This window comes from Crinia signifera, chromosome 3 (genome assembly GCF_055691185.1).
Source record: "Crinia signifera chromosome 3, ASM5569118v1, whole genome shotgun sequence".
NCBI lineage: Eukaryota > Metazoa > Chordata > Amphibia > Anura > Myobatrachidae > Crinia > Crinia signifera.
This window is the reverse complement of record NC_139219.1, coordinates 286,663,204-286,782,673: the sequence shown is the minus strand read 5'-3', so window position 1 is coordinate 286,782,673 and position 119,470 is coordinate 286,663,204. Positions and strand designations below refer to the sequence as shown.

The window sequence follows — 119,470 nt, the reverse complement described above, 5'->3', positions numbered from 1 at the left end:
TGAGAGAGTGACAGTATGGGCCTTATTCTAGTTCACTCTTTCTGACAAAGTCCTTCTTATATGGACAAAACCATGTGCACTGCAGGTGGGGCAGATGTTACTTGTGCAGGGAGAATTAGATTTGGGTGGGGTTTTTCTTCAAAGTGAGATCTATATTGCAGTGTAAAAATAAAGCAGCCAGTATTTACCCTGCACAGACACAAAATAACTCACCCACATCTAACTCTCTCTGCACATGTTACATCTGCCCCCCTGCAGTGCACATGGTTTTGTCCATCTAAGAAGGATTTTGTCAGAAAGAGTGAATTAGAATAAGGCCCTATGTGTATTAGGCATTACAGTGTATGTGTGTATTATGCATGAGACCAGGACAAGTGCTACTGTAAGTTGTTCGGTGTCCCCCTGAAAGCAATAAAGTTGCACCCTCCCATACGTTACAAAGAGACCGCACATGCTGAATGTGCACACTGACAAAAAGGGTGCATAATGCCGTAGTAGTAGTGTGTCTTATACACATAAAGTGCCCAGTAGCAGCAGTGCCGTAACTAGACATTTTTGTGCCATGTGCCAGAAAAGGAATAGATCCCCCCCCCCCCCCCACCAACACACACACACACACACACTAAATGTAGGGAAAAACTAAATTTAGGGCATGGCTTTGTGGGGAAGGGGCGTGGCTACATAATAGTACCAATTTACATTACAGCACACAGTAATGTCTGTTATTTACATATCACCACACAGTAGTGCCTCTAATACATATTGCGCCAGCTAGAGCTCCTCAGGCACAGTGCGTCAGGTAGAAGAACAATGTTCCAGGATTATGCTTACTTTAATGCTCATTACATATTATACCGCACACAGTAATGCTTAATACATATTATTCCACACACTGTAATGCCCAGTACACATTATGTTACACACCATAATGCCAATTACACATTATGCCACAGGCCATAATGGCAATTACCCATTATGCCACACACCATAATGCCCATTACATATTATGCCACATACCATAATGCCGATTGCATATTATGCCACACACCATAGTGCTTCTTACATATTATACCAAGCACTGTAATGCCCATTACACATTTTGCCACACAGCATAATGCCCACTACACATTATGCCACACACCATAATTTCCATTACACATTATGCCACACACTGTAAAGCCCATTACAAATGATGCCACACACAGTAATGCCCATTACACATTATGCCACACACTGTAATGGCACTTACACATTATGCCACACCCTGTAATGCTCATTGCACATTTTCCCACTCACTGTAATGCACACTACACATTATGCCACACACCATAATACCCATTACATATTATACCACACACAGTAATGCCCATTACACATTATGCCACACACCGTAATGCCAATTAGACATTATGCTACACACCTTAATGCCCATTACACATTATGCCACACACTGTAATGACACTTACACATTATACCACATTCCGTAATGCCCATTACACATTATGCCACACACCATAGTACCATTATATATTATACCACACACAGTAATGCCCATTAAAAATTATGCCACACACTGTAATGCCCATTACACATAATGACCATTAGACTTTATTCCAAACATCGTAATGCCTAATACATATTATGCCACATAAGTGCTGCTTACCTACATGCTTATTTCCAGGAGTTATATGCTCATTGCCAGGAGTTACATGCTCCTTGCCAGGGGTTACATGCTCCTTGACAGAGAGATTCATGGTCCTTTTCAAGGGGTTCATGATCATTGCCACAGGTTGTACATGCTCATTGCCACAGGGTATTACACGCTTCTTGCCAGAGTAAGTTACATGCTCATTGCCCAAGGGGGATTACATGCTCGTTGCCACAGGGAATTGCATGCAACAAGCATGCTTAGCCTGACTCCTGATTTTTTATTGTTCATTTAATTGGCAGGAGCTGGATGGCTGGAGATCCACGGGGGGGGGGGGGTATAAGTATATATATATATATATATATATATATATATATATATATATATAGATATAAATTATCCAAGTCTCGGCACTCGCTCTTGTAAAGCCAAAATGGGTCCTGGGTACCCTCCTGTAGATAATGATAAAAGACAGCAGGGGGTGGCGGCACTCGCAGAAATAAATACAGGTGCTTATACATCTTGCTTAACGTTTCAATTCTCTGTTGGGATTTTCATCAGAAGCATACAGAATACATAATACAAATGTCTTAAATACTCACAGTCACCCTCACCCGCTTCGTGCTGTGATCCATCTCCCGCTCCCTCCCCCCGGCGCTGGCGTACACGTGAGCCCTCGGTAGTGTCTAGTTCACATGCAGTTTTGGTAATTTTCCCACCATGCACTGGGTCCACGTATACCTGGAGGGGGAATATAAATCTGTGGCGAGCGAAGCGTGCGAGCCCGCGAGGGTACAATGCTGCAAAAATAAAACAAAATAACCTACACCTACATGAATTACAGATAAATAAAAAAACGTTGTGAGGGCATCTAACAACTTCCGTCCTCACTGTACGTCACATCCTGCAACCAATACTGCATGTGAACTAGTCTCTACCGTGAGCCCTCCGACGCACCTACCGTGATGTCATCAGCATCAGCCGGTTACTAGGTAACGTGACGCTAGAAAGATATTGAAAAAAAGAAAGTCTAAGTATCCAAATCAATGGGCATGCAAATAATACAAGTAACCAGCATAAGTCGCAAAACTAATATGTAGAGATGCAACATGTTAACAATAAACAGAAGGAATATGTGATCTTTTAAAAAAAAACAGTTAAGATTTAATTGTTCATTCAATCCATATGGATTAACCAAAATCGGGATAATGACTGTCGGGATCCCGACTGTCGGACCCCTATACCACACCCGACCAATAGTGGTCAATCTTTTGACTGTCAACCTGTTGACCTAATAATCCATACCCCCGCATAATATAGGTCCTACAAATATGTTCAGTGTTGAAGCATCCTACTTCTGTCTTGTAGTATTTCATCTTGCCACCTCCAAACCCAGAGCTATTCGCTGGTGTGTAACCTCAGATATTGAAAACAACAAGTGTAGGGAACTGGTGAAAGCCTATAAGAAGAACACCGATATCCAGCTCAGCTGCGAGAAAAGATCCAGGACTGTGGACTGTTTCCTCGCAATTAAAGTAAGTGTCTGGGCAGCACAATCCAAAATCACTTTATTATACCATTTGGATGATCAATATGGAATTTTTATAGCTAACCCTCATGAGAGATTGCTTTATAGTTGCTGCATTACTCAACTATGGTTAAAAATAGTAAAACGAGAGAGCCAGGGACCTACTATTTATTTATTAATTATTATTATTATTATTATTATTAATAACAGTTTCTTATATAGCGCACACATATTCCGCAGCGCTTTACAGAGAATACTTGAACATTCACATCAGTCCCTGCCCCAGTGGAGCTTACAATCTATATTCCCTACCACATGTACATGCACACACAGACATTCTAGGGTTAATTTGTTGGGAGCCAATTAGCCTACCAGTATGTTTTTGGATTGTGGGAGGAAACCGGAGTACCCGGAGTAAACCCACGCAAGTACGGGGAGAATATACAAACTCCGCACAGTTAGAGCCATGGTGGGAACTACTAGGGAATCGTATTTTTTATCTACAGCATATACATCATTTCTCTGTGTATAAACAGTTAGGAGACTGCATTATTTTGAAATCTTTTTTAGACTGCTGAACATGCAGGTCAATTTTGGCTATGTAGCCAACAACCTGCATGTTCAGCTGGGTCCTGGTGATGTCACTGAATTATATCATTCAGCGTGTATGCAGAATATCGTCCAACTGCATCCCGTGGGTTGTCTAGTGTGACTCCATATTCTTTGTAATTATAATTTGAATAACATGAATGTTTGATATTTTGCAGGATGGAGAGGCAGATGCTATTTTTGTGGACAGTGGAAATGTGTATAAAGCATCGCTGCACCCATACAACTTGAAACCAATCATGGCTGAAAGCTACGGTTTACAAAAAGGTACTACACTATATATATACATACAGTACACACCTTGTCAAGGTAATCTCAGGTCTGCAGCTATGGCACATGGACCAGGTCTTGTAGAGTTTTATTTTAGGGATCATATATCTCTCTTATCCCAATAAGGGTTATTGAGATTGAAATATTATATAAAATATATTTATTATGTCTGGTATTGATATAATAACATATATATATTTGACATCTGCAATTATATTCTAATAGACCTTACAATACAATATGCAGAGTACTTGTCATAATTTGATTCCCCAAATATGAGAGTTCGAGACTTGTAATTTTAGCTCCAATTGGAGGATTTTATTTATAGGCAAAACAAACCATACAGAATAGATTAACACAGTGATTGTTGTATATGCTATTATATATATATTTATATATACGCCTCCTTGCTTATATTACATAAAACGACATTAAACAATTGACAGACTTAGACTGCTATAAAACTAACATAAATTGTAGACTTCAGTATTCCATAACTTTACCAACAATTGAACATTCATATCTACCATGTTTACTGACAACCTCTCACTCCAGCCCATTGCTTGTTACTGTGGTTCCGTCCTCTCTCCTGCCCGTGGCTCACATCTCTCCTCCTGACTCACTGAATGGGTTTCTTGCTGACTGTCCGTGTGTGTCTGTGTGCGAATGTGAGTGTGTGTGAGTGTGAATGTCTACTCTATCTCTCTCCTTATATCCCAAATACATGAATTGAAGTTCCCTGTTCTCATGACGTTATTGAATTTATGGATGCTAATGGTGACAGGGTCTCCTGCTTGTCTGGACGCTAGTGGTAATCTCCTTTGCGAGATCTCCTGTTCTGGTCTCTCCCTGTGCATCAATCTATTTTACACTCCTGTTGTCAAAATACAATAGTGTCTTGTTTGTCCTGCAAAGTAACTTGGATGATGTACTAGCAGCTACATTCTCCATAAAGGAAACCAGATGGCTGGTGTCTGGCCTATAGTGTATACATTGCTTACTCCTTACAGCACAGACTACCTAAATACAAATATTGCTACATTCTGTAAACATTTAAATGATATAGCTACATTACTTTATAGTATCAAAATAATATTCAATTTCTATGCAAACAAAATTATATATGGTAACAGTCCCCCGCTTGTGACCATGAGAAATTATTTTGATTGGTCACACAGTAAATTACCATAATTGCTTCATATATATTTTCAAACATTCTTTTCCCAACTCTCCTAACCATACATTAACCATTAGTGTGAAATATCCTAACTTAATTAACCTGATTTACCCAATAATAACTAAATTTGACCAGGGACAGAGGTTATTTATATTCAGTATTCATGAGGAAAATATTTTCATTGCTACAGACAGTTATATGCCACGCCACAGCTTGCCTTGTCGATCTTGTTTGGTCGATGAGTGAGGACACTTTTCCTTGTGCTGTTGCTCACAGTGATTTCCTGGCTGAGGGCTGTCACCTGTGTGGGTTGCAGTTCTTGGAGACACGTCACATTTGCAGTATGGTGGACGTAGAAGTAGAATTCTTCATAGAGGCTGTTGACTTGCTTGAAATGTTGCTTTACATGTATAGAGGCTGTTGACTTGCTTGAAATGTGCACTTGGATGCATGTGATGAACCCATGTTTGTAATGTTAAATTTCAGATGTAGTCTAAAAAGTACGTGCAGCACGTACTTTTTTAGACATACAATATCGGGCTCCAGGGAACATAAACACCATCCAATAATTGTACATAAGATGCAATTTGTGCTTAAAAAGTACAAAACGCATTCGATAATTGTAGCGTCTGTGGGCACCTTTAGACTTGGTTAAGTCTGTATTAAGAGATTGGTCCATCTCAACAACTAACAAAACGTTTCTCTTTTACAATTTGATGTAAGGCATACCATTCTTTGTCTGATATTTAAATTAGTTTGAAGCTTTTTAAGAAGGAAGCGTATATATAATCAGCATATACTCATAAGAAGAAGAAAAATATTTACAAGGTATATACAATGACATAAAACAAATGAAGATCATATGCGTGAATTGATCGGCGATTAAAAATGTATGTACAAAAGGATTCTGCATACTTGGTGGTTAGAATGATGCACACTGTAATGGAATGTGCATGTATCACAGTGTCCTGACAAACAAACAAACAATGATTGCTGTAGTGAGGGGGTTAATGAACTTCTGAAGAAGAGAAAAGGGGATTTTGTCCATGTGTCCAGAAAACAAATAGTAGTTGCTGTATTTAAACCTTTTCCTTCTCTGAAGGACTGAAGAAAGAAAAATAAAATAATAAAAAAAAAGTCCTTTGATTTTGTCCATGTGACAGTTTTTGGATTTTCCTTAGATGACAAACACAAGCTGTGCAAGGTACTGGCTCTTTGCATAATTGCAGCAATAAAAGGTTTAGTAGAGGTTGTTGTTGCGACTTGGGGCTTTCTTTAAAACTTTGTGTCCATCAGTATTGAAGCTGCTGTGCAGGACTAAAATTGAAACAAAAAGAAATACAATTACTATCATTGCTAGTGGTGTGACATTTGCTAGCTATATCTTTTGTGCTATCTGCTGGTCCAACATTGCTGGCCATGTTTTCTGGTTTGTACCATTTCTCTCCTCTATGTAAACTTTGCTGCAGGTATGATGCAGGTTACATTTAATCTGGATCTTGTATCCATTTAAACATGTGGCAGTTCCTTACACCACCCAATAACTAGATTTAATCTATAAAGTAAATGAACAATACTCCCTGTTGTCATTGCCAGGATGCATCTTTTTCGATTTGCTTTTGGTGGTCCTGCGAGTCTCTTCAGTCTGGAAACTTGGAGCTTCTGAAAAATATACTTTTGTGGCGAAAAACTTGTTAGGCTGTGCCAAATATGCTTAGTATGACTCGGAGCTTCATGTTTGACCAAACCTAAAATAAAATGGTTAGGACTCCAGGACATATAAACATTCTCATCCTGGTGATGCTTTTTAGCATTCCTGTACTTCTGTGTGGTGTTCACAGATTGACACTCTGCATGTGGTCTCTCTAAGAGACTGTGGACATTTGCTCTACCACTAGATGTCTCTAACTGCTGTGTGGGGGTTACAGAGATGGTGGAACCTTTTGTGTGATCATGCATGCTCAAATTCATGCCATTGCTCAGCTCAGACATATTTGTGGCTGAATACATTTGCTCATTTAATTCTGTGACAACTTTACCTACAATTGGAGTGTGTGCATACAAGGTTATTGTCTGTTCCCCTTTCCCTGAGGACAACACAAGTTTCTTTGTCACAATGGGGGCTGTGAGAGTGGATTCTGCAGAATCTCTCTCCTTCTCAATGTAATGATCTCCCCCCTTAATCAAAACAGTGCAGGGGATATCTCTCATTGCTCCTGCCTTATTTGCAGTAATGTGCGCTTTGAGTATAGGTACATCGTACACAGTATTACGTTCTCTCTCTATTACAGAGCCCTGATTAGCATCTGTGACCATTTCAGACTTTGTAGTCTGTTTGTGAATGAGCCCCTCTGTGGTCTCATCCCTGCTCCTAACACATTTGCTGGGTGCTTCTGTGATCCCTTCATGAGAGATCTGGGCAGTTTGTTCACAATCTGCCAGAAAATTTACTTTTGTCTCAGAATTCTTCTGAGTACACTTCTTAACCTTTAGGGATTTTAAGAAGGAATTCACCTTTGCATTCATTTTCAGGCATGCGCTCTTAAGACGTGAACCTGATTTCTCTTTACATTCCTGCTTAACTTCTAAAGTCGCTGCTCTGTGCATTTTCCTAAATGCTACAGCAACTCTTTTCATTTTCAACATTGCACTTATTTTACAATGCTGTATTGATACTTTTGTACACAAGATATCCTCCCAATGAGAGTGTCCGGATTCTCAAAGTTAACTCTAATATCTGGTACTAATTATCATTTATTTGGAAATGCTCATTTCCATTATTTATTCATTCTAGGCCTTTACCATTATCAAGTGCCTATTTAGTAACATACCCCATTGTGATCTTGCAATGTGTCAGCAGGCTAACCAGCCCTTGTGCTGAGCCTAGTAAATATAGTATTGGTTAAAAATGTTTCTGAATAATGCCATATTATCAATATCTAAGCGTGCACTCCCAGATAATGGTAACAATGGAATATCAGTTCTGTTTCACCAATACGTTATTCTAGGTCTACAAACAATGCAAGATAAAAATACACAATAGTATTACGTTTTCCTAGATACATCCTCACTGTGATTCTGTAGGTTAGGTAGCCAGCTTCACGCATCTGCTACTCCTTATAAATATTATAATCATACAATCAGATACCAAAATTCACAAGTCCTGCTGCGGTCGCCATTGTAGAGTTTTATTTTAGGGATCATATATCTCTCTTATCCCAATAAGGGTTATTGAGATTGAAATATTATATAAAATATATTTATTATGTCTGGTATTGATATAATAACATATATATATTTGACATCTGCAATTATATTCTAATAGACCTTACAATACAATATGCAGAGTACTTGTCATAATTTGATTCCCCAAATATGAGAGTTCGAGACTTGTAATTTTAGCTCCAATTGGAGGATTTTATTTATAGGCAAAACAAACCATACAGAATAGATTAACACAGTGATTGTTGTATATGCTATTATATATATATTTATATATACGCCTCCTTGCTTATATTACATAAAACGACATTAAACAATTGACAGACTTAGACTGCTATAAAACTAACATAAATTGTAGACTTCAGTATTCCATAACTTTACCAACAATTGAACATTCATATCTACCATGTTTACTGACAACCTCTCACTCCAGCCCATTGCTTGTTACTGTGGTTCCGTCCTCTCTCCTGCCCGTGGCTCACATCTCTCCTCCTGACTCACTGAATGGGTTTCTTGCTGACTGTCCGTGTGTGTCTGTGTGCGAATGTGAGTGTGTGTGAGTGTGAATGTCTACTCTATCTCTCTCCTTATATCCCAAATACATGAATTGAAGTTCCCTGTTCTCATGACGTTATTGAATTTATGGATGCTAATGGTGACAGGGTCTCCTGCTTGTCTGGACGCTAGTGGTAATCTCCTTTGCGAGATCTCCTGTTCTGGTCTCTCCCTGTGCATCAATCTATTTTACACTCCTGTTGTCAAAATACAATAGTGTCTTGTTTGTCCTGCAAAGTAACTTGGATGATGTACTAGCAGCTACATTCTCCATAAAGGAAACCAGATGGCTGGTGTCTGGCCTATAGTGTATACATTGCTTACTCCTTACAGCACAGACTACCTAAATACAAATATTGCTACATTCTGTAAACATTTAAATGATATAGCTACATTACTTTATAGTATCAAAATAATATTCAATTTCTATGCAAACAAAATTATATATGGTAACAGTCTATATGACCTTATTATCTCATGTACTCAGAGTTTCCTACATGATGTAGTATATGAGTAGGGTACTGCTGCCAGCCATACACCTAGGTCTTTATTCAGATCTTATCGCAGGACAAATTTGTTCTCAAAATGGGCAAAACCATGCGCACTGCAGGTGGGGCAGATGTAACATGTACAGTATAGAGAGAGTTAGATTTGTGTGAGTTATTTTGTTTCTGTGCAGGGTAAATACTGGCTGCATTATTTTTACACTGCTATTTAGATTTCAGTTTCAGCACACCCCCACCCAAATTTAACTATCTCTGCACAAGTTACATCTGCCCCACCTGCAGTGCACATGGCTTTGCCCATTTTGAGAACAAATTTGTACTGCGATCAGATCTGAATAAGGGCCTTAGGTTGGGTTCTGTAGCCTATAAACCCCACTGTACATGTGATGATCAGAGCACACTAGTACAAGACTTATAAGCTACTCATGTGCAACCTCGGATTTCTCCTGCTAGTGGCCACAAGTGCATGCTAGCGGGCACTGGGGGGTGGTGGCTAATTGGCAGGCCGGCATTATGGTGCTCGCTAGACAGCAAATATACACTGTCTAGTGAGCCGACCTGAATCAGGCCCTATGTACTATGGGGATCTATTCCTGCCTGCATTGCCATTTAAAGGCATGTGCAAGTGAAATCATGGTACAGTAAAGTAAAATGTATTACTTATTATCATGGGCCTTATTCTGGTTCACTCTCAGAGGCAAATTCCTTCTGAAATGGACAAAACCATGTGCACTGCAGGGGGGGGGGGCAGATGTAACATGTGCAGAGAGAATTAGATTTGGGTGGGGTTTTACTTTAAAGTGGGATCTATATTGCAGTGTAAAAATAAAGCAGTCAGTTAATTCTATCTGCACAAGTAACATCTGCCCCACCTGCAATGTACATGTACAGGTTTTGTCCATTTGAGAAGGAATTTGCCTTTGCGAGTGTAGAATCTGATGGGTTGTTATTGGCAATATCTCCTACTTCTAAAAACTCACACTTTAGTAAATGAAACCAGAAGAATATGAGTATTTTATAAATTTCTTATATACTGTTCGGCATATTTCGTTGCTCTTTATTATGACATCTGCCTTTGTTTCATGGAGACCCATCCAAAAAAAAAAAAGTGTGATAAAATGTTCTATACAATCCAAACTATCTATCTAATCTAATCTATCTATCTATCTATCTATCTATCTATCTATATAAGGGTAGGTAGCCCCTAGAGCTGTGCTGGGTCAAAGATGGGGTAAGGGCAAGCAACATTAAGAACAGGGCTCAGGAATGGGTAAACAGCAGCTGAGGCAAGAAGGGAGTTAAGGACAGACAGTACTTTGGGCAGTAACTGGTGGTAGAGAAGGGGTAAGGCTAGATAGCAGCTGAGGCAGGCAATACTGGGCACAGCATGTGCCTCCTTTTTCTTGCTGGTAGCACCCAGTTGGGTAACGAGAAAGGCGGCGTCATGGACACCATTGTCCACTTCTTCCTTTGCTGCTGCAGCGGGGCCTTTTAAAGAGGGGCAGTGAGGAAGGGATCCAGCGGAAACGGAGAAAGGGAGGGAGCCACTACCGGCTGCAACTGACTAGAGAGACTACCGGTAGCGGCTGGCTAAGGAGACTTTGGGAGGTGATTGGCTAGACATATCTTTTAACTGTGAATGCATTCCAAGAAGATAATATCAGAAATGAATCATTAATTACAGTATGCCATGCTTAGTTTGCTCGGTACTTGTGAGTTATCTGGGCGCCCGATTTCGAAATCGGGTCGGATCGGGCACATCGCATCGCATCGCATGCGACCATCGGATGCGATGCGATGCGATGACCCGATTTTTCCATAGGAATCAATGTTAAAATGGTCCATTTTAACATGGAATTCAATGGGAAAAAGGGGTTCTTTTCATACCCCTACTATCCAAGTGGGCATGGAGTTGGATATAAACCTGTGGCGAGCGTAGCGAGCCACCGAGCCCGAAGCGTGGCGAGCGTAGCGAGCCCCGCGAGGGGACACAGAATACCGTCCCCTCGCGGGGCTCGCTACGCTCGCCACGCTTCGGGCTCGGTGGCTCGCTACGCTCGCCACAGGTTTATATCCAACTCCATGCCCACTTGGATAGTAGGGGTATGAAAAGGACCCCTTTTTCCATAGGAATCATTTTAACATTGATTCCTATGGAAAAATCGGGTCATCGCATCCGATGGTCGCATGCGATGCGATGCGATGCGATATCGCATCGCATCGCATCTGATTGTATGCCTTAACTTAAGGCATACAATCAAAAAATCGGGCGCCCAGATAACTCCCAAGTACCGTTTGCTCTATTTTTTTTAAATCACTATGTAATATACAAAGTTTCAATCAGATTTATCATTTTTTTTTAAGTTATATTGGAGGTACTTACGCTTCTCGGCACCCTAGTTAAAACCTCAACCCACTGGCCCCCACCATCCCTACACCGCACTGCCACCAATACCCATGTTTCAATCCCTCAAGTTTAAGTGTGGAGGTTGGGTTTCTAGAAGTTTCACCTGCAGTAAGTAAATGAAGGATGTCTTCCCTTCCTCATAGACCGTGCAAATTATATTTCCTATTATATATTATTATCTGATCTTGAAACTCCATAAATAACTCAGTGAAATTTCTTATTGCGTCATGAGTAATAGGTATAGATGTGGATAATTAAAACAATACACAATATAATCTGATCTGCCCTCCAACCGCACTGGGCTACATTGTTTTACAGACACTTGCCATTATGCAGTGGCCGTGGTGAGAAAATCCAGTACGTTTACATTTAATGAACTAAAGAACAAGAAATCGTGCCACGCTGGAATAGAACACATGGCCGGCTGGTACGCACCGCTAAGAGTTCTTCATGAGAAGAAGCTATTGAACTGGACTGGAGATGAAATGGAAAGAGGTAAGTATGTAATTCACAATCACTAACCAAACAAAGGGGCTGATTCTGGTTAACTCAGAGTGAACTGAATTCTTCCCCTGCCATGATCGTCGGGGGTTTGAGCATGTACATTTCTGTGCATGCGCATTTCTGCGCAGGTGAAACCCCAACTGCAAATGGCCACGATGATTTACAATGTTGCCGAACCGTTCGCACAGAGTGGTGTGTGGCGGTGGGATCGGGTGTCGCCCATGGGAACGCCCAGCGTTTCATGAGCGTCCCCATGAAAATGCTGGGCGTTCTCATAGGATTGTGGGCGGGGTGAGGTGTGCCGGGGGGTAGGCGGCTGATGTCACATGCCCTGCTACAGGAATCTCTGATTCAGCCTCCTGTTGTTACCTACTGTATATATCTAGTACCCGGTACCTATCTAGTAACCGTCCTTGATGCAGCAATACAGCCCAACATGTCTGAAGGCAGCCCCTGAAGTCCATTATATACTGCTTTATAGAGCCAAATGTCTGCTCTATGTATATTATAGTCAATTCAAATACATCTAGTATATAAAGTACAATAGTGCCATATAGACTGGCCCGGTGGATGACCGGGGGATTCACCGGTAGGCCCCGGTGATTTTTGAGAAGTGGGCGGAGTCTAACAAAAACTTTTACTGCTGCCAGGCAGCCAGTAGCGCATGACTGACCCTACAGCTGTAAGATGCTTTTGTTATTAGTACCGGGTCAGTCATCTGCAACTGACTGCCTGGCAGTGGCTGAAGGCTGGGAGGGAGAAGAGGAACCATGGGCGGACCTGCTCCACATCATGATGCGCCCCCCCACAACCACCCCATTGGGCCCTACCCCTTCCAGTCCGGCACTACATCTAAGTAATGATAAAGAGAGAGTTGGGTATTTACTAAAAAAACTCTGTAGATTAATGTAGATTAATGCAATGAAAAATCACAATGGTATTATTGCTATGATATTACATTTCTGCTATTTAGCTGTCTCAAAGTTCTTCTCAGCAAGCTGTGTGCCAGGAGCCACTGAGCCAAATCTGTGTAAGCAATGTGCAGGGCGTCGGAGTAAGAAGTGCAGTCTCAGTAGTGATGAGCCATACTACAGCGCCGACGGAGCATTCAAGTGAGTACCGAACATTTTAGGATTTTTTAGTGCTGATGATCCTATGCACTGTATATAGGGCCTGATTCAGTATGAGTTGTAGTTTTGCGAAAATTGGCGAAACTACAACTTCCGTTGCTAGCATGCGAGGGGGGGGCAAGCACAGGGCAAGGCCGCACCGTATATCGAGTATCTTGATGCAATTCAATTATAAAATCTTGCATTGGCATTCCAACGTTGCATTTGCATCTTTAGGGTATCCCCTGTCCCTGCACCCCCGCAACATTGTGTTGATGCCCCCAAAATGTATTGTCGATGCCCCCACTGGCACTTAGACTGCGGTTGCACTTTTTAAAATGCAACCACAGTTCCAGGGCTCACACCTGCATGCTACTACGTGCTCTATTGAAACTGAATTAGCCCCATAGCTCACTGTACAGTAGATAGATAGAAAGAGATATAATGTATACAACTCAACTACCCAAATAACATCCTTTTCATACACATTTCTCTACTCTGCTCCTTAGCAGAGGGAACATACAACATGTCTTAAGCATGTGATTTCACCTGAAGTCCTGCTTCTCGGGAGTCCTGTACATATGGTTTTGTACACTTATTTTGTATGCTTATTTACTCATTATATACTGTATTTATATCTATCTACAGCACACACATTATACTCACAATTTATCTTAAGATTCCTCCTAAATTTTAAAAATGGGCTGAACACTCAAGTGACTCAACGTCAGATGTATATTATGATACATCGCAGGTAGGAGAAACACTCACGGTGTGCACCATTTCGACCGCGATTACGATAAATCCATATTGCAGTAGTAAAAATGTATTTTCTCAAAAGTTCGGGTAAATGGAAAATTATCCTTTTTTGTTACAGATGTCTGAGAGATAACAAGGGAGATGTAGCATTTGTGACGCACACGGCTGTTCCAGGTAAATACGACTGATGCGAATGTTCAGATATTCTCTGTAAAGCGCTGAAGAATATGTGTGCTCTATTTAAATAACCGGTAATAATAATAATAATAATAATATATGATAAATTATTATTACCAATTAACTTATTATTATCAGTTATTATTATTAATAATGCACACTGTACATTTCATAAAGTTTCTAGAGCCCGTGGACTGACAGAATTGTAGCCTCCTAACTGTAATACTAATATATAATATATATATGTCTTTTAGCTGAACTCAAGAAGAATTTTCAGCTGTTGTGCCCAGACAATTCAAGGAAACCCATTGACAAATACCAGGAGTGCAGATTGGCAAGAATTCCCGCCAATGCTGTGGTGACGAGGAGTCTGGGTGACAGGACTGCCGATATCATTGAATTTTTACAGCATGTTCAGGTTGTTAAATCATTATTTACTTTTCAGGAGATTCAGATCTTAGGTGAGTCCAGTGCATTCCTTGATGCAGGAGAAAACATTGAGAAACAGACTCCTCCGTGCATCCATTTTACATCACATGGCCCTCACTTATGTACACATGTGAGGCGGGGAATCTGAAAGGATAAAGCCTATGTCAGGGTAAAATGAGGGGCAACTGGGAAGCTGCGTAACTGAATTTGCTTTTGGAGAGTTGTCTTATCTCCTTATTATTACATTAACTTGATAGCTCAATACAATATATAAAAAAAAAATCATTTATTTTAAGCATTTACTTAATAGTTATTAGTCTTTATGTATTCTATGAAATACATACATCCAAAACTAGAATACAGTAAAAGTAAAAACTGGGGTGGACCACAATCAGCAGGTACTCCTACAAAGTTTGCTATAAGGCCCAGCCATTCTGTACACTGCCCCAGCACTTATGGTATTGATGCGAATAACAAAAGTGGATAGAGGTAAGACTATAATATCTAGGCTTCCAGTATCACGATATTTATCTCTCACTGGACAACAATATCTAACACGTAGGGGAAAATTTACTAAGAAGGTCAATTACGGCGATCCCGTGTACAAACGGGTACGCCTGAAATCGGCCGTAATTGGATGAAAATACAAATGGAGAATACAGCTATTTTACCTACAGTAGCTGCCGTATTCACAGGATTCATAATTTGTCTAGCTGTAGCATGGTACCGCTGGCTGTTGGATCCCGGTGCTGGTTTCCGAGATACGGTCAATTTCTTTTGTCCACTCACATCTTTGGAAGCAGGACTGGGCCAAGAGCCTGGTGCCGGTTTCAAAAATACAGAAGAATCCCATTTTCTTTTCCTCACTGTATATCTGCAACTAGGACCGTTTTTTCTTAATTATTTATTTCATTTTCTTAATTTTACACAGAGAAGCATCGCACGGATCTGACTGATGCGTGCACGCTTCAGCCAAATACGCCTGGAAAATGAGGAGCATTTTCCAGTAATTTTTTTTTGCTGAATTTCTGGCCGAATTCAGCAGAATGAATGATAGTAAATGAGCACACCACCATTGAAATCATGGCCATATACGGACCAGTTCTATCGAAGGTGTATTCATTGGTACACCAGAATTCGTCTGAGCTTGCCGTATATAAATATGCCAAATCAGCCGAATTTAGCTGATAGTACTTTAGCAGATGGAAATTTACTGGCCGTATTTGATATCAAAGCGGTACCAATACCTGCATCCGTACCCATTCGATGTTAGTAAATTTCCCCCATAGTCTATGTTCCATCAAACAGTTATTGACTATTATCCATATATGCTGTTGATCGAGTATAAGACAACCATAAATCAACTGTTGCTAAATATGCACAATAAAAATTTAATTGGTAATGTTTTATTGAATGTAGAAAAAAGAAATCAAAGTATCCAGCTCCAAGTATGGGAAGAATCCTCTTTTCAAAAACTCTGCCGCCAGCTTCATCCCCCTACCATCTGCAATGGATGCTTTCCTGTATCTAGGAGCAAGCCTTTATAATTCCATTCAAGCAATGACTGGTAAGGCAAATGTGTCCATATGTAGGGTCATTAATAAATGTTATGAACAAAGTCAACTTATCTTTAAATAGGTGAAGAAATTAAGTACTACTTTTGAGACTTTAGGGGCCTACACACATAGCGAGTTCGCGAAGCGTTCTGAGCTATGCTGGATCGTTCAGCACACACACATACAGCAATGTGTAGCGCTGTGCAAGCTGTCAGTGTCAGTGTTCTCCAGTGAGAGGACACTGCCGATGACAAGTTTATGGTCCCTGCTAATCCTTTATTCTACCGGTGATAAAGCTGTGCGGGGCCACACACTGCAATCGCTGGCCCCAACACACACAGCGTTGTAGAGTCAGATCACTTACAAAATGGTAAAAAATCGCTATGTGCGTAGGCCCGGAGCCAAGTTGAAGTTTGGTGCCCCCCAACCCATATAGTTTCTGTGTCAACATTCACCTGTATATATCATACTTGCCTACCCTCCCGGAATGGCCGGGAGTCTCCCGAAAATCTGGTCCCCCTCCCGGCCCCCCAGGAAGGTGGGCAAGTCTACCGCATTCCCCCCAGAGTCCTCGCTGCCCCCCGGAGCTGGGGAAAGAGGTGGCGTAAATCACGGGTCTGGGGGAGGGGGCGGGACTAAAATGACGCAAATCGCGTCATTTTAGCCCCGTCCCCTACTTGCGGACCCGCAAATCACAGCGTTTGCATGGATTGGGGGCGGGGCTTTGATACATCAGCCTTGTCCCTGCCCCCCGACCTGCACATTTGGTTGTCCTCTCCGGGCTTCTCCCGGAGAGTGACATGAAAAAGTCAGCAAGTATGGTGTATATCATCTTCACAGGATGAGTGGTACCAGGCAGAATCCATCATGTCCTCTATTGCAGATGTTAGCAGGGCTCCTGGTATAGAGCCAATTAACTACAGGTGCTGCTTTACATACAGGTGCCCCTTCAGGACTTGGAGCCCGCAGGCTGGACCCTCTATTGCCTCTGGGAGTTATGCCCCTGTGTAGGATGGGGTTCATGTATCTGTATGATACATGACTGTGACTATTGCCATTTGTCTTTTACTGCAGTGGGTGTCGTTCCATCCAAAGGGACTCTGCGCTGGTGCACCCAAAGTAGGCAGGAGAAGATAAAGTGTGATAACTGGACTCCGATCACCAGCGGGACCATTGAATGTACAGAGGCCTCTTCAGCAGATGAATGCATTCTGCAGATATTGGTGAGGAAACTGTAACTTTGTAGTAAAACGGAATATGTAGTCTGAATAGAATACAAATCCTGGGACACAAATGAGTGGTGTATATAATACGCTTTACACGTGCAAAAACACATAAAGTTTTGCAGTTTAAATGATGTTGTTTATAGCCTGTTGCGGATTGTCTGCATTTCTCTTGTGGAGTTCAAATCTACAATGTTTCTAAAATGTTATGTCTTATACGCATTGCAGAATCACATACCTCCCAACAGTCCCGATTTCAGTGGGACAGTCCCGATTATCAGGGCCTGTCCCGCTGTCCCTCCCGCGGCCGGCAGTGTCCCGCGGTGAGGGGGGGGGCTGTTGAGAGTCCCCCTTGTCGGCTGCTAGGCAGCGGGGAATAAACACTGTGCGCATGCGCACAGCGTCTATTCCCATAGCCAGGGGGCTGGGGGCATGGCTAGAGGCTCATAGAGCCTCTGGGTCATGCCCCCATAGCGGCAAAATGGGGGCGTGGCCTCGTGGGAGAGCCGCGAGTATAGGCCACGCCACGAAATTTCCAACGCACCTACGGCGCGCATCAGCTGGGTCCCGCCGCAGAATCGTCAAAAGTTGGGAGGTATGGAATCAGCAAAAAAAAAACTCTCATAGGGTCAGCGACAGACTGGGCTGCCGAATCAGCCCTGGCATTTGTGCATACGTGTGACCTTTGTTGCACACGTGCACACACGGTCACATATGCACCACACATATGAGCGCTGCCTCTCCCAGCTTGCAGGAGAGAGACTAATAGCGGCGTGTGATGTCCCCCTCTGCTGCACCTCAGCGGCGCACAGAGAGATCCGCCGGACCCACTGCAAGTCCAGCCACTCTCTCTGTACACCGATCGGGAGGCGGAGCCTCCACCTTGCATGAAGAAACCGGCCCACCTGGCTAACGGCCTCTTTGGCATTTGCCAGAAGTGCCAGATGGCCAGTCCGGCCCTGCATAGGGTTAGATTTATTAAATGTGGGCTCATAAAAGTGGTAATGTTGCCCATAGCACCAATCAGATGCTAGGTATTATATTCTATATGGTGCTAGAGAAATATGTAGAACCTGATTGGTTGCTATGGGCAATGGGGGTAAGTCAGGTTGATTCGCGAACGACCGCCCCCCTGCTGCCCCCTCAAAGTGCGGCTTCGCCTGAACAGCTGCAAATGGATGTTTTGCATAAACATCCATTCGCATGGCTCGGGTAACCGCCCACATCTTTCGATGGTCACCGACCATCGAATGATGTTTAACGTGCACGCATATATAAGTGACTTTTCAGTTGCGTATATATGCGTGCACGCTGGCGCGGATACGGCCGGGCAGCTGACATCCGGCGATGTCAGCCACCCGCCCCCCACACCCGCGTCACTGCCTCATTTCCATGAGAACGCCCAGCGTTCTCATGGGAACGCCCATGGAACGCTGGGCGTTCCCATATGGTAATGGAGCAGCCCGGCGCCCCCCGCCCATCTCCTCCCCCCCCCCCCCCCCACGCCGGCATGGGTGCATGGCATGTCCCGAAAGGTCGCCGTGGGTGCACGCACCATACGCCTGCACATGCGCAGATACCCGCCTGCGCATGTGCAGACGCACAACATTGGTACTGCGTGCGAATGCACGCAGTACTGAACGGATCTGAATCAGGCCCAATATCTCTTCTAAAAACACCTGCACTTTAGTAAATATGCCCCATAGAGTACTAAAGACACAGGGCTGTGACTTTAACCACATTTGGGGATAAATTATCTGTGACTTATTATATGCAACAAGTTTTAAAACTAACTGATGGCATATAATAAATGGTGTTTCCGCCAATCAGCTCCCAACTGTTATGTGTTGGAAAAATGACAGTTATGAGCAGATGGGCTGGAGCCCCAGTTATCCGTTTCTGTCTAGGTTGCTTAGAATTCAAAAAAGATGCTGGATTTTTATTCTCGCGCATGTGTATTACAATCCATACACATGCGTAACCAATTAATAATCGCCCATCCTGCAAAATCGCAAACCCCTAAAAAAAATGTACCAGATGTCTTTATAAAATGATTGTGGGAAATGAGCGAGAGTGCAGACTACATGCTCATTGTTACCAGGACAGATGTCATATGTTTGTGGTCTTTGTAGAAAGGTGAGGCTGATGCAGTGACACTGGACGGGGGGTACTTGTATACAGCAGGCCAATGTGGGCTGGTCCCTGTACTCGGAGAGTACTATAACCAAGGTAAGGCCATTCTTTATCTTTTGTACAAATGCTGCCTCTGTCACAGGTTGCAAATCTTCAGGAATAATCCTACATGGATATAGGATAAAAGAGAGGGGTTGGTGTAATTGCGCTGCTATATATACAATTTGCAGGGGTATACTCCGAACAACCAATCAGTGTGCAGAAATGAATGAAACGGACTCACTGCCTTAAGGGTATAAATTTTATAGTAAAAAAGCATCAATTATTACACAGATATATCATATATAAAAACAACAAAAATTATAAAAATACATACAAAAAAACAATAAAATAGTCGTAATATCTGTAATATTTTGTACTAAAGGTACAGAGCTCAAGTTCTATATAGAACACTAGTAGGACAAATAATTGGGACCACTCTGCTGAGAATTAGCGCTGATTTTAGAAGCCAGATGGTTATTAGGCATTTCTGGTATCCATGATTAAATAGTAGAGGATCAATTGATAATCAGTGTATCGATATAGTAAACAGTCCACAGTCTTTTTTAGCATGTATAGTAACACGCCTATAGGATGATACTCAAGACCGGACTCCAAATAAATGCTGATGGATAGTAAATTAGGAAGCCTGCATAGGGTAAAAAGGAGTTGATCTCACCCCGTTTGTACAGATGCACACGTGGACCACGTGTGCATCTGTACAAACGGGGTGAGATCAACTCCTTTTTACCCTATGCAGGCTTCCTAATTTACTATCCATCAGCATTTATTTGGAGTCCGGTCTTGAGTATCATCCTATAGGCGTGTTACTATACATGCTAAAAAAGACTGTGGACTGTTTACTATATCGATACACTGATTATCAATTGATCCTCTACTATTTAATCATGGATACCAGAAATGCCTAATAACCATCTGGCTTCTAAAATCAGCGCTAATTCTCAGCAGAGTGGTCCCAATTATTTGTCCTACTAGTGTTCTATATAGAACTTGAGCTCTGTACCTTTAGTACAAAATATTACAGATATTACGACTATTTTATTGTTTTTTTGTATGTATTTTTATAATTTTTGTTGTTTTTATATATGATATATCTGTGTAATAATTGATGCTTTTTTACTATAAAATTTATACCCTTAAGGCAGTGAGTCCGTTTCATTCATTTCTGCACACTGATTGGTTGTTCGGAGTATACCCCTGCAAATTGTATATATAGCAGCGCAATTACACCAACCCCTCTCTTTTATCCTACTGTGTTCATATCTGTGGGTCAAGGCAAACCCATAGGTGTTTTTGCTGCAGCTAGTATATGCTCATCATTTTTTGACTATTATTAGAAGATTTTTATTCCTTTACTATTATAAGCGCGGGGGCACTTGTCAGTAGCAGACAGACTTCTTATCTGTCTGCGGCTTGCAGGTAATAATTCTTTTACATGGATATAGGCCCTTATTCTGGTTCACTCACAAAGGCAAGTCTTTCTCAAATGGACAAAACCATGTGCACTGTAGGTAGGGCAGAAGTAACTTGTGCAGAGAGAGTTAGATTTGGGTGGGTTTTACTTTACATTGAGCTCTATATTGCAATGTAAAAATAAAGCAGTCAGTATTTTCCCTGCACAGAAACAAAATAACTCACCCAAATCTAATTCTCTCTGCACAAGATACATCTGCCCCCCTGCATTGCACATGGTTTTGTCCATTTGAGAAAGAATTTGCCTTTGCAAGTGAACCAGAATAATGGCCATGATGTCTTATTTCATTTTAGAAAATGACAGAGCACTGCATAAATCTATGTATAAACATACCAAATCTACCACAGAGTTAATTCTTACACCCTAGTTGCCTACCCTCCTGCATTCTGCAGGAGACTCCCTGAGAGCGCTGCTCTCTCCTATACCAAACAATCTTTCTTCAAATCTCTCATCTCTTCCCATTCCTCCAATCCCCGACGTCTCTTTGAAACTTTCAACACTCTACTTCGCCCTGCACCACCCCTCCTCCCTTCATCCCTCACTGCCACTGACTTTGCCTCCTTCTTCCTCTCTAAAATTGAGGTAATCCGACATGATATCTCCTTCCATACCCCCTCTGCTGCCCACCCACCCCAATCATCCTCCCCTACCAACTACCCCACTCTGTCATCCTTCTGCCCTACTACAGCTGAGGAAGTCCACTCCCTCATCTCATCCTCTCCCCCCTCTACCTGTCCCTTGGACCCTCTCCCCTCCCGTCTCCTCAGTTCCCTCTCCCCCACTGGCTGCTCCCACCTTGCTCACCTCTTTAACCTATCTCTTTCTACTGGCATCTTTCCCTCACCCTTCAAACACGCTCTGGTCTCGCCTATTCTTAAAAAACCTAACCTGGACCCTTTATCTCCCACAAGCTACCGCCCTATCTCTCTTCTCCCATTTGCCTCTAAAATACTAGAACGGCTGGTTTACAGACGTCTCACCAGCTACCTGTCTGACCACTCCATCCTAGATCCCCTTCAATCTGGCTTTCGCCCACTTCATTCCACTGAGACTGCCCTAGTGAAAGTCACCAATGACCTGCTGTCAGCCAAATCCAAGGGTCACTTCTCCCTGCTTATCCTTTTGGACCTATCTGCTGCCTTTGACACTGTGGCTCACCCTCTCCTCCTCCACACACTCCAAAACATTGGCCTCTCTGGCACAGTCTTCAACTGGTTTTCCTCTTACCTCTTCAACCGTTCCTTCTCAGTCTCTGCCTCTGGCTCTACCTCACCACCTTCTATCCTTCCTGTCGGGGTCCCTCAGGGTTCCGTCCTTGGCCCCATTCTGTTCTCTCTGTACACCTCCTCTCTGGGTGCACTCATTAACTCCTTTGGCTTCCAATATCACCTCTATGCAGATGACACCCAAATCTACCTCTCCTCTCCTGATCTGTCCCCCACTGTTTTCTCTCAAGTTTCCAACTGCCTCGCTGCCATCTCTACCTGGATGTCTGAGCGATTTCTGAAGCTGAATATGGACAAAACCGAACTTATTATCTTTCCCCCACCCAGAGCTATGCCCCCTACTAATATCTCTATCACTGTTAACAACACCATCATCTCCCCTGTTCCCCAACTCCGCTGCCTGGGTGTCACTCTTGACTCCTCCCTCTCCTTTGCACCCCACATCCAAACGCTGGCCCATTCTTGCCGGTTCCAGTTACGCAACATTGCTCGCATCAGGCCCTTTCTCTCACAGAGTGCAACTAAGCTGATCATCCACTCATTGGTCATCTCACGGCTTGACTACTGTAATGCTCTTCTCACCGGCCTTGCTCAATCCCAACTAGCTCCTCTCCAATCTGTCCTCAATGCTGCAGCCAGGCTTATCTTCCTCTCCCGCCGCTCTAATTCTGCTACTCCCCTTCAACAAAATCTGCACTGGCTTCCATTCCCCTACAGAATCCTCTTCAAACACCTCACACTCACATACAGGGCCATCTCTAATTCCATTGCTCCATATATCTCTAACCTCATCTCCATTCATACACCCTCCCGCCCTCTACGGTTAGCTGATGACTGTCGTCTCTCCTCCACCCTGATCACTGCTTCCCATGCTAGAGTACAGGACTTTGCCCGTGCTGCACCCCTTCAGTGGAACGCACTCCCTCGCTCCATTAGACTCTCCCCGACCTTGCAAAGCTTCAAACGGGCACTGAAAACTCACCTATTCATCAAAGCGTACCCTTCCACTGCATAAACCAGCTGGTTCTCCGACCCCTTGCCTGTTTCCTGTTTACATCCTGCTATCTAACCACCACCCCCTCGCTTGCACCTCTTGTAATCTGTCTGTCTCCCCTTCCTACTAGATTGTAAGCTCCTCCGAGTAGGGCCCTCTACCCTCCTGTTGTCAAAGCCCACTTCTCTTCACATTTCACTCACAGCTCTCCTTTACTCCAACACTCAGTGACCATCTTCGTCTGCATACTCCTCTCCATCATTGGCCTCAAGCCTCTAGTTGTATGTTGATTGAGTCCTCACTACTTATATCCAAGCTGTAATGTGTATTGATCTGTGGCGCTCTTTATTTGTACAGTATTTTTGTTATTTATTCAATGTTATGCCAAGTTTTGTTTCCCTGTATTGTTCCTTTGTACGGCGCTGCGAAACACTTGTGGTGCCTTATAAATAAAATTATAATAAAAGTAGTAGCAATCTCCCTCTCTCCCTCATTAGTCTAGCAATCTCCCTCATTTCACCTAGCCCACATTACACTGTTACATTTTGGGGGAAAAAAGGAATGAGAGACAGATACATTTACATTGAATCATCAGCACCATTTCCCAGCACGTTACCAAGTATAGTAGCTCTTACTAACTGCTTTGTGGCTCATCTACATTTAGATATAAGTCATTTTAAAAGATTCCTCTCAAATGTAGCAGTACACACCCACGCTTCTAGGTGCCTTATTCACAATCTCTTTTCACAATCTCTCCATATATGGAATTAGACACACCCTTTGGGTGGAGCATGACACGCCCCCTCAATGGGGCGCTGTGCAAAATTCTATTACCAACTAAAAGCTCCCTGAAACTAGTTTGCAAAAGTAGGCAAGTATGGCTTACACAAACGCACAAACATTCACACACTTGTGTGTAGATTAGGTGTGACCTACACACATTATTGTGTTTTATTAGATTTTAAAAAAAGATGTATTTCTTATGCTTGTTCTTTTCTCTGACTTTACAGATGATACAAAACCATGTAAAACCAGTGGATCCAAAACACAAGGTGCAGCAGTCAGTATATTTCATTTGCTAAAATACTGTCCTAGATATGTAGGTGAAGATATTTGACAGAGCTACCTTATAAGGAATCAGATTACAGTATGTCAAAGGTTCTCAAAGTCGTTCCTCAGGGCCCCACACAGTGCATGTTTTGCAGGTCTCAGAATCACAAGTGAAATAATTAGATCCATCTGTGGATCTTTTAAAATGTTTCAATGAGTAATGAATGCACCTGTGCAACTGACAGGTGACCTGGAAAATGTGAACTGTGTGGGGTCCAGATGACCGAGTTTGAGAACCCCTATGTGATAAGTATGGTGTAATATGAACCAAAGCCATCTAATATGTACAGTAGCAGCACATTTATCACAATATGCATACATTTTGGACCGCGGTCTGCGTCTCGCCCGGCTCTCTGTCGGGACCTTCCTGACGTCACGGTCCCGGCCGGCTCCTGCTGCAATGAAAACTGACAATTAGAAAATGGCTGGCAGCCATTTTCTAAGAGTCCGTTTTCATTGTAGCAGCAGGAGCCGGCCGGGACCGTGACGTCAGGAAGGTCCCGAAAGAGAGCCGGGCGAGACGCAGACCGCAGGTAAGAAGGAGGGGCAGGTTAGGTGCGGCGGGGGGGGGCGCTAAATAGTTAGTTACGCCCCTGAATGCTGGGCGTTCCCATGGGCAAATCCCCCAGCCTGGCGCCCCATGCTCCTCTTGGGGTCTTGGGTGCGAGTGTTTGCCGTGGCCACACGCACCTAGTGCATGCACTATTAAAAAAACATTGCGATCGCATGCGAGCGTGAGGAACAGAATAACCAGTAGCAGGTGGGCCCTGATAAGAGACTATCCTTACAAAGAGCTGAAAGTAGTATGATACCATATCGCTATCATACTGCTTCCTTCCGGTCGCCCACCGGAGGGGGGGGGGGGGGGGGGGCAGGGCCAGATTAACAATGAGGCAACTGAAGCTGCAACTCCAGGCCTCCACATACAAATAGGCCCACCATCATCAGAGCGTGATGATCACCAGACACCAGCTAACTACATGGTTTGCCATAAATCATGTGTATAACAATTGCATTCCTATTTTATACATTTATATGATTTTTGTACTTTTATATATTTAGATATTGAGGTTTATAATGTGCAGGCTTCACATGCCCACTGCTGCCACCCTCTGCTGTGTGGCATTTTGTGAATTTGGGTTGGAGTGGAGGAGGGGGGTTTTACACGTGGGCCAACTACTCACAAGTTCCACCACTGGCTTGAACATTTCCAGCTCCAGGCCCATTATGCCCATAACCCGGCCGGCCCTGCTGTGAAGCAACACCTCATTCCCCAATTCTTTGTGAACATGGTATTCATCCCTATATATTGATCTTTTGCCTTCTGATTTAATTTGTTCCAGATATGTACTTGACTACTACTATAAGTATTTAGTCTAAAATCAAACAACATTTTTTATGAAGCTTTTTTTTTTTATTTTCTTAACAAGTTGCCTAGGTGCCATCAATGCCCCTGCTGGTAGTAGCATGGAAGACTGTAGGTTATAAGTTTGTACTTCACCTACATTTCACATGCTTCTGTCGGGGCCACCTGCCTCCATAGTATAAGACAGTGTACAGTATATTTTTGCACCATGCAGGTCTCGTCATGCTAAACTAATATGCTCCTCCATAAAACAGTGCAATTGCATAATATTATGCGGACTGGCTGACTGGCATCTCACTCGCTCGCTCAGCAAAATGGTGGGGAGCGGGGATCGACAGCTTCCCTGCCTGTCTCCGCTTCAGGGAGAAGGGCAGGGAGCAGGGGCAGGCAGGGGGCAAAGCGGCAGGAGAGGGGAGACTGGTGGAGGGCTCTGACAGAACAGGGTGCTAGCATCTCGTGTGTGCGCCCCATTCTGGCGGAGGATGACGGCTGGTGGGGGCTGGCGATTGGCGATAGAATCGCCAGGAGCAACTTAAATGAGAGCTGCTCTATTTGTCCCTAGTCTGGGTATGGATAGAACAATGTCTATTTCTCCTGTGATCTCTACAAAGGTACATATTATGCTGTCGCCGTTGTGAAGAAAAGCAACAAGGACATCTCATGGAACAACCTTAAAGGCAGGACATCATGTCACACGGCTGTAGGACGCACTGCGGGCTGGAATATTCCTGTTGGTCTTATTAATAAGATAAACAACAACTGTGATATTGGTAAGTGTAACATTATCTTTACATTGAGATGATATCGTGTGTACTGTATAATACAAATCAGGAATGGGTGCTGAGTGTTGCTGCATTCAGTGGCGGATTCAGGGGGGTGGCACCCGGGCACGTGCCCCCCCTGTCATTTCATTTTGTAGCTTAGGACCAGGGCTTTCCAACGAGCCCAGCCCCGTGTCTCTAGCCCCCCGGGAACCAGAGATATCGACTGGCAAAGCTGTAACGTTTTTTCCCCATAGGATAATATGGGACCCGTCAAATCTGACCCCCACCCGATTCCGACGGCTGCCTGTTCCCCTCCTAGCATCACAGAAGCTTGCAGTTGATCTCAATCAATTCCAAATCGCTGGGCCTTCAATATGATACCAGGCTGGTCCATATCGGTCAATCGGTTCCAGAGATATTACGTGTAAACTAATTTTTCTTTTTTTTAATGTAATTTCATGGCTGTTCATGTTCTTTGAGGGCAGATTACTCTGGAACCAAACGTTCCAGTTTCACTGGACCAAAATCATTCAAAGCCCACTCAAAAGTTCTTCAATATGATACTTGTCTCATGTAAATGGATCAGTTGGTTCCAAAGATATAGCCGGTTAAATAAGATAACTGGTTAAAGGCAGGGAGGGGTGGTTTTCTCTCCCCCTCACACAAGAAAATGCAGGGACTAGGCTGGTGTAAAAGGGGCCAACCTGGGAATGCATTTTCTGGTGTGAAAGGGGTATTATTTCAAATAGCCTGGACCTGCAGTGCTCTGAATACAGCCAGGCTCTGCCACTGTCAGTGGCTATCACTTCTGCCTGGCGGCTGTCCCCCATTTACCGCGAGCATGTATTCCCCTTGGCAATGAGCATGTAATCCCACATGGCAATGAGCATGGAACCTCTGGCAATGAGCATAGAACCCTTGGCAATGAGCATGTAGATAAGCAGCACTTATGTAGCATCATTTTTAATAGGCATTATGGTGTTTGACATAATACATAATGGATATAATGGCGTGTAACTTAACGTGTAATGGACATTATGGTGTAAATGTTTAATGCACACCTTTGGTGGACAATGTTCCTGTTTATGAAACGTATTGTGAATTTTGGCTTAATCTGTGTGGCATTATGTGAATTTTGGCTCAATCCGTGTGGCATTATGTGAATTTTGGCTCAATCTGTGTGGATTATGTGAATTTTGGCACAATCCGTGTGGCATTATGTGAATTTTGGCTCAATCCGTGTGGCATTATGTGAATTTTGTCTCAATCCGTGCGGCATTATGTGAATTTTGGCTCAATCCGTGTGGCATTATGTGAATTTTGGCTCAATCCGTGTGGCATTATGTTTATTTTGGCTCAATCCATGTGGCATTATGTAAATTTTGGCTCAATCCGTGTGTTATTATGTAAATTTTGGCTCAATCAGTGTGGCATTTTGTGAACTTTGACACAATCCATGTGGCATTATTTGAATTTTGGCTCAATCCGTGTGGCATTATGTGAATTTTGGCTCATTCCATTTGGCATCATGTGTAAGGGGCAAGTATAATGGGGTCTAGTATTTTGTTGCATAATGTGTAGAAGTTGTATATGGTGTTGTACACTACACTCAAGGACATGCCCCCTGTTGAGTGGCCACACCACATTTTCCGGAGCGCGCCTTAAGCGCGCGCAAAACTACATCCTTCACTTTTGTCACCATGGTGGGCCTGTGTACTTTAAATGCCAGGGCCTATTTTTAATCCCATTCCCACCCTCTCTTTGCCGCTCTCTTAGCATGTACACTGGCACCACTAACACCGCCCCCCCACCTAAACCCTTTTTTTTATCATGGTGCCCCCCCTGTCATTTTATCCTGGATCTGCCCCTGGCTGCATTGGTGTACAGTATTTCAGTTATTTCACCCCAGGCCAAGATACTGTAAGAATATAGAGGGGGAATTCAATTAGCCGCTATAATTTACAGCAGGCTAATTGTCACCCAGTGCTATCCAAGTCGCCCCAAATGCAGCCAGCCAGGAGCTCTTATCAGGGATTTTTTTCCTGGTCCAAAATAAATCCCTGTTAGGTAGCCTGTTTTTGCGAAAGCTGGTAGTTTTAACACATACAGATATAGCCGTTCTCATTGCCAGCCACCTATATCTGCCAGCTGGTGAGCATGTGGATGCACAGGCGTTTGACACGCCCAATGTCAGGAACGGCGCACGCAAGCGTCATGCAAGTCATCAAATGGTTTTTTTTCAGTGTTTGCAGTCTGTGTATAGCCCAGGATTTACTCAGGGGCTGCGATAGAAACAGGCTGATCAGGGGCAGATCTGACATCATACGCCATTTTCCCTGACACTCCCAGAAAATGGCTGATCACCACCCCTAAATGCCATCTTTCTCTCGATCACCTTGTGTAAGGCTAGCGATAAAAAAAAGTAGCAGGATTTTATTGCAGGATGGCCTGGCATATGTGTACTATGGGCCGAACGCATGCAAATAATCACCAAGCCTGCGAATCCACAGACGTGGAATTAGGTCTTAAGTAGGCCCATTGTGCATGACTCAGAGTCCAGTCCTAATACTAATTTATAATGTGCAGAGAGATTACAGAGAGCAGCAATCACCACCAGGGTGGCTACCAGGTCCAAAGGGCTAGTTCGGGGGGTGGGGTGTGATTCGCTTCATCACAGTTCCGCACCAACTGCAAGATGCTGCAGTTATTCACCTAAGAGATTACATGATTCACAACAAAGTGCACTATAATGGGCCCTGGGGAACTGACTTGCTCTACTTAATGAACTTACCGAAATGTGTGAGTACACCGGGGTTGAAAGGTTTAGCAATGGTGAGGTCTTAGCAAGCCAACAGCCTAAGGGCCAGATTCTCTAAGCTTCATAAGTGATAACATGGAGAGTGATAAACAGCCAGCCAATCAGCTCCTGTCTGACATTTTTCTAACACAGTCTGTGACATGGCAGGTAGGAGCTGATTGGCTGGCTGTTTATCACTCTCCATTTAATCACTTTTGAAGCTTAGAGAATCTGGCCCACAGTCCTTTTCTAAGTGAATTCAAAGATGGGACCAGACACCCTTTTATGTGGTTTCTGAACCTCTCCGCAGTCTTCATTGGACACAGAATCAAGGCTTAAATCTACTCGCTAGATACAAATCTGCAGTCTTTAACATAATCTTATATCTATGAACTCCCTCACAGATAGGAGGGACACCATGGGTGAGATTTAATAAAAAAATCTCCAGTTTTTTAAAGCGGCAATCATTTACACTGCAAAACCAGTTTGATTTTGCGGTGTAAATGATTACCGCTTTAAAAAAACTAGAGATTTCTTCCCAAATCTCTCACTTTCTGAATCTCTCATCCTATTAAATCTCACCCTATAAGTTAATAGGATATCTGAAAGTAAGCCATCACTAATATATCCATGCCAGAGTGATCTAAGTTACTTCTATACAGTATTACCTATTTTTTATTAGTTATTGTGGTATCATTTTGGAAGTTCTGCATGAGTTTATGGTGATTCTTCAAGGTCTCTCGGCACAAACATAAGTGTAAATTTTCGAGCAAAGGCTCCGTAGACTCAAGAGAAACAGACAATTATCTTGTAGAGTATATTTTGGTGGCTGATTAAATGTATAAAATAATTTATGGAATATTTTGAAATGTTGACTTATTTACCACTTCTAGGGACGATAACATGAAAATCCATGTATCTCAATAGACTAAAGTCATTTGTTTCTCTACCAACACCCACATGCCTTCAAAATAAAATACAAAAGAAGAATAGAATGCTGTTATGAAGTACAGTATAGGCATTACTATGTAGCTATTACGTGTATTATTTACAGGTTCGTACTTCAATCAGAGCTGTGCTCCTGGCTCCGATATTAACTCTAACTTCTGCAAATTATGTATTGGTGACCCCGAGAAATCCCTGGTAAACGCCAAATGTTCTCCGAGTGATGAAGAGGCTTATTATGGTTACTCCGGAGCTTTCAGGTAACGCAAACTGTCAATCCATAGAGGAGATATGAATATACTTACAAAGAAATAGGGATTTAAAAGGGTTGAGATTACCTGAAGGGTAAAAAAAAGGGGCAGACTAGATGGGCCAAATGGTTCATATCTGCCGTCAAATTCTATGTTTCTATGAGATATGATGAATGTGACAACCACAGACATTTTAAGAGGAGAAGCCCGGGTGCAACCTCTTTCGTCTGGGCCCCCTCCTCTCTGAAGGCAGCCATGCAGCGCTACAGAGTCTGAGCTATAAGGTGGCAATCCACACGCAGATTTATCTTCAGATCTGTCTGGTTGGAACAAAAACATGGTTATGGAAGAGAGCAAATGACAGTTGACCATTTGCTTGGAAATTCTGGAAAACTGACAAACTGTCACCCATCCATAACCATGTTTTTGTTCCAACCAGCCAGATCTGAAGATAAATCTTACTAGTGTATGGGCATCTTTAGAGGGCTCAGACTCTAATGGGCATGCTCAGATCTCCAGAAAAAAATCCTAAAGATATTGGAGGCACTGACCGATGGGCTTCAGCTGTCAGAGGGGCACCAAGAAAGAAAGACAGAGGAGGCTGCTTAATTAGGACAGATCTGTCTCCACTCATGTAATTTGCTACAGTCACTGCTGACTGCTGTCCACGTTCACAAACTCCCTTTGCAACCCTGGGAGAAAAAGGGGTTTTCCCTTATTTATCACAATTTCCCATTCCTCTTACAAATATCATTATTGTTTTTCTATATAGTGTCACTTATTACATGCCATTTTCCAGAGAAAATTGAATCATTTACATCTGTAGCTACCAGTGGAGTAACTATAAATTTTGCTCCCCCCTGCCCAAAAGTTTATGGCGCCCCCCTCCCCACCGGGCTCCTCTCCACACGCATAACGGAGAAGCTGAAGCAGGATAGATGAAGAGAGACCAGCATAGACACTGCTGCTTTCCTTGGCTCAGACGCTTTCCAGGCCCGCCCATCCTGTACACAGTAGCCAATAGCTGACTTTGTGTACAGTCAATTGAATCAGTGGGGGGGTTTGTCGTCTCTGCCATGGCCACACCTGCGCTGTGGATGACTCGCCTCCGGTGCTCAGTCAGTGGACAGCGGCAGGCAGCAGCATGTCAATGCGTTGAGCGGGTGCCGGCGCCCACACAGACCCTGCTGCCACTTGCTAAATTGTACACTCAGCTTGCTTCTGGACTGTGGGAGGCACATGTGCAAAGGGAGAACATATGAACTCCATATTGATTGTGTCCTGGTCTGGCACATTACTGGTGATGTGTGGCAGCTATAGTGTCCATATATAGACAGATATATGGGCACTTTATCTCTCTATATATCTGCAGAAATGGCAAAGCCTTAATTATAAAAGAAAAATATATTTTAGGATTTGGTTATACATAATGATGAGAGGTAAGAATACTGCTGAAGTAATGCCACCCTTTGTGTATCGCTCAGGTGCTTGGTGGAGAGAGGAGATGTGGCTTTCGTGAAGCACACCACTGTCTTTGAGAATACAGATGGTAAGAGCCATAATGTTATTGCCATTGTAAGAGGTATAGAGCCTGATTCATAGGTGGACAAAGCATGGATGGTGGATGCAAGCGACCAATGATTTAGCTCTGTGCATGCAGCCCAATGGTTTAACAACAAAGTTCTCAGATCAACTTAGGATGAATGAAGAGGGATTTTTGGTGGGTGATCCTGGGAGGCACCAGGGCAGTGGTTAGTCGGACATAGGTGTCTAACGACACATTTGCAATTGGCCCAGTGGCAAAGTTACAACAGATATTCTGAGCAATCACAGAGGTTACGTAAAGTCCAATGGTGTGGCCGATGCATAACCAATGGTGCATCAATGCAAGTTGCAGATTACAGAGGCAGCCAGCGACATTAGCATAGATTCACAGTAGCACTGCATAGGAAGTTCCAACTGCAATATCATCTGCCGCTAAATCTTTGCTATAGTTATGACAAAACGATCAGTTGGTTATTTTTACTGATTTGGTCCGATTTCACCCGATCCTGACTTTTTTTTTAAAGGGGCAATCATTTCAAGACATGGTTTGTAAATGATTGCCCCTTTAAAAAAACTTTAGATTTCGCCCAGCATCCAGTTGGGCGCCGACATTACATACCACTCAAAGACTTTGTCACAGTTTTTGCATAAAATCGCAGATGGGCGACCACCAGTACACATTGCTGCATGCGCTTCTGTGTCCATCTCTGAATCAGGACCATAAAGTTGTTGATAGCATAAAACCAATCCTTTACCACCACATTTATATAGCAATTCAGCCAGCTGTCACTGTTCAAGCGCCCCTGTTTCCAGCAACTTACAGTATGGAGGGATGAATCAATGTAAAAAATCATTCCCATTGATACATCACTGAGTAGTGTTATTGGATCGGCTTACAGAAAGGCTGTGTCCCCAAGGTGTATTAGATGGGTATGATTAAACAGGATGGATGAATAATATTTCTTCATTAACATACATTATGTGGGCGCCTCTATACTGGATCGGTTCTGTTGTATTTAATATCATTATTGATCCTTTTCTTTCAGGCAAAAACCCTGCAGATTGGGCCAAAAAACTGAAATCCAATGATTTTGAGTTGCTGTGTGTTGACGGCTCTCGTGCCTCGGTCGGCGACTACATTGCCTGCAACCTGGCAGAGGTCCCAGCACACGCTGTTGTTAGTCGTCCAGAGAAGCGGAACCATGTTGTAAGGATTGTAAAGAGACAGCAGGTGAGTGCGCCTTATACCCCTTTCACACTTACAGAGCCGGGTCATGTTCCCGGACGCTTCCCCGGAATGTACCCTTTCACACTGCACTAAGACCTGGGATCGACCCGGGACCAGGGCCGGTGCAAGCCCTGTGAGCGCCCGAGGCAACCTAACCCCCGCCCGCCCCTCCTCTCTGGGGGGGGGGGCGATACACGGGGATTGTTGCTGGGGGGAGGGGGGGTGCGCGGGCGATACACGGGGATTGTCGCTGGGGGGGGGAGCGGACGCAACCGCAACCCACAGGCGTTATGAACAGCGCATGGGGGGGGGATCACGGACGGGAGTCAGGCGCGGGGAGGGGGGCGCACGAACTCACCTGCTGCTGACTTCTCTCAGACCTGCTGCCGGGTGCCGGGCGGGCGCAGGACTACACGGCGGCGGCGGCGGCAGCAGCAGAAGACAGGGGAGAGCCGGTCACCGACGCGGCAGCAGTTAATTGCAGGACTATTCCGGTGCGGAGGGGGGGCGGGGTAATTACAGGAGGGGATGTGTAATAGTGGAGAGAGCTGAGCTGAGCTGCACTATTGATTGGCAGCGTGCGGTGCCGCCCTCCAGTAGGCAGCGCCCTAGGCAAATGCCTAAGTCTGCCTAATGGTAGCTTCGGCCCTGCCCGGGACAGAACCATTCACACTGATCCCAGGAAATACATATGCATGTCATTAGAAATGGACTGCAGGGCTCTGAAAGATGACATCAGCATTTGTGACCCCAAGAAAGCTCCAATCAGCAGCTTTTTTAAAGTCCTGCGTACCCGATCCCGGGTACGGGACCATTCACACTGATCGCATCCCGGTTCGATTCCGGAATCTACCCAGGTCAGGACCTACCACTAATCATCTAGGGAAATGGTAAACATAAGCTATGAAATATGTATGATAGCTATGTTTATTGTAACCATTTTGAGCAATAGTGTTAGGACCTGCAGAAAAGTGGGGTCCCGTGAAGGGCTTAAATGCATTGGTCAATTTATGAACTAAATCTCCAATATTTATTAATATCAGTTAATTTCTGTTTAAAAAATGTGGTCACAAGCCATAGGGCACCCCAAAACAAGGAAAAGTGAGTGCCGATGTTTAGTGTATAATGATAATGTATATGCCATTAACACACAAGTTGCATTATTTGTATTACTCTTTCACTTCTACATTCTCAGTCTCTGTTTGGGAGGAATGGAACCCAGAGACACAAATTTCAGATGTTTGGCTCTGCGGAAGGCAAGGACCTACTCTTTAAGGATTCCACTCAGTGTTTGCTTGAGATTGATCAGAAAACCACTATGGAAGATTACCTGGGGAGAGCATACAATTCTGCTGTGTCCGCTCTTAACAAGTGTACAACAACATCAGGTAATCATACCTCCCAACGTTTGAGCACGCAGAGGAGGGACAAAGGTGTGGGGGCGTGGCTTGCCGCTGGAGGGGCATGGCCTATCATTGCATCGTCCCGCAAAGCCATGCCCCCCCAGTTTTGACGCTGTTGGGGCATGGCCCGGAGGCTCTGTGAGCCTCTAGCCATGCCCCCAGCCCCGCTGGCTGCGGGAATAGACACTGTGCTAGCAACTGACAAGGGGGACTCCCAACTAACCCCCCCCCCCTGCTGCGGGACACTGCCGGCTGTGAGAAAGATGTGGGAACGTCCCTGAAAACCGGGACTTTCCCGCGGTAATCGGGACGGTTGGGAGGTATGGGTAATGTATACAGAACAGCAGTGCTGTCTGTGCTCTGCTGATCTCCATAAAGGGATGTCTACAAGCCTAAGGCCGAGATCCTATTACCCACGATCTATCTGATTAGCCCCAACAAGCCGGTGTGTACCGCGGCTTATCTGCGATTTTATTCGCCTCCCTTGTTTTTGGTGAAAACGTGGCTGCATCAGGCGGAAACACACAGGTTTCACTGAACCTGTGTATTTTCGTTGAGAAATGGGCGTTTTATCAGGTGATCTCATCAGATATCCCAATAAAAAAAAACATCGAAACACTGTTGTCTTAAAGGTGGGTAATTGGATACCCCAAAGCACTGTGGTTTTCCTAATGAAATTATTTAACTCTTTGAGTGGCAAGAATTTGTTTCAAAAAAGGTGCGAAAATTGCCAAGCAAACCGTTTTATTAATACTGTTAGAGTTTTTCAAAATATCGGCTAAACATGACAGCGCCATTCACAAAAGAACAGTCGCTGTCATTTTTAGCGGATATTTTGAGGATCGCTCACAGCAACATTGGCACTCAGAGGGTTAAGCAGATTATCTTGGAAAAAGAATGCAACAATGGGCTTTTCTGGTATTAAGCTCTGACCATGGTTCATTGTTAATGGCTTTTCGAACAAGCACATGTGTACTTTTTTTGTAACCGGAACTCCTGGGACATTAGATATTCCACTTAAGGGGTTTTCCATTATTTGGAGAGGTGTGCACAAAATACAGTATGTTAACTTAGATTTTAAAATGACTGCAGTCTTTCTTCACATTGACTTTATGAGGGGGTACCGGGGTTTCCATATAAGAGACTGCATACAGGTATGGAGGATTGGATGGGAAATGTAAACAGAAGGTACATTACTGTGTACTGATACAGTCAGTGTAAAACAGTGGTAAGATCACCTCTGGCCAGGGCCGGTGCAAGGCACCGGAGCGCCCCAGGCGAGTCGGGGTGGGGGCGCCCCGGTGCCAGAGGGAGGGAGGGGGTACCTGTGCAAAAAAATTGCTGCCCCGGCATCCCTGCAGTGCTGGGGCGGTCAGGGGTGTCCGTGCCGTAGGGGTACCTGCGGCACCGTCATGTGTATAAAGCTGGCTGCGGCCGGCGGGGTCCCGTTAGTGAATAGCAAATAACTAGCGCTTCCGGCGACGCCGCGCGCATAGCGCTAGTTATTTGCTATTCACTACAGGGACCCCGCCGGCCGCAGCCAGCTTTATACACATGACGGCGCCGCAGGTACCCCTACGGCACAGACACCCCTGACCGCCCCAGCACTGCAGGGACGCCGGGGCAGCAATTTTTTTACACAGTTCGCTGGGGGTGAGGGGCGAACTGCCGCCCTCCAGGTGCCGGCGCCCTTGGCAAATGCCTAGAGCTGCCTAGTGGTGGCGCCGGCCCAGCCTCTGGCCATAAATGTATACAGATTTACTGAGAATAGATGAACAGCGAGGCATCAATTGGGGTCTGGTGGCGGAGATCCAATGGAGCTCTGGTCTAATTAGCCATTTCCTACCAGCAATGGCTAGGGGTAAGTACTTAGTAGGGTGTTTGTGTTAGGCTGTTGTGCGAGAGGGTTATAATTAGGCTATGGGGTACGAAGGTTAGGGTTAGGCAAATAGAAGGGTATTTGGGTTGGGGTGCTGTGCAGGAGGGTTATATTTAGGCCATGGTGTATGAAGGTTAGGGTTAAGGTCTAGTGGGGAGGGTTGGAGTTAGGCTTTGGGTGGAGGGTAAGGATTAGGCTGGGGGAGGGTAAGTATACTTACTGGACTCTATTCGGGATTCCTTGTATTGGGATGCTAGCATTGGTATTCTGACCGCCGGTGTAATCTGTATGTATTTCCTGGATAGACCTAGTCAGTGACCCTACTAAGCAAACTGTCATCATGGACATACACATTTTCAAAAATGTATGACTTTGCTTATTGCTTCCCTCTATCTTTCTATCTACAGAACTGCTCTCTGCCTGTATGTTCCACAGCTGTTAAGGAAATCTGCAATCAAGAGTTATCCACGGACGTTCATTAGTTTGCGCTATCCACGTTTCTTCTCCAGTTCAGCCCTAGATTTCTCCCAACTAGAAATGCCTTTCTTTTGTGCAATAAATGCTCATTGTTTGAAATACCTAAGCACTTTTGATATTTATTACAAAAAATGTTAAACAGTCTTATTATTATTATTATTAATATTATTCATAATAATTACAGTTTCTTATATATCGCACAATTTTCCATTGCGCTTTACAATTTCAACAACAGTAAAATAAAAAAAAAATGGATAACAGACAAACATAGAGGTAGAAAGGCCCTGCTCGCAAGTGTACACTCTAGAAGGGGGGGGGGGGGGGGGGATTTTTGTACCCGCACTGTGGGGGAATGTATGTACCTGCACTGTGGGGGCATTTATGGATGTGGAACTCTGTTGCCCTAATTTGAATATTGGAGACAACTGTGTTTCATAATATAAATTGGTATTATTTTGTGGCCACACCCCTTCCCCATGAAGCCACTCCTCTATATTTTTGGCTTGAGCACCCACCAGCAAAAAGATAAATTGGCACCTATGGGAGAAGGCATCTATTACATACAGACGGCTGCAGTAGTGATCTGACCTACGTCCCAGGATGCAGTACTGGATCAAAGCACCCACTGCCAGTCGCAGAGACCAGGAAATCTCTGTCCATGGCCTCTTCACACTCCATAAACTGTGGCATACCTTAAAACATTGGGCAGCTTCAAAGAGGGGCCGCTTTGTTGCGGGCATGGCCTAGCGATACGGGGTGTTGACTATTCCCGCAAGGCCACACCCCCATTTTCGCTGCTGTGGGGCATGGCTAGCGGCTCTCTAAGCTGCTGGCTATGTCCCCAGCCCATCAGGTTGCATGCGCACAGCATCTATTCTGCAGCCAGAGGGGCTGGGGAGATTGTGACAGGGGGGACGACGACTCCCAACTGCCCCTCCCCTGTTGCAGGACACTGATGGCCCCGAGCAGGATGCGGGAACGTCCCAGAAAAGTGGGATGTTCATGCGAAAAGCAGGACAGTTGGGAGGTATGCAGCGGCAACACACCTCTGTTTTCCAAACGGAGCCCGTTGCAGCCCCCTCCCCTGAAACATTCAATCAATGACAGCCTTATGCAGGTCTGCATCCTATGCAGCCATACCCACTCATTCACATACAGAATGGGACCTGCAAATGCACAAAGTTCCCAAAATCGGTACTTTGCAACAATGTGCACAACCGCACTGAAAATTACCCGCACTGTCCAAAATTGCTGCCCAGCTAAGATGCCTTTCAGCATGACAAGCATAGGCACATCTGTCGCATTGTGGCAGAGGGATACCGTCATTGGTTTGACCCTATTTAGGTCGACTTGCATTGGGTTGACCACTGAAGGTCGACACCTGAAATAGGTCAACATAGCTAAGGTCGACAGAGCTGGAAGGTCAACACAAGCATTAGGTTGACAGTCAAAAAATCGACATGAGTTTTTCACATTTTTTGAGCCGACATGTGGCAGTAGGCGGTATTTCATGCCCTACCATCCACTACGGCATGGCAGGAGAATAGAATGGTGCCAGGAGCATGGCGAGTGCAGCAAGCCATGCGGGAGGATGTGGTACACATTGACTGTGTCTATGTTGACATTCGGGATAAAAAAAACATGAAAAACTCATGTCGATCTTTTGACTGTCAGCCTTGCTGTTGTCGACCTAATGCTTGTGTCATCCTTCCAACTCTGTAACCTATTTCAGGTGTCAACCTGAAATAGCGTGTCAACCTTCAGTGGTCAACCCAATGCGTGTCGACCTAAATTGGGACAACCCAATGAGCCCTACCTGTGGCAGATAAAGTATAGAACAAGTTACTGTACATATTGAATACAGAGGACGCAGAAAGTGCATAAGTAAATAATCTCATGAGATCCCTATGACATAATAAAACAGCAAAATATGGCTCAACGAAACTGTGCCCAGTCAGTCTAGTGATCCATTACACTTGTCATATTAGTCAACTGGGTCTCATACTTACCTACATATAACTGCATGGTGTAATGCTCCGCAAGCGTTCTGGGATGTTTTTGCTTTACTTTCAATCACATCTTGTGTCATATTAATGCATGAGAGGTGCTTTCTGTACAGTCTAGTGCCAGGTACATCCATGAAATAATACAAGACACCCAGTGGTCGAAGTGGGGCGGTATACGGGGGTATGCCATAACGCCACTTTAATCTGAAGATAAAAGATTTTTTCCCCCCTCAGGATGCTCTCTGATCACTCAGCAGCGCATATTGTGCTTTTGTAATACCCCTGTACAACGGGGCAGTCTGGCAGGGGACGTTGATGGACAGGGGGGTGTCCGAAGGTGCGCACTATATTCACTCTTTACTTTTCCATACCCCCACTTCAAAATTTCCATACCCCCACTTCAAAATTTCCACTTCGACCACTGAAGACACCTATATTATAGGAAAAAAACTAAAGATCAAACTTTGTTAGAAGATAAACATCACATCGCTCTGCACAGCATACTGTATAAGTAAATTAAGAAATTCTGCCTTCTAGTGGACAACAGCTATAATTGTCTGTAAAGTTTTTTGTTTAATGTTTAGATGAGCAATTTTCAAAATGTTTGACTTTGTAACACAACTGCCTCTGCAATTGCATCACATGAAGGTAGATATGCATACCACACCACTGTGTTGGTGCAGCATTTGCGTACATTGTTTCTGAGGACCTTGTGATGGTTCAGGTGGGCATCCTTATTCATTTCTGGGCAGCAGCATCACTTATGCAAATGATTAGTCATTCCATAGTCAGAAAAATGTCCATGCAAAGATGAATTAGGCCTTTCACACACATTGCAAATTCATGCATTCTCAGGTCCAGACAAAGGTCACTGGACACGGGTTTCAAGTTGTGTCACAGTGACTTGAAACCCATTGAAACTGCAAGCTGTACCCTGCAGCTTCTGTCGGCATGAAAACATCTACAACACCTTGGAATGAGACTATCTCTATTATTCAGCGAACAGTAGCAATCAACTTGGACTATCTATTCACACTCTTTCTCCCTGATACTGTCTCTTCTTAACACTGTCTCTCTCCCCTCTCATTGATACTGTCTCCATCTCTCTGACATGATCTTATTCTTTCTCTCTTCCTCCCACCGACACACTCTCTCTCCCTCTGACACTGGCAGGTATTCAATGCGGCCGACGAGGGGGTTAAACAGCGAGGATTGCAGAAAACCAGCGATCCTCGCTGTTTAACCCCCGCGCCGGCCGCTCGCTCTATTCAATGTTCTGGGGAAATCCCCAAAACAGCGAGACCCACGGCTAATGCAGAAAACTCGCTGTATTTAGCCGCGAGTCTCGCTGGTTCAGGAGCGGCATACGCCGATTTCCCCTCGCTCAAAAAATGGAGCGAGGGGGAATTGGCATATGCGGGGGGGCTGCGTTGAATACTGACAGGGTGAGTGGTGACAGCGAACAGGAAGCTCTGCTCGCTGTCACCACTCGCCCACAGCATTGAATACCCCCTACTGTTTTTCTCTTTCCCTTTTTCTCTCACCCCCGACACGGACTCTCTTTCCCTAAAGTTTCTCTCCTTTATACTCCCTCTCTCTATGGGTGGGATGCTCTAAAGGGAAAATGCGGTAAAACGGGATATGATACCCTATAGAAGCCTATGGGCTTCTATCGCCGCCCGCTGCCCGTGAAAACCCCCCTCCCATCCTCCATCGATCTCCTCCTCCCCCAGCAGGTGTCACAGCCGGGAGGACATCTGGCTGCAGGGGGGAGGAGGAGGCGCTGGGGGATACTGACAGCTGCCGGGATGTGACGGAGACCCCCGCAGACCACATTACAGGTATCGCGGGGGTCTCCATCACCGCACCCCGATGCTAGCCGCATATGTTAGTACATATGCGGTAGCATCGCGGCGGCTGGGCGGCGAGGGGCGGCAATGTATATTAATACATCCTCTCTCCCTGACACTGGGGGTTATTTTGGTTCACTCCTTCTGGCAAATTCCTTCTTAGATGGACAAAACCATGTGCACTGCAGGTGGGTGCAGAGAGAATTAGATTTGGGTGAGTTATTTTCTTTCTGTGCAGGGAAAATACTGACTGCTTTATTTTTACACTGCAATATGGATCTCACTTTGAAGTAAAACCCCACCCGAATCTAACTCTCTGAACAAGTAACATCTGCCCCACCTGCAGTGCACATGGTTTTGTCCATCTAAGAAGGAATTTGCCAGAAGGAGTGAACCAAAATAACTGCCTGCGCCAGCAATATATTCGTTACCACCATAACAGAATATACATTGGTGGGCAGTGTCAGCAGTAACAAATACATTGCTGGCCTGCACCAGCAATGTATATGTTACCGCCTATTATTCTGAAACATTGGTGCGCAGTGGTGCTTAAATAAATATACATCGGTGGGCAGTGGTGCTTAAATAAATATACATCGGTGGGCAGTGGTGCTTAAGTAAATATACATTGGTGGCAGTGGTGCTTAAATAAGTATACATTGGTGGCAGTGGTGCAAATATATACATTGCTGGCCTGTGCCAGCAATGTATATATTGTGGGCAGTCAGTGACATTGGTGGAAGTGGCTACTACCGTGTTTCCCCTATAATAAGACACTGTCTTGTTTTTTTTTCAGTCCAAAAAACACCATAGGGCTTATTTTCGGGGTAGGGCTTGTTTTAGCCCCTCAGTCCCTGCTTTTATCCACATCATGCCCCTCAATCACATTATACTTTAAGCACAACTGCCGCTTTCCTTTCCTTTTGTGTTTTTCAGCCACTCAGCCTTTCCACCACTCAGTCACTCTGCTCCCGCCTGTGTACAGACGCAGCTCAGTCCTTGAGGTGCGCAGTGGCGTCACATGCATCCCTGGGACCGCTGATGCCAGCAGGGGCTTCAGCGGTACCAGGGCAGCATCCATTTCATGTGGGGGGGGGCTGGAAGTTTAGCACAAGGACTGAGCAAAATGGCGATTTAGCTAGGGCTTATTTTCAAGGTAGGGCTTATTTTGGCCAGTTGTCCAGAAATAAGGGTAGGGCTTATTATCGGGGAAACAGGGTAGTACTGACTACCTTTAGGGGGGCGGGGCCGGGCGGACGGCGTGAGGAACCCTTTTCTCCTCCCTGTTCCGTGCAGTCAATATCACAAAACGGAGCAGGGGGAGGAAGCGGGGAGGGAGCACAGGGTTATCATCCCTGCAAACACACACTGCACTCTCACACACTCTTATCTGGGTTTTTACTGCATTTTGGGATGCTCTAAGCATCCCCCGCCGGGTTATGGCGACGGGGGGCATCGCCAGAAAAATCCACCGCCGCCCCGCATCGACCCCCTCTCAGCACTGTGCTGCCCGGACCTGTGACCTCCTCCTCCCTGCACTATGATCCTCTTCCGGGTTCAGGGAGGAGAGCCCGGCGCCGCAGCAGCGCCGGGTAAGAGAGGGAGGGGCGAGCCACCGGGACCCGATGGGACCTGCTGTCTCTCACCGCAAAGGACAGCTCTTAATGCAAGAGCTGTCCTTTGCCATAATTATCGCATATGTTAGAGCATATGCGATAATTATGTAGGCGATGGAGCAATGTGCGCGGTAAGGGGGCGCGGACGTTAGAGCATCCCGCCCTTAATCTGCTATCGGTGGCTCATACACACTAGCATACCTCCCAACATGACCCATTCCAGCAGGGACAAAATGCTCTAGTTCAGGACTTCCCTCTGAATGTATGATTGCCATCACCTTTGCTGAACAGGGGAATTGATAAGAATGGTGTTTTTCAACACAGGTGATCATTCATACTGAGGGAAGTCCTGAAACAGAGCATTGGGGCAGATGTATCATAGCAGCGCTTATCGCGCCGCTATGATACTTCCTGCTTCGCCTCAATAGCGAGGCGAAGCAGGAAGGGACATCGACAAGATGTATTAACATCTTGTCTGCCGAAGCGGGGGAGCGTTAACTCCCCCCTCCGGCGATGTCCCTTTCTGGAGATAGCGCATCAGTTAATACTGATGCGCTATCTCCTGTCCCCCGGCCGGCCGCACTGGGCATGCGCGAGATCTCGCAAAAACCGCGAGATCTCCAGCGCAGCCCAAGCCAGACGCAGGGCTAGCGTTGTCCCCATAGTGGGGGATAGGACAACGCTAGCCCTGAGCTGGCGAAGCGGCCGGGGCGAATTAACGCCTTGAAGGCTGTTAATACATCGCCCCGGCCGTTAATCCCTGGGGGGGATTGCAGGGACAGCCCCGCCGAGCGTAACTCGGCGGGCTGTCACTAGCGCACGTTAGGTGCGCTAGTAATACATTAGCAAAATCGTAATCCCCCCCCAGTTAACCAGCGTTAAGTGCATTTTTGCACTTAACGCTGGTTAATACATCTGCCCCATTGTGTCCCTCCTGGAGAGGGTCATGTTGGGAGGTATGCACTAGGAGATTTTCTACTGAAAATCTCTCAAAACAGAAAAATTAGCGATTTTCAGCTGAAAATCGTCTAGTGTGTATGGGCCTTTAGTTCTACGACAGCATGCTGTATAGAATATGTATTCACACCGCGCAGGCAAATGGTCGTAGAAGAATTATAATTAAAGCCCAGCCACCCTTCGCGCATGCGCAGCAGCGTCCCCGGCACAGCTCCCATAATGCTGCTGTCTCCAAAACTCAGCAGCTGGGGCGCAGTGAATGACACGTAGCCGGGACGCAAAGCGCATGCGCAGGTGGCATTAGCCGAACACGATGGCGGCTGTGCAGGAGGAGGCTGCGGGATCGTGGCTGCCGGACATGGAGTCTATCAAGCAGGAGCTGCAGAGGCAGGACCCCACTGTGCTGTCCGTGGCTGTGGCGCTCCTGGCTGTGCTGGTGACGCTGTGTGAGTGTTATCAGGAGAGGCAGGACCTCTGGTGTGATTCTATGTACACCTGCTGGCACCTGTGGTTCCCCAGCGGCCATGCAGCAGACACTACTGTGTGACATTTTACCAGTGCCAGTATGGAGTGTGGTGCAGGCTTATGGGAATAAATTAGATACATTTACCCTGCAGACACGTTGTTATTATGTATTGGGACGCTGTAGTAGTCCCTAACATATTGGGGGGTACAGTACATCAGTGTCACTGGCATGTGTTGCATCATGTGTGTGCACTAGCATCGCATGCCATAGAAGTGCGCATGGAAGCATGCAGAGCATAAATGGCAGGCATGTGCGCAGCTGGGTATTGCGGTGATGCGGGAGCTTTCAGTATGCTCTTCACACTATAGGCAGAATGCCGCAAGCAACTTGTGATGCTTGCCGCCACTCCCCGCATGCTTATCTCTGTATAGTAACACCTTATGCATGAAGACTTTACCAAAGGATAGCTGTCCTTTGAGATGATGGACCTTCTGGGTCCTATCTGTGCATGCGTCCAGTACTGCGCACACTTCTGGCTCAGGGATGCTGGGATCCCTCAGAGCAAGGAGCTGCAACCAATTCCAAAGGCAGGGCAATGCTGATCTGAAGTTGACTTTGCCCACTGCATCCAAGCCCCAGAATGTATTGCACGCCTGGCTTAGTGCATATGCAGACTTCCGCCAGACCTTGGAAAATGCTTTTTTTTTTTTAGGTTTGGCCGCATTTTAAACGTTGCTGCATTTCGCCTAGGTTGCATTTAGTCATTTAATATCTCTACTCACAGTGTAGGACCACTGGTGCACTCTCCGTTCTTTAGAATAATGCATGTAGAGGTGTTTAAATAAGACGTATGGTCAATGGAGACGAGCCTTTTGTCTTGTGACTTTTTCTAAAGAGCAAAAAAGGTTTTTACAGAAATATATTCATGTCAGTGTACCGCCACTGACTTTCTATGTCAATGTCAACATAGTGACAATACGTATTCCCCCCCCCCCCCCCCCCCCTATTAGATAATAGGTTTCTTTTAAATGTGCAGTCACTATAGCATTACATATGCCACTTTAGCACAGTGTCTTCATTTATAATGCCCACATGGTTAAATTGCCTTAAGTAGTATTACAACTGTATCAGGATAGTGGCACTTGGCTGTTGCTAAACAGTTATGCTTAGTCTCAGTGGGAGTGTGAATGCCTCCTGGTTGTGTGTAGCTGCTTCTGTGATGCATGGGTACACATCGCATCAACGACCAGGCTTAGCCAGCACCAAATGTGTATGGTGATGTCAGGGCCGGTGCAAGTCCCCCGCCTACCCCAGGCAAATCCCCCCCCCCCCCCCCCCCCCGCGCGCAGCCCGGGGTGGGGGGTGGCGAAGGGTGCGCACGATACTGTGGCACGGGTGGAAGGGTGCAGGCAATACTGCGATCGGGGGGTGGTGAAGGGTGGGGAGGACAAACGTTGATTTAGTGTTCATTCTAGCACCCGCCATATTTGTCAGCCGATGCAGTTCCTCTTCCCTGCCTGGGGTGTCACTGTCTGCTGTAGTGCTTCTAGCACAGTGTGGTCTGTATATCAGCACTGGTATGCAAACCAGACCAGTGCTAGACACACCACAGCAGACAGCGACACCCCAGGCAGGGAAGAGGAACTGCATGGATTTTCAAATATGGCGGGTGCTAGAATGAATACTGGGTGATGTTTGGTATTGGTGGGGAAGGGGTTTTGGAAGGTTCAGCTGCCCGACTTGATGTTTCTAATTGAATTGCTCCAGCTATTCTGATTTTTTATTTTACAAACAATAATATCCTGCAGAAATTGAATGCAAAATGTCATGGTACAATACTTGCAGCATTTTGCCTTTGGCGTGCCAGATAATAAGTGCCGTTTCATAACAAATCAGGCACATGGGCAGCATTGGCCTTTCAGAAAAAAATTCCCCTTGTGCTGCGTCTGTATACAGGAATAGCTTGATGTCACAGTGCTTTATTAGTTGCATATATTTTTCTTTCCCTTAGTGCTGTGGAAAGTGCTACGGAGGAGTCAGACTAGCCGCAGAGCTGTCCTAATCGTGGGCTTGTGTGACGCGGGTAAAACCTTACTCCTCAGCAGGGTAGGATATACCAATATTAATCTATTGTACATTGCCAGTGTTTCGCTAAATATAGAATACTAACTTTATTGTTTTTTTTTGTGCCTTATAAGATAATTCTGTGCGGTATTAATGTTTCTGATAAAGTTCATGGGACCCATAAATTTGAGTTCAGAACGTGTCCAAAATGCATACGTAATCTCCTGTCACCTGGTGCTTTATTGCTGCTATGACTTATTCTTATTAGATAGATCGCTTAGAAAATGGCAAAAAATGTGTTTAGGCCCCATTGCTCAGTTTGGCTAAATTGACATTGATCACTGATGTTGTGTACACGCGGGCCGATATGGCTGCCGATGTTAACGATATAGTCAACATCGGAAGACAGACCGCATGCTTTTTAGGGCTTGCGAGCCTATTGCGCTGCCGATGCACGCACCCGTGTGAGCGCAAATTGGCAGCCAAATAGAGAGGGCAACCAGATCTGCACTATATAGTCTAAATTGTGCCCCATCATGCATACCGTGCCTCGCATCGCACGGCATATCGCCCCCGTGTGTACACACCATTAGTCAATTAAGCCCAGTTTAATTAAGCTAGAAAACTGATGAGAATTCCATAGTAGGCACATGGGTCAAGTGAAGATATATAAATAGTACAATATAACACCACTTTATTTTCTGAGCTATTACTGTAGCTTCTGCAATATATTGCAGTACTGTAGTGAAATATTACTGTAGCTCCTGCAGGAGATTGTAGTACTGTAGTGAGATATTACTGTAGCTCCTGCAGGAGATTGTAGTACTGTAGTGAGATATTACTGCAGCTCCTGCAGGAGATTGCAGTAATGTAGTGAGATATTACTGCAGCTCCTGCAGGAGATTGTAGTACTGTAGTGAGATATTACTGTAGCTCCTGCAGGAGATTGTAGTACTGTAGTGAGATATTACTGCAGCTCCTGCAGGAGATTGCAGTACTGTAGGAAGATAAATTTGTAGCTCTTGCAGGTGATTGTGCTGTAGCGAGAGAGTACACTTGCAGGTGATTGTACTGTAGCGAGAGAGTACACTTGCAGGTGATTGTACTGTAGCGAGAGAGGACACTTGCAGGTGATTGTACTGTAGCGAGAGAGGACACTTGCAGGTGATTGTACTGTAGCGAGAGAGTACTGTATTTAAATTTAAAAAAAAATTAAACTATTTGGTTTAGTATGATTATGCAATATTTTATTTCTAGAGTAGGGTTACTTTCCTTATATTTGATAATTCCTTATATTTTGCCATGTGCAGCAGTGCATTCTCTGCATAGTACACTTTGTAGTGGAAATAGGAAGTTCTACAATCCAATAAAAGATGCTACAGTATGAATTGGGTACAGTAAGGAATAAAAATATATATGTATTAGATTTTCTGGGAATATTGACCCATCGTGTGAGCTTCAGAATTGCACACAACACCAATACATATACAGTCTAGGAACTGAGGCGAGCCCGCATCTTGTTATTTTGGTGCCAATGCATTTGTCCTGCTTTTGAGTCAGTATAAGAAGAACCTAAAAATAATTGTTGATCCCTATGGAATGTTAGCGAGATCCCAAGAGATCAGGGTTGAACAGTTTATTGTCAGTTGTGGGCATTGGTTAGTGTCTTATATTCTCCTTGTGTTTGTTACAGCTCCTAACTGGAAAGTACATGAAAACCCAGACTTCTATGTCCCCCAATACTGCTCTTTACAGAGTGAAAAGTGAGAAGGTAATGACATATATTCTTTGTCTGCTGTCATTTATATACATTTGCTAGAAAAACTGGTGTATACATTCTTTTTATTATGTAAAATTATGAAAATCGCTCACTAAAATGAAGCATTTGTGAATGAGAAGCTTGTTATTGTCTAGAGCAGGGTTACTCAAACTATTTTGCTCTCGGACCCCATCCGACAATAAAAATAAATGCAGGATCCCAGTAAGTTACTGCAGCAGGTCATCACATCATTGATGTGCTGCCTGCTGACTACACAATGGCCCTTATTCAGATCTGATTGCAGTACAAATTTGTTTGGAAAATGGGCAAAACCATGTGCACTGCAGATGGGGCAGATGTAACATGTGCAGAGAGAGTTAAATTTGGGTGGGGTGTGTTGAAACTGAAATCTAAATTGCAGTGTAAAAATAATGCAGCCAGTATTTACACTGCACAGAAACAAAATAACTCGCACAAATCGAACTCTCTCTGCACATCTCGCTGTTACATCTGCCCCACCTGCAGTGCACATGGTTTTGCCCATTTTCCAAACAAATTTGTACTGCAATCAGATCTGTATAAAGGCCTATGTGTAGTCAGCAGACAACATATACATGGCAGCATTGTGGAGGCGCAACATGATGTGATGAGTCTAAAATAACAGACAATGCAACAGATGTTTTAGACTCCTTGAATCACTGACTGAGTTTAGATAAGTAATCAGCCTGATGGTCAGGAGTCAGGACCCACAGTTTGAGAACCGCTGGCCTAGAGCACCTGGTAATGTAGTATAGACTCTTGCAGTGAGCTAAATGCCCAGCTTATACAGTGTTCCATACTGTATCTGATTGCCTGTCATGATCTGGGAACTTTTACACACATTTGTGACTTTTACAAGCTTACCTATAATATGGGATGAAGCATAATGATAGGTGTAGTAGACCCTTTACATAAGCTGCCCACACACCAGTGGATACTCCTGCTTGTCTCCAGGAATTATGTGACACGCATGGCTGGCAAACTTGAAGTCGCATTGCCATATAATGTTATTTTGAAATTTTTGTTCAGTGGGAAGTCATTCGCTTTTATCTTAGTCTTTATGGCACAAAGTCGCAGGTACAGGTTGAGTATCCCGTATCCGAATATCCGTTATCCGAATTATTCCGAAAACCATACTTTCCAGAAAGTGGGAAAAAAAAATTGTTTAGCTAAAAACTCACTGGGGACATATGTAACAGCACTACTGAGGACATGATATGTAACTGGCACTATATATGTACAAGAAAATGATTGCTTGGCATTCAAATTCTTTATCTGAGATAGTACACACATTTAGTTTCATGTTTTGAAACCTTGTTTTTTGAACGAATAAAATATATTTGTGTGTATTTTATGTGGTAATAAAATATATTTGTGTTTATTTTATGTGTTTATACAGCATAAATGCAAGATACTTCAAAATACATCATTGAAATATTAAAATATTCCAAAATACGGAATAATCCGTTATCCAAAATTCTCCTGGTCCCGAGCATTTTGGATACGGGATACTCAACCTGTATTGTTAACAATATCCCTGTGTATGACCAACTTGGTCTACGTAGCTGGAATGAGTTATGTAGTTAAAGCAGGGTTCCCAAACATCTTTGAATCACGGCACCCTAGAGCATCAAAATATTTTCAAGGCACCCCTAGGCCAAATGCTTCTTATCGAGAAATTCACCACACTATTCTATTCTCACTCCACGCCCTAGTGGATAGTAGGGCATGAAAAGGTCGGAGGACGCATACCGTCGCCCCTCGCTGCGCTCGCCACGCTTCGGGTTCACGTTGATGGCGGGGTGGCGTCAATAACTTTTGGGGGGACATTTCAATGTTCAGGGGTGTTTTTGGGCCATTTACCATTGTTCCCTATGATAATTTGGCTAAATTGAGCCATTTCACATTGTTTCCTATGGGAAATCGTGGTCATCGCGGGTAAATTGAGGCATTTAAAATTGTTCTCTATGGGGAAATCGCGGGCATCGCGTCTGGCCATCGCACCTGATTTTTTTAGCGGCCGCGATGGCCCCGATTTTACCCCCGATGACCGCGATTCTGATCGGTGTGGCCGTGCTAGGAAACAAGTACCGGATTTGCTTCTGTTTGTCCCCATATATTATGATTGGCAGCCACCAGCACTGGTTTTGCCTGTTACATTGTCCATAAATAATATGAATTGATCCTGGTCCACCAACCCAAGGCACCCCTGCAAGTGTCCTGAGGCACCCCAGGGTGCCTAGGCTCACAGTTTGGGAACCACTGAGTTAAAGGGTTTTTGAGACTTTGAGCCTGATTGCATGGCTGTGAATTTGCAAGACGGCAATTCTGAAAGAATGCACATACGCAAGGCCTTCCTGAGAAAACCCTGCTACTGTTTTAATCACCAGCTGTTCGCATGGTGATTGACCGGAAGCCGGCGTTTGGGGGGGGGGGGGGAGGGGGTAACCGGCCATTTTCTAGGAGTGTCAGGGAAAATGCATGTGCACCCAGGGCACATTCATGGAAGTCATGTGGCATCCGCTCCAGCCCCGAGCAGCCTGTTTCATTCGCAGCCTCCAAGTAAATCCTGGGCTGCGCACAGACTGCACATAGTTAAAAAATCATTCGATAGTGTGCAGCTTATCAATAGATTTTTGCCGCTAATCACACGCATGACATATTTTCACAAGCCGTGCTAAGCGATTGCACAGGGTGGGATTTCACTCTGGTGGGGCGATGTGTACCTGATTGCTGGGTTTTGAAAATTAGCAGCCATACAATCTGATCCTAATCGGGCCCATTATGTGCCATTTCCAAAATCCTGAAAGTGGAGTCGCATCTATTGCTGTTTAGTGATCATCATCCAGCTGACATTCTGGTACATCCCTAAATGGGAATAATACGGAGAGGTGTGTGTGGTCGTCCCTATTTTGATTTGTTCATCTCTACATTCCGTACTATCAATACATCTTGTTGGGTCATTATTTTGGCTTAGGGGGGTATTCAATCCTGGCCGCTATTTCTGCCAGGTGGAAATAGTGGCCGACCGTTTTCAATCCTGACAGAGACAAATCTGGATTGTCAAAAATGCCGCTAGATTGTCAAATACACAGCAGCTTCCGATTGTCACCCTTTTTTGCAGAGGCAGGGACTTCCCGACTGGTGGAATATACTCCCCCAGGCGGAAGAATGGAGCCCACATTGATTCGGTCAAATGACATTCGACCTAATAATGTCAGGAACGGCCTGTATTTTCACCTTGAGAAAATAGCATCCGGGATTGAATACTTTGCAAACTAAAACCTCTCTGCACTCTTATTTCTGATTTTCAAAATGTATTTTGGTAACAGATTATTGTACAGTTTCCATGGTTACTGACAGGTCTTTCGTGTACCTACAGGGTTCCAGTTTTACATTGGTTGATGTTCCTGGTCATGAAAGTTTGAGGGTTCAGTGCATGGAGCAGTACAAGCCGGCAGCCAGGTACAGTCCATACTTTACACCTTACTGGTATACTCTAATGGACAGTAAAGGGCTAGTTACTACAGCACTCTGGTCTTTAATACCCACTACTGTGGGGTCTGTAGATGGATGGACTGCCAATGCATAATGAGATAACATTTGTAAATATAGAACTTTGGGTACTTGTTTCCTAGAATGGCCACAATCGGGGGTAATCGTGTACCTTAACTTAACGCGTCCTCCGACCTTTTCATACCCCTACTATCCACGTCGTGGAGTTGAGAATATAAAGTGTGGCGAGCCACCGAGCCCGAAGCGTGGCGAGGAGACGCGTATACCTGTGAAGTTATACGCGGTCCCTCGCGGGGCTTGCTGCGCTCGCCACACTTTATATTCTCAACTCCACGCCGACGTGGATAGTAGGGGTATGAAAAGGTCGGAGGACGCGTACCGCCGCCACTCGCCACGCTTCAGGTTGGCGTCAATCGTGGGGTGCCGTTGAGGGGGTTAAAATTGGGGTCTGGGGAGACTTTTACATTGAATCCAATGTAAAATAGGGTCCCAGGGACCCTATTCACATTTCAATCAATGTAAAAATCGGGACCATCGCGTCGGTCGCATCGCATGCGATGCGACCGACCCGATCAACATCGGTGTGGCCGTTCTAGGAAACAAGTACCGAACTTTGTCTAAATTTTACATCACAAATCCATTATCTACTTCTGGGGCAGATGTATTAGCATGGAGAAGAGATAAAAAGTTGCTAACACAGCAGCCAATTGGCTCCTGTCAACTTACAGGCTGGGTTTGACAAATGCTAGTTAGAGTCAGTTTGGTTGTTGCATTATCACCTTCGATTTAATCTTCTCCAGCCCTAATACGTCTGCCCCACTGTATGTGTCCAGAGATGTATCTTGACAGCTGTGCAATTGTCACAATGTTCTTGGTACCTGTGTTGGAAGCCAGAGAAGGAAACTGATATTTATATTGCAGTGTAAAAATAAATCAGCCAGTATTTACTCTGCACAGAAACAATAGAACACCCAAATCTAACTCTCTCTGCACATGTTACATGCCAGCCCCACCTGCAGTGCATATGGTTTTGTCCATATGCACTGCACAACCTATTCTAGTATATGTAAATAGTGTTGTAAATAGACAACCATTGCTGTAATCTGATCTTGCACATAATGGACACCGATTCTTGATGCTGCATGGAGATAATCGATTGGTTATGTTTCTGTTTTGATCCTTTCTTCTTTGCGAAGACCATGATGTATTTGTGAATGATGCCTGTAACATCCCATCTTGCAGAGCCTTGGTGTTTCTAGTGGACAGCTCGGCGTTCCAGCGTGATCTGAAGGAGGTGGCCGAGTTCCTGTACCAGATCCTGACAGATGCTACAATCGTGCGGAATGCTCCCCCGATACTGATTGCCTGCAACAAGCAAGGTCTGCCCATGTCTGAGGACTGACACAGGGTTTCTTGTTCCCATTGTCTGTTTACCTCTGTTGTTCTAGTAGAGTAAAAAATCTGCTAACCACACCATAAATATGCCAAAATACACGGGTTAATACAGTGATGGCTAACCTTGACACTCCAGCTGTTGAACTACACATCCCAGCATGCCCTGCATCCATTTTGGCATGGCCAAATAGTAAAACTGTAGCAGGGCATGCTGAGATGTGTAGTTCAACAACAGCTGGAGAGTCAAGGTTAGCCATCACTGAGTTAATATATTACTTAACCATCCACCCATAAATGGATTGTCACCTATAAATGATGCAGAAAAAAACCTGTGATAACATTTACTAACAGTCTCTTTCACTTCCCAACAGATATATCCATGGCCAAGTCTGCAAAGTTAATACAGCAGCAGCTGGAAAAGGAATTGTAAGTACCCCAGATACTGCGTTTCATTACATTGGTTATCAGGAGGCTGTAGCCTGTTATGTGCCATACACACTGTGCAGTTCCAGATCATAAACCATCATTCATATCTTTAAAATAATGCTCTGACTAGTGGTACTGTAACGGTGAAGATACACTATATGGACAAAAGTATTCGGCTATCTGACCATTACACCAAGGACTGTAATGAAACTGTAGTCGCATACATATACCTTAATTTGGAGTTGTCCCCCTTTTGCAACTATAACAGCTTCTACTCTTTTTGGAAGTCTTTCCACATGATTTTGGAATGTTTCTGTGGGAATTTGTGCCCATTCATTCTGTAGAGCTGGGATGGCCAAACCTGTCCTCAAGATCTACCAACGGTGAATGTTTTCCAGCCAACCTGTGGATCTATAGTAGGAATGAATGTAGCATGTTTTAAAATGTGACAGTTAGTAATGACTACAGCTGTGCACCGGCTAGGTAACCTGGAAAAAGTTGACCGTTGGCAGATCTCGAGGACCGGTTTGGCCACCCCTGCTGTAGAGCATTATGAGGTCATGCACTGATGTTGGACGAGATGTGCCTGGTGGGGTTGAGGTCAGGGCTTGGTGTGGGCCAGTCATGTTCTACAACACTGAGCTCATCAAACCATGTCTTAATAGTCCTTGCTTCGTGCACTGGGGCGCAATCATGTTGGAATAGGAAAGGGCCTACCCCAAACTGTTGCCACAGAAATGGAAGGATAGCATTGTCCAAAATGTCTTGGTATGCTGAAGTATTAAGATTGCTCCTCACTGGAGATACAGTGCCTAGCCCAAACGCTGATAAACCGCCCCATACCATTATACTTCCTGCACCAAACCTCACAATCGGCATAATGCACTCTGGGTATTGTGCTTGCATTAATGCCAGTGGGATTTTGGAACTCTTCAGCTATGGAATCAGCAGAACGTTGGCAACTTTTATCCACCATGTGCCGTGTGTGTGTGTGTGTGTGTGTGTGTGTGTGTGTGTGACTTTAAGTGGTCTCCAGCTTCGTAACCGAGTCTCTGCTGTTCCTTAGAGCTACCATTTTCTAATAATCACTTAATCTGAGTACCCCTGTATTCAATAAGTAACAGGTGTGGCCAAATATTTTGTCCATGTAGTGTAATGTCACAGAGAAAAATGGCCACCTGTAATGGGGCCTGATTCTAAGTAGGGAGCAAAGTAAAAAGAAAAAGCCTTACATTTTGCCATACATCATGGTTTGTCCAAGTGCAAATACATGTATTCTATCTGTACACAGGGTAGACACTGCATACTTTGCACATCTGCCCCACCTGCAGTGTAAAGCCCCGTACACATGGGGTAATGTGGGGCTTAACTATTGCGATCTAGTTGGCACATATCGCTCTATACTGTGCTTTACTTTAGCACATGCATGCGATCTAGAACTGCAGTGCATGTGCTAAAGATCTGAATGGGCGATGACAGCGCCCTGAACCACGCATCGCTATAGGGCGGCATACACACCGGCAAATGTAGGCTTGATTTCTAAGCGATCTAGACAGATCGCTTAAAAAATAGCCCGAAATCTCCCCGTGTGTATGCCCCCTAACATTGGTTCTAACGAGCTGCAGAGTTACCGCTACGCATTTGCTCTGCACCTAACTTACAATCCGCCCCACAGCTCATAAAATGACTATTTCTCTATTATGTGCAGTATGCTTGGGATATACTGACAGAAAAGATACATGTTTATAAAGATATCAGACATGTTTGTGTCCCCCCCAGTTACTTACCTAGAAATGGCCTGCAATGAAGATGTCTCATGTCTTGACTCACCACACTACTTTTGCCCTAACAGGAACACTCTCCGAGTCACCCAATCAGCCGCTCCCAGCACTCTGGACGGCACCGGTTCCCCGGCCACCACACAGCTTGGAAAGAAAGGAAGAGACTTTGATTTCTCCCAGCTTTCTATGAAGGTGCAATTTCTAGAGTGCAGCTCTCGGGACAGCAAGGAGGAAGAGGGCGATGCCAACCTCAGCAACATAGAGGGCTGGTTGGCCAAGCTGGCATGAGAGATGCTTTAGAAACTGAACAATTGAAGTGTTTCCAAGGACGGTTTAGATGAAAATAAATGGTCCTGTCAGCCGGCTGCTTGTTTGTTCCACTCCGGGGAGGGCTTCTTGTGAGAGCTTTTCATATACAGAACAATGTTACATTAAAGCTGCTGCCTTATTGCGTGTTAAGACCAATTTTCAGATTTTTGTGCTAAGTAAATGATATGGATTACAGGTTTTGTGTGTTACTGAAGATCCTACATAGGGACGTTTACTCAGACTGGCACAAGGGATCATTTTTATTTAAAAACAAAAGCCTTGGTTTGATTTTCTTTTCAAATTTAGGGGTTGAATTAAGAAGTCGTTTTTAAGGGAGGAGAAGTGAGCCAGAGGAGAAGAGGCCCATGGCAACCAATCAGCTGCTCTGTATAATTTTTATTATGCATGTTATAGATGTTATTTCAGTGCTGATTGGTTGCCATGGGCCACGTCTCCTCCCTTATCACTGCTTCATACGTCTACCTCTGTGTATGAATGGTTTACTCTCCTCATATATATGTAACCCTGGCATTGTATTCTGTATGCATGGTAAATTGCCCCTGGATGATTGTGTCTTATATTTTACCAATGTGCAGTACTATACTGTCATATGCAACTTTGTTCTGGGTGTTTTGTGGACAGGGCTAAGTTTAGTTTTTCAGCAGTCCGCCTGTCTTGTATCTGCTCAGAAAGAACAGTGACCATTATTATTTGTCTGGGTCACACTTGACCCAGACAAATAAAATGAGTATTGTCATTTGTTGCTTTGAAATGTATCCACCAAACATTCTAGCTGTGCCTAATGAGCTCTAGCAAAACAGTGAGGTGTCTTTTTTTTTTTTACTGAGAAATCACATGTATTATTATTCTGATCGCTGTCTGATCTGTGCAGCTATTTATGAGCCTGACTGTACAGATGACTGATGTCTCGCTTAGTAATTAGCTATTTGGTTTATAAAGGTTCATACAAGCTGTCCTCAAGGTACACTAATGGTCCAGGTTTTAAGGATATCCATGCTTAAATAAAGATGGCTAAATAAAACTGAGGTAACCCTTGCTTATACAGGTTGGGTCTCCCTTGTCCATGTATTCCAAAAACTGAAATATTCCGAAAACCGTGGTTAAATAAATATTTATTTCCCTCCACCACGAGGTCCACGGCGGCCTCCGGTTCCTCTTCTGCGGCATCTCTGGTCCCAGGGGTGCGTTGTACGGGTGCGCCGGTGCCGTCACTGGTACGACTGCACCCCTAGGACTAGAGATGCCACTGAAGAAGGTCCTGGAGGCCGCTGTGGATGCCGGGGGACTATCTGGGCACCCCCAGGTGAACAGGTAAGTATAGAAAAAAAAATATTCTAAAAACCGGAAAAATCCCTTATCCAAAATGCTTGTGGTCCTGAGCATTTCGGATAAGGGATACTCAACTTGTACATGGATATCCTCAAAACCTAGACAGTTAGGAAGCCTTGCGTCATATTGGAGAAAGGAGCGCTATATAAATAAATCTATTAAATTATTATAGCCTTGAAGACCAAGTTTGGGAAATGCTTCTATAGCTTGAGCACTTGGTCTGTGCCCCGGGTAAAGACACTTCTAACCTAAAACAAATCTTCATCATTTGCAAATAAATGATCAAATAACATCCAAAGCATTTAAATGTTGTTAATGTAATAATTTTGGTTTTCCTGATCATTTTAAGAAGTGTTGTCCGTAAGGTGAGATGCTGTGCTAACTAAGGATCGATACTATTTGGTGCATAGAAGTCAGATATCTAGCCACTGATAAGTCACACTGATCAACCAATAGGAAGAGTAACTATATAGAAGACCATCCATGTCTGGCCAAATTGAAAGTTTCCAACCCCCAGTTTTCTTCATATTTGCCCATACGCATAGAATACTTACCAGATCACTGCCTGTGTATATGGCTCATTGCTGAGGTTATTTACTTGCAGGCCGATTCCACTGGATTCACCTTCGTTGGACACACAAGTGCTAGTTTATCATTTCAAAAACTGTGTCCAGGCAGCTATTGGGAATGATCTAGAACGAGGTTTTTGTTTCTTTTTCAGAACTCCTGAGCCCCTTTGGCTGCCTTAATGAACCATTCATAAACTGCTTATGGTATTTGCGGAAGGTTTCTTAAAGCTGCGTACACATTAGATGACATTCATAACAAATGCGGGAGATAACTGTGCGACAGATTGCTTAGATTGTCCAGTGTTTGCGCTCTATCACGATGCTGATGGCGCATTCCCGCTGGTGGTTTTCTACTTATTCGCTTTCGAATGTGCAAGAAGGTCTGTATGTATTGTTAATGACAGCATACCACTAAATGTGGCCACTGACTATATATATTTTGCAAGATTGCATTGTGTGTCTGCTCTGTAGTTTGTCAGGAAGTTCAAGGAAAATCGTTGAAGACATTGCATCGTTTGCGTGGTTTAATGTGTATGTACCGTTAGAGTCAATGTGTTTGCACTTTAAAAAAATCACCCATGTGCAAAGATAGAAAAAATTTAAACTGAGCTGCTTTTGTTGTCTGATGTTAATTAGTAAGGGAAATAATGTCACTTGGAAAATGAACATTGTGATTAGTTAAGAAGCAAGACAACTGATGGGAATACTGCTCTAAAGGGTCCAATTTGGGCCAAGAAATCTGGTAATTTTGGCCAAAATTTTGTGTTAAAAATTCGATACAATGCGTGGTCCCATGCGCATTGGGGTCGGACCTGTTTACACGTCTGACCTCCAACACTGACCTGCTCCTGGTGTCGCAGAACAGAGGTCGCATGCGATATCACATTCAGATGGACCGCGTGCGCGGCTCAAGGGGGATCGGATGGCCATACACTACTGCGAGAAGACGCAGTAGTGTTTTGACCACCTTCAGAGAGCAGGGACAGATTAACTAAAAATACATTCTCCTGCCAAGCTGCAAAAGCTGTATATCCCTTAATGTAACCCAAAGTGTCAGTGCACCCTCCTGTGTGGGGGATTGGATTCAGTCTTTGTTCCCGCAATGCTAGAGTAAGATAAGAGAAACACACATTGCAATATGTAGAACTAGCATTCCCTTAATATAAATGTAATACAGTTTGCAGTGAAAAAGGTAAGTGCAGAACGTTTTGTTCAAATAAGGTGGTCACATACCTCTGGCAGAACCAATAGATGAAGTCTCATGGAATAAAGAGGCAAACAGCCCTAGGCCGTAAATGAGAAATGCTTATCTGACAATACCACGTGCTACACACATCCGTCACACAAGTTTTTGGCAATTTTAATAAAGTACAATTATATATATTACAACAAAAAAGTGAAAATAAAAATAAAATGTCATGTTAGTAACAGCATTTGGAGTCATGATGTCCTTTCGCTTCTGAGGTGTAAGGGGGGGGATGTTTTGGGATGAGCAGGGTAGTAAAGTACAAATGTGATCTGATAAGCTTGGTGAGAACATCAGTAAAATGTGGATTTAAATCAAATCAATTTACACTTTTTGGATAGTCTTGGCTTTTACCATTTGGCATAGACTATATTACTTGGTGAACTCTATGATTCTACATCTAGACGTTTGGTAATATGTGAGTGAGTCCTGTAGATGTTAGGCAAATAATCTGCTTATTTCAAGGTGCATTTCTAAGGAGCAGGGGATGTGAGTACAGAAGGGGCAGAGAGAGGAGACACTGGAATAAAAGTGCAAAGATTAACAGTTGTCAGACGACTCTGGTAGAAGAGAGGGTAGGAACCCCAAGACCAACACAAGGAAAGAGAGACAAAAAGCAAACGAGGTATCCGGGGAGGTGGGAGAGGTCAGGAACAGTGGTGGATCTTGACATTCTCTAGAGGTTGTTTCCGAATGTTTGTTTTCCCAGGCTAACCAATAGGAAGCATCTCATTGCTAAGCACACAGCCTCTGGCAGCTCACCTGTCATGCGCTGCATATTAGCAAGAACACCCGGCATCGCTAACCTGCGGCTCTTGGGCTTTGTCAAGTTTTATGTCAATCACTGGAGGGTAGGAGGTTAAGGGAAGTATAGAAATACATTGAAAGCAAAATCTATTCTATATAGAGAGAGAAAGAGCACAAGTTTCTCAGGGGTGAATTTATGAAGCTTGGAGAAGTGTTATCTATCCCCATAAAGAACGTTATGAGCAAGGTGATAATGGTTCAGCCAATCAGCTCCAATATGTAAATTGACAGGTAAGAGCTGATTGGCTGAACCATTATCACCTTGCTCATAACGTTCTTTATGGGGATAGATAACACTTCTCCAAGCTTCATAAATTCACCCCTCAGCATCTGGAAAATATGAAGGGATGCAAACAATATGTAGAATTGCAAAGCTTCTGAATGTGTTGATGCCCATTTTTTAAAGGGGCAATCCATGCATTTACTAGCAACACACAGCTAGTAACATCATTGCCCTTTTAAATACTGAGCATAAAATTGTTTAGAAGTGTCCGGTTTTAAAACCCGACTCTTCATAACTAGACCCCTCGGATCGGACCACATGTCCTACTACAAGAAATCACATGAACCAATACTATATCGATTCAGCTTTTAAAAGTGAGGTATCTGTTTTTACGAAGGGACAGTTAAATATCCATCTAAACTATATCAGTCCTTTCAACTGGGTTCAGATCAATGTCTTTATTCTTGGCTGAGCTAAATACAATGACCTATATTGCTAGAACAGGGTACGTTTATGGGTAGCCGTCCTCCAGCTGCTATGGAGCACATCCTGGCCTGCCCTGCAACGGTTTACCTATTAAAACAGGACTGGCTTACCTGTGGCTCTCCATCTGTTAAACTACTGTACAATCCCAGCAAACTCTCCCATTGATCAGCTGGTAAAGCATGCTGGAGTTTGTAGTTTAACAGCAGCTAGAGAGCATCAGCATTGGTGCATGCTGGGATGTGTAGTTCCACAGCAGCTGCGAGACCTCTTGTTGAATATTCCTGGTATAGTGGCTCAGAATTACAAAATTACAAATTTTTGACTAAAGTCTCTTACAGCAAACTCACACTGTATAATTATTGTATAAGAGACTTTAGTCAAAAATTGTGTAATTTTGTAATTCTGAGCTACTATACCACTGCAGGATACAGAAGAGCACCACACTAGAGGATATTGTACGCAATATAGTACAGCATGGTAAGATTGCATATGAAAAATAAATTTCCTGTGTGTTTCCTCTCCTGTACTGTTTGATCTTTATCTGCGTATCTGGTTGATACATATTTTATCCACAAGAGGGCAGTGCTGTCTGCATTTATATTATTTCACCTTACACCATCTTTGACACATCCCTGTAGATCTACTTTGGAAAATTATTGGATTAATGTAAAATGATCATATGGAGACCATATACTAGGCCCTTATTCTGGTTTACTCGCAAAGGCAAATTCTATTATGTGAAACTGGAGACACACTAGTAAAATGTGACACTGTGGACACACTATTCATGCTAAAACTGATGCAGGGCATGCTGGGATGTGTAGTTCAACAACAGCTGGAGTGTCAAGGTTAGCCATCACTGATATAGCATAAGGGAGCAGCTAACTTGGGGCGCTGTAGCATAATGTGCATGCTGGGGGCACACTAGTATAATGTGACAATGAGGACACACTAGTTAGTATAATGTGCACACTGGGGGCGCTGCAGCATAATGTGCACACTGGGGGCGCTGCAGCATAATGTGAACACTGGGGGCACACTAGCATAATGTGACAATGAGGACACACTAGTTAGTATAATGTGCACACTGAGGGCGCTGCAGCATAATGTGCACACTGGGGGCACAGTAGCATAATGTGCACACTAGGGGTGCTGTAGTATAATGTGCACACTGGGGGCGCTGTAGCATAATGTGAACACTGGGGGCACACTAGCATAATGTGTACTGAATGGAGAGCTGCTGACATGTGGCAAATAGAAAGGCTTGACCTCTTCCCAGGGCCGGTGCAATCCGCGCGGGGATTGCCCGGAGTTGCCGCTGGTAACCCTTGTATCACTCACCTGCTCCCCACTCCTGCACCCTGCTGGGATGTACTGCTGCCATCCTTGCCAGCTTTCTACAGCACCTGTTCTCCTTGGTGGCTCAGTACCGCCCTCCAGTGGCCGGCGCCCTAGGCAAATGCCTAAAGCTGGCTAGTGGTGGCGCCGACCCTGCCTCTTCCATTCTCCAGCACTACTACTGATGTTGTGTCCCTGCAGAATGCAACACAAGAAACTGATCCAGGCCTTGAATGCCTGTGACACCAGGGCAAATAACTGGAGATTATATAGCGAAGACACAAAGCAATAGGTCACTGATAAAGGATACTGCCATCTTTGCTTTTCTCTTCTGTGCACTCCATGCCAGGCAGGGCAGAGGCTACTCGGCGAAATAGCTGGAAAGGAAAAGAGATTGCAGTTATTAGGCATCACTGTAGCTGGCCGGCATGTGGCTAATGTCTAGAGATGGGCAAAGCTACTGTATGTCTGAACTTAATAGAATCAGGAAATTCCTAATGCTTGCACCATAAAGGAATCATTCTTCACTGTTATGGCTGCTCCCCATGACTAGGCCGAAGCACAGTCTGCTCTACACTACATTGTGCACTTAGCTGTCCATACAGTAGGGATAGCTATTGCTATTACCATTGATGGATAACCTTGATGGTGTGAAACCATCTGATTGGTAACCATTGATGGTTTCACTCTCTGTTGGTCACCCTTGCTTTAGTATTTAATAAGCTGCAGGCGAATAGCAGAACCTGGGTGGGGCTTCATGGGTGATGGGGGAGGGGGGTCAGAGATAGGAGCCATTGCTTGGCACCTTGGAGGAAAGAAAAATATTCAGTAGCTCTGTATCATTGATCCTGGACTGGCCATCTGGGAGTTCTGGCAAATGCCAGAAGGGCCGATGGCCTTATGGGCTGATTTTGTTCGGAAACTTTGCTGCAACGTCAAGACGCGGTGGCGGCTGCTCCTGAGCCCGCTGCCTCCAGTCCTGGCCTGTTATTACCATTTTGACGTCATACCGCCGCCGGACCCGCCGGTGCCGCCACATCCAGACAGAGATACTCCTGAGGATGAGGGATCTGAGGGGCTCCATGCAGACGGCTGCATGCCAACAGACACCGGCCCACTGTCCTGCTTTCTGGGAATGCATCCCTTACATTCCAGAGTATGGGTCGGTGCAGGACGGCGGGGGTCGTGTTAGAAGCCCATAGGCTTCTATGGGGCATCACCAGATTTTTCTGGCGATAACGGGGTTTTTACCGCATTTTTAGCGTAGAGAATCTCCCCCTAAGCTTGGTGTTCAGGTAAGGAAATTTGTCTAGCACCCATTGAGTTAGTGAAGATATAAGAGACCCCCTGTGAACCGTTACTTGTGCACTAGAACAGGGCTGCAGCAAGAATGTAGAGGACAAAAGAAAGAAGTTAACAAGAAGGAAAAGAGCAGAGGAAAGGGGATGTAAAAATAAAGACTTCAAATAAAGTTGAAAGAAAACAATGAAGGTTATTTAAAATAATAATAATAATAATAAATATTTTGCATAGGTAGTGGAATAGTGGTCACAACATACTTACTGAGAGGATGCACTGCAGGGAACTTTGGAGGATGGGACTGGAGCTCATCAACCCCTCCCCCCACTTTGGGAAAATGCAGCGACTTACGGTGTGGGTGAGGAGGCGGGGCTAAAAATATATGATTCTTGACATTTAAGCTCCGCCCCCTCCCTGCTGGCATGTGAATGCTGGTGATAATCTCTCCATCATCTCCACTTCATTTGGGTGTGGGCAGGATGCAGGAGATCTGCCTGCTCTTCCAGTGGTGCCAGGATGTACCCAAAAAATTGCGAGCTTCCTGCAAATTCTGGAAGAGTAGGCAAGATAGTTCTCTGCAAGCTACATAACTGCAGTCATTCTATAGAGATGGTGTAGTTGACACCCCTTGCTGATCACGCTTGCACAGTCTCCCTCTCTCTCACATACATATGGCATTATACAGGGCCGTCTATTCGTATGGGCTTAATGGGCACTTGCCCAGGGGCCGCAGGTGTATAAGGGCCCTATGCTGATAGCTAAGGATCCCCTTTTTCCAGGGATACCAGAATTTTTAAAATCGGCCCTGGGGAACTAGAGATATCCAGTCCACATCCGACCTGTTAATTGCACTTCCCAGTCATATTTCTCAGGTTCTCTCTGACTTAGTTTTTCTGAGAGTACATTCCAAAAGCTGGAACTCTCCCCTTTCTGTGGACACTAGCGGTTTGTCTCTATCATGCCCAGAACCAGAGATATCAGCCTTCCAGCAGCCGGTCCCTGCTCCAGCTCCAAACGTCTGGTGTACAGTTTTATATTTTTGTCAATGGATTGCTCTGGCTCCTGATCTCTGATCCCCAAGTTCCCAGCCCCTCCTGAAAGGTGGGACTCTAGGTTTTATACTATTGAAGGCTAAGAAATCTATTTCCAGAAAATGGCGATATCTGCAGTCAAACAAGCTGCCCTTCCACCGGAAAATGACGAATATTAAGCCCACTCCATTATCCAACCCTCCTCTGCGTATAAAACACCCCCTACTTCCCTGGAAGTCATTTACAAGGGACCCTTCATTCAGCTCAGTGCCCCCTTCCACACGTTCACCCTCCCACCACCTGTGCAGTAAAGGAGTAATTAGCAAGTTACTGCTCCAGGTCCTACATGTTGAGTGGAAGATAGAGCACCCCCTGCCACCTGTGGGACATCAAAGCTGCTGCTGATAGCACCCCCTAGGAGGGGAGAATGGGTAAGGGCCCCAGTGCATTGCTTTGCCCAGGGGCCCACACTGCTGTTAAGATAGCCCTGGCATTATATCGTTTCATGTATAGTTACTGAACAGGAATGAGAGCAGATTAGTAGCATGCACAAGAACTTGTATGCTTCCCTACAATGGTAGTAGACACAAGCTGAAGCCTTATACGATGGATGCTCGCTTTAGGTAATGAGTGTCAAAAACATAGATGTGAGCACAATTGATAAGATTTATACTGCACACACGCTACATTGTATGTGCACACTGCAGGCAGTTGATGGTACACTCTGGTACTAGATGTACTAGATGGGTATTCTAAAGCCTTTTAGCTTTGATTGGTATAGCATGCTGGTATTGGAAGTACACTCTGCAGGCTGTAAATGGTACTTCATGCTGCTAATAGTAGATGCTAGAATCTAGATCCAAGTTGGAGAAAGGACCTTTCAAGCCAAGGGGGAGGAGCAAGTACAGTGGTCTCGCACTGTCACTATCCATGCCACCACCTATTGCCTTGAGTAATGAGGTGGCAAGCGAAGCAAGCCACCATGCCTGATGCGTGGTGAGTGAACCAAGCCCATGGGGGTCCATTTGAGCTCCCATGTTGCTGCTCCCACTGTGGTTCTTTCTCCAACTAGGATCTAGAGATAACCTGTTGGTAATAGAGGTGTATGCTGCAGACTGTGAATGATCATCTACAGCTATACAGGAAATGCGCTCTGCAGGTTGAATGGTAAAGCACAATGGAATAGTTCTGAACACTGGGCAGAATGCAGGAGCATCTGGAAGCTGGAGCACAAGATAGGAGAACTCAGGAATAGAGGTGTGCACAATGGAGAGTGCACTGGAAAGTAATAACAAGGAATCCTAAAGCTGATATGTTGACATTGAAACCAGAAACAGATAACTGGCATTGATGCCAGAGACAGCATGGGTTTACTGGAGGAAGATCATGTCAAGCAAATCTTATTGACTTTTTTGACTGGGTGACTAAAGTAACAGATCAAAGTGGGGCTGTAGATGTAGCTTATCTAGACTTTGAGGTGCCCATTTATCATGATCGCATTTACAATGCGATCTGGGCGGAATATTACCGCCCAGGATCGCATTGTAAAATGCGATCATATCAAGTTTAAGGGCACAGGGACAGGGCTCCGATAGGAGCCCGTCCCTGGGAAGCCCTAAGCCAGAAGCCAGGGAGTCAGCGCTTGCGCGGTTATGCGCTGACCCCCGCCGACCCCTCTTACCGCACTGCCCTGCTCAGGCAGTGCGATGTGTAGCCATAGGCTACAATGGGCTATGCAATGCCGGGCGATGCCGGGCTGCCCGATGTTGATACATCGGGCAGCTTCGCATCCCCCATAGAAACCTACGGGGGATGCGGCTGGCAGCGCTGCAGGGAGGATCGCAGCAGGGATCGGATATCCCTGCTGCGGTCCCCCTTTGATACATTTAGGAGATACTTAACATTTGCGGCTAAACCCCGAAAACGTGTGTTTTCGGGGATTTAGCCGCAAATATGGTTTGATAAATGGGTCCCTTAGGCTTTTGACACTGTCCCACATCGCAGACTGTTAAATAAACTTGAAAGCTTGGGATTGGATTCTAAGATAGTTGAATGGATAAGAGCGTGGTTGCAGGACAGAAAACAGAGAGTTGTAGTGAACGGAGTACAGTCAAAGGAGGGAAAGGTTACAAGTGGTGTACCCCAGGGATCTGTACTTGGACCAGTGCTTGTTAATATCTTTATTGGTGATATTGCAAATGGAATTGAGGGTAAAATGTGCCTTTTTTGCAGATGACACAAAGGTATGCAACAGGGTAGACACACCAGGAGGGGTAAAACAAATGATTGATGATCTAGGTAGATTAGAGGAATGGTCAAGAGCATGGCAACTACAGCTTAATGCCAAAAAATGCAAAATCATGTACTTGGGTCTCAAAAATCAAAAGACTAAATATAGTATAAATGGCACTATAATGGAAACTGCTGAGGAAGAGAGGGATCTAGGTGTCACTATTTCAGGGGACTTAAAGGCAGGTAGGCAATGTAACAAAGCAATGAAGAAGGCAAGTCAGATGCTTGGTTGCATAGGGAGAGGAAAGAAAGAAAGAGAGAAAGAAAGAGAGAAAGAAAGAAAGAGAGAAAGAAAGAGAGAAAGAAAGAAAGAAAGAAAGAAAGAAAGAAAGAAAGAAAGAAAGAAAGAAAGAAAGAAAGAAAGAAAGAAAGAAAGAAAGAAAGAAAGAAAGAAAGAAAGAAAGAAGGCCATATCTCCAGAAGGATATAAATACATAACAGACTGTACAAAGAAGGGCAACTAAAATGGTGCATGGTCTACATCACAAAACTTACCAGGAAAGACTAAACTATCTTAATATGTGTAGTTTAGAGTAAAGAAGGAAAAGGGGGACATGATAGAAACTTTCAAAGATATCAAGGGTTTTAACAAGGTACAGGTGGGAGACATTCTTCACAGGAAGAGGAGCAACAGAACACGAGGACATGCGCTAAAACTAGAGGGAGGAAGATTCAGGGGAAATTTGAGGAAGATTACTTCACAGAAAGAGTAGTAGATAAGTGGAATAGCCTCCCATCAGAGGCTATTCTGATATTGACATGCATATTGATCTCCTTACAAAAAAAAAAAGGATCAAATATGGTTTGAGGTAACATGTTTAAAAAAGGGACAGACTAGATGGGCCAAGTGGTTCTTATGTGCTTTCAAATTCTGTGTTTCTAAGTATCATTGGCAATGAGCAAGTAGCCTCCAAACTTTCAAACGTTCCCTGAAAACTCACCTCTTCAGGCAAGCCTATCATATTTAAGCTCTACATGCATAACCCTCTGAGGCACTTATGTATTATATAGCTTCCCTTCTGGACTTGTTACTTGGTGGGACTGCTATGCTATTACTGGTGCCTGTCCTTGTGTTTCCCTCCTATATCCCTATAGATTGTAAGCTTGCAGCAGGGCCCTCTAACCCCCAAGTCTGTCTGTTACCCAGTTTGTTTTATCACTGTCTACTATTGTAAAGCGCAACGGAATCTGCTGCGCTATATAAGAAACTGTAAATAAATAAATAAATAAGTGCAAATGAGGGGCTTAAATAGGGCACTTTGATAAGTCATTGGTGGTTCAAGTCATGAGGAAACTATCTCCTTGACAACTGAACAAACCCAGACCCAGCTGATCAAACCAATATGGTGCCAAGAGAAAAGCCAACACCTGTGATACTCATTTCTCTATATTGACTGTTCTGAACAGTAGAGAAATGCCAGCTGATGAAGTGACAGCACCGAGTTCGGTATGAGGGACTATGAACCTGCTGTGTGACACTTTCTCTGTCCTTCCCTTACTTTTTTCTATCAGAATCAACTTTTTCTAAATTCTACTTGTGTAGATCCATAGGAAGCTAAATCAAAGCCGGAACCCATCTATTCTCACAGAGGGAATAACCCCTTAGATGCTTATCTAAACGAACAGTAAGCGCAGATCAACTTACTAGTATCATTTGCTGTCCCCTTCCCTCTTCCTTAGTGTTGGGTGTGTTAGACACAACCTTATATTGCCCATTATGCTTTCTTACCTGTTTAACATTGTATCCGGTTTTGGCACTTGTTTCAATAAACATGACGCTTAGCTCCTTGGCTCGCTGCTCTCCTTCCTCAATGGTGATCTGCCTGTTAAAGTAATAAAGGTTTATTCAGAGTTTCGCTGAAACACAAAACAACTGCAGCAACTCCTTCCATATACGTTCCCGCTGGGAACATGGGGTACTCCACATGAGGTGTGTGGAATAGAAATCCAGTATTGATCGGCCGTGGTGACATACACCGTATAATGCATGCAAAGTCATTCAAGCAGCTGGTAAGTCTATAACCAGTCTCTGGGTTTCTTCATACAGTCAGGGCCACTGACAATATGCACACAATGCCAATATTCCCGTAGACAAACATTTATGTGGTTATAAGCAAACATAGGAGTCATTGAACTGAGAGACTGCACCTACCTACCATAGGGCTGGTGCATTTTTCAATTGCGCAGCCTACGGATGCATCAATCTTTATTACAGCATGCTCGGGGAATAAAAGTGTCTGTCTTCCTTCTTGTACATTCAGCTGCAGGAATGTGCATAAGGGGCGGAGTCTCTAGGCTATTTGCATAAACTGTCAGATGGGGCGCCGCCAATTGACACTGCTGTGTATGCTTTTGCTTGTGACTCAGAATCAGTCCCATTGTTGGAAAGAATGACGATGAACTTTGGGCCTGATTTGAGTTCGTACCTAAATCCGACAGTTTACCTACTAACCCGATGGTGGGGAAAGCGCACAGATACAGACCCCATTTTGCACATGTGCAGAACGAGTCCCGCATGATGACTCGTAGTCCCCCACTGCACTCAGCATGATGACATGTTGCTGCGTTTGGGGTAAAGAGGGTGGGTGGCAACTAGGACCGTTCTACACAATGGGAGCATGTTGCCCCTGTATTGTAGCGGTGCAGAGCCCAGGACCCGCGTCATCAGACACAGACTTACTGGCCCCAGTAGAGGAGTTCCGACAGTGAGTCTGAGTAAGCTTCTGCTGACGTAAATACTATAGCTGAGGGCTGTGAACATTACAACTAATGATATAGATGGTGATCCAATACTGAGTCTTAAAACGCTGAATGAAGCTGCATGGAGCAGGAGTCTTTCTCTGTGTGCGCCTCCTGCAGCATTAGCATATTACTTGTACAGTATTGTGCAGCTTTTTTATATTTTCCTTAATCTAGGCTTGGTTTAAGTTATTTGCTTTAATTTAGGCGGCAGTGTAGCCCTCGCTTCGTGCCATATGGCTCACTTCGCACATTTCACTTTGTGCTATATGGCTCCGTTCCCTTGACTGGCTGTGGGCTAGAGGGCTTGCTTCACTTGCCACAGGTTACTCTTCCCAGTAGAAGATGAAGTAGACCCAGTGCTTGATGGGTAATGTCCCTTCACCAAAGGGGATCTAGGTGCTACTCTCCGTTATCAGGCTCTGAGCCTGCGGGAGAGCGTGGTTGAGAGTAGGTGGAGCCAGCATGAGTGAGGTGGATACATTATTTAAGCATATAGCCCGCCTCACCATATACTCATGCCTTTTTTCCTTTAAATCTTATTAACAAGGGCTTAAAGTGGTCCTGGAGAGGTGGTGGAACTCTTTTCCCCTGCAAATGACTTTATAAAGGGATAGTGGTCCCACAAGGAAGGGGTGTGGTCACATATTAATACCCCCAATTACACAGTAGTACACCTTACACATAATGCCCACAGTAGTGCTCCTTATACATATAATGTCCACAGTAGTGCTACCAAATATCTGTTCCCCTCCAACGGCTTCCCCTCTTCTCAGTGTCCCTGCATCCCAGTCTCACCCTGTCTTCAGCATGCACAGAGCCTGCTCCTTTTAGTGGCCCTTCTTCACTTCAGTGGCAGTGACGGAATGACATCACATACGCCGTGCTGGAAAACGAAGCCACTGGGACAGGCTTTTCTGTTGGAATTACTGTGCGGGACTGTGGTAGAGGTGGAACTCAGTTCCCCCTACTATTAGAGATGGTGGAACTCAGTTCCACCCCATTCCCCCTCACTTTAACCACTGTATATCCCTTAACGGGTTACACTGTAAGCCAAGTTTATGCACTGTGCAGACACAGTTGACCTTGGACAGCAGAATCTGAGCTCTCTCTCTAGTCCGTTTACTTTCCAGGAAAATCAAGCCTCATTAGCATGAGAGAAACCAGCATCACTCATTTTATAGAAACATTAGTTGTCAACATTCTGTGATTTAACAAATGGATCCATGAGGCAGTGTGACCTGTTTTGTTTTGGTTGGATCACTACACCAGATTGTGGGACTGCACTCCAGTACTGACCATGCTTGCACAGAAGCATTCAGCACAGTCGAAGCACTCCAAGCAGTGACAAGTAACAGGCGGCTCAGATGCTATATGTCTCCCTGAGGTGGTTCAGCTGTGGCTTCCACATAGCAGCTGTGGAGTCAAGCGGTCTGTGTGACCTTGGCATTGATGAATAAGCTATACTAACAGAATTGGCTGGGGTGTCAGAGTTGTGTTATAGTTATATCTCTATGTACTTTTTTATTAAAACATTGACTATCTGTCATCATATATGAGCCTTAGTATATTTAATTGACATGATTTGTGAAGTCTAAACAATTTATTATTCTTAGAAAGTGGTCACTAAAAGAATCACTCATTACAGCTGCTATGGAGGACAGAGGTCCGGGCCCAGCATTACAGCTGTTATGGACAACAGAGGTCCGGGCCCAGCATTACAGCTGCTATAGAGGACAGAGGTCTGAGCCCAGCATTACAGCTGTTATGGGGGACAGAGGTCTGGGCCCAGCATTACAGCTGCTAGAAAGGACCGGGGCCAACATTACAGCTGCTACGGAGGACAGAGGTCCGGGCCTAGCATTACAGCTGCTACAGAGGACAGAGATCCGGGCCCAGCATTACAGCTGCTATGGAGGACAGAGGTTCAAGCCCAGCATTACAGTTGCTACGGAGGACAGAGGTTCAAGCCCAGCATTACAGCTGCTACAGAGGACAGAGATCCGGGCCCAGCATTACAGCTGTTATGGAGGACAGAGGTCCGGGCCCAGCATTATAGCTGCTATGGAGGACAACATAGGTTTGGGCCCAGCATTACAGCTGCTATGGTGTACAGAGGTCCGGGCCCAGCATTACAGCTGCTATGGAGGACAGAGGTCCGGGCCCAGCATTACAGCTGCTATGGAGGGCAGAGGTCCGGGCCCAGCATTACAGCTGCTATGGAGGACAGAGGTCCGGGCCCAGCATTACAGCTGCTATGGTGTACAGAGGTCCTGGCCCAGCATTACAGCTGCTATGGAGGACAGAGGTCCGGGCTCAGCAGTACAGCTGTTACGGAGGACAGAGGTCCGGGCCCAGCATTACAGCTGTTATGGAGGACAGAGGTCCGGGCCCAGCATTATAGCTGCTATGGAGGACAACATAGGTTTGGGCCCAGCATTACAGCTGCTATGGTGTACAGAGGTCCGGGCCCAGCATTACAGCTGCTATGGAGGACAGAGGTCCGGGCCCAGCATTACAGCTGCTATGGAGGACAGAGGTCCGGGCCCAGCATTACAGCTGCTATGGAGGGCAGAGGTCCGGGCCCAGCATTACAGCTGCTATGGAGGACAGAGGTCCGGGCTCAGCAGTACAGCTGTTACGGAGGACAGAGATCCAGGCCCAGCATTACAGCTGTTATGGAGGACAGAGGTCCGGGCCCAGCATTATAGCTGCTATGGAGGACAACAAAGGTTTGGGCCCAGCATTATAGCTGCTATGGTGTACAGAGGTCCGGGCCCAGCATTACAGCTGCTATGGAGGACAGAGGTCCGGGCCCAGCATTATAGCTGCTATGGAGGACAACATAGGTTTGGGCCCAGCATTACAGCTGCTATGGTGTACAGAGGTCCGGGCCCAGCATTACAGGTGCTATGGAGGACAGAGGTCCGGGCCCAGCATTACAGCTGCTATGGTGTACAGAGGTCCGGGCCCAGCATTACAGCTGCTACGGAGGACAGCGGTCCGGGCTCAGCAGTACAGCTGTTACGGAGGACAGAGGTCCGGGACCAACATTACAGCTGGATGCTGAACAGTTGCAGAGTTCCCTGGGACCCAGAATACTCCATTTGAGGAATCAGGCCCACAATCCAGCTAGTACTGTGTCCGTTTCAGCAAAAACATTATGTTATAATCAGACACCAGAATCATATATGAAATCATGATTTGTCAATGATCATTTGTCAGCACAAATGAAGTATGTGAAGAGAGAACATGAGGAATGTCTGACAAGAAGGGACATGCGATGAGTGACATGAGACAGTTATCCTTACAGTCTGTCACTTCCCATCCTCCTGTTACCGTGCCACCAACACTCATCTCTCAGTCGTCACTCTGAGTAATCAGTCATTATTCATCCCACAGAATTACTCCTTCATCACAAATCATTCATCCTGCCTTGTAATCACTACTAATATTCGCTCTGCACAGCATGATGACAAATGATGTCAATGACGTTTCACTGAAACAATTAATTTGCTGCACACAAGACCTTTCTAAGATATAAATGCCAGCGGTGCTGAGGTCATTTTTATTTTATTTAAGTCAGACATATAGGTGACGTTAGCCATCCAGATCCTAAATATAGAAAGTAATGTAAATGGGAGAATAAAGCCCCATACACATTACTCGATCCCCACCACCGCCGATATTGGCGGCAGCGGGGACACAGTGGGGTGCCTTCATACACACTTGCCAATGCCGGCAGGGATTACTGAGGTACTCACTCATCTGTACATGTACAGACAAGGGAGGGGGCACTGTAAGTAATATTGGGTGTGTACACACTAAGGCGTTTATTCTGATCGGTGCGGTAATATCCGCGTGTGTTCGTGCCGCCGATGTTTTGTGTCTGCGCATGTGCAGAGGCGTCTCTGCGCATGTGCGAGCGGGGTGTACGGCCAAATCCCGCATGAAATGTGAACACTCCGAACAGGGGGTGGAGAGGGGCGTGAAGGGCTATTTGGGCTCATTACCATATGCATACGCCCCGCGTTTCATGGGCGTTCCCATGCAAACGCTGGGCGTACGTATGGTAATGCGGCCGTGACGCACGTGTAGGGGGCGGACATATGACATCGCCGGATGTCAGCTGCCCGCCCAGATCCCTGCTTTTGCACGGAAACATGTCCGTGTGGTCTGAGGTTGCGGGAGCTGGTGGAGCACTCGGTCCTGCATTCGATGGTCTGCGACCATCGAATGATGGGGGAGGTTCCCTGAGATGGAGGAGGTGTATTCCATGTAAAATACACGTGCGGTCCGTTCGGCCAGCTTCTTACGGACGGAGTTGGCGATCCGTATGGAAGGCGGGGTTTCACACGCACGGTCCTGGCCGCATAATCGGATCCGGCCGCACCGATCAGAATAAGGGCCTAAATGAGATTGTGAATGATTTCACTCAGAACAGGGGACATTTAAATTAAAAGCAAATGGTGGGTACCTGATAGAATAGGTTATGGTATATGAGATCTACAATGTCTAGGTCCACAGTCATATGGTCAAACACTAATGGTCGACAGGGTCAAAAGGTTATCAGGGTCAAAATGTTGGCATGGAAATCGCATTTTTCATGTGTTTTTGTGTCTATGTCAACATAGGTCGACATGGACACCGTCTAAGTGTACAGTGTCCTCTCATATAGCTCTGGACACCGTCTAAGCATAGCTCGCCATGATTCGGGCACGGAGCCTCTCTGTGCTTGGCACACTATAATATTCTCCCTCCACACCGTAGTGGATGGTAGGGTATGAAATACCGCCATGTCAGCATTAAGAAATGCATGTTGACCTTTTTCATGTCAACCTATCTCATGACAACCTTTTGACCATGTTGGCATTTTGACCATGTCGACATTTGACTGTCAACCTTTTGACCATGTTGACATTTTGGGCCCTGTCGACCTTTGGACCCTGTCGACCTTTGGACTATCGACCTAGAGTCAATCTATCATGAGTCCGGATACCGTTAGAATATTAGAGGGTAGAATTACTGGAGAATGTTTTCAATCGATTTTTTTAAAAAGCGATGTTGTGGTTATGGGGCTATAACACGCATTTACTAACAGATTTTTACATGTCAGTGTGGGCCTGATTCAGATTGGCTCGCTAGGCAGTATACATTGGCTGCTCAGCGAGCCCATAAATGGCACCCGACGCTAGGCCTGATTAGGCATTGCCACAACTGCTTTTACAGGGGAACGGCCAGCATTTTAATGGTGATGCCCATAAAACACTGGGCGTTCCCCTGCTGCCGCACCCTGCAGACCCCCCCCGCCCTCCCTCCCAGCAGAGAACGGCCCGGCGAGTGTGTAACTCACCAAGGGCGAGATGTATTAAGCTGAAAATGCGGTAAAACCCCCGTTTTACCGCATTTTCCTATGTATTAAAACCCGGCCGCAACTTTGGGTGGCGATACCCTATAGAAGCCCATGGGCTTCTTTTCACCGCCCGCTGCCTCCAACACAACCCCGCCGCCCCCTCTCCCCCTCCCTCCAGCTTACCTTCTTGCAGGTCCTCCTGGACCCCGGAAGGTAAGCCCTTCCTCCCCCTAGCAAGGCAGCCATACGGCCTTCCGGCTGCAGGGGGAGGAGGAGGCGCTGTGGGACAGCCACGCTGAGCTGTCCCGGCTGCAGGGGAGCAGTAGGCAGCTGGGAGGTGACGGAGACTGCACACCACAGTACAGATATCGCGGGGGGCCTCCGTCACCGCACCGAGATGCCAGCCCCATTTGTTAGTACATATGCGCTGGCATCGCGGAGGGGGTAGTGCCGAAGGGCGGCGATGTATATTTATACATTCTGCCCCAAAGCCGTTAGCTGCCAGTATCTGTACATGTGCAAACAATGACCATTGGTGCTGGGGCATAATTCGAGCGATTCTGAATCGGCCCCTAAATGTGGTGTACAGCTCCTGAAACACAATATTGATTTAGGGGGTATCGGGTTTTCAGTCTGTACCAATGTTTCCGACAGTCGGAAACATTTGCACTTTTCAACAATTCTCAATCCCCATGATGATCTTCGTGTGTTGGAAAATTCAGCACAGTCAAAAAACAAGTGGTTCATTGAGAAACTCTCCAATCCACGTGGTTTAGTCAAAGACGCGCCCGTTTTCCGCAGATGCACATTTTACAGCTGTATGTATGAAGACACACAGTAATAAAACTGAATGTTCTCTGTGATATTTTGCTACTAGTACATAACTTTTAACTTTGTTCCTACCTTTTGTCGGCAAGATCCGTCTTGTTTCCAACAAGCATAATGATGACATCACTTCCTCGTTCTGTTCTGACATCATCAATCCATTTGGACGTTTGGTGGAAAGAGTTCAAATCTGGGAAGCAGACGTGATAATCAGTGTGCAACAGGTGCAGGATCATGTACATTACACATATATAATCCTCATGTATCTCTCTGCTTATACAGTTATGGGCAGACGCCATGTCATTTACATGGGTATAGGTCATTGGGTCCACCAAATTAAGGTCCACATACATTGGAGGTGGACAGGCATTATGTCGACACACATTAAGGTCCAAATACATTGATGTTGGACTGGCATTATGTCGACACATGAAAAAGGTCGACATGCCTAAGGTGAACAGGATCAAAGGGTCAACACAAGCATAAGGTCGACATTGGGAAGGTCGACAGTTAAAAGATCGACATGGGGTTTTCACCATTTTTTGTCCCAGATGTCAACACCGTCGACATGGACACCGAAAAAGTGCACAGGCTCAATGCTTTGGGCTTCCCTATTAGATTCTCCCTCCACACCCAAGTCGATGGTAAGGCATGAAATACTGCCTGTCGGCAAATGTCGCTCAAAACCCCCCAGAAAAACCCATGTCGACCTTTCCAATGTCAACCTAATGCTTGTGTCCACCTTTTGACCCTGTCCACCTTTTTCATTTGTCACCCTAGGGCATGTCGACCTTCAGTGATCGACACCATGTATGTTGACCTTAATAGTGTCGACTGTATAGCATTAACATTTCTAAAGTATATAAAGCTGGCAACAGAAATTGTCATTCATGCAAAAATAGCATGAAGTACAGTATGGCAGTATTTGCACGCTGTGACACAATACAGACGTCGTCTGCCTAATAGACAGAAGCGATCTTTTGTATGGATTGAAAATATGTTAAGTAGATATTTCATAGCTGCCTACCCTCCTGCATTCTGCAGGAGACTCCCTGAAATAGCAGCAATCTCCCTCTCTCCCTCATTAGTCTAGCAATCTCCCTCATTTCACCTAGCTCACATTACACCTAGCCCACATTACACTGTTACATTATTTGGGGAAAAGGAATGTGAGATAGATACATTTACATTGAATGAGAGATAGATACATTTACATTGAATCATCAGCACCATTTCCCAGCACATTACCAAGTATAGTAGCTCTTACTAACTGCTTTGGGGCTCATCTACATTTGGATATAAGTCATTTTAAAAGATTCCCCTCAGATGTAGCAGTACACACCCACGATTCTAGGTGCCACGTTTACAATCTCTTTTCACAATCTCTCCATATATGGAACTAGACACGCCCTTTGGATGGAGCAGAGCACAACACGCCCCTTCAATGGGGCGCTGGGCAAAATTCTACTACCAACTATAATCTCCCTGAATCTCTTTTTTAAAAGTAGGCAAGTATGAGATATTTGCCATTATGTATTTATGTACAGTACATGCAATAGACAACAACACCACCTGTGCCACCATGTAAATCCACCATGCTCATGTTAAAAACCTGAAAGTAATCTGATTTATTCCTGTTGTTCCTGAAGGATCAGTAGTACAATAGGTTACCAGCAGCTTTCATAATGGCAGATAAAAAAAAAAAAAAAAAAAAAAACCCACAAAGAATCTATAGATATAAAAGGCTAACCACTCCTCACCTCTATGAGGTGAAGTGCCGCCACGGACCACTAGAGGCTACTAACGGATCAAATGACTCCTTTGTGTGCAAAAACACGTCATAACAGAAAGTGAAAGCAATCTTTGCAGGGGCGCTTATCTGTTTCAAATTTTCTGCATAAGGAGAGAGGGAGCTTTGAAGACAGAGACTGGAGGATAGGGACTGGGGGGGGGGGGGGTGAGTTTGTGGGCTGAAAATGGTCACAGCTGAAAGTGAAAGTCAAACAGTCACAGCTCAAAGTGAATGGACATGGCAGAATGAGAAGCCATCATTTTATATCTGGGCTGACTAATTACGTTAATGTAGATTATTCTCCTGCATACAGCCTGGATTTGTGATCACAGCTCTGAGAAATGTGATAAGAGGAGAATTTAAACATGCAAATAAGATGTTAAATAGCTGCTAATGGCAACTGTTTATCATCTAATTGGATGATAGTGTTTTTACTGATTTGAGAAATGAGTTTTCCCCATGGGGCATCCCAGTCTGCTAGTGACACACTGCAGTAATCAGTGTCTAGAGATAGCAGCTCCTTTACTGTGCACGCACAGCGGGGAATGCGCTGGACTCGCCCATAATTATTAATAAATCCTGCAAGACTGTCCTGTTCAGAGGAGTCTTCCTATCCTGACCACCAGAGAGCTAGCATTATTACACCTGCCCTTGTCAGTATTTATTATTATGGACGATTTTGGTTTTAGAATATATTTACATTTACTATCAAAACAAGCTACATATACAGAACAAAAAATATCGATGTATCTATTTCAAGTGTGCAATATCTCTTATATATTTGGCTACATCTGTCACTCAAAGTGTGTCTGGAGCTGTAACGCTGGGTTGTGGACTTCCATCTTAATTTATGATTGTCATCACCTGTTTTAAACAGGGTAATTGATAAGAAAGGTGTTTAAGCACAGGTGATGGTAATCCATAAATTAAGAAGAAAGTCCAGAAACAGAGCAATGTGTCCCTCCTGGAGAGGGTCATGTTGGGAGGTATGCACCTCCCTCCCTCCCCCCCATTCACGGCATCCGCACGATTAAATGGCACATGCAAAACACTGACATGGCTATGGTCGACAATGAAAAAGGTTGACAAGATTTATTTTTCACTTTTTCAATGTTTTCATATTCATTCTCATGTGTTGACATGGACACCAATGAAGTGCCACACTTATGTCAACATTTACATGTGTTGACCTTTCTGTGTTGATTTTTTCTTGTGGCAATTCACGGCACCCCCCGCGACCCCCCTCCCGCGATTTGCAGCACACCCCCCCGCAATTCGCGGCACCCTCGGTGACTCCCGCGATTCGCGTCCCCACCCCGTGACACCCCCCCTCCTGCGATTCGCGGCACCCCGCGACCCCCCCTCCCACGATTCACGCCAACCCCCCGGGTCCCCCCTCCCGCAGTTCACGGTGCCCCCCACGACCCCCCCTACCGCGATTCCCCACCCCTGACCCCCCTCCTGTCATTGCGGCAACCTCCCGCGACCCACCCTCCCGCGATTCACTGCAACCCCCCGCGCCCCCCCTCCCACAATTCGCGGCACCCACACACCCCCCCCCTGCGACCCCCCCTCCCGCAATTCACGGCATCCACCCACGACCCCTCCTCCCGTGATTCGTGGACACCCCTCACCTCCTCCCTCCCCCCACCCCCGCGCGCGATTCACGGCAACCCCAGGATTAAATGGCACATGCAAAACACTGGCACGGCTATGGTCGACAATGAAAAAGGTTGACATGAGTTTTTGAAGATTTTTTTTATTTTTTTTATGTTTTCATATTCATTCTCATGTGTCGACATGGACACCGATGAAGTGCCACACTTATGTCAACATTTACATCTGTTGAACTTTCTGTGTTGATTTTTTCTTGTGGCGATTCGCGGCACCCCCCGCGACCCCCCTCCCACGATTTGCAGCATACCCCCCGCAATTTGCGGCACCCCCGATGACTCCTGAGATTCACTGCCCCACCCCGTGAAACCCCCCCCCCTCCTGGGATTGCGGCACCCCGCGACCCCCCCTCCCACGATTCGCGCCAACCCCCCGGGCCCCCCTCCCGCAGTTCACGGTGCCCCCCACGACCCCCCTACCGCGATTCCCCACTCCTGACCCCTCCTCCTGTCATTGCGGCAACCCCCCGCCCCCGCGACCCACCCTCCCGCGATTCACTGCAACCCCCCGCGCCCCCCTCACACAATTCGCGGTACCCACCCACCCCCCGCGACCCCCCCCTCCCGCAATTCATGGCATCCACCCACGGCAGCACCCCTAAGCCCCTCTTTAGTCCCCCGTATACTCACACACCCCTATCACTACCCAGCTTCCTGCTCTCCTGAACCATAACTTCCACCACTGGGGAGTCGCTGGCGCTGTTTTGCCCACATGCCCCTATCATGCCTCATAGCCCAGCCTCCTGCTCTCATGCACCCGAACTCCCACCCAGTAGGAGGAGACACTGACTAAGGGCCACCTGTACTCCTGTACTGCCACGCTGGCCCCTCACCCACTGGCAGAAGCTGCACAGTATCTCCCACCCTCCTCTTTAGTCCCCCTTATGCCCACACACCCCTATCACTACCCAGCCTCCTGTTTTCCTGTGTCGTGACCTCCGCCAGTGGGGAGTCGCTGACTCAGAAACACCCTACTATACTATTGCACACACACACCTAAACAACACGCACACACAGCCCCCCCCCCCCACACCCACAAATGTCACTGTACCATCCACACTATCAATGTACATCTTACTCTGTAACCGCTTTTTAATTAAACAAACAATACAATACACACCCCCTTCCACATCATATGCTCTCTATTTAACACATTTCACCTATAACTCAAGTTGCAATACAGGCCATCTTTCATACAATTCTAACCATCTTTCTCATATGCAAATGTTCACAAATTAAGGGGGCGCAGCCCCTTACGACGGTGTGAAGAGCGCCCGTAGGGCGCGATGAATCACCTAGTTATGTAAAATGCAGCTTGCTTTTCCATAAGAAACACCGGGTGTCTCCATACTTGTCTACTTTTAAAGTCTCCGCCCCGGGAGAACTGTCAGCAGCACGTCTGGGGGCAAGACCTGATGTAGACGTCATCAAGCCCTGTCCCAGTAATGCTAATCCCTCAATTTGCGGCTCTTCGGGGGCTTAAAGGGCGCAATTTACATATTTGACCCCACCCCCAAAAAGCAGTGAATCGCAGCAATTTAGCGCTGCCTCCGGGGGAGCTACAGTGGGGTCTGGCGGTATCCGGGAGGGGCACCAGATTTTTCAGGAGCCTCCCGGCAGGCCGAATTTGGTCCCCAAATGGGGATGGGAGGACAGGAGTATGAAGCAAGGGAACACCCAGGCCTATAGATGCTTGCTTGGGCCGGGCGGCTGACATCACATGATCTCAGCCCCCGCCCCAAATTCAACCATCTCCATCCAGGATCAGTTTAGACTGACTTTTATCTGCGAAGGGGAAAAATAATCATTTGATGGTGAGCGACCATCGATTTATTCCGCCCTGCGCGGCCGCATGCGAGTGGACGTGAATGTATCCACTCACATGCTAGAGAGCGAATCCGGGTGGCGGGGGGACGAGTGTCAATGGGGCAGCGGGCAGCATTTACCTACATGCGAGGCTGCTAATATACATAGCCTAGCGAACAGGCCTGAATCGCCCCACATTTCCATGTGAGGTATCAATATAGTGCAGATTTAACAGAAAAACAGAAAAGTCAATATTTTCTACGGCTCTGTGATCATGCTATATACATACTGTAGATATGACCATTACATTACTTATTCCATAGGCACTATGAGGAGTGCTGCTATACAAGCAATGTGGGGTATAACATCAAACAGCACACATACATATGATCTCTGAGCTGTGGCTATTAAATAGCATATATTGCTATATATTGCCTATGGCTGATCTTGACTATGCCATTTCCCCCTGAAGAGCATGCAGCCAGTTTTAACTATGGGCCTGATTCAGACGTACACGCATCCCTTACGATTATCAGGCAACCGTGCATGTGCATTGTACACTAGCCCAGGCTAGCCTTCTCTGCCCATACGCAGGTTGATTGACACCCTGCGACCATTTGGGGGTGGTAATTCAGTTTTTTCTGGGAGTGCCATCATCAGCTGCCTCCTTCTCCTCACGGCCTTCACAGCGACGAGTAATAAGTCTCGACTTACTCGGCACTTGCGAACAGGGGGGAATCCACAGTGGCATAACTATAAATTTGTCTCCCCCCAGTCAAAATTGTTTCTGGCACTCCATTCCCTCATAAAGCTCCTTACACATTACACCACACATTGCAATGCACTTGCATTATATGCCGCACTGTAATGCCCCCTACACTATACGCCATTCACTGCAATGTCACTTACACTATAAGCTGCACACCGTAATGCCCATACACTATACACCGCACACTGTAATGCCCATACACTATACGCCACACACTGTAATGCCCATACACTATACGCCGCACACTAGAATGCCATTTACACTATATGCCACACACCATAATGTAATTTACACTATACACCACACACTGTAATGCCAATTGCACTATACGCCACACACCGTAATGCCCCTTGCGCTATACGCCATGCACCATAATGGCACTTACACTATATGCCGCACACTGTAATGCCACTTATACAATGAATGTATTGAATGTGTGTGCTGTATGTGTGTGTATTGTGTGAGTGTTTCTATATTTGCTATCATGTGTGTACTGTATGTGTGTATGTGTGTGTAGTGTGTACTGCCATATGTAGGGCTGTGTTTGTGTGCTGTAAGTTTGTGTAGTGTGCATATACAGTAAGCAGGGGTTAACATTAACTAGCACAGGAAAAACTGTTCATTTGGTTCCACCTTCACCAGCTCACCTTGTCTAGTGCTGGGACTATCGCCCTGATTCAGGATCATCGATATGCAGCGCTCTTCACCCCAGGGGTGCTACCCGCATCCCATTGGTAATGCAAGGAAATGTGTCAAAAAACACATTATTGTTTATGTAAGTAAGCAGCACTGCTACCGTGGGCATTTGTTATTTCTATAAGTGTTACTGCTATTGTGGGCATTTATTATGTATATCAGCGGCACTGCTATAGTGGACATTATTCTGAGTATAAGCGGCACTGCTACTGTGGCCATTATTACAGTATAAGTGACATGGCTACCACAGACATTAATATGTGTATAATGGGAACTGCTACCCATGGCATTAATATGCATATACTGTAAGTGGCTCTGCTACCGGAGGCATCAATATGTGTATAAGTGGAATTGCTAAGATAAGCACTGTGTATAAGGGGCACTACTGTGTAGCATGTTGTGATTATGGGGCAGTACTGTGTGGAATAATGTAAATAAGGGGCACTACTCTGTATGTGCCCTGTCATTTATTTATGAACATTTTCTTATCTAGCACAGCAAATTCTGTTGACAAACAGATTGTATTACTAATAATAATTTGAATTGGGGGTACTAATGTGTGACCATGCCCCTTCCTTGTGATACCACACCCCTTTTTTCGCCACACGTGTTTGTCTTATGTTCCTTTTGACCAGTGTTTTTCAACCACTGTGCCGTGGCACACTAGTGTGCCTTGAGCTGCTCCCAAGTGTGCCCCCCAGATCTAGAGATGCCCAAACCAGTTTATAGCCACCACCAGTTCAACTGTTATTTACTGGTCTCTTTTTTTCATGTAAAGGGCCAATGTATTTTATTTTTGTTACCTGTGGGGACCAGTATGATTGTTTTTTATATGGAGGCCAATAGGTTTGGATTTTTCTCATGGTGTGCCTTGGCAATTTGAAAATCTTATTTAGTGTGCCCCAAGGTAAAAAGGTTGAAAATCACTGCTTTAGACAGTATGGGGTTTAGGCCCTTTGTAAATTTCAGCTCCAGGCCCATATGGACCTTAATCTGGCACTGCATAACATTAGTAACAATATATTTTGGGAAGTTTAGCAATTATTGATGCAAAATATTGATATCTGCAATATGGAGTTGTGCAGCAATACAGTAATGAGCAATACAAAAAACAAGAAATAAAAGAACTACAGCACACAAGGCAATTTAGTACATGGTAAATAAAGACCGTTCCATCAGGAGACCCACACTATAAAAAGACATCATAGAATTAGAAAAAGTCCAAAGGCGAGTAACAAAGCTTATTAGGGGAATGGAGAATTTAAGCTACGGGGAGAGATTAAGCAATTTGGGACTATTTACCTTAGAAAAGAGACGTTTAAGGGGGGACATGCTCAACATGTACAAGTATATCAAGGGCCAATATAAGGAACTGTCACACACCCTCTTTTCTACTAGAAAGGAATCTAGGACGCGAGGGCATGAGTATAGATTAGAAGAAAAAAGATTTCATTCAGCTAGTAGAAAGAATTTCTTTACGGTCAGAACAGTCAAACTCTGGAACTCTCTTCCCAGAGAGGTGGTAACGGCTGGCTCATTAAATGCGTTCAAGGCAAAAATGGACAAACATTTACTGGAGAAAAACATCCATGGGTACAAATAAGAAATATAATTTGTCTGTAAAATACCAGAACCTACCAAATCAGCAATGGATATCTATACCAGGTTGAACTAGATGGACGCAAGTCTTTTTTCAGCCTTACCTACTATGTAAATATGTAACTATGAGACAGGACACTAAGGCAATTATTAGGGTGGCAGGGATATATATATTCTAAGAAAATCACATGAGAAGAGAGTGCCCTGCTCGTGAGAGCTTACATTCTAAATACATTCTGAATTATATTCACACACATATACTCGCGCAGTATACAATAAATGCTATAAATTCCAAATGCAATTTTACCTAATGTGAATTCATCCCTATGTATATAAGTATGTTTTCAGTGTAGTAAATTATATTATATTGTGAACATTGGACCATCTGCAACTTGTAGGCACTACATATATTTATTGGATGTGATGTTTTCCATACCATTATAGCATTTGCCAGATAATTATGGGCACCAGATCATATAATAAAACAAATGTGTCTAACTAAAGAAAGGTTACTAGAAGCCTTTACCCTAAGTCACTCACTAGCAGCAAAAGCAGCAGCATGCTATGGTCAGTGCACATCAGCACAGAAGACCCTATGTGATCATGTGCTGTCTCTGTCTCCTGTCAGGGGGTTCCCACAAGGGGGATAATGGAAGTCATCAGCAGGGGCTCCTGAGCAGCTATAGCAAATCACAGTGATTAAAGAAAATCACTGTCCTTGCAAAGAAACTCCTTGGTGGCACCACTTGCAATATCTGAAGTATCTGGGAGATTAGGAGTGCAACGCAGGGCAGCAGGAGAATTATGAACTAAAGGGGAGCCCCCTATAGGATGCAGAATTGTAGCAACTAAACGCACGTTGAGGAGTGCTGCAATATAAGGTATTGAGGAGGATCCCATCATCTATATATATATATATATATATATATATATATATATATATATATATATATATATATATATATATATAAAAAGGATAACTACAGTATGCATCAACTCTGTGAAGTGAAGTACCGCCAGTGACCACTAGAGGCCACCCGATGGACCAAATTACTCCTGAACAGAAAGTGAAAGCAAAATAATCTGTTTTAAACTTGCTGGATATGGAGAGAGGGAGCTGTGAAGTCAGGGATTGGAGGTAGAGGCAGATAAGAACTAAGGGCCTTATTTTGGTTCATTCTTTCTGACAAAATCCTTCTTAGATGGACAAAACCATGTGCACTGCAGGGGGGGCAGATGTAACATGTGCAGAGAGAATTAGATTTGGGTGAGTAATTATGTTTCTGTGCAGGGAAAATACTGACTGCTTTATTTTTACACTGCAATATAGATCTCACTTTGAAGTAAAACCCCACCCAAATCTAATTCTCTCTGCACAAGTAACACCTGCCCCACCTGCAGTGCACATGGTTTTGCCCATCTAAGAAGGATTATGGGCCTTATTCTGGTTGGTGCGGCCGGGCCGTAGGCGTACGTTCCGGGGTTTTTCATGATCTGCGCATGTGCAGATTCGCTAATGCGCAGGCGCGACCACTGAACAACGCTTACGGACCTGCTTATATACGCTAAGGTAGGTATTTGCTAAACAGTTACACACATTCACTACGTGCTTTCATAGACTTTACACAGTAGCACACTCATCCTACACAAGTCGACATGTGTCAACGTGTTCACTCTAATACTAACATAGGTTTTGTATTTAGGATACAATAACATAAACCACATCTAACACCTACAAAGGATGTTTCAGCAATGTTTTAAGCCCATGACCACTATTTTGCACACAATCTTGTATAGTACCCAAAATAATGACCTGTACCACTATCTCATCTGCTATGATTTGGATTTGACTACACTCTGGATGTAAGATGCCACCAATCACATTATTGCACTCTCATCTCTCTAACAAAGGATTCCTACATCTGCTTATGACACTGTAAAATCATATATATATTTAAAAAGTTATGCATGTTTGTTCACAAGCTATTTTATCATGTTTGGCCCATTCACACATCTTTTTTTAGGGAGGACACATATGCATTCCTACACAAATGTACCTTTTCACCCTTGTTTGTCTGCCTCACCCACTCCATGAGGAAAGCATTGTTCTGGACCTGCTTTTACCTACTACTGTAGGAGCTACCTCACCTGCACACAAACTGCTTTCTCACCTATTAAGTTGCTCTGCACATGTGCTGACACAAACTAATTAGCAGGGAAAAGTTGGATAGGCATTAGCGCACGCAGGGGGGGTTTCTGAGTACCCAGAAACCCCCCCAGGAGTGTAAGGACCCTAGGCTGAAAGCTGAGGGTCCCCTCTTTCCATGGGTACAAGAATTTTGAAAATCGGCCATTGGGAACCGGAGATATCTGACTTCAAAGCAGTGGTCCCCATCCAAGCCTGTTAATTGCTATTCCCAGTCAGATATTTCAGGTTCTGTCTGACTTGGAGCTTTGATGAGGGTATATTCCAAAAGCTGGGACTCTCCCCCTTTGATTGACACTAGAAGCTTGTCTCTACTGTTTCCAGAACCAGAGATATTAGCCTTCCAGCAGCTGGTTACTGCTCCAGCTCTACACATCTGGTATGTAGTTTTATATTCTTGTTGGCGGATTGCTCTGCCTCCTGAACTTTGATTCCCTAGTACCCAATAGCATTTGGTAGGTGGGATTCTCTAGTTTTATTTCCATTAAAATCTAAGAAATCTATTTTTGGGAACTGGAGATATCTGCAGTCAAGCAAGCTATCCTAACACCAGAAAATTATGAATAATAAGCCCACTCCACTATACACCTCTCCTCTGCATATTAAACATCCTCTACCACCCTGGAAGTTATGTACAGTATCAGGGCCCCTTCATTCAGCCCAATGCCCCCTTCTCCCACCCCATCTCCCACCATCTGTGCAGTAAAGGGGTAATTAGTGGAAATTACTGATCCAGGCCCTACATGCTGAGCGTTTGATATAATACCCCCTACCACCCGCGGGACATCAAAGCTTCCCCCACCCCTACTGCTGGAGGATCGGTAGGGGCCCCAATACATTGCTATGCCCAGGGGTCTACACTGCTTTTATAATATATATATATATATATATATATGTGTGTGTGTGTGTATAATTATTATTATTATTTTTATAAATTTGGTCTATCTATAATAATTTAACTGACCCGGCATATACTGGGTCACCTAAGTGTCCATCTCCGTGCTTTACTCCGCCCCTCTGGAAACCCCCTTCTGAAAATCCTGCGTTTGCCACTGATAGGAACATGGGAATGGCCATGGAGAGGGTTACACATGGGAAACTTCTACCACAGTTCCACAAATGTTCAAAAATACCCTGGTCAGTAAGTACACATAAATCTAGTATTTTTTTCACACAAGAAATGACACATACCACAATTTTGATTTAATTTGTAAAATAAATTTATTTGCTGTTCAGCATCACAGCTTATTTCACACTTTAATGTGAGAAATCAAATAAACAAATAAAATAGACACACAAATAATAAAACAGCCAGAACAAGAGGTTGCATATCTCCAAACATGTGTTACCCTGCAAATGCAATGGTGAAAGAAATGGGGACACCAGAATACGTACTGCAACAACCAGGGTGAATACTAAGCAAGATACACACCACCACAAATTTATCCTGCATTTGTAGAGGTCAAAATACGAACTTTCATGCCCATGGCACGCAAATGGATAGATGGCCAACTCAGGAAGCGGATGTCCAGTGCAATTTAAACATTTGGGGTCCAACCACAGAGGAAGTGAACCAGGGTTCATTATTTGGGCCCTTTTTTCCCCCTTTTAGATGGGGCCTTGGGGACAGGGGCCTTTGGCTCAGCTGCCTTGCGGCGTCTTCCCCTAGTCGACACAGGAGGGTCAGCAGAGGTGGAAGGTTGGGGAGCAGCTTGGGGTGGGGCAGCAGATGGGGGATTGTCCCTTAGGGACCTGGCGGTGGACAGCTGCTCCGCAAGAAGTTCATTCTGGCGGCTGAGGTGTTGGCCAATGCTTACTATGCCAGCCGCCAGAGTGTCGTTCAGAGTTCAAGGCCTCACACTGCAGCCTGTTTGTGGCCTTCCACTCCGCCAGAAATTCCCCCACCTGCTGCTGACGGATCGCAGCATCCACCCCTTGCTGCTCGATCCTCTCCAGCGTCACCATCATGCTCTCTTCCCATGTCTCCTGTGGCTGGGGCTGGGGGTGTCTTCTTGGTGGAGGATGGACCACTTGCTCCACCTGTGGCTCTGCAGAGGAAGATGCTGCCGGTACATCCTGGGTTTCTGCTTCTTCTAGGATAAGAATTGAAAACAATGTCACCATCACATACGCAATAAAAAATATCTTTCTAAATACAATGCATTACTGTGACTTACCATCAAAAGCAGCAGCAAAGACCTCCGCCGGGAGCTCACTGTCCATATTGGAGATCCCCCTGACCTCCCCCACATCAATCACGTCCAAGGAGTCCTGCTCCAGGGGGGTATACTCCAAATGGTCGGGCATAGGACCTCTCCCGGTGGACATGCTGTGGTTGTACCGGTCAGTCATCTTCCTCTTCATTGCCGTTTTGAAGTCAGTCCACCTACAAGTTTAAAAATACAAATATCACCATGAGATATGTGCACCACTGTGCTACGTGTAGGGTTACCACCTAGTCCCTTAAATTCCGGACACATGTTAATTACACAGGTTCTGTGGCAGTTTAAAATTAGGTGAAGTGGAGTCTTGAAGTCAGCCAGCCACAGAACCTGTGTAATTAATATGTGTCCGGAATTAAAGGGACTATGTGGTACCCCTAGCTACGTGACATTTCCTAGTGTGGGTGATCTTATGTTTTTTTGCCATATGTGTCCCACACACACATTCATGTCTCAATTAGGAGGCATTTCAGTGTCTCATCTCATTCATTAGGCCACTAAATGCACATACATACATCACTATGCAGAAATGACATCAACCATGGCCAAATTATGCACCTCCACCTGGTGTGAAACTACACATTCCACCATAGCTTGACAATGTGGTTATTATGGAGTAATTTAACTATGGAATGGCATACTGGGATGTGTAGTTTCTCACCAGCTACATGTGCACAGTTTGGTCATTCTTGTTTCAGTAGCATCATATGGAACATGTTACAACAACTCTTTCAAAAACACACTTTCTCTTGTCCCATCACATACTTCACATGAGCAGAACTGTGCCCATAACCTCACATCACACCAATGGTGCATGTTTCATATATCAATGTGGGTTATTAGACATGGTTGTGTTCACATGTGACATTGAAGTGTAGCACTATCTACAAACACACCTTTCTATTAGTCTCAAAACATACATGTAACATATGTACACACATATGACATCAGGGGGACAAAGACCAGGGCACCTGCAGTGCACATGGTTTTGTCCATCTAATAAATATTTGGCCAGAAAGAGTGAACTAGAATAAGGGCCTCAGTTCCTGCTGGAGCCTGCTGAAAAATAGCCCTGACAAACACACTAACCTTTTCTTCACCGCGTCCCAATTTCTGACCACTGGTGCCACCTGGTTCACTTCCTCTGTGATCTTCTCCCAAAGGTTTCTCCTTGCTCTGGCACCCGGCTTCCTGGTTGCCAATTCAATCCATTTGCGTGCCCTGGGCACTAGAATTCGCATTTCGGCCTCTACAAATGCAGAGTTTCTCTTTCTGGTGGTGGTATCCTGCTCAGTCCTCACCCTAGATGTTGCAGCTCATTTTCTGGTGGCCCCAGTTCTCTCACCATGCACCTGCTGGGTCACACCTGTTTGGAGAGATGCAACCTCTTGTTCTGGCTGGTTGCTTGGCCCTTGTGGAGCTGGTGGAGGTTGAACAGGGCCTGTTACTGAGGGGCCCGCTTGGTCTTGGCTCCTCCTTGTCCTCTCCTGCTCCCTCTGCCTCAACCTTTCCAGCAAGGATTCTGCTCTGGCTCTCTGGAGAGCGTCCTCAGCTGCGGAATCGTCTGAACTAGACATGTTTGCAGCAATTGTGGCCTGCATCTGACTGAATATTTATATGTTAATCTCCCGCCATGAACAAGGGGGCGTATATTTTTCTCCGCAATGTATTTGCTCATTTACGCCGTTATTTCCCGCCGATAATTCCCGCTTAAATTACGCAGGTCTCAACGCACCTGATCAATCACCTGTATATGCACATACACAGGTTGTGGAGCATTGTGGGCTACATCGTGAAATGTGTGCACCTGTCATTCCAATGATGAGTGTTGTCAGCTGGTATCTGTTGGAGTTCGTGTATGCTTTGTGAGTCACATTTCAAAACATCACGTTACAATGCTTTCCTTACATAAGTAATGTGTATGAAATTGTCATACAGCAACATGTTGCATTGTGGCCCTTTAAGCAGCGTAGTTATAAGTAGATGGTTGCGTGTATTATTTTCCGCACACTGTAAATACAGTACTCCTCTCCATGGAAATCGGTGTATCGTGCCCCCTTTAAGCAGCGTAGTTAGAAGTAGAGGGTTGCGTGTATTATTTTCCGCACACTGTAAATACAGTACTCCTCTCCATGGAAATGGGTGTATCGTGCCCCCTTTAAGCAGCGTAGTTAGAAGTAGAGGGTTGCGTGTATTATTTTCCGCACACTGTATATACAGTTCCTCTCTATACATTGAATGCATGCTGTTGGTTATGGTGTGTGTATATCGGGACGGTCCGCGTAAGTTTCTATTCGCATCCAGTTTGTTAATGTAAGAGGGATTAATAAAGTTAATACCAAACAAACAATTTTTTACACCAATCAGCAAGCACCAAAAGTGATATATGTACCTGCAATTATTAACTGCGCCATTGGCACTATGACTACTACCAGGGCTAGGCCGTTTACGACCCAGGAGCTGTTGGCCCTGGTTGACGTAATGGACCGTCACCTGGGGCCCAGGGGCCCTTATGTCAGCAACATGGACAAGCGGCGGGCGTATACTGCTGCCCGCCGCCTAATATACTCGACGACCGGCGTCCGCAGAAGCCTGGGGCAAGTTGAGCGGCGCTGGTCTAACCTGCGCCGGCGGCAGCCAGTTTTGCTCTGCACCCTTCGCCGCCATATTGCCCGATGTAAGTTTTGATTACTAGTATGTCTGCGTTTTTTAGCTAATGTTTTCTGTACTTTTTATAAATATGTTCCTGAGTATGTGGGTGTATATGTGTGTATAGGGGGTGTATAGGGGGTGTATAGGGGGTGTATATGGGTGTATAGGGGGTGTATAGGGGGTGTATAGGGGGGTATATGGGTGTATATGGGGGGGATATGGGGTGTTTATGGGGGGGATATGGGGTGTATAGGGAGTGTATATGGGGGGGATATGGGGTGTATAGGGGGTGTATATGGGTGTATAGGGGGTGTATAGGGGGTGTATAGGGGTGTATAGGGGGTGTATAGGGGGTGTATAGGGGGTGTATAGGGGGTGTATATGGGTGTATAGGGGGTGTATAGGGGGGGTATATGGGGGGATATGGGGTGTATATGGGGGGGATATGGGGTGTATAGGGGGTGTATATGGGGGGATATGGGGTGTATAGGGGGTGTATATGGGTGTATAGGGGGTGTATAGGGGGTGTATAGGGGGTGTATAGGGGGTGTATATGGGTGTATGGGGGTGTATAGGGGGTGTATATGGGGGGATATGGGGTGTATAGGGGGTGTATATGGGTGTATAGGGGGTGTATAGGGGTGTATAGGGGGTGTATATGGGTGTATAGGGGGTGTATAGGGGGGGTTAAGTTGTTGCTCAGTTTTTGGGTGTAGCATATCAATTAGTTTGCATGATAAATGTCTGAAATATAACAGCAATGATAATTTGGAAGGTTATGAGCATGACTAATGTGATTTTTTCTTTCCCCCTTTTTTATGAAACCCAATCTTCGATTTCTATGCCATCAACATGAACATTTCAGCACGGGCAAGGGCACGCATGGCAGCCAGGGAGCAGGCAGCCCGGGACCAGGCAGCCATGGAGCAGGCAGCCATGGAGCAGCCAGACGAGGAGGAGGAAGAGGAGGAGGAGGAAGAAGAGGAGGAGGAAGAAGAGAAGGAGGAAGAGGAGGAGGAGGAGGAAGAGGAGGAGGAAGAAGAGAAGGAGGAAGAGGAGGAGGAAGAAGAGGAGGAGGAAGAGGAGGAGGAGGAAGAGGAGGCCGAGACAATGGCTCAAGCTGGGGCCCACACAATTTCCCCATCCCCTTCCCCCACCCCCTCCCCAACCCCCACCCCCACCCCCTCCCCAACCCCCACCCCCACCCACACCCCTACCCCCACCCACACCCCTACCCCCACCCCCACCCACACCCCTACCCCCACCCCCTCCCCACCCCATTTCCAACCCCCCTACACCTCTCCACCACCCACCCCCAAACCTCTCCAATCCCCACTCACACCCACTACCTCTATCCAAATTCCCATCCCATCCCCCTTGCTCCTGACCCCCCCAACCACCGCACAGCCAACCAGCGGGGACCAGGATGGCTCAAGTAGCCGTAAGTAAATAATGTGTCTAATGTTGACCTACACATTTCTACACATAAACAATCACAACAACCACATATGTGTATCCAACATCAACATTAGTTGCAACATATCACTGCAGGGCGACCATGAGGTGTGTCCTGTCCTTCTCCAGGAACAAGGGTCCCCTTGGTGGTTTTTTTGAGTGTGGCCATGCCTCACCCCTTGAATAATTGACATAACAGTACATCCAATGAGATATCCGACATTAGTGGTGTGGTAGTTATGTGGCTCCAGGTGTTGGGTAACTCCAGTTCCCAGCATGATGTGCAACACAGGGCCGGATTATAATGGAGGCACAAGGGGTCAGTGCCCCTGGGCCCCCCTCTAGCTAGGGGCCCCCTGTGGTTGTCATGTATTTAAAAAAAAAAAAAATTTAAGTTTTTATTTGTTTTTTTTAGCTAAAGGTTTTGTGCATGGGTGGGGTAGTGCTGCAGCTTCACCTATCTGCCAATGTGACAATGATTTATGGTGCTGAGCATCGGGAGCCAAGGCACACTGATTGCACAAGTGTGCAGTGCATTTATGGGAGTTGACTAAGTCCCATGACACTTTGCACCAGAGAACAGAGGCTGAGAAGTTTGTGCTGAGCTCTGATTGGTGGAGCTCATTACATGCTTCTCAGGTCCATGGAGAACAGCAGCAGCAGCTTAGTCATGTGAGGGTTTTTAATCAGAGGCAGCACTAGGACTGTGAGGTCTCCTCCAGAGTAAGGGGCAGAGGGACAAACACAGGCTTTTCATGTGGTGTGTGTGTGTGTGTGTGTATATATATATATATATATCCAAGGGTAAGGATCACACTCTCCTCCATATAATGGCAACTGCCGGGGTGTCAGCTCAGGGGTCCCAGACAAGTCCAGTTCTCCAATACAGCCACAGAGATGAGGACACTCACCGGTCTTTCTTCAAAAAAGGTATTTTATTCCATATCACCACATCCAATAAAGTGCAAAGTGCATGACAGTGGGCCTAGGGCCAACGTTTCGGTCTGCCAATCAGACCTTTGTCAAGGCCCCCACTATCTCCTCCTAAAGTGCATAACCCACAGGACATCATGTGTGCCTTATATCCACCCCTCTGGTAGTAGTGTACTCCCCCAAAGCATATACGAAAATCTGGAACAGCCCTGAATCCTATGTTAAACATACAACTATTGCCTAAACATATTACCATGGTTTATGAGTAACTGGCGCCAAAATACTCGCCTGCCACGCTGGTAGATAGGAAGCGCCGCACACCTGGGCTAGCTTCCATACTTCATCCATATCCCCAGCGTGTAGCGCCAAACCCGGAAGTACGTCACTGCCGCGTCACTTCCTGTACGTGGAACGCACAGCCAGAAAGCGTGCGCTCCATCCACATCCACATACTGTAGCGTCGCGTCATTTCCTGCGCATGGAACGCACAGCTAGAAAGCTTGCGTTTCATTGCGATATAAACGGGGCATTACCAGATCCATTTTTACATCTTAATAATCAACAAGAAACGGGGAACTGCCTAACCTACCTAGCGCAGCCCCAAATTAGTAATACACGATAATATTACCTCAAACTGCATATTACTACTGCCTGAGGGGACCCTACAAAGCACACATAATGTACTGCCACCTAGTGGTAAATATAAAGTACAAAAATAATAATAAAAAATATATAACAAAAAAAATCCTAATACACACAAAAAGATACATAATACATAAAAAAGACACATGTTCCCAGGACACTGTCATTAAGGTTGCTCAGACCATCCAGAAATTACCAGGACCACCTCATAAGAAAACAGACAAAGAATTATTTTCATTTAGGCCCCTAGGGGCCACCGTGTCGAGTCTGTGGATCCATTTCACCTCCTTCCTGAGTAGGATCAACCCACGGTCACCACCTCTTAGTAATGGGGGAACCCAGTCAATGATCATGTAACTTAATGCAGAAATCTGATGTTTATATTTCAAGAAGTGCGCTGCCACAGGTTTATCAGTAAATTGGTGGGCGTACGCCAAGCGAATTGACGACCGGTGCTGATTCATACGCTCGCGAAATGTTCGTATCGTTTTCCCCACGTAGAGGAGGCCGCAGGGGCAGCGTAGAAAATAGACCACATGATCCATAGTACATGTCAGATGATGCTGGAGGGTGATCTTTTGGCCCGTATGGGGGTGGTGGAAAGATGAACCACTGATGAGTCCCCGGCACGTAATGCAACTTGTGCAACGGAAGCAACCTTTCCTGGTCAACAACCATCTCTTATCGGTTGACGGGCTTGGGGTGACATCAGGCCGCATTAATATATCTTTCAAATTTTGCCCGCGTCGTGCCGCAATCAAGGGGGGTGCTTCAGTAATTCCTTTAAACACTTGATCAGTGCCCAAAATGCGCCAGTTGTTTTTAATGGATCTCTCCATGGTTTTCAATTTGGTGTCGCATTTCATCACCACTGTCATGCGATTGGAGTTGCACTTTTTCTTCAGGTTAGGTGAGGTATGGATCTCTCTTGCCCTTCTGAGGCTATTCTGTATATCTCTGTCACGATATCCTCGTGCCCGAAATCTCTCACAACATTCCTTTATTTGTCGTTCGGCTGCCTCTGGTTCAGAGTTGTTTCTATACACCCGCAGCAGTTGCGAAATGGGCAGTTTTGATTTTAACCCATCCGGGTGATGACTTGATGACCACAGAAGTGTGTTCCGATCTGTCGGTTTACGGAAAAGTGTGTACTCCAGGTGAGTACCTCTCCTTAGTACGGTCACATCCAGGAAGTTCATACTGTCCCGGTCAGCAACTGCTGTGAACCGGATGGGGCTGTCCAATTCATTTAACTGCTGCACCATGCAGTGGAAGGACTCAATAGTACCTCTCCAAATTAAAAACAAATCATCGATGAACCTTTTAAAATAAAGGATGTTTGCACCGTGTCTACCCAAAATATGCACCGTCTCGTAGGCCGCCATATAAAGATTGGCGAACCCCGGCGCTAAATTTGAACCCATGGCGGTTCCTGATATCTGCATATAGTAACCGCCATGGTACAAAAAATGATTCTTGGTCAAAACTAGTTCGATCAGTTGACATAAAAACTCCACAGGAGGTCCCTCATAGGGTCCTACAGTCAAGGCCTCACGTACAGCTTGTATTCCCCCTTCATGGGGAATCACCGTGTACAGTGACGAAACATCCATAGACGCTAAAATGCAATCCTCGGGAAGGTCACATAAGTCGATGAGGCCCTCCAGGAAGTGGCTGGTATCTTTAATATAACTGTTACTTGCCTGCACACATGGCTGTAGGAAATGATCTACAAACTGGGCCAGCGGTTGTAATAATGAGCCACATGCAGAAATTATAGGTCTCCCTGGAGGAGCCTCAAGCGACTTATGCACCTTAGGTAAAGTATAAAAAATCGGACATCTAGGGTGTTCCACCTGTAACAACTTGAACACAGTATCATCAATCCAACCCATATTGCGGGCATGAGACAAGGTCACATCAATCTGTTTTTTGATCATACTCATGGGGTTAGATGGTATCCCCTGCAGTTAACCATTGACCAAGTTTATTCTGCCTTTACTCTGTGTTTTGACAGTATAATATTCTCCCATGCAGTGTGCGGCCAGTAATGACAAGTGCAAGGGGGCCCCCCGGTCTAAAGTACCCCGGGCCCCCCGAAGGCTTAATCTGGCACTGGTGCAACATAAATGTAGAGATTGTTTTGGTAATAGTGTGTGAGGCCATGCGGATGCATGCTTTACAAACATAGCTGTAGGCCTATAATTTGTACAGCAATGTCCGAAATTTAAAATAGTAAGGAGTGCTTAAGCCACAACAATGTCATAACCCTTAAATAGCACAGCCTAATTGTGAGGTTAGAGGACAGTCCCCCAAAACCAAAGTACCAATTGGGATACAGCATACATTCATCCATGAAGGAGTAATTGAATTAATGTTATTTACTATGTACAGTATGTGTGTGTTAACATATTATTTTTTAGTACTGTGTTTACAGCAGACCCATCTTCAATGTAGTTTAAAAATGTATGTGGCCTTCACACATAACTCTGAACTTTTTATTATGTACAAATACAACAAACATTTGTGTATGTTATATATTAATTTTTTTTTTTTATCCCTTTACTACAGACACTGAACAGCAGCAGGAGGAGGTGGCAGCCCTAATGCGGGAGATTGTTCTGACCCTCCTGTACCTCCAGATCCTGTTTGGACTTCTGGAGGCCCGGATTTAATTTTTATTTATCCCCCCCCCCCTTATTATTTTTGTCCTAAATAAAAGTTTATGTACAGTTCGAAATTGCCTGTGTTTTTACTAATAAATATGTTAGAGGGCTTGTAAGGGTAGGTACATACAGATGTGTACTGTAAGTTATACTTGTAATTTGAGGTGAGGGGTAATGATTGATGTGTGAATGTGTGTGTTTTTGAGTAAAATAACACATAGTGAAAATGCATGAATGTTTAATGTTGGTAGATTAAAACATCACACATAACATCAGGGTAGGTATACATGTTACACATTGTGGACAAAGTAATTATGGACATAATTTAGTACATATACAGAAACACCAACATAACTTGATGTAAAAGTAACAGCAATATGGGGACACATAGATAGTGATTAAAATGCCACATTAGAACATAACAAATATACATGTAATGAGGGTTCAAATGTGGTTTTATTAGGTCTTTATTAAGGTAGACAATTGAGTTAATAGAAAACAATAATTGAATAACAAATAGATTAATTAATCAATTGTCAGATTTGTAGTTGAAAGGCAAGATTTGCAGGTCCATATATGTGAAGGGTATGCCAGCGTGCACGGACGTACGCTCACTCTCACGAGCGGTGACATAAGCTGAGTTTTCCATTGAAAACAATAGGGACCCGTCCGTGCAAGCTGGCGTACGCTCAGATCTCCGCAAGAAGTCGGTGGGAAGACGGACGAAAGACGTCCGTAAACGGCGCCGTACGCTCATTTGTACGCCTGTTGTCGGAGTGCAAGGGCTGGTCCGTCCGCGTACGTTGCCGTACGCTCATTTGTACGCCACTCCCCTTCTACGTTATTTCTGCCCGTACGTAAGCGGCTGATTTGTGGGTGGACTTAACCCCAACGGCCGCGTACGGCTAGCGTACGTTAATAGTGAACGTACGCACGTTTGGCCGCTCCGATCAGAATAACCTCCTTTGTCAGAAAGAATGAACCAAAATAAGGCCCTAAGTCACCATTTTGACAGGATTTTAACTAGTACACATATATGGTTACCAAGCTTCTCTTTCATAGTCACTGTGAGGAGTGCTGCAATATGAGGTAATGAGGAATAACATGCCATACACACATATTTAGTCCTTAAGGTTCTCCTTCTATAGTCACTGTGATGAGTGGTGCTATAGAAGTAAATAAGGACAATTCCATAGCTACATATATAATGATAAGTGCCTCCTCCTACAGTCACTATGCAGAGTTCTGCTAACTGTAAAGAACTGAGCATTGGGAATTTCATAAACTGACTGCAGAGGACAACTGAATATTTCTCACATACTGTACATAATATTATAATTATACAAGAACATTATAGTGTTTGTCAAACAGGGAAGTAATATGCAACTGTAAATATGTCCATCAACCAAGAATCTGTCACTGTATTTGCTTACATCAACAATGTGGTTAATAATGCACAATAGACATGCAGCTCTGAATAACCAGAATGGAGCAAATGCTATTGTGTACCACACTGCTTACTTTATGGGGCTGATTTTGAGGTGGACACATCCTGTCACATTCTGTTCCCAGATTACCATTCCACTTCTGCAGCAGCACTCTTCTTCACCATGTCTGTGTTTATTTATTACCAGGTATTTATATAGCGCACACATATCCCACAGCCGTTTACAGAGAATATTTGAACAGTCACATCAGTTCCCTACCACATGTACACGCACACACACACACATATTCTAGGGCTAATTTTGTTGGGAGCCAATTGATCTACCAGTATATGTTTGGATTGTGTGAGGAAACAAAAGTACCTGGAGGAAACCCACACAAGTACGGGGAGACTATATAAACTCCACACAGTGCCATGGTGAGCATGGAACCCATGACTTCAGTGCTGTGAGGCATTAATGTTAACCATTACACCATCCATGCTGACTGTAGGAGACTTGTAGGAGCCATGTTTGTGCATGTGGCATTCTCCTCCTCATTAGTTTATATAATGCTCCTCACAGTAAGGTTATTATGTTTTGGTGTATGAAAAGCTCCTCCATATACAGTATTACCTTGTGTACCAGTATCCTCATATGGCTGCACAGTAAAGGTACCCATACACTAGCCGATTTTGGTCAGATTTCGGTCAGATCAGTCGGATCTGGCCGAAATCGGACCAAAATCGGCTAGTTTTGATGTCCCCTCAGATCCGATGCGCGGTCCAGCGCGCATCGGATCTGCGTCGGGTGGTCGGACCTGCTGCACGTCCGACCACCCGACTTGGGACCTAGTGGGGCGGCGCGGCGGTGGAGGGAGCAGGGGGGGCTGGGGACGCTGCGGGGGACACATTGGCTGAGCGATCTCTCAGCCAGTTGGCTGAGAGAGCGCTCAGCCAATCACAGGCTGCCCATTCATTGTATAGGCTTTTTTTTCTAGCACTGACAGCTCCCGGCTCCCACTACCCGGCTCTATGCCGCCTGTGTCCCCCGCAGCGTCCCCAGCCTCCCCTGCTCCCACCAGCAGCCCTGCTTTGTAGCCCCCCCCCCCCCCCCCCTGCTCCCCGGGTTTTTTACATGTGATAAATCGAGACGATTTATCACATGTAAAAAATGGCACATCAAGTGCCAATCTAATCAAGCTCCCCCGGGGAGCAGCCGGGGAAGCTCAGGGGGAAGTCGGGGGCGACTTGTCCTAAGGACAAGTCGCCCTAGTGTATGGGGGCCTTTACTATCAGCAGAAAATCTGATTTTCTCAGGGCTAGGTGCCCCCTTGGGAGAAGGAGCCTGGCGACAGATAACTCCATTGCCTCCCAGAGTTATGCTTCTACCTGTGTGTATAATGTCATCCTCCTCATTACCTCATATTGTAGCACTCCTCACAGTGGCCCTTATTCTGATCGGTGCGGCCGGATCCGAATATGCGGCCAGGACCTTGCGATGTATTAAGCCTTAACAAGAGTTAAACGTCAAGCGCTCCGCACACTATTTTCTTCTCCCACCACGCCCTAGTGGATGGTAGAGCATGAAATACCGCCTGTCAGCACATGTCGGCTCAAAAAACAGTGAAAAAACCCATGTCGACCTCGCGACCTGTCGCCCTAACCCATGTCGACCTAACTCATTTGTCGACCTAAAACCATGTGACCTTGTCTAATGTCAACCTAGACACCTGTCGACCTTCATCCATGTCAACCTAGAACCCTGCCGACCTTGTTGCCTGTTGACCCAATGGTGTCGACCTAATGACTGTCAACCTAAGTCGGATCGACAATACGACCGTATCCCGCAGAAGTGTAAATGTCACAATGCAGACCGGCTCCTACCACTTTAGGCCCACACCTTGCAATAAATCAAACACATTCATTGATCTTGGAGATTTATGTATACTCCGTTCCCCAACTGTCCGGCACTGCAGAGCACTCTGGTGTTTTAGAATTCAACTACAATCATATTCATAAATAAATGATGTCCTCGTTTATGGATTAAATTATGACGGATGGGGGGATTTACAACCTAGTGGGGTTGTTACTTGAACTTAGTGGCTCCATTACAACATTTTGAAAGGATGCCCAATGCTTTTTGAAACACAACCTACTATGCAGCAGTTTTTTTTATCTTCCAGAGTAGTGTCCTAGTGCATATTAAGCTACACGTTACCTTCAGTTGGTATTACACAATCGAATAGTGCCCCCAGTTCACATTATGCCACACTGCATTGTCTCAGTAAACATACTGTACTGTCATACATAGGTAGCAGGCCCCTTACGCCTACAGGCCCTATAGCAATAGCACCCTATACACCAGGCATGTCCAAACTATGGCCCTCCAACTGTTGTGAAACTACAAGTCCCATCATGCCTTGCCACAGTTTTGCTATTAGTTAATGTTAAAACTATGGCAATGCATGCTGGGATGTGTAGTTTCACAGCAGCTAGAGGGCCACAGTTTGGACATGCCTGGTGTATAGGGTGCTATTGCTATAGGGCCTGTAGGCGTAAGGGGCCTGCTCCCTCTGTATGGCAGTACAGTATGTGTACTGCCCACTGTAGCTATGCCTGATGCTTACGTTGCTTGATATGGGCTTTAAAAATAAGTTTCTGTATCACACTGCAACTGTAGAACTATGAACCGGATACCCCTCTTAGCACCTTTTACTGCATTGCAATTATCTCACACTGCATCATCTTTGCAATGAGTTCCCTTCCCCCTCTCAATCCTCAACTCTGAGGACCCACCTCTGAACCTAGACAAACACCTCCATCTTGCTCTGCCAACCCATGCACTGTGTATGTACAGTGAACTGAAATTCAACAGCATAATCACCAAATAGGATTTTGTGCTGCACAATATCCATTTTTGCACTTACACTATAACAATCATATTCAGCAAATATCGCATCATATCACAATGCCGATGTGACAGGTCATATCAATGTATTCACACAGTGTACTGAAATAGTAGTGTAGGCAAATGTTGTGCCAGGAGCTACTCACTTGTGATGTCATATACTACCACAGCCACAGTAGAGTCTCGGATATAACTTGGGATGAGGCTGCGGAACCTCTCTTGACCAGCGGTATCCCAGAGCTGCAGTCTGACCTGAGACAAAATAATACTGTATGTTAGAAGACAGTAGCAATGACAGGTGAGGAAAGAAGTTCTTATACAGGTAAGTCATGAACCATTATGTGGTACATGATGAGATCCTCTTATTTTTTTGTGACAAATTACTAGGATTTCAGTTGGATTTATTTTCATATACTTTTGGATTTCCATACAGTATCTAATTTATTCTGCAAAATAAGATTTGTTTCCCCCATTTCTTCCACCACCACTTAGTGTAGTGTGTGTAATGTGATTACATTTACCCACTCTTGATAAAAAAAAAACACCTAAAACATCACTATCACATGACCTCTTCTTTAATTGTTTTTTTCTTGTCTTTAGGACTTTCCTAGAATGGTCCCTAGTATTCCAGTTCTTGCAAGTATGTCAGTGGTGATCCCTACCTCTGGAATACTCTACCTCTCCCTATCAGACACTTGAAACCTCTACTACCGCTTTCACATTGCCAAAATGTTTTAAATACCGGTGTTTTTAAACGGTATTTAAAACGGGTCTGAGCCTTCACATTGCAGTAGATTACCGTTTTAAATACCGTTTAAGTACCATTCACATCAGTCAACCCGTTTAATCCCCTGAACACGTTTCAAGAAAGAATGCAGGGGACAGCCTATCACAGGTCTGGAATCTGTTGTTTTTTACTAAATACCGTTTCATAGCCATTCTCACTGCATAAAAAATGGCTCTGAAACGTGTAGGACCCCACAAATCTTGATCCGGCCCTGGGTACAGGTTATAGTCCTGGGACGCCCTAGGCTTGGTTAATCAAGTACTGATAATAACAAACATAACACAACATTTTTTAAATCAAGCTATTTGCCAATTGATGCCCCACCCACACTGTAGTTCTACCCACAATATTCACAGCTTAACCAGGGGTTGGTATAGGGATGGGGACTTATAGAAGAAACAAAACTTCCTGTTTCCATTTAACTTCTCAATGTTATGTATCCGTCTGAAGATTACTGTACCATTGTAGGGGGAGGGGAGCAGTTAAATTCACAGCACCTGCTCCGTTGCCCCACCCCATCGTCATTACTGATTGCCCCTGTTATAAATGAATAGAAACCAAATTCCTAGTTCTGTATATACTTCAAGGGCTCCAACGTGCACACGGAGTCACAGATGTGATCCAGATTACCAGCATTCACATTGTTTATCAAATTTCATAGTATTGGGGAAATTGGTAATTGGGTTACAGGGCCTTTTTTAATAATAAAATAATGAAAGGGACCTCCAATAATTAAAGGGACATTTCTAGAGTACTAGAAGAATGTGTATTATGTCACTATCCTGTTTTATATATTTTGTGTTTATGTTCATTAGAGACAGTCTAAAAGAGGTTCTCCACATGCAAGGGATGTCATAGTGCCCAGTATTTGTTTGCAGTATGGACCACTTGGGTTCCTATTATAGCAGGTATCCCATGCTAGAATCACACACTGGTCATGACTAGAAGGCTGCAGTTTTGTGCAATCAGAACCATGTTTTTTAAAATGAATAACGTAATGCCTGCATAGGCATGTAGTGGGTTAAACATCCCCCACCTTCGTCACACTGAACAGCATGTGACTAGGGGATCCAATAGAGGGGGTGGGTTTGGCTGAGGTTGCTTTATACTATAGGAGCAGGAAGTGGAGGAGGAGTCCTCTTCTTCCTGCTGAAATTCCCTCCCGCCCTCCCCATTGCAGGGACATTTTTTCTTTTGTTTTGGAAGGGTGGGAAGTTTAATCGCGTTAGCTGATAGGCGGGAAAGAACGGCAGGTTTTTAATAAAAATAAGTTTACATTAGTTATTGATCTCGTGTATATGGTTTGTTTCGGTGCTCTCACCTCTAGTTGATTTAGGCCTGTCACTGTAACACCCGTGTCGGGGTCAGTGACCCCCACCCGGCTGGGTGGGTAGTTCATGCAGTGGGGTGAGATGGATACCGCTATGTTGAGTTAGGATAGTCACGTGGGTAGTTGGGGTGGAGTTTGAGTTAGTAGCCGTTCTTTCTTGGCCACCATTAATCAAATTAATTAAATTAAAATAATCAAATTAAATTAAAAAAATTTCCGATTAATAAATCAGTTAACAACTTCTGCCAAACCCAAGTCTCCGAGTCATTATTTCAGGTTATAGTGATAAGTTACAAAATGTTTAAGGTTTTTACATGATAAAGGATGACAAGTAGGGTGATGGGATGTTTAAAAACTCACCGTCCGGTCCTCTAAATACATCGTCTTTGACAAGAAGTCTATTCCAATTGTAGCCTGCAAACAGGGGGGAAAAAAGTATTACTTGTATACAACTTCATTACTAGGAAAGGAAATAGATGGATACATAGAGTTAGGAAAGAATAAGCTCAATACATTAACTTGAGATTATAAAGCTCATTAGCAATGCCTCTTGCTGTATAGCAATGAGTGTACAAGATATTATTTTACCGTGGACATATGTAGCATGTTTGCAGCAATAATTAAATTTTGGAAACTTTTTCAATCTGATTATTTAAAGCAGGGGTCCTCAAACTACGGCCTGCAGGCCAGATGCGGCCCGCTGAGGACGTTTATGCGGCCGGCTGGGTTATGGCAAAATCAGCGCGGAAGCAGCTCTAAAAGTAGTGCTGCGGGCCGCGGTACCTCACCTTCTCCTCTACTGTCGGCGGCCATGTTACTGTAGTCTTTTAAAACATGGCCGCAGCTACAGGAACATGGCCGCCGGCCTCCAGGTCTATGTGGAGGAGGTTCTCTCTGATGCCTCAGACGCCTGGTGTGGACGTCATGATGATGATGCCACCCGCCCATGTGTCTGTGAAGCAAGTAGGAGCAGCAGGCTGTTGGAGGGGTGGACGGGGAGTCGGGGACCACTGCCGCATGAAGCATTAAGCAAGCTGGGAGCCGCAGCAGCAGGTGAGGATCAAACTCACAAAAAAATAAATAAAGAATTCTGCTGTTTCCTGAGGTGTCCTTCTTTAAATGTGTTAATGGGGAGCAGTCTGTTGTGTCCTCTTGTTATTATGCAGGGGAAGCAGCCTGTGATGTCATGGCATTATTAATAATAATGCCATATAATAATGCCATGACACCACAAGCCGCTCTCCCTGTATAATATAAGTAATGCCATGACACCACAGGCTGCTCCCCCTGTATAATAATAATGCCATGACAATATACAGGGGGAACAACCTGTGGTGTCATGGCATTATTATTATTATTATTATACAGGGGGAGCAGCCTGTGGTGTCTTGTTATACAGGGAGAGCAGCCTGTGGGGGTCCTGTTATTATACAGGGGAGCAGCCTGTGGGGGTCCTGTTATTATACAGGGGAGCAGCCTGTGGGGGTCCTGTTATTATACAGGGGGGAGCAGCCTGTGGGGTCCCGTTATTATACATGGGGGAGAATTTTACTTTAAGTAATTTTAAATATTGTATTTGTTCCCATTTTGTTTCTTCACTTTAAAATAAAATATATGCAGCGTGCATAGGAATTTGTTCATATTTTCTGTTTTTACTATAGTCCGGCCCTCCAAGTTTGAGGACCCCTGATTTAAAGCAATATAAATGAAATTTGATTCAGCCTTTTAGTGCTGTGTGGACAGTTCACTCACCCTGCTAATGTGTAAGAACCTGGGCATTTGGTTTTAACTTTACCTCTGTAGCGTTATTTGGGCTGATGTGCTGCAACTGTTTTTTCCCAAAGGAAGTTCGCAAGTGTGGAGGGAGGTCTTGGTAAGTCATCCCCAAATAAGTAAATAATGCCTCATTGACATTGCACAAAATTACCAGGTTCATGCCGGTTTCTTGGCGGTTTGACAGTAATTGGTGCGGTGTGAAAAGGGTTACCGGTTACAGCTAACCGGTAGCAACACGCAATTCGAACCGGGTAAGAAGAAGGGTTCTTACCGGTTCTTTGCAGTGTTGCTATGCAGTGTGAATGGGTTAATCGGGTCGAGCGATGGAGGAGGCAGCGCTTGGAGCAGTGCCAGCTCCTTGCGCTGCCTCCTCCCCCGCCCCCCGATGATCTCCTTTAGCTCCTACATTTAACAAAGAAATATTGCAGAGGCACCTGATCGACACTCGGGTGCCCCAGAAATACATACATTCATACCTCCCAACTTTTGACTCGTCGTACCCAGGATCTGCCGTGCCGGAAAAGCATCCGCGCTTGAAAAGGGTATTGTACAGGAGGTGCATGGTCAAGCACCATGGCACGTTTTCGGCATTTCAATTATTTTGACGCTATTAAATTAAATTGCTGTGTTATTGCCCATTTCATCATTTTTCGCCCATGCCTTTTTGAACTTTTTTTTGGGGGGGGGGGGGGGGGTGAAAAAATGCAAAAAATAACTGGAAATTTTGCCAATCCACGTGCTTTTCACCCAAACCAATTTTTTTTGCCTAGGCCTAAAATCGGCACTTGAATTGAATAAAATGAAAAGCGATTTATCACTTAAGTGAAATATCAGCACCAACTGAATAACCCCATAGAGGTAAATTTAGTAAAGATCGAAGATGGTCAATTTAAATCAATCAACTTTAAACCTAGGCCCAGATATAATGTGACATGTATTTTTCAGCCGTGCAGGCCGTCGGACAAACTTGCACTTTTTTTTTTTTTAAAGGGGCATGGTTTTGCCATATAAATGATTTCCATGTTAAAGTTAAACCAGCATCCCACACTGCTGCCAGACTTGCATCGCATTGCTTACCCCTAATATATATACTCCATAATAACAAAAATTGCAAAACAAGTTCCTAAGGTATAGACACACATAATTATTACATATATTACATAGCCAATTTATAAGAAACAATTAAAGATGCCGTTTGCTACAAATAAATAAATAGATAAATAAATAGAACTCTTCCAGACCCATATTTCTGTATCGTGCTGTACCCAGAAGCACACTGTGGGGTACATTTACAAATATGAGAGTTCTATTGAAGATGGGATGTAGCCCATAGCAACCAATAAGAGTCACTGGGTCATATTTAATAGGATGAGAGATTCAGAAAGTGAGAGATTTGGTGAGAAATCTCCAGTTTTTTTTAAAGCGGCAATCATTGACACTGCAAAACCAGTTTGATTTTGCAGTATAAATGATTGCCACTTTAAAAAAAAACTGGAGATTTCTTACCAAATCTCTGACTTTCTGAATCTCTCATCCTATTAAATGTCCCCCTATATCTTATTTATTTTGCACCTTCTAATGATAATAGATATAGGCCCTTAGTGAGGTCTGTTCGCACAAGGGGCTCGTTCGCACGGAGACCGATGTTTCTTCTATGCGCTTGAGCATTTCTGCGCATGTGCATGAGCTTGTTGCGTGTGGCCGAATACAGACGCGGCGGAGATAGCAGGGTAAGACAGGGCGGGGGAGGCAGGGTTAAATTTAGGGAGGGGGCGATATTTTCCGGCAGAAGGGGCACAAAAATTGGCGCTATGCGTCTGGCAGACACGCATCTGTAAGGTTGCTCTGAGGCAACCTTACAGATGCGTGAGCCTTCACCATCATTCGATGATCGGCGACCATCGATTGATGGGGACGGATCCCACCAGGCTGTGAATGGATGTTACTGCGTAACATTCATTTGCATGCCCTGCGTGTGAATTTTCCTTGCGAATGGGTGACGGTCAGCCACCATTTTCAAGGCGGGGTTTGGTGGACTCGCAAGGCTGCTAAATTCGCAGCCTTGCGTATCAACCAGAAGAACACCCAGAATCTGATTGGTTGCTATGAGCAATATAAATAGCACTCCCATCTTAGTAAATTTACCCCTGTGACTCTGTAGAAGCTCATTATCATGTGGCTTAATCCACTGCTCTATAGACAAATAGAGCCCGACGTTGGCCACAGTGGCAAAAGACAAAACCAAACCCTAATTAATGCTAACACAACAACTAAAACAAAATGGGTTTATGGAAGAAAGAGGCAGCTGCAAGTGCAACTAACAAACAGTAAAATCATTTGCAACTAACAAACTGCAAAAACTTCATTTCAAAATGCTTCCTAATAAAAACCATACAGTCATACATTTCAATGATATAGACCATGATGATGATCATCAAGGGAGGAATTTACTAAGATGGTAGAAAAATGCAGTAAAACATTCCATCCAATCAGACTTTACTTTCATTAGTGAATTGATGAAAGCTATTTGTTGATTGGGCTTTTATAGTTTAAACGTTGGGCATTTTCACCATACACTAAGCATATGACAATGAGGCCTTAAATCATAGATCCATGGATACTAAGAACCACAGCAATCAGTGTCCCCAATATTTCTCTTGTCACAAACGCGGCAAACACGCTTACCTGATACGTGTTGTCAAAGCTGTCATACATAAATCTCGTGATGAGCGATGTCTTCCCAACTGCAAAACAAGAAATGGTAAATATTAAAACTATTATCATCAGGGAACATTTATAATCCTCAGCAAATAATTACTGTCTGTCATTTTACTGAAGCAGTGTAATACATAACTCAACTGAAATGTGATTGGTCACAGTAGGCGATCGTACCTCCTTCCCATGAACCAGAGTTTATAAGTGTTCTGTAGATGAAGTCTTACTGTACGTTTTCTGCTGTATGAAAGGGAACCTCTGCCGGGGGAGCCGATCATAAGGGGGCTAGAAACGGGAGCACGCACCCGGCGATTTATTGCCGTGCACACTCCGCAACCATATTGCCAGCGATTATAGCCCGTGTGTACGCACCTTCAGAGTTATCATTCTGCTTTGCTGCCTCTCTGTTCTTGAGCGTAGACCAGCTTCCCAACTGACCAATGCATCATGCAACTCAGGGGTAGATGTATGAAGCAGTGATAAGGGAGGAGAAGTGATAAAGTGCCTGGTACTGTATCACCGGCCAATCAGCTCCTAACTGTCCCTTTTTGAACCCAGCCCGTTACTTAACAGTTAGTAGCTGATTTCCTGGTTATAAAGTACCAGGAACTTTATCGCTTCTCCTCCCTTATCACTGCTTCATACATCTTTTCCTGAAAGATAAGATTTGAGTTTTTAGGTTCCACTAGCTAAAAAAAAAAAAAAAAAACCTCACACCCACAAACAATATTACATATAATGTGCTGTATAGTTTGGGTTTTCATCAGGGAAAATCCTTTTGATATATTTATTTAGTAGCATGCCTTATCGCAACACTTTTATAAATAAACAGGTAAGTAGCTCCTGATTTACACCCTTGCCAGCTCGAAACACAAAACCTACGTCCTTTCTTTTTTTTTTTACATCTTTCGGTAAGTTGTATAGCGATTGTATGGATGTAGCCCCCTCATTGCCTTGGAACAGCCGGTTTAACAGCATCCACACGGATTATCTCCTTTGTATAATGAATGGAGCACAAGCATTTAATTGAAGCAGGAATTCAATTTGATGCTATCAATACTAGATTTATTTGTAAGATTTATCAGCAACTTAATTACTGGCTGTAATTGTAAGAAAATGATTATCCGCTTAGCACATGGGTTCTACACTTTACATTCACTTAATGCTTTTTTCCTCACTCAATACCATCACCATATAAGGACATATAACACTTCAGACCTACCTGTATTTTATAGGAGCATGTCCAGAGACTTTTGATCTATCTGAGCCTGATACATAGTTGGATTCTGATATTCACACATGTTTATAATCATATGTGCTTGTATCTGAGCTGCACCACACATGTGTACCGATCTGGAGCATGTAAGTGATAGTAGGTGTATAAGGGGTGTTCCTGGACTTTGATGAGGGGATGACATGGGGCTTACAACATGTGGGGAAATAATACTCAACCACTCACATAGAAGGGAATGCGGTCAGAAACTCGGGTGTTGACATCCTGACGGTCAATAAAATGAAGATTACGGAATCCCAATGGTCAAAATCTGACAGATCGCAATGGTAAGTACTGTGGTTACACTTAGGGTTATACACTAGGGGCAGGGTCAGGGCCGTCTTTTCGTATGGGCTTAATGGGCATTTGCCCAGGGGCCCCAGGTGTATAAGGGCCCTATGCTGATAGCTGAGGATCCCCTTTTTCCCGGGATACCAGAATTTAGAAAATCGGCCCTGGGGAACTGGAGATATCCAACTTCAAAGCAGTAGTCCGCATATGACCTGTTGATTGCAATTTCCAGTCATATTTCTCAGGTTGTCTCTGAGAGTATATTCCAAAAGCTGGTACTCTCCCATTTCTGTGGACACTAGCGGCTTGTCTCTATCATGCCCAGAACCAGAGATATCAGCCTTCAAGCAGCCGGTCTCTGCTCCAGCTCCAAACGTCTGGTGTACAGTTTTATATTTTTGTCAATGGATTGCTCTGGCTCCTGATCTCTAATCCCCAAGTTCCCAGCACCTTCTGAAAGTTGGGACTCTAGGTTTTTATACTATTAAAGGCTAAGAATCTATTTCCAGATAATGGCGATATCTGCAGTCAAACAAGCTGCCCTTTCACCGGAAAATGATGAATATTAAGCCCACTCCATTATCCAACCCTCCCCTGCGTATAAAACACCCCCTACCTCCCTGGAAGTCATTTACAAGGGACCCTTCATTCAGCTCAGTGCCCCCTTCCACACGTTAGTGTTCACCCTCCCACCACCTGTGCAGTAAAGGAGTAATTAGCAGAAGTTACTGGTCCAGGACCTACATGTTGAGTGGAAGATAGAGCACCCCCTGCCACCCGTGGGACATCAAAGCTGCTGGTGATAGCACCCCCCCACCCCCAGGAGGGGAGAATGGGTAAGGGCCCCAGTGCATTGCTTTGCCCAGGGGCCTACACTGCTGTTAAGACGGCCCTGGGCAGGGTTAGGGTTATGCAGTGTGTGTGTGTGTGTGTGTGGGGGGGGGGGTTAAGGTTAGGTTATGGGGGAGGGGATGGTTAGGATGATTAGGCTGCATGAGGGGTGGGTTAGGGTTAGACTGCAGATGGGGTAGATTAGGGTTAAAACACCTCCCAGGATCCGTTGAAATGCTGCTGTCTGCATTGTGACCATCAGGATTTCAACCATTGGGATATCAATACCATCGACATGTAAGGCCATACTCAGATGGACAAATTGCCCCTTGCCACTGTCTGACTGATGGCGTTTTTGCCCAGCGTATATGGACAACGATGATGGTAAAAATCTCTGGGCTATAAAACTGCTCAGTGCATACACACTGAGAGATTTCGGACCGTTTTAGCGATTTTCCCAGGGGTGTATGACTTTACATAGCAGGACACTATGGAAAGCCATCCATCCTGTCGCTTATCTGCTGGTAATACCAGCAGATGAGCGGTGGGGGCCGGCGATGATGTGGGAGTGTGCATCAGCACTGCCCGTACACAATTGAAGCAAAAGATGCAGCAGCGGCTGGGTCTGAATCCTTATAGGGTATTCCAGAACTGATAAATATATAGATATGGAATACTGTCACATGACCTACCCTTGCTCCTTAGTAGTACCTTATGGTTTTGTTTATAGCCATTGTGACTACTGAATTGTTACTAGAGTACAATATGCCACTGTGGGGTCAATACTATATTTATTATAATTGACCCTGTATCTTGCAAAGGAGCCAAAGTCTTCTATTAAATTTACAATGGTCGGGATGGAGACTGGGTCAGATGCAAACAAAAGCATGTCATCTGCAAACAATGCTAGTTTAAGTTCCACCGACCCAACCATCGCCCCCTTATATTCCATTTTCTCAATGCAAGTGAAGGGTTCCAATGCAAGTGAAAATAGGAGCGGTGATAATGGACACCCTTGTCTTGTTCCCCTCTGCACTTTAAAAGGCTGCGATAAGTTATTACTTTCCTGATATTTACCACTGACTGCCGTCCCCAGATAAATCCTGATTGATCTAAATGTACAATAGTGGGCATCATTTTGTTAATCTGTCTGATAGTATTTTTTATTTAACAATAGGCCCTCCACTGGGTCTGCAGGAGGGCCTATTGTTAATAGGGCCGCCGCTGAATCTCTGCCGAGTCCCGGTGCTCCTGCTGCTTTTCTTGTTACAATGGTTGTATGTGACATTCTAACAAGAGGAGCAGGAGTCGCGGCACTGACAGCAGGTCCAGGAAGCCGGGATCGTCAGCGCGGCGGAAGAAGATGCAGCTGTGAGGGGGTAAGTGAGGGTGAGTGGAGGTGGCGGCACACAAATTTTAGTGGCGGGGGGGGGGGGGTGCGCTCCAATTTTAGTTACGCCACTGATTTTGTGGGTACTTTTGTATTTTGAGATAAAGAATCAACCAACTTCTTTCATTGTTGAAACACAGCCTGTAATATGCCTGTTAGGTGCTGATACTTTATCTCTCTCCACCTTATCTCTATCCAAGACTTATTACTGTATATAGCCTGTCTATTTTTCTATCATCCACATGGCTGGAATATAAAGTGTGTTTTGGGGCTCATGCTTCTAGGTGCCGGCTCATGGAAAATTAAAAATGAAATGTTAATGTAAAAAATAGAAAAACAAATATTTCTAAGTAATCGTAACTAAAATAAATGCTTTATTTGAATAATTAAACCATTTTTACTTTGTAGTGCATCTGTTATCTCCATCCTGAGTGACAACATAGGATGGCAACTAATGGGATAAAAAGTTTCCCCATGCTTTACAAGAAATAGGCAGCCATATTGGAGGCTTACACCGGTGATGGCCCCACATCCTGTGGCTGTTGATATAAAGCAGGCATGTCCAAACTGTGGCCCTCCAGCGGTTGTGAAACTACACATCCCAGCATACCTTGCCATAGTTTTAAGCATTCCCTAATAGCAAAACTGAGGCAAGGCATGATGGGACGTGTAGTTTTACAACAGCTGGAGGGTCATAGTTTGGACATGCTTGATATAAAGCAAGAGTGACTAAATCTAGAAAAAATGACAATTTTTTTTTTTACAAATTTAGGGATCTACTTTATTTGATAAATAGGTCTTGAGGTCCCGATCAATCCCAAAAGCAATTAAAGCTTCCTATTTCTTACAAAATAAAAAAAAATGAAAATGTTGCACTTGGCAGCTGTATTGATTCCATAAGTTAAACATTTTATATGCTGTACTGCAGAGATCACTCAATAGCCTTCCTGCAATGCTGTAACCTGAACTGACCGAAGGTTCTGTCAGACACTCCCTCCGACTGTACTGTAACATAGCAACTAAGACAGAAGGGACTTTCAGCCTTTATGTAGCTCTTCCCCAGGGACCTTGCGAGAGAACATCCCATTATCCACAAAGTAAATATCCTTAAAAAGAAAACACCATCAAGTTCAATAACTTTCTTCCAATATGAGATCCTGGAAATAAACTGTATATTTAAGTAACTAAAGTGCAAAATTGTCTTTTTATCATTTAGAAGTCATAGGGATTTGTGAATGAGACCATCCATATCCATTATAAACAGAATTGTCATTGATATACAATATGTATGTTCCTATATGTAGATAAAGGTAAAGGTCTGGTGTTGGCAGCGGAAATTCCAGTGGATTTCCTTGGCTCCAGACGTGGGAGAATAACTTCTCCAGAACGCTTAGATTGCCCACTGGCAATTAATCCCAGACTGAAGAGTCATTAGGATTCTTCTCAAAGACTGCGTGTCCTTCTGTGAACCGCCTGGATCCCAGAGAAAGGTGATAACTTTTTAACCGCTCGCGCCTGCACATACTGTACCACTTTGCATGTCTGGCCTGGGTGACTGACAGCTCTGTTATCAAAACACCAACACTGCAGGCATGAACAGCCGCTCTGTCAGGAAACGGAGGGCTACTTGGCATCATTCTGTTTATTCTGAATATTGGACGACTAACTGTTTTTTTTTTTATGTGAAATTAATTAATGTTGAAAATATTTTTGAGAAAAAAAAACTGTAGGCCCTCTGAGGGCCTATAACAGCAAAATTAGATTTCTAAGGTACAGTAGTAACAAATAAAAGCCTATTTCAAGAAAGATGGTGCAGAAAATGCAGAGACACAATGCAAATGGAGAGCCGGAGAGAGACGAGATGGAGGCAGAATTACTTGGAGCCCATTAACCATATGAATTCAGCCGAAAGAGCTCATTAAGTATTGATTAGTAAGGAAGGAAATTGGTACACTCTGGGATTAAACATGCACAGCTTGATGGCAGTTAAAAAAGGTTGACAAATCCATTTGCGTTATTCAACCTTTCACATTAGAGTCTCATAGTTAGTACCAAGCAGTTTATGTTAATTTGTGGACAGTATCCTAGTTCTGCTAGGAACCACCTACCTGCATCACGTACAGAATCTATGTGATTGTCTCTTTCTGTGCTAAATTCATTCCGACATCATCAATCATGAAACCATAAAAGTTTACACCTCACCTACACTCCTGGGAACAAACATTTTGGGCCAATCAGCTCCTGCCTGACATTTTTCAAACACAGCTTGTGACATAGCAGGTAGGAGCTGATTGGCTGGCTATTTATCACTCTCCATTGTATCACTTTTGAAGCTTAGTCCATCTGGCCCTTTATGAGATGAACCAAAATGCAGAGAATGGTGCCTCAATTCACTATGCATGCGGTATGAGGCACAATTTCACAGTCCACACCTTGCCATTTTGCACCTTGCTATGACAGGCCAGGCCAACCTATTACTCTCCAGCTGTTGCAAAAACTACAAGTCTCAGCATGCTCTGCCAATGGTTTTCTATTAGGGGATGCTAAAACTGTTGGGTATGGTCTGTCCTATGATATTTTTTGTATTCATATGGTTATTTATTTATTTACTCCACAAAATGGCTGCCACCACAGTCTGTGTAGACGATAAGTCTTAAAGTATTCTAGCACATTAAAGGTTATATAATATTCAATTCTGAGTATACTGTTAAGGCCTCCATACACTTAACCAAGGTATCGCATTCAGCCTTGCATGCGATACCTCAGCAACTGGCAGTTGTATCTTATGCCTCCCTAAGCAAGTGCTGCTGAGGTCCGACAAATATTAAAGGCAGCACTTGCGATCCCCAGATCCGATCCAACGCGCAGGACCATGCATGGGACTGGAATTGGGGTTAGGCACATCCGATTTGGGCACTTCTCAATCGATTTCTCACCCTGATCCATCGGAATCGGGTGAAAAAGGCCCAATTCGAATAAGTATATGGCTTTATTTGTCGTTAAATATTTAATTTGATTAAGTTGGCAAAATAGCTCTTAAAGCCACACCACCGTCTAAGGGAAATATTTTATTGGCTCCATTTATCTCTCACAGACAGCCCAAAACATGAGTTAGATCAGGAAGACCAATGATATGTGCATTAGAATCCAGGGGGAAGGAATGAAAACTAAACCCAAGGAATTGTTATTTCCTATCACATGGTTGCCTATTTTTAAGATGGGAGTCAACGGCCATCGCTGCTATCCACTTTTCCATGCCTCAAAGTCATGATGTAAATCAATCACGTCTCATTCCTACAGACCCGCTGGTAAAGGCCTCCGTAAAGGTCATACAGCTCTTAAATGATGCCCAAGGCTGTGATCTTTGACCTGGAGGATAATATAGAATTCAAAACCGATGATGCAGTACACTTGATATGGAAGACGCAGAAGAAATTGGGTGAGATTTAATAGGATGAGAGATTCAGAAAATGAGAGATTTGGTAAGAAATCTCCAGTTTTTTTAAAGCGACAATCATTTACACTGCAAAATCAAACAGGTTTTGCAGTGTAAATGAGTGCCGCTTTAAAAAGAAACCTGGAGATTCCTTACCAAATCTCTCATTTTCTGAATCTCTCATCCTATTAAATCTCACCCAATTTCTTCTTTCAGGAAGTCTGCACGTAATAAAATCCCCTTTCACAGTGACCAATTGTGGCTATTTACTAAAAGGAAGCATTCAAAGATTTTATTATAAGCATCTTTCATAGGCTCTCTTGTAAATGAAATCTTCAATTTGCATTCTTATGTCCCGAAATGGCTTAAATAACCACTTAAATGTTGTACCTACAGTACCATTCCGTAGTTTACCCTACAGTTTGGACGGATAGTTGAAACCGGTTGTGTTAATCCATGAAAGATTATGATTGTGTATTGAATAAGACTTTGAATTTCGATGAATAATCTCTAAAAATGATAAGATCAGTGCCGTGTGATATGAATCTCTAAATACAGTATAGCCATTTGTCCCTCCTGCATAAAGAAGGTCAGACAGTATGTAGCATTTTCCAAGTTTCAATAAACATATACTACCTTTAGCTAACACATCCTCCCCTTGTGCACAGATAACAGGGAAGCGGTCTGTGTGTGTCTTCTACATATCCCACGAGTCATTAAGGGTGTGTCCAAGGGAAGGGAAAAAAAACCCTTATATATTATATAGTACCATAGGATGTCTGAAAACTGCTGTGTTATAATAAAATATATATCTGTAGCATCATGCAGCTTACAGGATACACTGACAGCTTCTATCTCTCACTGTGTCATAGAAGACAAATCAATTTCTCCTACAGATCTGTCCTGCGAGAAGGTTCTACCATGAGCGTAAGGCCTGTACCCAGCATAGATAATAGGGCATTAAATAACCATGTGACTGGTGTCACTTATTAATAAGGTAATTTATACAGGTGGTTTCCTTGATCCTTTGAACGTTACCAGCTATAAAGCATTCATTTGGAAACCCTTATGATTAATGTTAATTAAATAAAAATCCTAAATGAGAAATGTCACCTTTTACAACAGAAATGTGTCGCCACAAGACAGAGCAATCAGTGAGGGGCGACACTTCTGCGTCAATGTGGGAGGGGTTAGAACCTCACCTGTGCGCCCCTCTCTGGTTATAAATGGGGTTAACACATGAAGATGAAATATTCCCAGTGATGGACGGATGTTTGGTCTAAGCTGGAATTGGATGCTGAAACCTGCAGAGAGTACACCGGCCAAGATAGAGCAGGTGTCATGGAAGGCTGCAGGAAAATACTCTCTGTTACCTGCAGATGAAGTGTATGGAAGGCCTGTCAGCCTCAGGAGCTTTATCACCTTTCATTTAAAATATAAAATAAAATGTAAGAATTAGGTAGCAAGGTGAACGTGTCACAATGTGACAACACTTACCGCTCTGTTCTCCCAGAAATACAAGCTTGAATTTCCTCAGTGGGTTTCCAAAATCTCCCCCTGCAGACATGATGCTCGGGGAAGGACCAGGAGACAAGACCAGGGAAAAGAGCAGCCAAATCCCTTTCTGCAGGCTGGTCTTCTCTTCGCAGCCCTGGTTGTGTGTGTGTGTGTGCTCTGCTGACAGGATGCTGACTGGAAGCTGGAAAAGAGGCAGGGATGTGGGTTAACTGGGTGTTGTCTGCAGTGAGACAGGAATAGGTTAATTTCTGTCCTAGGAGAGGCAGAGCAGGCACTACAGTAGGTGAATAAGGATGCTTTAGGCTGCTCTGCTCAACATCTCTCCCCTCCCCACCCATACACAGTACGCCTGCGTATTCCTTCTCCCCCCTCACACACACACACACACACACTGCTGCTCAAGCTATGCTGATGTCAGTGCACACAAGCTGATTCAGTGACTGAATGAGCATCGCAGACAGGCAAGCTGAAGAATTTTACAGTACAAACACCTGCGCTGTCATGCAATTGGGGACAGACACAATGCATGAAGTGCAATTTGCATTTATGAAATAGATACCTCAGTAACACAGGTACTTTATCAGGCATTCTCATCAGATACATTTGTCCTAGTATACCTCAGTCCTGGTATACCTCGGTTCTAGCATGCTTCTGTCCAAATATACCTCTGTCCTATTATACCTCCGGCCTAGTATACATCCATCCTAGCATACCTCTGTCCTAATATACCTTGGTCCTAGTATACCTCTGCCCTAATATACCGCTATCCTAATATACCTCTGTCCTAGTATACCTCCGGCATAGTATACCTCTGTTTTAGCATTGCTCTGTCCTAGCATACAGTACCTCTGTCCTAATATACCTCCGTTTTAGCATTCCTCTGTTCTAGCATACCTCAGTCCTAGTATACCTCCATCCTAGTATACCTCTGTCTTATTATACCTTTATACTAGCATACCTTCATCCTAATATACCTCAGACCTAGCATTCCTCTGTCCTAGCATACAGAGGCTGTAGTGTTCCTTGGCCCTTGTATACCTCAGTTCTAGTATACCTCCATCCTATCATACATCCATCCTAGTATACCTCTGTCCTCGTATGCCTCTGTTCTTGTATATATCTGTCCTAGCATAACTCCATCCTAGTATACCTCTGTCCTCGTATGCCTCTGTTCTTGTATACATCTGTCCTAGAATAACTCTGTCCTCGTATGCCTCTGTTCTTGTATACATCTGTCCTACCATAACTCCATCCTAGTATACCACGGTCCTAGTCTGCCTCCGACCTAGCATTCCTCTGTCCTACTATACATAGACCCAAGCATAGTAACTTTTACTAACTGCTTTGGGGCTCATCTACATTTGGATATAAATCATTTAAAAAGATTCCTCTCAGATGGAGCAGTACACAGCCACGCTTCTAGGTGCCACGTTCGCAATCTCTTTTCTCCATATATGGAACTAGACATTCCTTTGGGTGGAGAATGACACGCCCCCTGAAAGTGGCGCTTTGCTAAATCCTATTACCAACTATAATCTCCCTGAAACTAGTTTTAAATAGTAGGTAAGTATGGTAAAAAGGGGTTAAATATTCTGCCCAGCAAACCTTTGACTGGTTAAAATCGGGCATATCTGTTAGTTTTCCATTATTTGTCTTCTAATCTATGACATTGTCTCTTCTTATTCCCAGAGCTTGTTTTCTTACTGTAGCTTGCATGTTAAAATACATTTGTCATTTGCTTCTCTGTACACAACTTGCAGATACTTTAAGCCTTGTGTATACAAAGGCCCTTATTCAGATCTGATCGCAAATTTGTTCTCAAAATGGGCAAAACCATGTGCACTGCAGGTCATACTTGCCTACTTTTGAAAACTAATTTCAGGGAGATTATATTTGGTAATAGAATTTTACAAAGCGCCCTATTGAGGGGGCGTGTCCTGCTTCACCCAAAGGGCGTGTCTAGTTCCATATATGGAGAGATTGTGAAGAGAGATTGTCAATGTGGCACCTAGAAGCGTGGGTGTGTACTGCTACATCTGAGAGGAATCTTTTAAAATGTCTTATATCCAAATGTGGATGAGCCCCAAAGCAGTTATTAAGAGCTACTATACTTGGTAAAGTGCTGGGAAATGGTGCTGATAATTCAATGTAAATGTATCTATCTCTCATTCCTATTTTCCCCAAAACTTTAACAATTGTAATGTGGGCTAGGTGAAATGAGGGAGATTGCTGGAGTAATGAGGGAGAGAGGGAGATTGCTGCTATTTCAGGGAGTCTCCTGCAGAATGCAGGAGGGTAGGTAACTATGCTGCAGGTGGGTCAGATGTAACATGTGCAGAGAGAGTTAGATTTAGGTGGGGTGTGTTGAAACTGAAAACTAAATTGCAATGTAAAAATAATGCAGCCAGTATTTACCCTGCACAGAAACAAAATAACTCAAACAAATGTAACTCTCTCTATACATGTTACATCTGCCCCACCTGCAGTGCACATGGTTTAGCCCATTTTGGGAACAAATTTGTACTGCGATCAGATCTGAATAAGGCCAATATCTGTGAGCTCTCGGGTGTTGTGAGAAGTCAGGCGACAGTAGTCATAAGAGGTGTCATTGTTTCAGTATAGTGTTTTGGGAGGGGGAGATTTAGGGGTGTGCAGGTGAGTTATATAAGTTTACCTTTTACTGCCCACAGACATAAAGTATATATACAGTAAACATACACAAAGGTCCTATTATAGTTTATTTAAAATAAGTTACAATACTACAACAGATGTTGGTACTTGTGTATTATCAGGGTGCCCGGCTACGTTACGCTTTCAACATAGGCTAAGCTACTTTGCCAGTGTAGCCGGCGCCGTGATAATACAGAAGGCAGCAGGGTGGTGTGGTTTATACTTACCCTCCTCCGGCCCGGGCCCCGCGTCGATCCCCGCTGACTCCCCGGCAGTCGCATTCAGTCCCTATCCACTATCCATGTCATACCCCCAGTTTTGATTTTATAAAGTGTGGTGAGCACAGCGAGCCACCGAGCCTGAAGCGCGGTGAGCGCAGCAAGCCCCGCGAGGGGACGCGTATCCGCCATGCTTCGGGCTCTGTGGCTCACAACACTTTATAAAATCAACTCCACACTGACGTGGATACTGGGGGTATGACGGTGATAGTGGGGATATTAAGTATTGTGTATTTTTAGGGCTCCAGAGCCACTTACATAGCATAGTGCTGTATTGGTATTCTCAATAAACCACTACATAAACTACGTAATGGGCGCCCTGATAATACACAAGTACCCAGATGTTTCCTGAATAAAATAAAGTGTTACTTTTCTCGTTTGCTTGTGCTGTTATATAAATGCTTAGTTTAGACCCAGTTGACAATATTTTATAAATACATTCCCTGCAAACCTCCTTATGTCCATGAGGACCAGTACTGTAGTAATGAAGGTCTGATGTAAGGTACTGTATCATCATCTGGGGACAAGAAGATAACAGCACATACTCCTTGACAAGGATTACCCTGCGTTAATGAGACATGCAAGTTAAAACCAGCAGATACACAAATATTAAAGTAAGGTGTGTGCAGACCATGCCAGCGACTACTGCACAATGAG

General features: G+C 44.7%; 3 protein-coding genes across 3 annotated transcripts; 2 read left to right on the top strand and 1 right to left on the bottom strand.

The window, feature by feature from the left end:
* The first annotated feature begins 2,849 nt into the window (after nt 1–2,849).
* Nucleotides 2,850–37,396, top strand: LOC146064652 (serotransferrin-B-like). Its single transcript, XM_083178410.1, has 16 exons — nt 2,850–3,183; nt 3,944–4,052; nt 12,241–12,417; nt 13,400–13,538; nt 14,413–14,468; nt 14,726–14,889; nt 16,320–16,467; nt 17,531–17,679; nt 19,812–19,908; nt 24,577–24,618; nt 26,654–26,812; nt 30,658–30,808; nt 32,284–32,348; nt 33,391–33,575; nt 34,768–34,960; nt 37,262–37,396. Exons 1-16 carry the CDS (start codon nt 2,980–2,982, stop codon nt 37,294–37,296), a joined length of 2,073 nt encoding a protein of 690 aa, XP_083034536.1. The 5' UTR covers nt 2,850–2,979; the 3' UTR covers nt 37,297–37,396.
* Nucleotides 37,397–43,996: 6,600 nt separating this feature from the next.
* SRPRB (SRP receptor subunit beta) lies at nt 43,997–55,710 on the top strand. The gene is made up of 7 exons (XM_083178395.1): nt 43,997–44,206; nt 46,238–46,332; nt 47,984–48,061; nt 51,471–51,553; nt 52,847–52,983; nt 53,371–53,425; nt 55,278–55,710. Exons 1-7 carry the CDS (start codon nt 44,074–44,076, stop codon nt 55,492–55,494), a joined length of 798 nt encoding a protein of 265 aa, XP_083034521.1. The 5' UTR covers nt 43,997–44,073; the 3' UTR covers nt 55,495–55,710.
* Nucleotides 55,711–58,773: 3,063 nt separating this feature from the next.
* Nucleotides 58,774–116,205, bottom strand: RAB6B (RAB6B, member RAS oncogene family). Its single transcript, XM_083178396.1, has 8 exons — nt 115,845–116,205; nt 107,097–107,155; nt 102,996–103,049; nt 100,665–100,770; nt 75,152–75,263; nt 67,886–67,979; nt 61,845–61,911; nt 58,774–59,524 (listed from the first exon to the last, which is right to left on the bottom strand). Exons 1-8 carry the CDS (start codon nt 115,912–115,914, stop codon nt 59,460–59,462), a joined length of 627 nt encoding a protein of 208 aa, XP_083034522.1. The 5' UTR covers nt 115,915–116,205; the 3' UTR covers nt 58,774–59,459.
* Between the last annotated feature and the right edge of the window lie 3,265 nt (nt 116,206–119,470).

Coding starts and splice junctions, on each gene's coding strand:
- SRPRB (XM_083178395.1), top strand. CDS start 44,074: ATGGCGGCTGTGCAGGAGGAGGCTGCGGGATCGTGGCTGCCGGACATG. Junction 44,207..46,237: donor GGCTGTGCTGGTGACGCTGT/GTGAGTGTTATC, acceptor TCTTTCCCTTAG/TGCTGTGGAAAGTGCTACGG. Junction 51,554..52,846: donor CAGTACAAGCCGGCAGCCAG/GTACAGTCCATA, acceptor CCCATCTTGCAG/AGCCTTGGTGTTTCTAGTGG.
- LOC146064652 (XM_083178410.1), top strand. CDS start 2,980: ATGTTCAGTGTTGAAGCATCCTACTTCTGTCTTGTAGTATTTCATCTT. Junction 12,418..13,399: donor TGGAGATGAAATGGAAAGAG/GTAAGTATGTAA, acceptor TCTGCTATTTAG/CTGTCTCAAAGTTCTTCTCA. Junction 14,469..14,725: donor GACGCACACGGCTGTTCCAG/GTAAATACGACT, acceptor TATGTCTTTTAG/CTGAACTCAAGAAGAATTTT.
- RAB6B (XM_083178396.1), bottom strand. CDS start 115,914: ATGTCTGCAGGGGGAGATTTTGGAAACCCACTGAGGAAATTCAAGCTT. Junction 103,050..107,096: donor GCTTTGACAACACGTATCAG/GTAAGCGTGTTT, acceptor CCCTGTTTGCAG/GCTACAATTGGAATAGACTT. Junction 67,980..75,151: donor ACGGATCTTGCCGACAAAAG/GTAGGAACAAAG, acceptor TTACTTTAACAG/GCAGATCACCATTGAGGAAG.